Source organism: Neolamprologus brichardi, chromosome 7, assembly GCF_056152115.1.
Source record: "Neolamprologus brichardi isolate AB-2024 chromosome 7, ASM5615211v1, whole genome shotgun sequence".
NCBI classification, from domain to species: Eukaryota; Metazoa; Chordata; class Actinopteri; order Cichliformes; family Cichlidae; genus Neolamprologus; species Neolamprologus brichardi.
In genome coordinates, this window is record NC_142110.1 from 53,150,318 (window position 1) to 53,270,240 (window position 119,923).

Sequence of the window (119,923 nt, forward strand, 5' to 3'; positions counted from 1 at the left end):
TACTCACCCCGGATGCTGCCTCAGTGGAATCCATGCATTCTGATAGTCCCGAATCCATCCTGTAAACACTGCATTAAATATTGATCACGGGTATCATGCAGAACAACTTTTTATTTATTTATTTATTTTTGCTGCGCTAAGGCTTAATGCACACTGTGTGAGGTTTTCTTCCTAATGAGACATTTGAAGTGCTGCGAGTCATCCTCACCACCGCAGATTTGATCAAAGCTTTGGAGATTATTGAAATTAGTGGTGCATGACAGGCTTTATTATAATGATCACCGAGGAAGGCTTACATAAAATACACACAGCGGTTAATGCACATATTCCTCCGCTTGTCCTGAAAAAGCTGCAAGGCGAAGTAGAAAAATCTGCTGGAAGTGATAGATGTGCACATTTTCGGTCCAAAAAAACCAAACAAACAAAAAAGCCTAGAAAGGAAGTCGGTTCTTTCTTGGAGGCATCAGCAGGGAATAATCCACGGATGACCGTAGCTGTGATCACCAGCTGTGATCTTGCCTTTTGTGAAGCATCTGTGGAGCTACAACTGTTTACACTATTAAAAACATATTGTACTTTACCTGTTGTGTAGCTTAAACAGACATCCTTAAGGACACAATCTCTCACACACACACAGCCCACAGCTCGGTAAACAAGAAAGCATGGCTGCCTCAATGAATGTGTCAAAATGCTTTGTGCCTGGCTCCATTAAAAAGGTGCTCTCATATTGTGTAAAAATAGATAGCATGTGGAAAATAATAATAACCTTGCACGTAAAGAGGGCGCCTCTTACACTTACACTATGGTATCATTTAACATTTATTTTTTTATTTTAAATAATACAATAAATATACTACAAACGAACATTGGCTTTGGTAGAGTTACAAGTTCATCAGTTTCTCTCCACTTCACAATTGTGGACATGACCTTTTTTTTCTTCTTCTTCTTCTTTCTTTTTTTTTCCATCTGTAGCAATGAAAAAAAAAGAAAAAAAAAAGCTAACGTATCCTGATGAATAACACATGGACCGGAGATCATGCCACGCTACAAAAAAATCATAACAAGAGAAAAAACTTTACAATTTCATGCATACAGATAGGTTTTAATGCTTCAAAAGACATACAAGAGTGGATGGCCACAGTAAACTTGGATTTATTGACATAAAAACCAATATATCTTCTATCCTCTGATCCTTACACAGGTTTGACAAAACTGTGAAAAACAAACAAACAGAAAATCTACAAAATGAAACAAAGACAAAAAAGGAAAAAAAGAAAAATAATGGCAGCATCACTGCTGGTTCTGGAAATTTACAAAATAATTGTTTGTCCTTTTTTTAAAAAAAAAAAAAAAAATCTTTATAATTATTATTGAGAGCGGAGTGTTAAATTTGGATTTACTGCATCAAATGAAAAATAAAGCCAAAGATCTACAAGCATACTGAGTTATCTTAACAGAAAAAGTTCAAGTCACATATTTAAAGTTTTTTTTTATCTTTTTTTAAAAAGGAAGCCAAAAAAAAAAAAAAAAAGAAGAGCTGTAACAATTCTGTGGTAGATACTAGTGGTCATAAGCATAAAGAGTGCATAGTTTGAACAAAGAGCAATATTACAATAAGGGCAAAAAATAAAAAAAGAATTATAGACCGACAGGCAAGTTTTGATGCTGCATGAACAAACCGTTCAATCTGGCTAATCAACAAGTTTCTTGAGTTGTTTTCCCATAACAAAAAAAAAAGAAAAGAAAAGAAAACCTTTGGTGGAAGGATCTTCTAATTTGCACTGTATCCATTTGGCCCAATTGCAACATGTCCATCTTTGAACCTAGTTTCATGTGGCACACATGATCAAAAAATAATAATAATGCAGCGTCACAGAGCATTGATACGCAAAGCCAACAGCACCATCTTAGATTCCTCTCGTCATTTCCAACATTTGTTACAGACCCATTTCTTATCTGCGTGGTCCGCTGAAGCAGGAGATAACATACGGTACCATGCTGCATTGATCTCAGAGTGGCTATGTATGGGAAACAAACAAAAACATAATGGCATGCATAAACCACCACTGGATGCTCAAGCGAGTCAAAGGGGCTGGCAGCAATGGAGTTACTCTCAGCACAAGTTTTCCATATTTCAAACACAAAACTAGAAAAAATACATAGCACCACAGAAGAGAGAGAAAATAGCACCTAGGTTTCGATTTCTTTGTGTTTTCGTTACAATGTGACATCATCACCATCATCATCTCCCACTGCATAGTCAGATTTCAGGAAACGTGAAGAAGGCTTTTATTAAGTTAAGAATATTGCCGCCAATGCGGTTTGTTCTGTTCAGAGGACACAAAAAGGAGGAATGTATTTTTTTTTGTTCTTTTCGTTTTCTGTCTGCAAATTAACTGTCACATAATAACAGAGCTTGTTTTCGTCCTTTATTTCCATTTTGTTCTTAAATTACAACAAAGGCGTGCTCCACAGTTGCAACAAGACAGGACTCACCACGGGGTTGTTTTTGTTTTTTTCTGGATTTTGATTTTACAAGTCCAATTTCCTTTTCTACAATTTTGGATGTCGTCCACGCTCTCCTACCTCACAGATATAGAAAGTCACATGCATGTTTTGAAGCCAGAAGCAATAAAAGATACCCAGAAAAATATACAGAATGTACTTACAAACATAAAAAAATCATTTATATATATTTATATATATATATATTTATATATATATATATATATGGCCCATCCCAAGAGAATGGGGAGACAATTATGCACAAACAAAGCTCCCGTAGTGAAATGAGCAAACAAACTGAGAAAAAAGCAAAGCCAGGGAGATGAAGGAAAACATGAGATCAAAACTAAAGCAAAGAAAAAAAAGAGCCAAATCAAATGGAGTCCAAGGCACATCGCGCGACCGTCTGGAACGGCTGCGGCTCTCAAGGTCGCCTTCGTTGTTTGGAACAAAAGTGTGGTGACATGGGGCTAGGTTTTTGTGTGTGAGTGAACTGTATAGGAAGGAGGATCTGACATCCAGTTTCAAAACTTGCATGTGATGAGAAGGCACACTGAGGTTTCAAGGTTTTTTCCTCTGTTTCCTATAAAAAAAATCACTGCATTCTCAACTTGATTTCATTTTACTTTATACTTGTTGCTTTTTGGAAAAAAAAGTAATGTTTTTCTTTTACAAATACAATCGTCCTATTCTTTTTCATCAATCGTTTTTGAGAAAACAAAAATATGCTTTTTTTTTTTTCTTTCTCCATTTGCTCAGTTAAAAAGTCTTAGCCGATGAAACAGACGGGCCCCACTTCGAATCCGAACTTCTGCGTGGGGCCGCCAAAATCGTTGAACATGATGTCCACAAATGGCACCTGTTCCACCTTTGGTGTGTTGATCTCAAGTACTGTCTTTTCATAGCCCTTTTTCAGCTGTCAAAGAGAAAAGACACAGTGGGATTGAAGAATCAGTGTGCGGAAAATATTCTTTTAAAGCCAAAAAAAAGAGAAAGAAACACCACAAACACACACATTTGCTGGACTCCTGCTCACGCAACGACTACAAAGATACTCAAAGCATAACTTTCCAACAGTTTCCATCAAAGGAACCCAGCTTACCTCCCAAAAAAACACACACCCGCACATACGCACACACTTCCCTGACTTACCGCACAGCCATCAACTAAGGCGCGGATGTAGGGGTTGTTGTCATAAGACATCTCCTCATCGTTGGAGCCCAGGAAGCGGATGGCCTTGTCATAGTTGTCCTGCTCCTGGTCGTGCCATGCCACCGATTGGTAGCAGTTGTATGTCATGTTCTGCCTGGCTGCTGCGCTCAACAGCCGCAAGAAAGTCATCTGGACCACGCCGATGGGATTGCCCTCGGCATCCACATAGGAAAGCTGCAAAAAGAAGACATTTCCATGTTTACACCATGCAGTTTCCTCTGTCACCTGGAAGCATTTTTTATGTGTTGACTATTGAAAATTGTGTTGATAAGAGGTGCCAACCAGACAAAAAACTTGATGTGCCATTAATATATAATATGACTCGGCATATAGACCTAGTAGGGCAGTAAGGCTGGCATTCATCAAAATTAGTAATAAAGACCTAAACCAAACAATGCTAATGTCAGTACAATACTAAAGACTTTTCATTGGTTATTACCTTCACCAAGAAAGTTTTGTTTTTTAGGCATTCACAAATATGTCGTTCTTTCTGTCTGTAAACGTGATAGCTTGAGAACTTTTGAATAAATTCTCATCAACCTTTGTAGCGGTGTAGAGTGGACTAATGTTAACAGACCATTAAAATTTGTCTTACATCCAGGTTGTCATGGTCAGCTTCATGATTGATTGGTTGGAAATTGAGGAAATTAACTTGATTTACCTATGATTCTTTCAAGTTTGGTGTATATTATCAATATGCAGAAAGGACCAAGCTTTAAAATGTCACATCCGACCTCTGACCTTTCCTTCAAGTTCAATAGAGTGATCTGAAGGTCAATGTGATAATTATAATGTATAGAGCAGTAAAACTATGTTTCTTACTGCCATTGTTTGTATTGTTACTAGGCATATAGGGATTCAAAATATCACATTACTTTGGATATCTAACCTCTTCTTCAAGTTCAAATAAGGTCAAACTTTCATAAAATGTCTTTTATCTATAAAACTTTGCTAAAAAATTATATTGCCTTTGTTTTTATTGCCAAGATTTAGGAAATTACACTATCATATGGGAATTATAAATACTATATTATAGTTTGCATCTAAATATCATGTCACATTTGACCTCTGACCTCACTTTTACATTTCACATCAGCCTTTCTTTGAAGCTGACTCCAAAATGTGGGATAAATTTAAAAAACAACTGTCAAGTTAGTCATAAGCATACTGCAGTATAACATTATATAATAAGCTCAAGTTATAAAAATATCTCCCCAAAATGCTGACTTTAACTAATTTAATTAAATGTAAATTTTCCTAGTAATTTTGTTACATAAGTACAATGCAAATTTAATGAAATCTGGTTCAATGAAATTCACTTGATTGGTACACATTCAGTTTGTACCGAGCACATTTTCCTTAATGATTAATTATTTGAATAATAAATAAATAAAACTTTGACTTGATATATTTCAGATACATTTTACTCAAAATTAATGCCTCGTGTGTTTCGAGAGTGAAGAAATCTTTTTTTTTTTAACTATTTCAGTTATTTACAAATCATGACCTACTCATACATATTGTTTGTGTAATCAAAGTAAGCATCTATCATGCTACCCTTACCTAATTTTTTTACTGCGCTACAAATTTATTCAAATATGTTTAAAAAGAACAAAGAAACAAAAAATGTAAAATGTGTAAAAAAACAAAACAAAACAAAAACAGCAACAACATTAAACATGGCGCCTAAAATGGAACCAATCGAAGAGCCCGTGCAATTAGTTTACTGACAGCGTCCTCTTACAATCAACAGGCTACTTATGTGAGACCTGCGGCACGTCTTTCTATGAATAACAGACCTGACCTTAATTTAGATGTTAATTTGGCCCCACCAATATATGAACGTCGCACACACAAGTGCGAGAAGAACAATGGAGAACTAATCTGTCTCTCCTGTTCTACGCCTTTTGAAGGCTTGTTTTTTTTTTTTTTAAATGCTTTTCAGCAGCACTTGACAAGCTGACTGGGCAATACTCCAGGTGTGACAGAACAACATCAATCATAACAGAAGCAGGAACATACACGGAGCATTTCCTCAAAATAGCAATGCCCTTTCCCATTTTGGAGACGATGAAATATCAAACCAAGACAGGGGGTAATTTCGTTTTTAGTGACCTATTCAGCTGAAATCCCATCTTTGGACAGGTGAAGTGCCTTGACATTACCAAGAGCAACCTTACTACCGAATATCATATGTTTAAATCTGTGAAAAAACAGTCCCAAATACAGAGCTGTCGTTTTTACTTTAAGTTCTTAGAGCATTTGTGTTGTGTAGTTTTATAAGAAAAGATCAAAAAGCACATATTCAGCTGCAGTTCAATACACATTTAGTACAATTTTGAGTGTTTATAACAGCATCGCTATCAGGCGTTAAACACACTATGCTTATTAGTGCTGTAATTCATTGTTGGTTTGGGTCTTTAATGAAACCTGCTGACAACGAATAAAAAATTTAATTACCAGCCTTATCCTTAAGTAACGCACAAATATGTGTAAATTTTTAGAAGAGGAGGATAAGTGCAGAGTATTTCCAAGGCCTTATGCCCGGGAGCTGCACTGATGTTCAAGGCTTAATGCGGAACAAATCTACCTTCAAAGTATAAAAAATAAGCATAACTAAAGAGCTCATTTAAATCGTAATTGTGTGATTATGTAAAATATATAAGCGATACGAGCAAATTATGGTAAAATCATGAAAATGTATTCTCGTAATAGGAACTATGTGGCAGTAATGATATGTTAATTGCTTGCTAATTAGCCTATAATTAACCCAGCATCCCTGCTTTTCAGGCTCATGTTACAAGAAGGAAAACAAAAAGTCGCATTAAGCTGATTAGAGTAATCCTGACTGACTGACAAGACAGCAGATTTTAGAAGCAGTTGTATTTCATTTTAATGTCCGTAAATGACTATTTGCATACCAACCAGCAGAAATCCATTAGATCCACATGGTCACTTTGTCTTTCAGACAAACAGGACTTACTGAAGATTCATGCACATGCGGATCCCTTCCATGCTGCCCGAGCAGCAAACTGTGTGTGTCTGTTCGTCTATTACCACTCATTCTTCCACGTAAGCGAAAGTCCATGCACACACACGCATGCATATAAAGAGCCCAGAGTGCCGACACTTTGACTTGACGCAATCTCCAGCTAATAATGAGGATAATTGATCTAATTTGATTTTTAATTATGAATATATTTTAAAAAATTAAGACTGTTTCTCTGTAATTTATGCCTGTGAGTGTCGGCACTGTGGTTCAAACTGTGGCTAAGCAGGTCCGTGCTTTTCTCATTTACCCCATCACTCGTCATCCCCTCCCTTACAGCGTGTGGATCCAGCCTGGCATCATCATAGGCACATTACCTCTTTATCATCACAGTCGCAAGTCAACAGTGACTGAGTACCCAGAGGGCCCCTGGGTTGTGACTGAGTGCCTGACCCATTTGACTCAGAGGTACTCTCCAGCGTTTAAGGGAGAGAATGGGAATGTGAGTGCAAGCTGAGAGAGAATGACACTTGTGTTTCGCCATTTGTGGAGGACAGATGCCCTGCTGAGGCAAGAGCTTGTCGAGATCACAAAAAAAACAACAACAAATGTGTAAGCGATGCATTCAGTCTGAGACGTTTTGTCCACACTAATAAATCAACTATCAGTGGATGAACTAATAGAGCCGTGGGATTGTCAAGGCACACAGTCACTCTTTAAAGATGCTCTCTTAATGTAGCAGAGGTATGACAAGAATTTTTACGCACATTGTTTTCCTTTTTTTTTTAGACTAAATATGTTTCTTCACCAGATTCCATTTCTTGCTTTGAATGGTCCACAAACCTCTCCTCCATTTCCGTGTAAGAGCATCCGACTATGTCGTTGGACTGAAGGTGAGTGCAGCTCATGCTGAATCATGCAACTCAATAACGAAACAACCAGCAAGCGAGGAGCCAGTCGATACATACTTCACAGAACCAGAACCATGCAGAGCCTCAGGCACACGGAGTCCAGACCTGAGCCAGGACTCCGGGACCGCGGGCAGCAACACTTACCAGGGAACCTCTCTTGTAGTGACTATACCATGTGCCTGGCGAGTCTTTGGGCCATTTTGCCATTTTGCTCTGTAAAATATAAGAGGCATTCAGGGAAGGGAAAGGGACTTAAGAAAGTCGGGGGTCTGGCTTACCAGTTTACCACGTTTGAATTCACTGAACCAGGAACCGGGATTCTCCTTTAGCCAGGAAGTGAGCCTAGCCTGGGGGCATGGATCGACAAAGAGGAAGAGGATGGAGGAGGAGGAAAAACAGCAGTGTTAAAAGAAAAGGAAACAAGATCTGACAGAAATCCCACATCCCCTCTCAGCTTTGTTCTCTCGCCTTCTGTTTGTCCTCTGAGGAGTCTTCAAAAAACCTGAAACAGTTTTGCAGTGAGACCGATCGACTGGACCAGGGAAGAAGATTTTTGTAAGCCATTATGCTATTTTGTACTGTACACACTGGAACTAGCAGCTAATTGCTGCTGAAAAATTCATGAGTACACAGTGATTAATTAAGAAATGATCGCAGGCAAGGAGCTCTGATAGTGGGGGCCTCCATCCCTGCTGCTCGGTGTCAGCACCTTGCAGCCATGGTGCACTAACTTTGTTACGCCATTAAAAGCTGCGAACTGGCCAACGGGGGCACAGCTCTAATGGTCTCAGCCATGACAATGATGAATTTCTCTATAATTAGAGAGCAGGGTCTGATACGGGGCTGTCATCAATGGCTTAATGCGTTAATGAATGATGGGCCGGAGATCGCTTATCTCTGGGAGATGGCACACATTAGACCCACGCTGCATCCAAGGTGACCTTCACTTTTTTTTTGCCACGGTGCACAGAGTGGAGGAGAAAATTCAACCTTGAAGGCAGCACGATCTCTTTGAGGATGTTACAAAGCGTGTGCTCTCGTGACCACTGCGCCCATCTCAAAACACACGTGGGAGTGTTTGGGGTCTGAAAGCAAAAAGACAGACAACACGGGCTTTTCTTTCTCACAGCCCTGACACGAATGAGAACAGCCCATCACCAGCGCGCTATAAAAAGTCTGCTTCATTATTCCGAGCTTAGGCAAACTCCCGCTCCTCTGAGGCTTGGTGAGTGGGATCATTAAAATGGCTGTAGCGCGCCGCTATTACACAACCCCCGACTCGTCAAAGACAGTGTTCCCAATGTTTCACCACTCCGCTGTGCTACACTCCTTCACGCACTCATGCATAATGAAGCAAAAATCTTCTCACCTGCCAAAGGCTTTTATGGGTGATAAAGTCCTTAATGTCATTCTATCTAAAAATGGTTCTGAAACAACAGAGTGAATGTGAGCGCTTGTCTCGCTGCAGGACTAAAAGGAGACTTTTGCACACTAGCAAAATAACTCTGTACCTCTCGTGGGATATGCAGGGGGAGTCCTGGTGAATCATCTCCCACATCTTCTTAGAAGCAACACACCGGCTAATCTCGCGGAGGCTAATTATACGGGTAAATACATTTACTGTTGTATATAGTGTTGCTTTGGCATGCTCAGGTTAGTCCCAAATGTGAAGGGTAAAAAATTTAAAAAAGCTTATCGAGAGTGCTCGGCTCACATTACCCTTGCTGTCAATCTTATCACCAAACTAGACGATGAAAATAGCAAAGATTTTGTTTTTTGTTGTTTTTTTAAGGCCCAACCTTTCTGTTTACTGTGTTGTCATCTCATGTTGTGCGAGTGCATTGCTTGTATACACACAGCCAGACTTACCCCTCCAGACTTCTTATCTGGGAAGATGCAGCTCTCGCCGCTTGCTGTGAAGTTGCAGTAAACCTTGAAGGAGTCCCGAGAGCAGCCCTGGTTTGGATCAATCCAGTACTCACCTGGACAGATAAAGGAAGGGAGAAGACACACAAAAACACACCCACGCACACACACACAGACGGGAGAGGGAGAGAGAGAGAGCACAGAATATATAATTCAATATCTGTGTTTCACCGAGGTCAAGGTAAGGCCAGACACTGGGTGCGTCGTGCCTCTGTGTTTACATCTTCAGTTCACATTAAACCCATTCTAAACTGTGGGTGTTTTTCTTCTAAATTAGCATTGCTAATAAATGCATAACTCATTATTTAATTTCATTATTTGATCCTATTTTTTAAGGTTTTGGCTTCGTTTTAACAGCTGCCAAAGCAGACAGCGATCAGGAAACTGGAGCAATTAGAGGGAATTGAACCTTGGATGTTGTGGTTATGCAGTGTGCACCTTACTCATTAGCATGCCAGACATCCCAGATGGTTTATCAAACATTCATTTTTGAAAAGTAAATCCTGCTGTTTGATAACATCATCACCTAGAGATGGATGATGCACCGAGAAGTGGAAAAGTACTTTGTTTACTAATTAATTAGTAATTAACTAGTCCGTATGTGAGCAATTGCAAGTGTCACGCTCCCGTGACGGATACACTGCAGATATAATACGCCTCTGTATTACAAAACAGAATTAAACAGTGATTTATATTTGGACGAATGTTTGTGACTAACAATTATTTTCATGATAAATAAATATTAGAAAAACACAGGAATGCGATGGCTTGTTTTGTCCAGTCAACACATTCAAATATGAATACAAAAAGGTTTTTAATCTGCAGGCAGATTAAGAAAAAAATACTTAATTTAATGCATTATTATATTATTAATTTAATTTGGTTTTTGTTTTGTTTTTAGTTGTAAGCATTTTTCTGATTTATTCATCATGACCCATTATTAAAGGCTGGGTTTAAGTTATGCTGGGCACATGGCTCCCTGTACATGTTACAATATAGAAATAAGGGGTGACGAGTATATCCACCCCTGGAGCCCAGACGTGGATGTTGGGGTGGTGGAGGGGTTAAAAGAGCATGTAGTGAACCAGGAAATATTGAGTCAGGCTGTATTATTCTTTTTTTTGTTTGTTTCACCATTAACATTACATACCCGATTTGTGGCCAGTAACACTGACTTTCTACAAACATTTCTAGCTAGCTGTGTTTGATTTTGTTAAAGTTTAAAAGGCGTAACGAAAGAGGATTAACCTCTTAAGCCCCAAGCCTACCTGATCTCCTGCTTTTTGCCCCCGTATCAGGGGGCGTTGGGGCTTAAGAGGTTAAACAAAGCACCAATTTGGGCTAAATGTGACACGAACCATCAGGGAAATCAGGATGGCAGAGCTGCAGGTCCTTGCAGGTACGCGCAGGGTTGCCCTGGGTGCCCAGTGGGTGCTTCATCTGCTCAATCTCCAACTTAAGAGAGTTAAGTGAGCCAAAGATTTCCTCCATGCCATCATCATAGTCTTTATAGTTGGCATCCATAGCTGCATCGTCCACCATCTGGCTGGCATCGATGTTCCTACGTGATCGGCCCTTAATAGGAGCCTGGATGGGGAGTGGGTGGATGACATCACCAGGAGGTCCCTTTTATGGAGAGATGACATGAGAGGAGATAAATGTCAGTTACTGTCAACCAAAATTATAATGACTGATTTCGTCATTTTGAATTTTACTGCTCAAAAAGTAGAGCATCTACTTACAGGAGGGCCAGGAGGTCCAGGTGTACCAGTCTCTCCCTTTGGTCCAGTTTGACCCTGAGCAGGACAAAATGAAACCAGCGGTTAATCTTCGTAAATAAGTGTCATGATAAATGCTTGCGTTTTTTTGCAGCTTTTGGTTAATCACTTACTGATGAGCCTTTAGCTCCTTTAGGACCCGGGGGACCCTAAAAACACAGAGACAATCAAGTGATCAGTACTGGCTCAAACATTACATCATGAGTCTATAGTAAGACACACGTGCTAAGCTTACAGGTAATCCAGGGGGGCCAATGGGACCAAGTGGACCCGCAGGACCAGCAATACCCTGAAAGAAAAGAGAAATTGCAAATCCATAAATGTTGTGTGCCAAGAAAAAAAAAACCTTCTTTATTCCTAAAGCAACAGTATTGACTGGTATGAAAGATATTAACACCAGTGGTACCAATTTGCTCTTGCTAAATAAGGAAGATCAAACAAAAGTCTGTCGATAGCTAGCTAACTAATGGCACAAACTGAGCTGCTGTTCAAAAATGTAGGTCTTTAACTCCAGTGCAGTGTTGTTTACTCACATTGTCTCCTTTGGGACCAGCTGATCCGGAAGGACCAGGAAGGCCTCTGTCACCTTTCTCTCCCTGTTCACCCGGTGGTCCAATTAAACCAATAAGACCTGGATGGCCCTGAGCAAACAGAACAACACAAGCACATGTAATCAAAGCAACATTTAATGAGACACGTTCCAATCAGAGGAGTAAGAATTTGATGGTCAGTGGAAAACAAAAAAATAAAAGGAAAAAGCAACTCAGCAATCACTAAATTGGTTCCTGAAGTAGCTCACCTTTTCTCCTTTGACACCAGAGTCTCCTTTCAAACCAGGTAAGCCAGGTGGGCCCTGTGAGAAAATGTAAGTTGTCAGATCCAGTCGCACATTATATGAGGCATGGCAATACAAGTTATTTCTACTCACCATAGGTCCGGGAGGTCCATCTGGGCCTGGGGCACCAGGTAGACCTTGTTCTCCCTGCAAAAACATTTGTAGAGTTTTTTTAACCCCACTTCACAAGAAAACCAGTTCCTTTTAATATTCTGGATTTATTTAGCAAATTAGCGAATCATATATGCTGTTTAAACAAAACCACGCTACACAAAGGTATGACAGTGATGAATCGCTGCGAGGCTGAGAAATAAGATACTTACAACAGCACCAGGGATTCCCCTGAGACCTTCAGGACCTGGCTTTCCGGGTGATCCTTGAGGACCAACGGGACCTGTTTTTCCAGGGGGACCTTCTAACCCAGGCTCTCCCTTTCACACAGGAAAATGATTCACACGAAAACATTTGATGTTAGCTCATTTGTTAGGTTGTTTTACTTACACAAAAAAATGTTGCTTTGTTTTTGAATTACCTTGCCTCCCTTCTCTCCTTGTCTTCCCTCAGGCCCTGCAGGTCCAGGAGGCCCCTATTTAAAAAAAGATATAAAATTAATTAAGCAACTTTTTAACATTTTCACAAGGATATGAGTAAGACAGTACAGGGCAGCACTTACTCTCTTTCCTGGTGGTCCAGCAGGACCAGATTCTCCAGTTGGTCCAGGTGAACCCTGGTTTAAAAGGAAAAGGAAATAATTCAACATTGAAAAGACTATTTACATTTCTCAGTAATGACATGCAGCAGAGTGGAAAAGAAAAAATAACACTCACAGGCTGACCAGCCTCTCCATCATCGCCCTTGTCACCCGGTAAACCGTCTAAGCCCTGCATTGGAATTGAAGAGGGTCTCAGTCATGATGTTTTGCAATAAAAAGTGTATAAAGACTTAAGTTTGGATGGTTTATTCACAGAACAGCTGCCATACGTACAGCTGGACCAGGCTCTCCAGGGGGGCCGGGGTCACCAGGGAAACCACTTGGACCCTGAAAATGAATAAAGTTACAATTTTTGTTTGTTATTTTTTGGACATTTACTTTTAAGTAACTATGATCGTCCTCTGCTTAATGACTTATGTTGCCAAGTGTATTTTAATAAAAAACCTGGAACAGAACTTACTGGGCTGCCTTTTGGACCATCATCTCCTGGGGGTCCCTTAGGGCCTGGAGGTCCAGCAGCACCAGCCGGACCAGCCTCTCCCTTCTCTCCTCGTTCTCCTCTTGAACCCTACAACAATATGCAGCATGTTACCAGTGCAATTACTTGTAAAGCAAGAATTCAGAGTTGCTAGTGTACAACATGAGAAAAATGGCCTGTGGAAGATAAATACAATCTCTTTTTTACGTCATGGACATTATAGATAAACTCTTTGTTGTGCTTTTTTTAATAAAAATGAAATGAAATAGACTGAGATAACTCACTGGTGGGCCAACTTCTCCCTGAGGGCCTGGTTCTCCCGTTTCACCGGTATCTCCCTGAAAGAGGTGGGCAACAAGGGGTAGGTGAGAGAGAGACATACATTACAAGTAAAGTGATTTGTTGATCTACTGTGGTTCTAAAAATCCCATCATTTACTGCAGCCCCTCACTGTCCCAGTGTCCTTGTCACCAAAAATGGGAATAGAAAGAGATGGCACAAGAGATTTCAATTCATCAAGTGCAGGCAGACTGGGTGGCAGGAGCAAGGACAGCGCTGACCTCACTGTTCTCCCTGGACCCTGCCCATATATCTTGTCCTTTTCCTTTTGCCTTATTGGATAGTTGCCCTGTTGACTCACCTATATGCCAGGCACTATCGTTATTCACTGCCACATGAGACTACTGTCCTCCCTACTGAGGTCTACCACACACGTGTTTAGTGGAAAAATATTAGCCCATGTCATGTTTGGGAAACAAGGATGTCAGTTGATGGCACAGCTCTGCAGAGCCAACGACAAGCTGCACGGTGACTCGTTATGATAAGCATATCCAGATTCCCTCTAGCATGAACAATGGCTCTGTGTTGTGAACATCAACTGATACTCTAAATTAGTGTCTGGCTGTTTTCCAAAATCTGCCTCCATGCTGTCAAGAAATTCCCTCTAAGCAGCTGGTATGGCTGTTTACAAGCCTCACTGATCCGCCTGTATTAGCGGCGTACGCTGCTGTTTTATGCAATGCTGCGCCTCCGAAGCCCTGCACAGGCCTTGACTCCATTCTTATGATGACCTTCACTAAGGACTGCTGAGAATAGGAAAACCAGGAAAAGGCAGCTGCTCATCACAGACGCAGTGAGGGATGTGTTTACCAAAAAAAGGCCAGGACTCTGTCGCTTGGCAGCTCCCTGGGCTGGATAATAAAATGCCAGCTCAGCTGACGCCCGATTAGCCCAAAGACCGCTGTGTTTGCTTGCACAGAAGCAGGACAGGCTATCCTCGGGGAGATTAGAAAGGAGCAAGAGGTGATTCTATTGACCGTACCAGATAAAGCAAATTATACCATCACCCCGGACAGCAAGCGTTGAAAAACAACAAAAAAACTGCACAGCGCTGCATTCCAGCGGCTGCAAAAACTACCAAAGGAGGCCTCGATGATGAAGCAGCAGCAACAAATGAAAGCTGTAGCCGCCTTTAATAATGCATTTATCTTCTTAGAATTGCAGTAAGATCTTTTTGACAATTTATTTATAATCTCTCCACCCCAGCAGCAGGCTACTGTCGGGAATGACACCCTGTCCATTCGATTTGGCGTGCATCTGTCACTCTCGAGTAGGAAAAAACATCCCAAATGGTATCATATAAATAGGCATGTGAAATATTAATGGCTGCAAAAGCCTTTCAAGAGGTATCAGTCTTTGTATAAAACACAACCCAAACAAACTGAATGAATGAATCTGACTTTTTTAAGTTGGCTTCTCCAAGTTAAAACTGTTTCTCTATGACAGGTGAGTCTGAAAATCAAACATACCCAGCACCACAAATATATCTATAACGGAGGAAAAGTTTGATTGTCAGGAGTCTAAACAGCTGATATGAATGTGTCATATCAGAATTTTAACTCATTAAATATTGATTATGTTATCAGCCTCAAAAATCCCACTACTGATGGGACTAATCAAACTACATTATACACATGAATGGTTGAGTTTCCGGCTAAAATCATTCCATCCAAAAAAAAAAAGAAAAAGAGTTTTACCTTTTCTCCAACAGCACCAGGGTTTCCAATACCACCGGGAGGTCCCTGAGAACCGTCGGCTCCCGGGGGTCCCGAGGGACCTCTGGGACCAGGGGGACCTGGTGGACCCTGTAGGCAACAAGCAGAGCCACTTCAGTTTAAGAAATGGAATTCATCTTCATGCTCCTTGTAGTGTAAATGTGCTCAATGATAACACAGTCAGAATGCGTACAAACTAAGCTCTTACCATTTGACCAACATCTCCAGTTTCACCTTTCTCGCCAGGTGGACCAGGTAAGCCCTGAAAGGTTTAACAATTATTTAATCAGATCTTTCTAAATAAAACCATGGTTGAAGTTTGCTTAATACTCTAGTTCGCACCTGCAGACCAACTGGGCCTGGAGGTCCGGGGAATCCTCTGGATCCTTCATCTCCTTTCTGGCCAAACATACCCTGCTGACCTCTGGGACCAGGCTCCCCATCTGCACCCTGCACAGCAGAAGAGATAATGAGATAATGAGAGTCAGTCTGCTAACACATAGATAAGGCACTGAATAATGTGAACACATAGCTCGAAATGGACACTTACAGCAGGACCCGGTGCTCCAACAGGTCCTTGAGGGCCAGTAGGACCGGGTGGACCCTGCAGTTGGGGACATGAAAATGCGTAATAAATGCATTTCTGTCACTCAGTATTTAAAATTCATGTATCAGCCTCAGAATTCTAGAAAGCAAAACAATGAATAAATGATGTGTTTTCTACAGACAAACTTACATGTTCTCCTTTGTCACCCTTACTTCCTTTCTGGCCCGGCTCTCCAATCTCTCCCTGTGAAGAGAGCATCAAAGCGTGAGACAAAAAAATAGGCAGTGGTATGCACATAAAAGGGAAATAAAACTTTGACAATGAATATTCTTAACAATCCCTAATTTTCCTGAACTGTCCTTCCTTTCAAAAGACATTGTTTTGTACCTTTAGATCTGCCTATAGATATCTCAATTACATCACTCCTCTAAAAAATATAATTCAATTCTGAAGGGGGCTTATTGTGATGGCTGACTCAGTGACAGAACAAGCAGCCAAAACAGAATATATTATGACTCCCATCAGAACCTGTTTAAACCAGAATATACCAACTGAAAAACCTTGTACTTTGTTCCCCCAAATGCCTGTGTGGGTGTTAAAAAATAATGCTAATAACCACCAAAAACCAAAGGCATTTACTTTGGTGTTTGAATCAGAAAAAGCTTTTTCTGTGGTGGCTTTGGTCTCTTAAATAAAGGCCTTGGACTTATCCATTCCCTGTGAGCTGGGCTTATAATGAGAAAGTGTCTGAATGTATGTAAACATTATCTGGCAAGATCGTTTTTTATCTGCATGGCAAATACCCTCTGTATTCTCTTTGTCCGTTTACACCACGGGGAATGTTGTAAGGCCAGTTAAGAACTGAGGCATTCTTCAAAGGATGAGAGATTATCCTCTGAGTATTTCCGCAGCTGATCTTCCTGCAAATGTTTTAGAAGGGATGAGCAGTTGCTTGGATCTGAATACTAAAGGGTCACTTTCACCCATCCTGTCGCTGCCTCTCTCTCTGTGTCTGTTTGTAAAGACGGGTACAAAGCAGCGACAAGGCCAGTTCTCCTTTTAAGGATCTGTTAATCGATGCAAACCCTGTCAGACAAATTCCCCTCACAGCGTTTTAAGGTCACAGAGAAAGAGACAAGAAGGTCTGGCTGGGAGCCCAATTGCAAAGTTTAGTGTCTAGTTTAGGTCTGTGCGTACACAGAGAGACACAGATTGTGAAACACAACTGCTCAAAAACCAAAAAAAGAAATTTAAGTGCAGCTTTATTGAATTGCATTATATTTTTCTTCACATGGATACAAATAAACCAAAAATACTAGCTTACCTTGTCTCCGTCCTCTCCAGGTGGGCCAGGAGGTCCTCCAGGTCCTGGCAGACCAACAGGTCCCTGAATACCATCTCTTCCAGCTGGACCTTGAGGTCCTTTCTCTCCCTAAAATAATGATTGTTGACATAGTGCAACATTGTGTTTGTCAGTGAGACAAAAATGTGCAGTGTAGCCATGCTATTCCTACAATGTGGTGCTCTTACCGGTCCACCTTTCTCTCCAGCAGGGCCTGGAGGTCCCTGGGGGCCAGAGCGTCCTGGGAGACCTGTAGGTCCTGCTGGCCCTGCAGGACCACGCTCACCAGGAGAACCCTACAGCAGTACCACACACTGTGTTATTAGCTAGCTGGTAGCTAGTTATCGAAATAAGACACCATTAATATCAAAGACATCTAACACAGGAAACTAAAGGATAATATCAGGCACATCAAATAGGTCAGACCTCCCTTATGTAAGTAGCAAACAGTGCATATCATTATATTATATAAGGGTCTGGAATAGCTGACGGTAGGAACTTTACTATGAAGATATCAGAGATGCAGAGAGAGTACAGAAGGTGAGAGTGACAAAGTGGGGATACGGATGCGGTAAATTGTACTCACAGCAGGGCCCGGTGGGCCAGGAGGACCCTCATTCCCTTTCAGGCCATGAGCTCCCTGCAGATGAGAGTGAAATAAAGGCCTCAGAAAACAAACACATCTGTTGAGGAAGCACACATTCTACCTTACACTGCACTCCTTATCAGCAAAGAGGCTCAGCATGAGATGGAAAGCCTCCTATAGACTCCAAAGTGAAGGTTGAGAGTTGAAGGGGAAAACAGTTTGGCAAAACTGCAGCAAACACCCAAAGGAGCTAGTGCATCACATAAAGTCTGAATCCTAAGGTTAATGAAAAGGCTTTGTAATAAACTGTCATGAAGAAAATAGCATAAGTTGCGTAACTACCAGGACACGACTTTGTCAAGTTAGAATTATTTGAAAAAGATCAGCCAAGAGCAGGCTGTTCCTTTACTGACGAGTGGATCTGATATCATCTCCATTTCTTGAGGTTTACCGCATTCTTACAGAAATTTAATAGTCCAGAACTATTATGCAATAACCAAGCTGTGAGTGATATTGATTTTGTCACGAGGCTTTAAACAAAGCAGAAGACAATACTAACCACAGGACCAGGCAGACCTCTCTCTCCAGGGAAACCTCTTTGCCCAGGTGGGCCATCTTTACCAGACGGGCCAGCAGGGCCAGGATCACCCTGTAAGTGAAATGGGAAACAAATATGAGCTTTGTAGTTACATACATGTGTTTTAATTAGCTGACAGTGTTAAAAACAAAAGTTTACTAATAAATAGAGCTTCAAGTTTCACCTTGGCTCCTTCTTTTCCTGCAGCTCCAGGCAGACCTTGCTCACCAGGTGGTCCCGGGGGTCCAGGGTGTCCACGTTCTCCCGTTTGTCCAGTCTCACCTGTTGGTCCCTAGAATTGAAAATAAATAAATAAATAAATCCCATTCAACACTAAAGTATAAAACCAAGTTACAGAGGAAGTGTGAAAAGAGGGACAAAGCAGAGAGCAAAATCAGCAAATTAACACAAAAATGACATAACAATTTTTCCATTTATTAGAAACGTGGCGAGGAAAAGCTGAACATTTGCTGTGTGGGAGGCTTACTAGTCATTAAAGCCACATACAGCTTCATTATTATGAATGTCCTCAGCCGGCATTAGCAGAACGGCTGGGAGGAAAAGTCTGTTAAACATTTATGCATAATGGATGAAGAGCCCATTGCAAATATGAAAGAGGATAAACAACACTTTAGTTGTGGCTCTTGAGATATAGGTAAGAGGAGCTAAATCGATTTTCATTCGCCGAGCAAAATGCTAAGAAAGCATTCCTAATGACAACTTATAGGTTTTTATTGTGCTTCTGTGTGTGAAAGGTTTGCAATTCTACAAGAGCCTAATTTTTCAAAAAACAATGCAAATGCATATTTAATTATTTTTTGTAGGAAATTGATAGCTATTTGTTTGCGCACAAAGGAATACAGTGAACAAAAGGCTGTGCGTCAATGAAGCAACTAAGAGAAACACTCAATGGCTGTCACTCACCTGAGGTCCAACCACTCCTGGAGGACCAGGAGGGCCTGTTTTGCCTTGGAATCCCTGTGTATTATAAAAAGGAAATAAAAGTCATACAGTTGCCTCAGTGGATATAGATATAAGATAAAGAGTAGAATAACCGAAGCACACTCACAGTTTCTCCTCTCTGTCCAGGATGTCCTGGCAATCCGTCTTTCCCTGCAGGTCCCTGAGAATTTCAAACAAATTAAAGAATTTATATTAAAGGTCACACTGAATGGAAAGACAAAGGGCAACGGTCATATTTCAGTAGAGTGTCTGGACTTACAGGGGGGCCCTTTGGTCCTGGGAAACCTGTTGGTCCCTGAGGCCCAGGCAATCCCTATAAAAATTTAAAAAGCACATAATCGAGTTAATAATCGCGTGTCTGATCGAAACGTCACGAGAATAAAATGACTCCTGGTGATGCTGTTACGGTACGTACCCTCTCACCGGGAGGACCCGGTGGGCCGTCATTCCCTGAGTTACCCTGGACACAAAAAATAAGGAATCAAATGTGAACATGTATAACAAAATATTTCAGAAAGTGGCATTAAATTAAATACTAATACTCACCTTTGGACCAGCTTTTCCTGTCGGTCCTCTTGGTCCTCTCTCTCCTCGAGGCCCCTTAAGAAAGAAAAAAAAGAAGCTTTTTAACAAAAAAAAGTTTGTAAAGGATGCATGTGATCTGAAAAGCTTGGTTATTGTCTCAGTGTGGATTCCCCTCGAGCACGCTCAGGTCGAATGGCCACTTTTACTCAGGTGCCAAGTTCGCCATCTGCATGGAAGCACGAGTCTGCTGAGTAAGACTAACCGTTGGTCCTCTCTGTCCGCGTGGGCCCGGCTTTCCTGCTGTTCCCTGTGGACACAAAGAACACACACAACGATCAAAGGAATCCCACTCACATCATTAAGATCCTAAGAATGACTCTAATGCCAGGAGACTGAAATATTTGCAAGCACAATTGAGCCATTTATGAGCTCAGAAATAGTCTTTTTATAATAAAATGGGATTTACTGTAAAAGAAAATGACCATTAACATTTATCTTCACTTACATGTGAAGTCATTGCCACCTTGGAAAATGATATTTTAATAATCAATTATGCATGATATAGCAATTTTGCAGCAGTGTTACAATGACACTGGCTACATACAAATTTAATGAAGAAAACAATAAAATCTTTTATGTAGCTTTTTAAGTTTCAAACAAGTGTTGTGAAACTATCTTAACAGCTCTATTATCCCTTTCTGTCTCGGAGCTGGGTCTCATAAACTTTACAAATGTTTTGTGAAGATGAAAAAGCTTAATGCGCCTTGCTCCACTCGTGTTGACAAACCATTACTCTTGCAGGCGAGCTAATGACCCATCCCTTCGACAAAAGAAAATGAAGCATTGCTCAAGAGCCACAAAGTGATAAACAAAGCTTTTGGGGTATCCAAATGAATTGTGCAAGTGGTAATGAAAAGCAATTGCGATGGTGAGCAATTGTGTCTCTGTTGCTTTGTGTTAGAGCCATGCAACTTGCACTAGGTTGATAAATCTGGAGCTGGGACGGGAGCTTGTCTCTGGCGGTACGCCTGTATCCAACCCTTGAGGGAATGAGAAGAATATCAAGAAGTCTATCTACATACATACCCGAGTTCCTTTCTCTCCATTGGCACCAGGGAAACCTTGGAAACCCTGGGATCCCTGTGTGTGAGCAAGAGAGCAATTAATCATCTGAGAAGCAAACACAGTCACTATATTCCTTGTTTATACCCCTAGCTTAATACATTTAACAGAAGACTGCATGCACACAAGTAACAGCATTCCTTTATTGCTATTGTATCAGCAACTGAAGGCTAACACCAAATAGCATATTCAAATCCCCAGCTCTTTGATCAGGAAGCTTCAAGCATGTCCGCTTGTCAGACTGCAGCTTTGCCTCAGAGAGGCTAAACGATGAGCCATCAAAAAGTTCAGCAAAAGCAGCCTGCACATGCACGTGTGTGTATTTTTTATTTTCCCCCTTCTCTTTCAAATACACACAGAAAAGCACATTTTGGTCAGGTTAACTGTGTCTCTGTGAGTTCTAACATTAGCTTAAATTAAATTGTCAAGTAAGTTTAATAACAAGCAATGTTGGCCAAAGCAAGGAAATAAGACATAATTTAAATTATTACACTGAATTAAAAGAAAGATAAAGTCACATTAAAGCACAATAAAAAAAAAAAACTGTTTAAAAAAAAAGAAAGGCAATTATTTGAGAATAATTTGGGAATATTAGCACCATACACTAAACAACTTACACGTAAGTTGACATAACCTGAAAAGGCTTATGAATGGAGGTATATTTTCAGTCACGAAAAAACTATTGGAGAGCTAGATGATCAACAATTAAACCAACTTGACAGGCTCTGCAAATATGGAACTTAATAAAATAGTAAAAAGCAGCGGTCGACTGACTCTAACAAGTGTCACGCAAGTTCATGTGTCCATGAACACAGAAAGCTCTAACAGATAACACAGAGCTAGCCCAGGGACTTGTGGTGAAATACTGTATGTTCATCTGGCGGTATCATTGGTTTCATTGGTGCCTCGCCCAAATTAACATACAGTAATTACTGTAACCGAGCACGGATATGGTAAAATCTGTAAATTAATAACAATGCTCTTTAGCAGTATAAATGCAATTACCTTTGGTCCTTGTCTTCCTGGGTATCCTGGCAATCCAGGAACTCCGAGTTTACCCTGTAAAAGAGAAAGATTAGTAAGTATACTGTTATATACGGTCCTGACAGGAACTTATAAAAGTTTATCAAAAAGTATTTACAAAAATTCATTTACTATTTTTACCAAAAAAAAGACAAGGTTGAGCTCCATGAAATGATTCATCAAATTAAGAGACATAATAAGGTTCCTGCTCTATGTAAAAATGTAAAAACTGAACATTTAATGCAGCATTTACTTAATCCACCGATCTTTTCCTGCCTCAAACCAAACTCTTATTAGAGCCGTACCAAATTATTCCTCTTAAGCCGTGACACCTGATAACCGGTGATAACCTCTTCTCATATTAAAAAGACAAGATGTTTCAGACTTTGAGAGAAATGTCTGCTTTTGGCATCTGCCAAATGCATGGCGATGATGGGATTATTTCGAATAAAATCATGTAAAAAAAAAATTTAAATAAACGATTTTAATTAAGCATTCTCAAGCCAACAGAGGATTTAAATTGGCATCAAATTAAAACTTTTAATTACAACATCTAGTAAGAGTCTGTTGATTTATAATTTAATATTAACACTGTCTTTGCTATAGTACCTATAATCCACACATACATTATACTGTATATGAACCTTCTTCTGTACCCAGCTGAACTGCTACACTTATCTGAAGGGCAGCAGGACACTACAGCCATTACACAGACGCTGCCCACTGTGTGTGCTTATAAATCTCATCAATCCTGTATCCCACAGCCTCTATTTCAGCTATGTCTGTAGCAAAAGCAGTGTCTTAATTTTTTTGATTCTTGCAATGCAAGAAGTATTTATAATGTTGAACAGAAGATATTTTCATGAACTACATAAACCAAAATAGAAGCACTTGTGAAGATGCCCACACAGTCTAAATAGGGTTTAAGAGTTATCTACAGACTTTCTTTACCTCGCTGATCTCCTAATTCCATGTACATTCCTAACTAAATGCAAGGAAAAAAGGCTGGCTCTCTCCCACAGTATGCTGTAAGCTCTGTGCATCTGTGAGTTTAAGTAATAAAAACTCTGTCATTCTAGCGAGTAACATCTCCATTAAAACGTGCAGAAACACTACAGCGGTATTTTTAGAACCGGATCAGTGTGTGGGGAAAAGCTGGTGTGAAGGCTATAATTAGGCATGAAAAAGACTGCTGTTAGCTAATGTGTGATCAAGATTCGGATGGATATCTGCTTTTTAAATTACACTGTGAATAACAAACAAAAGTTTCGCCTGTCCTCACTGGATAAGGATTGGACCAGTCAAGCAATTACTCTGCCTCTGTTTAAGTCCGTTTTTTTAAGAAGCTCACCTTCTCACCACTTGGGCCAAGAGGACCAGCATCTCCTGGAAGCCCGGAACGACCCTTTGGCCCCTCGGGGCCATCTTCACCTCTGGGTCCTGCTGGTCCAAGTTCTCCCTGGAAAGCACAAGATATAAAAAATACAAATGCCATTAGCCTGTATAGTAAACAAACAAACAAACAAAAACAAGGTACTTGAGCTCATCTTTCGCCTCATGTTTTGCAAAGATTATTCTATTGACTGTGCATTCACAAATTAGTAGCATCAGTGGGAATATTTTTCCACTCATATAGCTTTCTAAGGTGATTACAATGAATCTGAGTACTATAAGAGAGATCTGAAACAAGTATTTTGTTATGACTGGTATAAAAAAAACAGTTTTGCTCTCTATAGTCTATAGCTTGTTACTTTAATAAGCAAGATGCTTGCCTTTAAAGTGTTTTACTTCCTCTGAGGGAGTATATCAACTTTTATGTTTACTGATAGTTGCCATAGTTTATATCATTTACATAATGTTTAGTAGGCTATTCAATCACTTGAGCAAAATGTCCTACAAGATTGTGGTAAGCGGTTACATGCCTGCAAAACATCTGTTAGCACTAATTAGCTGGTTGCTAACCAAGCTAGCTTGCACTTTTGACAACTTAGACCTCCATCCTCTTGCACAAATATGGTCACTTTTTGCTCTATAACTTAAGAATGCTTTGCTTTTATTATTCATCAAAGAAATTAATCAATTCTTTGTTTATATTTCAAAACTGTTGTGAGTAAAAAGGTGCTTAAGGATGCTAATTTCTGTTGCTTCATCATTAAAGAAATTAGCTATTTTAGTATTGCTTCTCTTTTTAAGTGTGCTTTCCTTCAAGCGAGACACATATTAAGTGACAGACTACAAACTCACTCTGACAGCCAGTCACTGTTGCATGAGACCTGGCAGTGTGTAAAAAGGAAGGCTTGCGCAGTGTTGAAGGCAAAGCCAGTGTGCTCACACACCAGCACTTAAAACGGCATCAGACAAACTGTACTTGACTCACACTTGCAAGCTCATCAAACAGAACACTTTAAATTGAGCACACTCACACACTTTTCATAGGCACGCTTCAAAATGAGTCATTTAGATTCCGGTCTATGTGCATCTCCAAAGCAGAGGGCCTCCTTAAATCTTTGCTTTCATCTGGATCTGCTGCATCTCCAGAGGAAAATAAGCCGGAGCCCCATGTCTCTCTCCCGGGTTTAAAGGGGTTTAAAGTGCCATTGATTTCTCCTTCCTTTCTATGCTCAGCTAGAGACAGCCTGGTCAGGGATTGGAGGGTTGATGTTTGAAGTATTGGCTTGTGCAAGTTATGTTTCTTACTGTAGAAAGCATTTTTTTCTTAAGACTTGACAGTGTAAATCCCTGAAGCACTTTGGAGAAACAGGCTGTAGTCGGGAAAACCTGTCAAAGTCGCGCTTTTCTCCTAAAGTTGTCGAGGTTAGGACTGACTGGAAAGAGGCAATGGGGATGGAAAAGAAATTGGAAACTGCTCACATTAAAACAAATGCACGCACACAAACCACTTGTCAACTGGAACAACACCTTATGTTTGCTCATTAGCCACAATTCCGCGGTAGTCACAGAGGCTTAGGCAATGAAAGTGGATAAAGTGACAGGAGTGGTTGCTCCTTTCACTTACTGTGGATAAAGGTCACCCTCACCCCCCAATAAAACAAAGCTAGTTCTGAGTGCAGCACTTAAGAGTTGTTTCATTAATGTGATCATTTGAGTGATTCATCCAGCAGTCAAGTTTAAACAGACAAGCCTTACCCTGTCGCCTTTGATACCCATATCTCCCTTGAAGCCAGGGAAGCCGTCTTCTCCCTAGCAGAAGGATAAAGAAAACGATGTTGAAACCATTTGATTGGTATGCATGCAGAGATGATCAAATAAGTCCACACAACTTTCTTAGACGTTTCTTAGCCAGCTGTTTGAATTCCTTTACCTTTTCACCCTTGTGTCCTTTAAGGCCACGCACACCGTCAGCTCCCTGTGATACAAGAACAGGCAGAAATTACAACCCAGTGGGGAGGATAACAGACGGCTACACTTTTTTAAAACTTAGAAGTAAATTGTGCAAAAGAGGAGACTCTTTAGGATGGATTCATTTTCATTGTTTTGGTGTATAAATTAGCATACAAAGGTTCTTCCTTCTTGACCAATCTTTTCATCTCCCCTGAGAGCAGACTTCAGCCATGTTACAGGGGGACTATTAGCTACGAGTCGAGCCACTTGTGTGATCCCCCTAGCTCAGTAGCAGCTTTAATGATTGGATCAGTCACACTTTCTTTCCAAGAATTATTTGATGGGAATTCTTTTGTCTCGGTTTCATCAGATACTAATGGCACAGAGGAAGGAGAGGGCTGTGCACCTTGAATTGTTATCAGTCCCTTTGTCATCTCACAAGGCTTGTGCCATCTCACAAGCCTATACAAACTTTTTAAGGGGATTTTTATTTATTTATTTGCAAAATCACACTAGTCTGGTTGGCCAAACACACAAAAAACAACAACAACAACAACAACAACAACAACACTGAAATGAGATATTGGGGAACTATTAGCACATTAAATGCAAAGTACAAAAAAATACATAAAATTAATTTCTTAGTGGTTGATAATCAACTCACCTTCACGCCTCGAGACCCAGGATAACCAATAGGTCCTTGAGGGCCAGGAGGGCCCTAGAGAGACAAATATTTAATAAGAGTTTGCAGCACGTAGTTTTTAACAATCCAAGCATGCACACACACACACACACACACACACATTTTGCTAATCTTATCTTCGTGAATGCAAACACATTTTATGCAAATGTTTCTGAACAAGGACAACAGAAGGGGAAACTAAAAAGCGAGAAAAGCGTAAATAAAGGAGGGAAGAAATGAAAGCTAGCTCATGGGAAGCAAATGTAATAAAACTCACCATGTGGCCTTTCTCTCCGGAAGGCCCCTCTTTTCCAGGGTGACCCTGTGAATTATTAAGAGCAATATTATGGCATTTCATTTGAGGATAATTACTACCATAAATACCACAAAGCCCCTTAAACAGAGAAATTAGGTTATTAAAACTGTTGGAGGGACGTATCAAAGTGGAAAACTGCAAAAAAAAAAAAAAAAAATAGAGCCATTGCAGTCTAATTGCATTTGAGATTTGTATTAAAGAGGCCCTACTAGCTATCACGGAGCTCGAAAAGCACAGACTGTCATTTTCCGAATTTTGCACAAGCAATATAGCAAACAGCATCGTGCATGTATGACACAAAACTCCACCTCATCAAAAAACGCGCACATCCACACACATGCATGGATGCTGATCTGAAAGGACTAAGAGGAAAATGATTGCATTCTCATTAACAAAAGGAGCTGTGCAAACCCTCTGATGGGCTATTAGTGATATGAGGATGGAGAGAGAAACAGATACAAGAGAAGAGGCAGAAAGGGAGCACTAAGGTTGGGAATATTGTGCTTGCTTTATATGCAACAAAACAGATTTAACAGGAACAGCCTGGCTGTGTAACTCAGGGAGAACTATCCTCAAAAGAAATTATTAAAAGGCTGAGAGATATTGTGTGTCGTGGGGCTCTACTTTATCTCCTTTTTCTGTTTTGCTTTTTTTAAAACATCTTTTTCTTGCCCTGTAGTTATTCAAATCTTGGCCCTATCTCTCTTAGGTGCCACCTGGTACCTTCCAAGAAACATCTGCCATTATAGCAGGTGTACTGTCTGTGCAGGGATGTCAGAGGGACTGTTTGCCTATATAAAGTGCGCCTCAGTGTGCGTGTGTTGTTCGTCTGTTGTGATGTGTTTTATGCTGTGAAGCAAAAGGCTGTACAAAATAAAATTAGAGATATGGCTTTAAAAATGTGAGTTCTTACAGCTATGCTACCTATAAAAAACTCTTTATAAACAGACAGTGGGGAGGAAAAAGAGGACATACGGCTCTTTGGAAACGTGGCCTAAAAACTCACCGGTGGGCCATCAGCTCCTGGCATTCCTGGCAAGCCTGGCTTTCCGGTCGGGCCCTGGGTAGATGATAGAAGGTCAGAGTAAACATGACAAGATAACAAGAGCACACGGAGCCATCACAGGATATAGATGTCTATCGGTATAACAACAACGTGAGGTTTAGTTGATATAACACTGACTATTGTTACATAATCCATTTAAATGCTGGCGAGACATATCCCAGAAACCAGCACATGACACCAGAACCCAGGGGTTCACAAAATCCTGTAGGTGTCATCCTTTGGTGATGATGAGTGTGCGTAAAATTTCATTTATTGTCATTAGAATTCATTTTAACCTCAGTGGCCAAAAGACAAATAGTAGGATTCTTAGACAAGCAAAGGTAACGGATACATAAAATTAATCATGACGATAATAGGATGCAGATTTCTTTTCTCTTTGTTATGCTCATTAGCTCTAGTCCCAAAAATTATGTACATGGTGTTTTGGGGCAAAGTCTTGCATATGTATTGAATGTGTTGTATGAAATTCAAGCTCTTAAGACAAAGATCTACGATTTAAGTCTACTGTTTCGCTTTATTACACTTAGCAAATATTATGATGGCTTTAATGTCTTTTACAATCAGGGCACACGCGGTACCTACATTACCAAATCCCAAATGCTCAATAATAAAGTGAGTGTGCTCCATATAAGTTAGCCAATGTAATTCAGCTGAAATGAAATTAAAATGTATCAGTATTCAAATCTGTCTGTACCGTCTACAAGGCAACATTTAGTCCTGCATTGGGGATGAGGAGGCATTTGCATAATTGTGTGATAAGCATTTCGAACTGAATAAGATAGCAACTTGGCTTTCCGCTCATGAAAATGAATGCGACCAGCTATTTTATACATTCTGATTCTTTTTGGTTTTAAATCATCTTAGAGGTTTTTTTAGTGGAGTTACAGGATTTTAGAGTCACATGGTATGTTACCTTCTCTCCTGGAGGTCCAATGGGTCCTTGAGGCCCTGCAAGTCCCTGTGGGGAGGATACAAAAATGATCAGCAAGCTTTCATTTCACACTTCCGAGAAAGAAAGATCTAAATTCACACTACATTTTCATCACTCACCTGGGCTCCTGGGTTGCCTTGCTGCCCGGGAGGTCCTGGCTCTCCTTGGGGTCCCTGAAAAAGAAAAATTGTCTTAGAAATCTCCCCATGTAGAAAAGACTGAATAATTTATTGATTTTCAACCAGGCTGTGTGAATGTGAAACTGATTTGGTGACCAGCATTTCCTCTGAAAAAATATAAATGAGAAGCAGTAGCACACTTCTGCATGATTACCTCATAACAACACAATAAGCCACAACTTTTGGACTGATGGAGTAGCATCTTTCCACGGCGCGAGGTAAGAGACACACACACACGTACACAGTGCACATTACCGCAACTACTTTCCTAATGAAAGAAACTGCTGAGGCACAAACACAACAACACCTTTCCCAATGAGATAACTGGCAATCAATTATATTTCCTCAGGCCAAGAGTCGGGAACGCTCCTGGTCTTTCATCTCTACCTCGTTGGATCGTTCCCAACAGAACAAAGGAGCTGCTTCAGTTAGGCATTCTCTCATTACAGCCGGGCGCTGCCTGAAATTGAGCTGGAATGGTACAAGCGGCCGAGGTGGACTGCTCAAATAGACCTAAACACAGGCAGCCTATTCTTCATTATGTCTTAATGTCTGATTGGACTGGTGTGTGTGCTTGTGTGTGTTTGCCCATGAGGGCATATCATGGGCTTTTTGAGGGTGAAATTAAGCAAACGTTGATTGAAATTGAAATTGTGCGTGTTGGTTTATCTGAGAGTTTGCACATATAGGCAATTTAGTTCATTCCAGCTTCACTTACTATGTTTCCCTTGGGTCCAGGGTGGCCATCCATTCCAGTAACGCCCTACAGCAGGTGACAAAAGAACATTAAGAACAAAAAATGAAAAGGGAAAGGCAGCATATCTATAAAAAACTAAAATGGACAGAATCGACTGTGTGAATGAATTTTAAAGTCTGATGTATTTGAATCGCTAACTCCTACAGAGAGATATCAGTTTCAAAAATGTGCAGTGTCCACGTTAAATTAAATCCGCTGGAACAAATTAGATTGAAGCCTCGCTGCACTGTAGACGTCTATCAGAGAAGCGGAAGTTAAACTCAATAACATATGCTACTCTTTTGTATATTGTGTCTGAGAGATATTGAGTTTTGTATTTCCCCGTGGTTGTTGTTTGCCCTTCCCTTTTCTCTCACCGCTTATGAGATGCTAAAAAATTGATTCCGCTCTCTAAACTGTAAATCTATTGCTGGATATGAAAAGTTGAGAAGTTGAAGGAGAGGTGAGAGGGTTGGGTGGGGGGTGGGCACTCACAGGTGGTCCAGGAGGTCCCTGAGGTCCTTTTGGTCCCAGCAAACCTCGAGGCCCCTGTGGTAAAAATGAAGGGAAATGAGATTGAGAGTGATATCACACCTGTGAAAAAGGACTGATGCATTATTAAACACGTTCAGCTAAATCAAGTTTCAAAATTATACTGCTGGAAATAACCTCACTTTCCAAATGTCCTTGAGGATTTTCTACAGAGTGAGATGTGAGGGAAAGCTGAAGCTTGCTCTCCTTTTTTTCCTTCTTTCCTTCTTTCTTTCTTTCTCTCTTTTTTTTTTACTACTCTTGCATTTCCCTCAGCCATACCCATGAAACAGTGCTGTGATTTTTTTTCCTGTGTGCCATGCCTCACAGCTACAGTTACCCAAGTAGATGGATTGTCCTGACTGCGTGAATTCAAACCAATGTAGCGCACCCTGGTGGATAAAAAAGATCATAACATGCAATATCAAGGGCTTTCTGATGGTTTCTCCTTTTCCTGTCTTTTCCACCCTCCGCAGGGAGTATCCTGCATGGGTGAGGCGGGGTGTGGGAGGCTATTAAAAGAAGCTTGATGTGTTCTACTTGCTTTTCTCACCACCAGAGATTCCCCTGTACACATGAGTTCTGATCAACATTCAGGTTGCACCACAATGGCACTAAAAAATAAAAAATTCCAAGTCTATATGACTATGAACATGTGATATATGATACCAGCCGACAGTATGATTGTTCAGTAACACAATAACATGATGACAGCAGGCCTGCAGCTCTTATACATTTCCCTGAGTGTAAGACTGAATGGTAATATATGTGATCACTCACTGGTTCACCAGGAAGTCCCCTGGGTCCGATCTCTCCATCATCTCCCTGGGAAAGAGAAGAGCAGGTCAGGCTTTGGAACAGACAGTGAATTATAATGGAGGAGAAAGTGAGGATGTGCAAGTGTGTGTGTGTGTGTGTGTGTGTGTGTGTGTGTGTAATGTGAAAACATAATGAAGAAACAGAGGAAGTGGGGGATCAAGTTGCATCAGTTGTGTTTAATGGAGAAGGTGATGGAAATTGGGAAAAGGTATTTTTGCAAAAAGAAAAAACTGAACGTATTATAAGGAACGAAATCGACGAGAAGGAGAAAGTAGAAGAAGAGGAAGTGGAAGTGCAATTCAAATGATGACAAAACGGTGCGTGCCTGAATTTGTTCTGCAAGAGCAGAACAAATTCAGATAGTGCGACTTTGTGTGTACAACACTTGAGGTTGATAAGAAAATGAAGGGGCAGGAGTGAAATTCTTTTCTTGTTTTTTTTTTGTTTTACCCTCTCTCCATCCTCTCCAGGACCACCAGGAGGTCCATGGGGGCCGGGTTCACCCTGTGAAAACAAATATGAACATGTTTAACTGTTGTCCAAATTCCAACAGACACACACCTCTCAGGTTAAAGGTTAAAATGCTTACTCTGTGTCCTTTTTCACCAGGAAGTCCAGCCAGACCATCAAATCCTCTGTCTCCCTTAAAAGCGTGGGGGAAAAAAAACATTTAATGATATAGATCACCACCTCAGCTTAAAAATTAACTTCATAAAATCTTTTTATCAAAAGTGGCACATTTAAGTGTATCGTGAATGGAAAAGACAACATACCTTTGGTCCAGTCTGTCCTGGCATGCCCCTGGCACCATCAGCTCCAGAGCGACCCTGTAAAAGCAACAGCACATGTTCTACCTCCAGATCAAGACAATCACAGAGCATTTACTATTTGCAATCGCAAACAAACACTGTGAAGTGCATAAAAACTATCATGCTTAGTGTTAATATTAATTCTCTGCTGCTGAATAGCTTGGTTGACAACTTACTCGTCTACCAGACTTTCCAGGAGGTCCAGGGGTTCCCAAAGGTCCACGTGGTCCCTAAAACAAAGGTGCTGTAAATCACTGAGGCATCTTTTTCATTTCCAATCTATCCACCTAAATTAGGCTTTTCAGCTGATTTGCTAGTAACGGAATATTACAAAGGCTCAGCATTAGTGAACACATTTCCAGAACTGGCTTGCTTAGACTGATATGATCAGAAACAGATCCTGAAAACAGAATGTAGCGTGGTGATTTCTAGTACCTGAGGTCCTGCCTCTCCAGACTCCCCCTTCAGTCCTGACACACCAGGAGGACCCTTAAAAAGAAAAATACTGACTAAAAATGCATATAACAATTGAGCAAGACAGTCCTGTGTGCCACAGAATCTGCAGATCAGAGTATTTGTGCTTCAGTGTTTTTGCTGGGAGGTGATTTGCCATACATACCAGCGGCCCAGGTCTGCCAGTCAAACCCATTGGCCCTGTAGGACCGCGCATAGCCAGCTGACCAAAGAAAGGAGAAATAACATAAAAATGAAATCAAATGAAATATATGGAAAAGAAGGAAAGAGGACAATTTAGCTCATGTGTGAATAGAATTGCAGCAGATTTAGCAATTTATATTTGTCTCTGCTGTATACTGTGTCTGTACTTGTGCTCTGCATGTTAATGTTAAACTTAATGCACAAAATGCAGCATCTATTAATAATAAATGAGGAATAACATTTTAGGAAATGTGCCGCAAATACAGTAAAAGACACGTGATAAGCAGTAACAAAATGTTAAAAACGAAACAAAAATTAAAAAAAATATGACATTTGAGGCGAAGTGAGGGAAAAAAGTTAAAAGTATAGAATGAAATCATCTGAAATAAGATATTTTCCACATGAGAATCTTATAGTTTGCAGAGTTTAGCAACAAAGAGCAGTAAAAATAGCATAAATGTGAAGGTGTAAACCATTACCCTAGCCTGCTGCATGATGGCTTGCATCTGGGCCTCCTGTGCTGATACAGCAGGTCCCTTCTGCCCAGAGTCACCTCCGGCGCTGAGTCTGAACTATGGAAGGAATGATAGCTTGGTGAGACTTCAGTCCCATAAAAAGGAAGACACAAGAAACCAAAAAATGAGAGCCAGGAGAAGCATGTGGAAGGACTAAAGTGCTGGCCTGTGGCAAAATGAATCTTTTAAGTTTATACAGCCACACACTGTTACCAACAATAGCTCTAATATTTCTTTAATACAGTCTGTCCATTTAAGAAAAACAACAACAAAAAAACCCAACAACAGCTATGCTACAGCCTCCAGCTGTCAAATCAGCTCCATCCATGGCTGCTTGCAGGCCATAATGTTCACATTCGACTGCCATCTGGTGGTGATAAGCCAGCATTACACCCTAACATGAATATTCATGCCTATGGTGCAACTCTTGACTTTGTTTGGGCCAGACATCTTGGTTTGGATTACATGGCACAGTCCTCAGGAGACAGACTGTCAGTTGAGCTGCAGATGCAGAGGCAACACAGCAGTGAAATTCTGTGCAGGATTTCAAAGTCACAGAGAGGGTTGTTGCCACGAAGCAAAATACAAACCGTTGATCTAGAACATCAGGGATGAGTCAGATGTACTGCAGCTGAATAAAAACAATATTTTTTCATATTTTCCCACAAATCCCGCAGTTTTTCTTCGTCCACTTGATTCTATCTCTGCCATGCAAACGAGATATTCTGATTTATCAAGAAATGGCTAAAAAAAAAGCCAGACGTCCAAAGACAAAGAGAAGCTGCTTCACCAGTGTCTAGATTTGCCACCTAACCCTGCCGTGCTGCTCATGTTGACTCCATCATTTCAAGACAGAACGTCTTGAAATGATGAGAAGGCGTGTTTCTCATTAGACTTGGAGCTCAAGGATAGCCGGCTATCTGCCAGCGGATACACCAGAACACCTTGTCCAGACAGAGCTTGCCACATGGCTCTGCCAGACAGTTTTTGAGGAATCCTGAAACCACAACTCTGTATCTGCACAACTAATCAGTTACAACCGCCGCAGCAGCATTTTCCCAGCACCTAATAAAGAAAGCGGAGGAGGTAGACATCACAGGAAGCTATTAGGATGTCTGAGCAACTGTTGCGGTCAAGTCTGACATAGAAAAAAAAAGATGCTTTAGCATTAACTTTGCTGAATTGGCTAGGATTTGTGTTTGTGAACTTAAAGCAGCTGACATTACAGCTGTTATTTAAGAATCTCAGTCAACATGTTGAAGCACATATTTATGCAACAAAACACTTGTAAGTAGGGCTGGGTATCGTCAATGATTTCTAGAATCGAGTCGATTCCAGTTCACAAGGTCCCGAAACGATTCGATCCACGATTTGATTCAATTCGATTTGTATCTGGGAAATTTTGCCTCAGACATTCAGAAATATTATAATTCAGATCAGTACATTTACATATTTTTGTATCTATAAAAAGGAAGCTGACACTCGCAAGACTTTATCAAAGGTGTGAGCATCACAGCAGATGCCTTTGTGTCAAAGTAGATGAAGATAAAACACAGAAAAACATGAAGGTGATTTTCCTGGCCTGGGATTTTATAAAAAATATTCTGCAGTACATCAAAAACGAACGAAAACCATTAATCAACATATGAACATTACCTCTGAAGTTACAGCGGTTTTAGTAGAGACACGGATAAGCGTTTTGCATAATTTTAAAAAGTTTCAATTTGTTCAGAAGCCTATTGAACAGCAGAAATTAGGTTTTCTTTTCGGAAGTAAGTAAAAGGAAAAAAACAGCGACCGACAGCGCTGTAAACAATGGTAGACTTGTGGGTAACAAGCAAGCAAATAATGCAGAAAACAGATTTTTAGATGGGAAACTGTTGTTGAAGTAAAGAGAGAGAGAGAAAGAGAGAGAGAGAGCTGTGCATGACGTGTGATTTTATCATGTTGGAAGCAAAACAGCAAAAGTCAGAGGGAATTCATGACGATGTTTATGTGAAGCGTAGTTTGGATCTTCTTTTGCTGCTGGTTCGGTCAATATTGTTTGGAGAGAGATAAAACTAACAGCTTTAGAATCAGCGCAAAAAGGGCGTAAACACAAAGCGCGGACCCGCCGAAACATCCGAATCAGCGAGCTGTCGGCTTTCAGCCCTGACCGTGTCCATGCCCTTGGGTGAGAAAGGCGACATCTCACTGATTCTGATCCGCGCTTTGTGTTTACATCTTTGTGCAGAATCCGTGTTCCTGCTCTCATTTACTGTCTTAGCTGTTTGGTGGTTGTTGAAATTTTGTGAGGTTTCACCAGAGATTCTGGCATTTCGGGCAAAATAAATTTATATTAAAAAATCAATTCAGGATTTTAATGAATTGATATCACGTTGTCCAAGCCAGAATTGTTTTTAATCGATAAATCGATTATCAAAACCCAGCCCTACTTGTAAGGGTTAGGCTCATCATAAAAGGCTTGATGGGAAACCCCCTTTATTCCACTTCATTGTATAAGTTATCAATAAAACACTGTGTCAATAATAACAATTGGTCTTAAAGGAGGTTAAACAAGGATTAAAACACTAAGTTAGAATTTCTGACTTTGGAAGAAGAAGAAGAATAATTGTGTTTTACTTACAGGCAGCATCAGGACAGTTCCAGGAGGTCCTGGCAGGCCATCAGCACCAGGAAGACCAGGACGACCTGGAAGACCCTTAGATGGGAAATTGCAAACACAAGTGAGTGTTTTATTATTTGTATTTGTAAACCTCTGGTGATGTTTAGGACATTAAAAAAAAAAAAACCTTACCCTCTCTCCAGAATCTCCAGGACTGCCTGGTGGGCCGGAAGCACCTGGGGGTCCAGGGAGACCCTATTTTAAACAGAAGACCTCATTTAACTTCTATATATACACACAATACAACACAAAAGTTTTGCCTTCATCTTGCAAAATGGTCACATACAGCAGAACAGAATGTGCATGTGGCAATATTTTATAAGAGAGGCTGTGAAGCTGTAAATCTTTGTGGGGTATTCTTATTTGTTTTTATTGTAGTGCAACGCTTCAGTGGCTGGACTCCATCTGCAGGGTGTCAAAGCAAATCTGTATTAAAGGAATCTTCCTAAATAAATGACGACGTTCCTTCGACATCTAATCAAGTCCAAAAACCGCTTTGGGGGAACTGCTCGGGCCACTCCTTTTTGCACCGGGAGCCAGCAAAGCATTAAAACTTGAATTTTCTGGTAGTGCAGACAAACAATGAATGTGTGAAAGGAAGCTCTATTGGCTTTTCTTTACCAGGCGGCTGCCACGAAAAACGGCAGCGATTACGATGCGAGGGGGAAAAAAAAAGGAAAACACAGGAAGTTAAGAGACAGGAAGATTGACTTACTGTTGGCCCTTCAGGCCCAGACGGACCTTCCACTAACATTCCCTGAAACACACAAGCACAAATCATTAGGCCTCATTCATAAGCACGTGGCTGCAAACAACACTGTCACACTTGAGTACAATACACAGGAAAACGTTCACTTGTAAACTTGTCCCTTCATCATGTTCCCATCTTTGCTGACTCATGTGCATGCATGCCTGTCACTGCAGCTGTGTTTGAAGTCGATCCACAGAGAACGAGAGAGTGGCTGCAAACAACAGGCAAAGCCATCCTGAGGTGCTTCCCCTACCCGGACAAGTTAAGTTAAGGGCTAATCAGATCAGTGGGGATGTTAAACTTATTCACACATGCAAACTGAAACATAAAGCCAGTTTAGCCATGTCTATGAACATTTTGGAATTAGTTCAGTCTAAATGTAGGGTTAGTGTTTGAGTTAGGGTTAGGCCTGATCAGTAACACAGCACAGGCAATAATAGCAGTTCATCTCATTTCAATGTCTCAAAGACTCAAGGATCTGACTTAACAGATGCATCAGTGCAGCTCTACAGCTACATAAATGCCGCCTTGTTTGCTCTTGTGGTAGCAATTTGGCTTTTTGTTTTATGAGATTAAAATTCTGCCCACTCTCCAAAGTTCAAGCTGCCTTCAGAGGATTTTTATTTTAAACACTTCCTTCAGACTTGTTTTTTTTTTTTTTCTTCAATCCCTGCAGTTATTCCTGTGTGTCACCTGCATTGTGGCTACTGATTGAGGGGCTGGGTCTGTACATGTATTTATTTTTCATTGAAGTTAGCACTTCATAATACAGCCCACACTTATACTTGTAGCATAATTTCTGTCAAAATTCCTGCAAAATATCCAGACGCTGTGCTACTTAAAATTACTTACTGACCAAATAAATGTATTTACAGAACCGTCTTTCCTGTAAAAATCTGACTTGTTATCTCCTTATTTTACTGTACCTATCATTAAGTATTTGTAAGTAAATCTTATTGCATACTATTTAAAAAAAATACATAGAAAGTCCACTCAGTTACAAGGGAATTACACCCTCAGTCAAGGGCTGTATTATAACATGTTGCCCTTTTGTAATTTTTTAGCTTTCTTAGTTTTCTACCTCACAGCTTTTTGCATGTTGCAAAGGGACAAAAGCACACTGGGAGGTTGCGTATGTGTGTTCCAGCATGCTTATATGTGTGCATACACAAAAGGTCATTAAGGAAGTGGACTCAAAAAACATGAACTCCTTCTGTAAACACTGAAGGCACTCAGTCACAGAGGCATGTATGCCTGGTGAAGCTCCACGACTTCTGTTTGAAGTAAAACAGCTGGTACCGTATTAGATACAGAAACCTTTTAGAAACCTTTTGTGGCATATATATCCATATAGGAAGACATTTTCACAGTGTTACCTGTATATATATATGAGTGCCTGTTTTAGGTTTTTTAATTGAACAATTCCTTTCATACTTCCTATTGTTCTTCCTGGTTTTACTTCCCTTGTGATTACATGCTACCTACACCGTGTTTAGAGCTTATTAACAATTGCCGTATGGCTCTCCAACAAATGTTTATGCTTTAGCCCCAATGAACAGCCAGGAGCAAGGCCTCGTCCGAGGATGCTAACAGAAAACTGTGGTGAGCTTGTGTGGCTTATGGAGCCTTATTCAGGAAGTAAGGGATAGTTTGTGTTTAGATGTGGATTACACATATGTACTCCCCATGAGCCCAAACGGAGCCTTCGTCTGCTGCTTGTGCATGTTGTTCAAACAGTCATACTCACAGGCTCAATAACAGCAGGCTCTCCCTTCTGTCCTTTCTCGCCATGAGCTCCGTAACCCTACACAGCACAGACACAAGAACAAAGTCAGCCCACCCTCACTTATCTTCATCACCTTTATGATTTATTTTTATTCTGCAGTGTATCCTGTTTAATTTCACCTGCCCATAATCCTGAGTGTTAGCAGGCAGCCCTATGTTAGGCAGCTCTGTGCCGTAATCGTAGGTTTCATCTAGCTCTCCGTCATAGTTTTTCAGGTCCTCCTGATTGAACCCTTCCGTGTAATCATAGGCATCCACACCCAGGCCAGTGCCGGTGGCGATGGACCCTCGGTCTCCGGTGCCTGCGCTGGCTGAGCCGCCTCCCACTGACACGGAACTTCCTCCACCCCCGAGGGTGATGGTGGAACTGCTGCTGCTGCTGCTGCTACCACCACCTCCACCGCTGACGTGCACAGTAGTGCTGCTGCTGCTGCTGCTGCCTCCACCTCCAATGTTCAGAGTACTGCTGCTGCTGCTGCCTCCACCTCCAATGTTCAGAGTACTGCTGCTGCTGCTGCCTCCACCTCCAATGTTCAGAGTACTGCTGCTGCTGCTACCACCACCTCCACCACTGACGTGCACAGTAGTGCTTCTGCTGCTGCCTCCACCTCCAATGTTCAGAGTACTGCTGCTTCTGCTGCCTCCACCTCCAATGTTTATTGTACTGCTGCTGCTGCCATCTCCATCAATGGTGTGGGTCCTGTCAAAGTCATATTCGTCATATCCGTAGGCTCCGTAGTCATCGTAGGAGGCTCCTGCCTGTTGGAACAATTAACAGGACAGAATAATTGAGGATAACTGGCAATGTGGCCTTTTGAATACCATTCCATCCATAAACATGATAGCTCGAAAAGTTTTGAATGAATTCTGATCACATTTTGTAGGGGTGTAGAGTGGGGTGGTGTTAACAATCCATTAACATTGGGCCTACATCCACCAACATTTTCAAGATAAACTTATTGATTTGACAATCTAATTATAATTGGCTTACCATTGTGGTGTGTCAACGTATAAAAGTATCGGATAGAGATTTAAAATATCATGACAAGTTTGACCTCTGACCTATCCTTCAAGGTCAATAGATTTAATGCTGATAATAATGCTACATAGAGCTATTTAAAACCATGTTTCTTACTGCTATTGTTTACACTGACATATGGGCATAGGGAATGACATACGGGGATGACATAAATATCACTTAACTTTGAATCTCAAATCAAGGTCAAATAAGGTCAAACTTTCATGAAACGTCTTTTATCTTTAAAACTATGCTTTAAATTCTCCTGCCTTCATTTGTATTGGCAGCATGTAGGAAATGATACTGGTACATGGAGATTATAAACATCACACTATAGTTTGCATCCAAACTATGCTTCATTTTTATTTTTCTTTGTTTTTAATCACTGTTGCATATGTACGTTTTCTCAGACCCTTACTAGGCACCTGTGCACTTTTACATTAACTTTTTTGTTTAATTATTGTAGACTTTACTATCTATCTAGTCACATTTGACCTCTGACCCTATTTTTACATTCCACATCTGCTTTTCTTTCAAGAACGCCCCAAAATGTTTTATGTCAACTGAATGAGAATGAGCCGCCTAGTTAGTTAGAAATAAACTGTAATATAATATTACACAATAAGCCCAATTTATATTTATGTCCCGTTATTCACAAATCAGTAGTTATTATCTATGACCTATTCCTATATAATGTTTGTGTATTCTGTCACCCTACCTTTGTATGATTTTGCCTGCGCTACAAACTTCTTAAAGTTTGTTTAAAAGAACAAAGAAAATAAAATGAATATATACAAAGTACAATACCATTCATAAAGGTGTACAGTAATACTGACAACAATTAACTCCCATGATTAATGTCCACCTACTGATGTTTTGTTGCTGGAGATTGTGACTGTAGTCCTTTCACCAGCGGTGATGACCTTCGTTCCAGTCCCGGCATCCAAATCAACCCTTCCCCCTGCTCCCAGGTCCAGCTCGCCCCCAGTGCCGATGCCGGTGATGGTGACACTTCGAGAGGTATCAACGCCACCAGGTGCAGACGTGGAGTCATAGTAGTCGTCATAGCCCTCATAGGTGCCGTACGTGACCCCCAATGCGTAATCATCTTCTCCTCCTCCAGTGGCAGTACTTGAAGAGCTGCTGGATGAGCGAGAGGATGAGCCGGTGGAGATGGAGGTCCAGTCGGTGCCAGTAGAACTGCCTTTCGAAATCTCACCCCCTGTGATCAGACTGTCCCCTTCTGTCTCCTGTAAAGATATTTGGAGGGGGACGTTGGCATTGGATGCTTTACTGTAGTAACATAGAAACAATACAGTTATGTATAAGATGCGGGCATTTAGAGCAAACATGAAATGGTACCTCTTTTGTGGTTGTCTCAGTTGTCTCAGAATCAAGAGTTGAGTCATAAGGCTTTTCCAAATCATCGTAGTAAGGGTATTCATAATAGTAGCTGTCCTCCTCTTTCTTCTAAAGGGAAAAAAACATTCCACCAGCATTAAGAGAGTGTATGACTGAGAGAGAAAGATTGGCAATCAATTATTAGCAACACGATTTTTAAATATGTTGCACTGCGCTATTGCCTCTGGCTGGCTGATGTTTGTACAACCGGTCGACCATCGATCAGAAGCACACAGGAGTTCCTCCTCCTTGTGGAAAGCTCACACTGTATCTCCCTGTTGTAAACTGCTATGACTGAATGACACATTGCTCTTACATAGTTTTCCTAATGACTCCAGCACCTATCTTTAGAAAAAAGGAAAACAGAGGGGCAAGATTTTGTGTAACAAACAGGGCCCTGGGCAAATCAAAAAGTCAAAAGGAAGAGCTTCCTGTTCATCCTGTAACACTTCTTTGACATCCCGTTAATTAGCACACACTGAGTATATTGGTATTCAGTGGGGAAAATGACACAGTGCATGAATGCAAGCTTAGGCAGGCACTACATCATCATTCCTAAACACGATTAAGTAAATGCATAGACTGATAACTTGGTTCTTCCCAGTCAGCACTTTTCCTCTGGCACATTGCAGGTCTCTTACACAATGCCAAGAGGCTCTTTTCAGCACAGGATCCAACAAAGATCTGATTTGAGTATTAGAGACAATTATGGTTTAAGGGAAATCATTTCCATAAGTAAGACCAGCAAGAAAATACTAAGTGGTTCTTTTGTTGGATTCTATAATGTGTAGTTTCATTCTGTATGTAAAGAATCTACAAAAACTGCTTCTAGTAAGCAGTAGCCTACAAAGCTGCACTTACACTTATGCACTGGTTAACAAGTAAAAAAAAAACTTGGAAGAAACTTGTGATTTTTTTTTTGTCATTTATGTATAATTAGATGCATAGCTTTTTGTACACTAACATCTTCATGGGAAACACAGCGTTTGTTGACATCCAGCAGTTCTAGACTTTCACACATTTTGATTACTGGCTTTAAAATACATTGTGGGATTGTCCAGAGGCAAAATTACAAAAACCACATCATTGTTATCTCTGGCTCTGCATTACATTTCTTTCTTTCTCATGGACGAGCATTTTCTCTTCTAACACTGCTTCTTTAAGCTGTGGGGTTCCACAAGGTTCAGTACCGGGTACATTACAATTTTTTTTTCTACATCCTTTCTTTTGCTATCACAATTCAAGCACCATTCAAGCTTTTTCTATGACGATGACGCTCACCTATTAATGTCTTTTAAGCCTCACCAGCTGCGCAGGCTGCTCACCTTAGTCCATGGTTTAACTAAGGTTATTGATTGGCTCTTTAATAATTACCTTATTTTAAATGTCAACAAGACTAAGACATGATTATATCTCCTTGTGATTTATATTCTCAAATCAGTCAGGCTCGTACTTCATTTTGTTCATATCAGTCAGTGCTACAAACCTTGGTGTAATATTTGAATCCTCTCTAGGTTTCAACTCACATGTAAAATTCATGTCTTGTTCCTGCTATTCTCATTTAAGGAACATTTCTAAATTGCAACTTATGGTCTCTTTTGGAACTGGAGAAAATTATTCAGGCATTTTTTTCATCGTCCTTAGATTATTGTAATGCTTTGCTTACTGGCTTAGATAAATGATCTCTTTCACGTCTTCAAGCAATAAAGAATGCTGCGGCCAGATTATTAACGGGTTCCCACAATCGAGCTAGCATCGCTCCCATTTTATATTCTTTACACTGGCTTCCAGTAGGTTTTAGAATTTGTTTTAAAATTCTCATTTTCACATACTGAGCTCTAAACACACTGTTTATCCCAGCTGCTTACAAAGCACACTGCTGCTCATAGGCTTGGATCACAGGATCAGAATCTGCTGGTTGTTCTGCGTATGAGACTGAAGACTGGGAAGCCGATTCTGTGTACACTTTAAAAACCACCTAAATACCTTTTTGTTTAACCAGGCTTTTTTTTTTTATACTTTTACTGATTTGAATTCAGTCTGTATCTTCCAGTGAATCACAAAAAAATAATTTAGAGGAGTGCCAGAATAAAACATGGAGCCAGAGATGATTTGAAAAGCAGAAAAGTAATGTTACTCACAGCGTTGTCTGTGCCGGGGTCCTGGTTCTGTGGCTGGTCAGGGGATGGCACTTCACAATCAGGGCTGTAGTGCTCACAGTAGTCATAGGCAGCACGATGGTCTGCTACAATCATTAGCTGCTGGATGTCTCCCTAGAAACCCAAACATACATGTATGCTAATAAGTAAACAAATGAAAATGACAGAAGCAATGCCTGACACTGTGTGACCTGTGAGGTGAAAAAGGGAAAGCATCTACATCTGCAAATGTGACATTGCTGCAGAACAGGCAGTCAAGAAACTAGGTCAAGCCAGGGGAATCTCAGGGTGACTAAATGATGAAGAACGTTGTCAAGGGTCCAAGAATGCCATTTTGCATCAGAGTTAATCAGAGTGTCAGGCGAACAGAGTTACAGCAACACAACAAACAAGATCAAACGTTTGGAGCACAACATGTAAGCCTGACCTCAGTCTGCGTGCATCGTAAGTGATTTTACCTTCAAACTGATTGTGTAAGGCATGTGCATGAGCAGACCTGCAGCTAGGACTAGATCAGAAGAGATAAGAGCTCTGTGTATATCTATGTATACACTGAGTGGACATGCAGTTGTGGAACAGAAGAAGAGGAAGAGAGATTTAAGACAGAGAGAAGTCAAAAAAGAGACAGAACAGAGAAGGCTGCTAGAAAATTACTGAGAGAGAACAAGGGAGAGAAAGGCTCAGAAGGATCCCCAGGCTACATAGGGAGCTGGGTGTGTTTCCCACATGTTTCTGAAAAGAACTCACATGGCACCGAAACCTTGTATTGCATTTATGCAAACATGTCCTGATCACAATTCCAAATTCAGTGATGTCATTCCACATCAATCAAACACGATGTCAGCGTAGCTGAAACAAATATATTTCCAGGAGGCAAGAGGATCGTGAAGCGACGCAGCTATGGGAACGGACCGCCACGGAGGATGAAGTGTTTTTAATTATATTCAATTGCCAAAAGTTAAAAAAGAAAAAACCCTCAACATGTCTTTCCAGCTGAAATGAGCTTTCTTTACTGACATGCATAAATGGATTGCATTTGTGGTCTAACCAGTGAGAGTTCAATGAAGTGCACCAATCCCACTGCTTTGCTTGAACATACCACTCAGTACCCCTTGCCTCAGATCCTTTAATAACCCTTGCAAAACACTTCACTAGAAGCTGTTTCCTGCTCCATCCTTGGTTTATGTTATAGCTGGACTTTATAGTGGATGCAGGGAAATCAGTCTCTTCCTCCAAAACAGAAGGACTAGAGGAGCCATTACACAGCACTCCCAGCTATGGACTTTGAAGCTTTCAAATGGCCACCTCTGAAGCCACAATCTACAGGAGGGTAGACTTGGTATCACTGCAGCGCAATGCCCCCTCTTATTTTAGCGGAGCAGTGTGCCGCAGCTGCGCTGACAGGGGACGATGGGAATTCAGTGTTTGAAATGAGGTCACACTCAATAAGAAATAAACCCACTCTACAGCAAAATAGCCCCCTCCGTTTGGAGCATTGCACCGCTTTCCTATTCACATGCCATTCTTGCACTTCTCTGTTTTCTTTTTTTCCCCCCTCCATCTCCCACAGCAGCCAAAGGAATGTCAGGGTACATTATGGCCACAAGTGGTATTGCATGAACCTAAGTATTCCAAGACGAGACTATTAATCATACACCAAAGCTTTAATTAGCACATCCTCGCAGCACGTAGAGCACCGTGGCAGAAGGCGCTTAATGATCTGTGACATGTACACAGAAAGAAAAAAGAAAGAGGTGTGTGCTTGCCTAGGTAGAAAAGTATACTGTTGCACAGGCCCTGCTGGGGATAGAAGTAAAAAAAGGCTGACATCCATCAACCTCCACTAGAGTTTATAATGAGGCTCTCACTGTGACTTCAGCTGTTTTATGAGTTGCATATCTATATAAGATCTCCTTTAACTTTTAGCCCCAATTGCCAGGCATATGATAATAGTAAGTCCACCACTTTCTTGTGTGTTTTGTTTTCTACAGCGACATTGAAAGCTGCACACCTTCACAGTAAAACTACTGTCGAAGTCTCGAGGCGGCATGGCAACCACTAAAGCTGGTTCTGATTTCCTGTCTTTGAGCCTCTTTTCACCACAAGTCACTCCACGGATTCTGAAGCCAAATGTTACATAAGCTACTATTTTACAGTTAGAGGGGAGGAGTTAAATGTTCCCTATACTATACCGCAGACATATGCTGATGCTTAAATTTCTCATTTTGAATTCTGGCCCTGAATGCCCAGCTTAGTCCAGCAACCCATTAGAGCATGAGGAATTTACTCCATTAGTGCAAATGGGTTGGGCTGTGTCACCATAATTTTGATGAGGGGAAATGGCAGTGCAACTGCAGAGTCAGACATTCAGCGTGTAATAAGGCTGATTGGTTAACAGGAAATTATAGATCATTCTTCACCTCACGAGTCACATCACAAGGAGCCGATATGTGACCCCGAGAAATGAGGTGATTGAGATCCGAGACAAAGGGTTAAAAAAAAACAACCAAAAAACCCTGGTATTATAGCATAACACCCAAACGCTGGGTGAAACCATAGAACACATGCAATCAGCTCTCCTGTTCGAGGAGGGACAGTGATATTTTTCACTCTGGAGCATCATGTGGCACATCAGAGCAGTGCTTAAGGCAGAGTTCTCAGACAATAACAGGGCTGCAGTTGTCAGCATCTCCCCAGACTCCGATGAAATACGACTCTGCGCCTCGCCAGAGCTCGCCTGATGTCGAGCTCTGGTGTTAAAGCCATCGCCTGTGGCTGTGAGCAACAGCCAGCCTCACTTGGACACGAGTCATGCTGAAAGACACCTGCACGCACATAACATGTTAAGCCCGCAGAGCGCAAGGCCACAGCTCGCGGCAAGAATGTGGAATGGGAGCAAATCCGTACAGATCAATGCCACTGAAAAATTCATCTTTTCAGCGTTTTCCTAAATAAAATATCACACAGTCTTTTAAGCTTTTATTCCCCAGCTCACCCCATTTTCTTTTTTTCTTTTTTCCCGAAACACAACACTGCTAGATTTTTCCGCTTATCTCCAGATGGGGGCAGGAGAGTGCTCTGGTGAGCACAATGCCAAACATCTGTCTCCATTTGTATCTGACCCACAATCATGCAGGGTGGACCAAGTTCATTGTGTTCCGTCTTCTAAATTACAAAATGCGATGGATAGGACGAAAAGCAATATTGGTGACATTTCAAAATCGCATCGCATAATGAAGTGCATTTTGATTAGAGGAAGGTCCTAAGGCAACTCCCCCCGCCCTGCTGGTGGAGGGGCAGGCACTGTGTCCCATGAAATCTGCACCTTCTCGAGCTTAGAGCAGCGTACCACGAAATACACAGCACAAACCAACGCTCATTATGTTCACATATCCACGGGGACATCTGATAATGGTTCTTTTTACCTTCTAAACCTCACAGGAGACAAAGGCAGCAGTCAAAAGAAGAAAAACTCTAGGTGAGTTTTCATCATTTTTACGATCAGATGTCAGCATAGGAAAATGAGTAGGTGGCCCCCAAAGAGCAGAATGTAACTCTTGGAGGTCTTGCTGCAGTTTAAGGAGCGCTACTTTCCCAACATATTTACACAGTCACCCCCGAGCTCCGAGCCAAGCGTTGGTGTCACTGCCAGCCCACACCAGCGCACTCACATGCAGCCCCAGCGTCTGGGTATTGTCCAACCTGACCACAAAAACCAAACAACAAGCTGCAGAGGTCAGCTCGCTGCGCTGGGGAAATAAATCAGAAAGGACACATGCATAGAAAGTCACATAACCACGCACATGTAGGTATAGAAGTATATGTGTAGACACACACACGTGCAGAAAACTAAAGCAAAATGCATAAATGTAAACCATCGTCAGACATCAATTGAATTTTCATCCACTTTCCCCTCCAGACTCTAGTCCAATCTCAGTCCTCAGTGCTGCTGCCAACAGCAACATGTCTGTCTGCCGGCCCCACTTATCCACAACACAGCCCCCTACAGTAACCATTCCCCCACCTCATTGTCACTGCCCAGTTTTTTGATTCCCTCTGGATGTCCCATGCCACTCTAACCCTTAGTTTCCCAGTCCTTGCGACACTCACTGCACATAAGACTTTAATCCCACATCTCTATGGACTGCAGGAAGGCATATTCCCATTTCCTGTTCTTTTGGGATAGCTGAAACCGCTTCACTCACCTAGGAGGGCGTTTGGCTTGGGCATTTGCTGAAATCTACATTAAAAAGTGCTGAGGGCACACTTCACGGTTTGCTGACACAGTAAAGGAATAACACAGAGAAAAAAAGGGAGTGAAATATCAACTTTTGACATGAGTTAAGGAAAATCTTAATTATCCGTGGAAATTCCATCTATCCCAAGGCTAGTGATGTCTGGCCTAGAATGTACAGAGTAGTGTGCTTTTTCAGTGAAGCAGGGTGTATACCTTGGACAAGATAATGCAAAGAAGCACGTGAAGACACAAGTATGTGGAGCAAGTGGCTACTAGGATCCAGGTCCATATACTTGGGGTTTAAAGTTATATCACTAACCACAACCCTTTTCCACAGTATGGTTAAATGCAGTTAAATGTACTTGGCAAAGACAGCTGTGGCTTAAGGAGTACAGTTGTCTACTAATTAGAAGGTTGGTGGTTCAATCCACAGTTGCCATCACAGTGTAATGTTAAGTATATAAGTACTTGTGTGATTGGGTGAATTAAACTATCACTAAGGACTTTCAGCATCATACACTGAGTTCTTTGTTAGCTAAAGCTTTCTGCTGGAACTTTTTTCAAGTGCTGATTAAACTTTATCATATATTTAGGGGCTGGGATACGTGCATTGCATTGCATTTCACTGCAGTTTGCATGATCACACTTCTGAACAGGGAATTTGAGGGCTCCCTACATTGCAATTCAGGGTTATTTGAGACCTTGAGATCATTTGAGATCATCTATCCAGAAACACTGGTCCCTGGATCACATGGTGAAACACGTCGTACAATCCCTCATCCCTCATTTGGAGTTCTGTAGAGCAAAGACAGCCCGGGGCGAAACTGCATTCAATTCTGACTGTGTTACAGTCAACCTAACAGAAAAAATGACCCAGCACACACTACACTAGTGAATTATATTTAGTAGGGGGGGAAATGCACACACACACACACACACAAGATTGGGGCTACTTTTTTTTAAGTTTCTATAACATTGGTAAATTAGGAAGTCCTGTATAATATATGAGCAGTGTAAATGAGAGACACACTTTTGTAATGCTTTGTTTAATTACTATGCGTACAACTTTTATTGTCCACTTGAAGCCGGATCTCCTTTTCCCCCTTTCTTTTCTTTGTGGAAGAACCTAAATTTCCACTTATAATTTTTTTTATACAAAGCAGTCATGGAGACCCAAGCAGGGCATCAAATTTCTTGGCCTCCTCTAATGGGGCAAAAGAAGAGAGGCCATTATCCACGCATTAGAAAAACTAAACAAACTGCTACTGCTTTCTGACACCCAGTGGAAATCTGCAGTCACGCACGTTTTTAACAGTAGAGCCACAGACTGAAATGCTTTTACTAAAGCTACTGAAACTATTAACTGAGAAAAAAATAATAACACAGGAGCCAAGCCAAGGTCTGGCAAAGTCACTCAAACCGACTGATAAAAACTGAGTGACAAAGGGTTCAAAGTGTGTTGGGAGATTGGAAAGTCTGCTGCAAATATCACTCATTCTGTCTTTACCTAGATGACTGAAACATGTGAACAAAAAAGATGTTGGTGGGAAAAAATGAAGGAAAGTCCTGAGGTGAAGATGGGAAAACAGGATGTGTAAAAACCCATCAGGCCATGACAATATTAAAGCTCATTATGAGCATCAAGCTCATGTGTTGCATTTTTTTATTAGTTTTTCCTGGCTCTATCTGTTCTACAGGGGCCCCGCAACTTGCTTCTTTCCACTCCGACTGAAGGCTTCCAGACCCATTCCCCTGCTCCCTTAGTCTTACCCTATTACTTTTAACCCTCCCTATTCATTTCATCATTAATCCTTTATTTCTGTATATGTAAAGCGTAATCATCTTCTGTTTTGTTACCTATCCTACCAAACTTATCACTCACCCTCCCATTCGCTCTTGGGACAGCCTATCAGCGGATACCAAGGAAACCTCTGGATGATGTCATGTGGTGCGGCTCCTGTTCCAAGACTGACATCAGCTGGGGAGAGAACTCCTCATTCTTTCCAGCGAATGACCCAACATTTTTGGCTCCATACCCACACCTCCTGTTCTGACCTCCCCCCTCTCCCCCAGCCCTTCTCATTTCAGAACATTATTTTGTTTTCTTTACACTCAAAACTTCCCTCTGATGTCTTCCCCTATAACTGTTGAACAGGCCAAATATATCTTTCTGTGATAAAGACTCGACCATATCATTGTCCATATTCATTGAAGCTGCTGTCTGTGCTTTTGGCCAGACAAGAAGTGCTGTGTTTGCACATCTCCACCTCAGCTGCTTCAATTCAACCGCTTTCCCCTGTGGATTACCTCTGAGTGGGGCCAAGTGGTTCATCTGTCCCACTTAGGTTATCTCAGACCAACCACAGGCTGCCATTTCACTGAATGCTACTTACAACTAAGGGATGGGTATTAAATTATCTCTGATTGTTCTTGGCAAACTCAGTTTGAAACAACATTGAACAAGGAAATCAGGGGTACATTTAGAATCTGGAGTCTTTCATGCAGAGATAAAGAGACACTAGAAATACATCCAAAAAGAGAAACAATACTATCTAATCTGCACCCACAGGTATATCTGTCAGAGAAGTACCCTTTAATGTGATTTAGCTACTCTTTATATTGCATTTTTGTTATGTTAATATTAATTTGATAGTTTTCAAAACAGCTTAATCTAATGTTGGTTGATGACACGCTTATTCTCTTAGAATGACCAGTTTACCACTTTTGTGTAGATTTTGTAAGACCAGCAGGGGTCAGCATTCCAGGTTGCATTCCCAAACATAAAAGTGGGCCTTGGTTTAACTGTTGTATGAATATTTTCCAGAGCTAAACATATAACAGAAAATAAGTGAAGGTTTAATCGAAATTAACAAATATGAGGAAGAGAATGTAAGGGTATGAGAGTAAACCAGTTTCTAAAAGACCTCATGTTAGCTAGCTATGTCAACCAAGCTAAATGCTACACAGGCTACACTCTCATTTGCTGTTTCAGGGAGTTTGTTCATTGAATCAAAGAACTGTTAATCCTAATGAGAAGACAATAGCTGTGGAAAGTAGTGATGGGTCGTTCGCGAACGAAATGGCTCTTAGAGGGTTTTTTTTTTCTTTCTCTCACCCTCTCTCTCGCCCTTTTTTCCGCTAAACTCCGCATGCGCGACCTGTACTTTGCGCTGGGCAGAGGGGGGAGGGGCGTTAGTTACACTCGCAGTAGCACAGGAACAGAGCCAGAGAGAAAGAGAGCGAGGGACAACAAGGTATAGTAATCATCCACTATTTTCAGTTGCAGATGATAAAGGATTCAGAAATCATGCAGGCCCATATGACAGAGAATGTGCATCTTCTTTTTGTTTGAATATTTTAATTTATATTTAATTGTGTTGTGGTTTGCAGTGTTTTGTGTTGTTTCACATTAAATTTGTTTAAAAGGAAAAAGCTGAAAATTTAAATAGTTAAAAATTTAAAATGTAAATAGTTGTTTTTTGTATTATATGATTTATTTATTACATTTTATGTGGAGTGAATAAATAAAGTATATTTATGGTGGCCCTTAGAGACAAAGCATGTACAAACTCCAAAACGCGTAAAAACTCCAAAACACATAAAAACTCAGAAGCACCTACAAAAGATAACAGAAGTGCTCCAGGATGCTAGGGCGCAGTGTTGAGCTTTTGTTTCCTAGTGGCTACACAAGCCAGGAAGTATCAACAACCAGATTTGGTGTGTGGTAGTAACAGGTAAATGAACTTTTTTTTTTTAATTATTTGAATAAATATGAGTGCTTGTCTATAAATACACAAACAATACACACATGCTTTCAATTGTGTAATTTAAGTGATCTGGGTAGCTCTGTTTTGGAAGTTCAGTAAACGCTAGAAATGTGTTTTGGAGTTTGTACGTGTCATGGTGCTGGGTCGTTGACCCAGCGTTTTGTGTTTTGTGATTATTTTCCTCTGTTCTAGTTATTCTGTGTCGTCCCCCCTTGTGTCCGGTTCGGGTTCTAGATTTCCTGTTTTGTTCTGAAGGTCTGTGTCTGTTGTCATTGTGTTCAGCTTGTCTCCTCCGGTCCTCATGTGTATTGGGTTCAGCTGTTCTTCCCTCCTGTGTGTGATTACCTGATTACCTCGTGTGTGTGTATATTTAGTGGGTGTCGGTCTGTGTTCGTTGTCGGCTCGTCTGCGTTCTATGGTGTTCTGTTCCTGTCTCTGCGTCTCTCTGCCCCACACCTCTTTTGTATGCTCTCAGGTTTGTCATTTAGTTCTCCCAGTTTAGGTTTCTTCAGTTGTTTTCTCATGCTTCGTTGTCTGTTCTGCCACTGTCACCTGTAAATAAACCCTCACTCATATCATCAGTCGGCTGCCTGCATTTTGGGTCCTCCTTTTCCTCCACACCACACGGCTCACCCCGCCAGCCGTGACAGTACGTGCTTTTTGGAGTTTGTATATGCTTTAGAGTTTGTACGTGCTTTGTCTCTAGGGGCCATATATAAACATATATAAATAAAACCACTTTTTTTAACATTAGTAATTCCTTTTCTGCATAATTTTATATTATTGTTAATGATTAAATAATTAAAGCAACAAAACAACCTGAAGAGCCGGTTCGGAGCCGAAAGAGCCGGCTCTTTTTAGTGAGCCGAGCCGAAAGAGCCGGATCTCTAAAAAGAGCCGGAAATCCCATCACTAGTGGAAAGCACTCTTAAGCAGATTTAAACCACAAAATGATTTTTTTCATTAACTGGCAGTCAATGCAACTTTGCTTTTGCCAAGATCTTAGTTATCACTTCTCCTCATTTTTGTTGGCTGGATGTGTTTGCCAGTGAAAGACTGTACCACGACACATGGCCAGCCCTCCCTGAGCCTGGTTCTCCAGGAGGTTTCTTCCTGTTAAAAGAGAGTTTTTCCTTCTCACTGTTGCCAAGTGCTTGCTCATAGGAGGGTCATGTGATTGTTAGGGTTTTCCCATTAATATTGTAGGGTCTTTAACCTATAATATAAAGCAGCTTATACTGAATAATGGCAATTGATAGCATTCAAACAACAATCATAGAGATAAAAAGAAAAAACAAAAGATTACAATTAGTTTGCAACAGCACAGATTACTGTACCTGGTTCCAAAAAAAGTTTGCTTACTTGCACACCTAAAAATCTTTTTAATTCCCTTCACACTTTTTATTGGCACAAGCGCAAACACAGCACCCTTAACCAAGCAACTAAAATAGAGTGGTGCAAGAGGACAGACAGTTTCTTTGTGACCACAAAAACCTTGTCAGAAACCAAACCACAAACCACCTAAGCATATAAGTACTGCTTTTCTTCTTACTACTGTATGCAAAGGAAAGGCTCCACTAAAAAAAGAAGTATAGCACCAATCACCAATCACTCTGATTTAACAGTGTGATAAATCCTAATCTTTTCACTTCATGTTTTTCTCTCCAAAACAAGTGAAATGGATTAAGAGGCAATACAGGCAAGAAGGAAAATATGTAAATGTGATTCGGGGTTGTACTTTCCCTTTAGGACCCATTAAGTATGTCATTTTTAAAATCTCTTATAAATCAGTAATTACCAGCAATTATGTTTTCTTTTTGAGTATCGTGCAAAAAATAAAAAATAAAGGTTTGCAGTTTTCTGAAGAAATTGACCTGGAAATCCCCAGACTCTAATGTAAAAGGTCCGACAGTGAAATCACATATGTTATTTTGTGTTTTCACACTTACCAGCTCTTGGGGGTAACCAGCTCTGGCAAAAGTCAACACGGGATCAGACTAAACTACAAAGAGAGTAATGGGAGGAAAAGGAGTGCAACCTGAGCATAATTTGGAAACTATGTGGCATATTTTCCATTTTCTGCAGCACTGGAGCCTGTCCTGTCTCCTAACTGGCAGACGCACAGCAGGGGGGGCTTTAAACATCTCCCACAAAATATCTGTCCGTTCCCACGGTAACTACTGAACTGTTACCGCCGCTATAATAGCTGGCTAAGATTTAATTGTTTCACTATCACCCCGATCTCCTGATTTGTATGCTAGGGGCAAATAATAGAAGTAGAGCAGAGTTACAAACGGATAAATGCCGTCATCTTTTTGGCAGCTGTGAGCTAATAGGCTGAAGAGGGGAAATAATGGCTGTAACACAGAATGCAGACATATAAACAGATGACACGATATCTTTATTTGTGCTCCAGTAAAATTGGCATCCTTCCCTTTTTCCCTTATGAACCACATTTTCCCCACAACACTGGATAAAAAGCTTCATATGTAGAGTTCATTTTGCAGATAAGTCTCTTACTTACAAACTTGATTTTGTTCACAAGGCTATAATTTTGTCCATGGCTTTCAACTCAAACTTTAGCCACAGTGGCTAGGGAAGTGATGTCATATTTCTTTCTCTTCATCTCATATGGCTGAGTAACAGTAAGGTTAAAGGTCAGCTGGCTAAGGATCAGTCACATCAGTCAGCCTCTGTTACTAATTATTATTGAGGGCTTTGGCCTCGCAGACTAATCCCCTCTTTTAAACAAGCACAACTCCAAAGGGACAAAGACAACACTATTCCTTGTGCCTCTCGGAATATTTTGGTGTGTCTGTGTGTGTGTCTGTGTTCCTCACAAGCACAGGGGTCAGGTTTAAGAGACACACATATTCAGACAAAAACTTGTTACAGGAACCCAACAAAAGCTCTCTTACAGGAACTGTCCAAATGAATTCATAGTGCACAAACACTTTTTGAGCCATATCAGGGACTTGCAGGTATTATAAAGCACAAAAGCTTCTTCTCACCAGTCAGATTATCATACATCTTTTGTCTTTATTAAGCATAAACGGAAGAGAAAGGGTGGAAGGAATAAAGCTCTTATTCTAATAACTGAAACAAGTAGCTGCCTGTGGAAAAACCTCTGTAAAGCGAAGTGTCATAGCCCTTTTAAGCAAAGAATGCAGACATGAAGCCGCAAAGAGAACTATAACAGCTTGATTATAGATTTAGCTACAATAAGGCAACACTTTAAAACAGCAAAAGAGGATAAACTGAGCAGCAAGCAAATGCAGCACAGCTGGCAGCAGAAGGGAACTGCAGGAAACAAAGTTCTTTTGCGGACGACGTGGGATATGTGGTACCTTAAATTAAGTCTGATTTACGATTGTGTGCGTGTGAAAGAGTGGGTGGCAGAAGGATCAGATGCTGGTGGACTAGGGCAAGCCAAATATCTCTATAGAGGATGCGGCCTCTCCCGCAGTCCCCAATTTCGTGCAGTATTTCAAAAGAATTGGGGACTGGGGATGACCACCATTGGCACCACAGCCACATGTGTCTGTGCTGTAATTAAAAAGGACGAGTCTGATTATATAGAAATGGGCCTAAATCTTCTGTTTAAAGGCACTGTTTTGTTTTTGTTTTCATTTTCATACAGCCTTTCAACATGAAAACAGCAAAAGCTGAAGCTAATTTGAACCTGCAATAAATGGCAAGCCAGCAGTCCATGAAGCAAACAGTCCCAAATGACCCATCAAATTTGCCAAATTATACTATATACAAAGCTTGGATTAAAAGTTAGAGTTTAACGCCTACCTCAAAGACTTCTTCATCAAGTATTCTTGTTCCAAACACTATAATTCCTTTGGTATCAATGACTGGTTGGGGACTTCGGAGTAACTTCTGTGTGGTCTTCTTTTTACAGTCCAGAATGAGGGTGATGGTCTGCTTGTGCACGCTGATGGCCACTCGATGCCACCTGGAATGGGAGGTACAGTCAATTCACACACTTACTGGATTACAGGCCTCTTTTTGTGTTTGTCCATTTGAATTCGAATCTATCCATCTCTGTCTTCCAAAGTGAAATACAATCTCAAATCCTAGTTGTTAGTGAGCGTAGAGAGGTTACGCAGTCAATGACACTTAAGGTTGAGAGTGACAAAAAGTTGCTTCCAAACTTCTAAAATGAAACAAAACTGCTGACAAAGCCTACCATCATCGTGAGGGTCCACTCTAATAGAATGATTTAAAATTGTTTTAAAAGTAGAGCCTGACACTCTTTTTAAGCGTTTTGTACAAGTGAGGTGAAAGACTGCACTTACTTTCCGTCGGCTAGGTTGACTCCTCTGAAGAGGGGGTAGTCCTCAGGGCTGGGTCTGCCTGTGTGGTCCTCATACAGGAAGACTGGAGAGCGGCCCACTTCTAGACCAAGCTGCTGGATGCCCTGTTCATTGTACAGAGACAACAGGAAGGACTGGCTGCCCTTCTTAGGCTTCACTGTGGCCATGATGGAAAAGTCCTCAGGGAAGACATCACCTGGCAGGACAAATGGTGGGTTGGATAGAAAGAGAAAAACTTTTTTTTTTTTTTGGAGACTTATAAGCAGCCGTAACCATTCATCATCGTAAGAGGAATGAAGTATGAGGTTTGCTTTTGCAAGGTTGTAGTCGTTGTGTTATTTTAGGAGACTGACTGCGTTCTTTGATGTCTAAAGGGAGCGTGGTTATTTTTTACTGATGCTTCTAATGGAAATCGAACAAAAACGAACAAATATCATTTAAATTGGTGGAATCAAAGATTTGGTTTTGCACACCAAACGGAAACACCAGAAATTTTTGAGTGCCCAAAATATAACCGGATAGGATTCATCTGAACGGGTTGACCGGTAAAACGAAAGTTAGCGGGAGGAAAAAAAGTGGATCGATTCCAGCGCAGCGCAGAGTGAAAAGCATTAATGACAAAAGCACGTGATCCCCAGAGACTTTGTCAAACTATCCTTCAAACTTCTCCTCTCCGCTTCTCTCCTCTGCCACAGCTGATGGGTCTAGCAGACGCCGAGACACCAATGAAGGGCTGGAGAGGAGCAACACATTTTTACAGCAGAAATAATGAAAGACACATTGCCTGGAAATGGAAATACCAGCAGTATAGTGGTATTTAAACACAGAAAAATATATAAAGAGGATGTGTTGGCCTCCGTCTGCTCGGCTCCTTTGAGAAGCCTCACAAGTTCCTCCATTTTGCTTCAGTGTGGAAAACATCTGCCAGACAAATTCCTGTAGTGGGGTGTTTTTAGGACCTCCAAAAAGGAAGAGGCTTGCCAACTGTCTGTGCAGACTGTTGCTTCCCAGATAGTGCTAATGCAGAGGTCTGACTACATTTGGGAACACAGATGACCTTTCAGAACAGGAGGCAACCAGAGTATTATTATTATTATTATTATTAAAGCCACCACTGTTATCTGGATTATACTGAACATAAGCAAAGAAACCACTTGAATTCCAGTAGTAATCTCCAGTCTTTAGCATGTGTGGAGCCGAGATTTCCAGACAACTGGAAAAGAAAGGCAGGGTTTGTGGCTACAGTGGCTACGCTGGTAAAGCCCCTTACCCAGCCACCATATTCAGAATATGAAGACACCGCTAAACTAAACAGACAATGTGGAGATAAAAAAAAGGACCTCAGTAGGAATGCTGGTTGGGTTAGAGAAGAGAAGAGAAGAGAAGAGAAGAGAAGAGAAGAGAAGAGAAGAGAAGAGAAGAGAATTTTTTACCTTTAACTGCAAAGCAGTTTTCATGGGTTTTAAGAAGTCGCTGTTTACACAGGCGACCTCTGGTGGTCACATGAGCACACAGCAAACACGAAAATGAATAGCTTATTTAAGGACGAAGCAGTCTGCCTTGTAGTGTCCTTCAGATCCACACCGCCACCTTAGCTCAGAATATTTGTTTCAGCAAATACTCGTATACTTATGTCATTTCTACTTGGTATTCAACCGATTCTGAATTTTGCTACCGCCACCCGTTCGCTTTCTTCTTTCTTTTCATCGGCCTTCAGCCTTGTCAGCATCTGGGTGTCTGTTTGCCTTCCTGTCTTGTCTTCCTGCCTTTTTCTATCATTCCTTCATTAAACGCTAGGCATCAGATCGCATCATGCGGAGAGCACATGCCTTGGCAGTGAGCTCCCTCAGGAATTCTGCTTGGCATCATATGAAAAACATTGCTTTAATTGACAGATGCTTCAGCGGGACGGTGTAAAGCAGAGAAAAAGGAGAGACAGAACACAGACAAGCAACAGGAAGGCAGCTCTTCAAAAAAAAGCTCCTGAGATGTTAGCGTTTTGTAAGGAAGGCAGATCCACAAATCTTTGGCTGGTTGCATAGTGAACATGGAATTAAAGCACTATGATATAAACAATGCAAGTGGGAAATACCAGAAGAAAGAAACACAATTAAGGAAATTTAGTGCTGCATCTGTCTTGCACAATAGCCACGTCAGACACTCAGGCAGTGATTCAGCAGTGGTTTGGTGAAGGCTGTTTGTTCAGAAGTGAAGGGTCAGCTAAGGGGTGAGGCCAAAAAAGGTCTGGGAACGGGAAACTCAAAGACGCCTCCAGCTAGCAAGACTAAATCCAGCATTTTGTGGCTCAAGAGTTGGGAGTTCGCCTTGTAATCGGAAGGTTGCTGGTTCGAGCCCCGGCTTGGACAGTCTCGTCGTTGTGTCCTTGGGCAAGACACTTCACCTGTTGCCTACTGGTGGTGGTCAGAGGGCCCGGTGGCGCCAGTGTCCGGCAGCCTCGCCTCTGTCAGTGCGCCCCAGGGTGGAATGTGTGTGTGAATGGGTGGATGACTGGATATGTAAAGCGCTTTGGGGTCCTTAGGGACTAGTAAGGCGCTTTATAAATACAGGCCATTTACCATTTACCATTTTACTCCAGATTTTGCTGAAGAATTTAATGTAGCTATCTTTTATTCGTCACGTTGGAAAGGGCAGAGGAAATGTCTTGTCCTGTGATATCATGCTACAGGTATGTGACGTGTACACCTGAGTATTCTTCCTCAACAAAACTTACAGAGCCTCAGAGAATGCACAAAACGTCAGCATGGGACCCGGTTATGGCGGCACTTTCTCTGATGATGTCTGCCATCTGTTAGAGTGCATACAGGCAGGTAATGGGGTAGAAAGCTTTGTGTCCTGTAATTGGTCATTCAGTCATCACTGTGTCCAACTCTCTTCTTCTGTATGAGACAAGCTGCATTCCTGTGGGACTGCATATTGCTGCAGAGACAACAACTGCCTTGCAAAGCTGTCTGTTTGCAAAGGAGTGCACCTAGCAATATAAAGAAACAGTGAAGTGACTTAACATAACAGTAAGTGGCTCTAATGTAAACAGCTCCCACTGTACAACTTAAGAAAACACTAATAATAAAAGAAACATTTTAGCTGTGATATGACATGTTATTACTGTCTTACTCTGGAGTCATTAAACTTGCCCTCAAAGATCATGTTGTACGTCTAAGTCTGAGATAGGCAATTTTCCCAAGGGCCCACATGGGCCCTATGACTGTTGTGGACGGCCACACCAATGAGCTTGGAGTTATTCTATAAACTCTTTATAGGCTTATTTGTGCAGCTCTCCACAGCAGACTCCCTGTTTCTCATGGAGAATTAATTGTCCATCCATGAATTCTACAAAATCTTCCAAATAAATAGTAGTAAACACGATTACAACCTAGTTTTGCTTGAAATTAAATGCCACTATATATGTAGCATGTGGCACTGAATGCAACATATCACTCTTGAGGGATGCTGGCACACAACAGAACCATGATTGCTTTTACAGCTAGTGAGTTAAGCTGTAGCAGAAGCCCCTGCCCATCTGCTGTGGTCGGTGCCGTCTAGCTACAGCAGTTGTGACCACAGGTTTGCAGACTAAGTAACAGCTAACCCCATTCAGAGAACGTAGGATTTGCTGAGTCTTTCTTCCTTTGGTGTTTGATGGCTATTGTTTATGATGGCGCACAACATACGCAGAAGGTAAAGAAAAAAAATGTTCCAAATGGACAAAATTAAAATGCCCAGATTGGGATTTACTGCAATTTTCATTGCAATGAATTCTCAGATGCTTATTTGTCCTTGATGGGTTGTAGTTTAAGAGAGAGGCAGTTTTATTGCCCAGTTTCTTCCCAGCTCCTTCACTTAATAAAGGTAAGAAAGGTCTCTTCTGTTCAGAGTGCCTCAGAAGTTTCAAATGAATCATCTCTTCCACATGTTTGCCTAATGAGTGCATGTCTGCACTTGCTCTTTTCCAACACATCATCAAAAGCTGTCTGTGGCTACGGGGTCACAAGGCGGTGTGATCTTAGTCAGTGCTACTGTGCTTTTGTTTCAATACCATTATTGTAAAGCAAAACAAGTGTATTTGTATGCCTTTATTTTCTATATGTGACTTTTTTTGTACCGTTTCAATAATTAAAGCAAACTGTACCAGACTGAAGTCATAACTCAAACTGTACCTCCAGACTAAAGTAGCAAACTTAGTTAAAGAGGGGAAAAAGAACTGGATAAAATGACCTCAACTGCCTTCTGGAAGATATTAGCTCTATGTTCTTGTACCATAAAGGCAAGAGAGGGCCACATCACAAACACTGCGAGTGAATTTTAAAGCCTTCGAGCCAAAGACAGCTAGTTAGTCTGTTTGCACCTTAAGACTGTGCGGTGCCTGTTGTGAATTCCTCCAGTTGGTTTGTTTTATATAGACTATTATTTTGGATGATCCAGCGTAGCATGTGTGTAATTACAGCATGTGTGTCTAAACAGAGACTCATATGGGGACATGCTGTCATAAAGCATCAAAGTGAACAGTATTTGTTTGATTGGAGGGCATGTAAGGGCATGCAGCCCACAGGAGCCTTGAAGCTCTACATTAAGCCCCTAGGAAGAGTTATGCCACGGATCAAAGATCCACCAAGGCCAATGTAGCATCTTAGAAGACCACGAATGGAGCTGCCATCCAATCTAAACTTTGTGGAAGCTTAGCGCACAGGAAGGGATATTATTTCTCTCTTGTTGCTATATCTAGACCTCACCGGCTTTTTATATCCGTAAGCCAAAGGAAAGGCCACAATCACAATCATTTTCAGAAATTGGTTGTCTGGGTCATGAAACTGTGGGTTTTCTTAATTTATGTTTTATGGAAAAAAATAAATAAATATACAGCAAAGACAAAGGAAGAAAACACTGCGAGGCAGAAGCAGTCTAGGAGAAATGATAGAGGGAGAAGCGATGACGCTTGAGGGAAAAAATGAGAGAAGGAGGGAGAAGAGCAAGGAAAGAGCGCTGGAGAGGGAGGGGAGAAAGGAAAGAAGCACTGCAGCACAGTATATAGCAGTAACTCAAAGCCACGTCAGCATGATAGAACACAGAAAAGTGGAACCCCAGGCTTCCCTCCCATCCACCAACCATATTTTCGCTGCTTTTTCATCACCCAGCTCCTCCTGCTGCGACATTAAATATTACAGGGCAATGCATCTGATGTGCACTTTCATTATTGCTCTTTTACCGACATTTGCTAAAAGTGTCCACACGTGGTAGGCAATTTGTTTCAGTAAAAAATACAGATGCACTTGGACATGCATTAGCAAGATGTCAACATGTTTGCAGGGGACTTAAAGATTAAACAGCAGGCACAGACATTTTAAAACCTACAAGTTAAAGGTAGAGTCGAGATAAATGATCAGCTTATGCTAACGGACAAAGCTGCGAACCTGGAGGGGGATAAAGGAACAGGCTAGACGGGAGCAAATGCAAAATGCTATCCAGCCAAGTTAAAACATTATATTTGGAGTTTAATGTGAAGTAGGATTAAATGTCACAAAAGCCAAACAGATGGCAAGACTTTAACTTTAAAACCTGGGAAAATGTCTTTAAGCAGAAAAAGGTTTCTTTCTGCTAAAAATGAGTTTTTCCTTCTCACTGTCACCGAGTGTTTGCTCATAGGGGGTTGTCTGATTCTAGGGGTTTTCTCTCTATAATTGTAGGGTGTTTGCGTTATGATATAGAGCACCTTGAGGTGATTGCTGATGTGATTTGGCGTTATTATAATGTTATGTGTTTCATGTTTGAAAGAGGAGAAATTCTTCATTGCAAGTTCTTAAATTACTTCTTAGTTGAACATGTGCAGCATGAAAAGTCCCTTGACTCATATACTCACCTGGGTACAGCTGTTTGGTGGGGGCACTGAGCTGGGCATCTTTGGATACTCTGTAAGCCACATCGGGTCCTTGTGATGACCTTCTATGTGAGCACAATCCCGTTGTTTTCGTAACACCTTCGGGTAAACTGTGAAAATCTAAAATCTTCAAGAGGTCTGCTGGTTCCACTGCAGAGAAGAGAGAGAGAAACACACAAAAAGGACATTAGATTCATATTCAACAAACTTAACTTCGGAGCATTTGGCTAGTCTCTATGAAGGCCAGCGCATTGCTAAAACAATGCCACTGCAGAGTTTGTGCAACTCCAAACTTCTGCATATTAAGCAAGCCTTAATTATGGCGCATTCAATCTATTTTCTGTCCTTTGCTGACTTAGAAGCACTAGTTACTCAGCAGGAGACTCCACTGTTGTGGTTCAGTGAAGATTTCTGTTATCCATTTAGGCGCTAAACAGAGACATGCCCATTTATAGATCACCCATGATCACTGGTTTCAGCTGCACCAAAACCCATCCTTCCATCTCTTTCCCTGCTATGTTAAATCTACCGCTGCCTCCCTTAGACCACAACCATGCAATTAGCACACTCTCAAGCCGGTCGTCCAAGCTGTAACCAGGCCACCGCAGAAGTACACTAGGTCAGAACAATGTGACACGAGGTTTGACCCTGGACCGCACTGTCACATGCCAAAACCACCCAGGACAAACAGCTGTTCCTGCAGCCAGATGCACAGATAGCAAGCTACCCAATGACACACATTAGTACCAAGCATTGCCCAAGAAAGGTTCTGGACAATAGCACACAGGGTCACGACTATAGGGACGGTCACATAATGACTGAGGATCAAGGGCTGTCCTCATTTTTGAAAGGACAATCTAAAAAAAGGACAACAGAGGGGGTTTATGGCAGTAGAGTTAGGAAAGAAAAAAAGAAAGCATTTTTATATTGTTATGTGAATACCAAGGGCCAACCCACTAGACAAGATTAAAAACACACCCACTCACAGGTAAGGCTGTGTCTTTTTTGGTCTACAAAGACCACACACACTGTTTAAAAAAATGTTCAATGGTCCCATCCATCTAAGAGTGAAAGAGCTGCTAAGAAAGGTGAACAGGCATCTCTAAATAGTCTTTGAGTGCATTCTCCATTGCCCTGCAGCAACCTCCAGCTGGATGTCATTACACATGACTCACGTTCAGAGCAGATCAATTAAAAAGAAAAAAAAGGCAGGGGAGGGGGGGCGTCCTAAACAGAGGTTTTCAGTTAAGAGTACTTTGGATGCACGTGTTCCTCTGCAGCTGTGCAGGCTTTGTAAAAGAAAAACTTCCTCCTCATCCTCGAAGGTTTGATTGCATGTTGCCGACATTATCTTATACAAAGAACTAGCTAAAGAGGACTACTGATGTCTAAGGCTACAATTAGTAAAAGAAAAATCATACTGTTTTTATTTGTTTGCTTGTTTTACTAAAACATCAGGTTGGCAATCAACACAAAGCAAAAAGGCTGAAGCATCTGTTTCCAGTTCAGATATTACTTTGTAAAGGCAAGAAAATTGTAAGATTCGAGTCGTGTCCGAGTTACACTGTGTTGTTGTGCTGGGGTCATATTAGGCAAAAGTGGTTAAGGGATTTATGATAGCAGCTCTTTTACACCCACTGCACCCATCTGTTTAAAACCCCAACAAGTCAAGCCTGTGAGTATGTCAAAAAGATAACTACTCTTATATTCCTGTCAGTCCAAACCCACAGGATGACAGAGCCTCTGTGCGGGTGAAGGGTCTAAACACAAAGAGCTTCATCTGTCATCAGCTCACAATGAAGCGGCAGCTCACGCAGCAGCCAGAAAATGTCTATCATTCAGTTATGATGACAGAGGTTCACCTAATGAGGCTTACTTTCAGAGCTCAGCAGCAGAGTAATGATATATCACACTAATGGAAATGTGCTTCTTGTACAAATTTCCTCATTGATAGATTACTAATCCGCATTCGTGTTCCACATCATTATTGCATCATTATTGCTTCATGAACAAAAGGTCAGAAGAGCCTATTCCTACCGAAGGAGTCACGCGGCACAAGGCGAACAAAGCCTGTGAAAACTTGGTCCACCTATCATCATATAGACTGATTTTTAAGGCCAATATGTTTCAAAATATCCACTGATTTTATTTTTTCAAACACGTGAACAGATTTCCATAAAATTCATTAAGTGTAGATATTGATTTACCCTTTGTGTTACTCAACTCTGTTCAGGTTAGCTGCTTGTTGTGTTTGTGGCAGTTTTGCGATACAAACAGGGAGGGTGCAGTGCCCTCTGGTGGACAAACTATGCAACGCTAACACTCATAACATGGTTGAAGGGTGTTTCTCCTATCTCTTGATTTCATTTTCATTTTTCATTTAGCAACTGTTATAAAAACAGATACCAGCAGACTGGCAATTAGATAATATCAGCCTGCTGATACATTGGTCACCCTCCAGAGTTGAAAAAGTTTAGAATACTTTAACTCATTTAAAGTATGCATTTGCTTTCAATATCTGTGTCATTCCTCAATTGACAATGTGAGAAATGTTTGGTCGAAAAAAACAACTTACCCTGTATCTTCACACTTTTTAAATGGTATTAGCTAGCACAATCTATTCATCAAAATATCCATCTGAAGCCTCTCTAATCCATTATTAACCACACAGGAAGATTATTTATAAGGCTGATGCATTAAGCATAGAATCACAGAAACATTTTTATGTTATTTGCTACAATTTTTGAGAGGGACCACAAAATGCAAATATCTCTGTTTTTGCTCTTTCTTAAAACAACCCCAAAAGTTCCCCAGCAGACTTCTTTGCCCCAACAGTCATTCCCTTTAACCTGCCAACATCTAACAGCGCTCACTGGGAGACAGATCAATTGATAACTGCACAGAGGCGGTCCATACAAGGGATGGAAATAACTATCTCACAGCTGACACAGTGACCACTGTCTAAATGATGCAGTTTAGTAGTGTGGTCAGATTAAAGTCAGTACACAGTGTTGCAATCCAATAGTAATGCTCAGGTGGTGACGTACTGTGGTGTCTTTGATTCTCAGACTGTTTCAACCAGCAAGCCACAACCTCCCTTTTCCATCTCACCTCCTCATACATCTTCATGTAATCTCCTTCTATCACACACTGTCCCCGTTTCCTTATTTGGACACAACCTTGCTATTCCCCACTGCTGCAGACTCTGGTGGTGACAGGTAAAAACACTAAGTTCAACTTTAACTCACTGATAAAAAAATAATAATTTTTTAGTCTGTGCTTCTAGACCGTAGGGGTAATTTAACACAACACCTTTTTATCATTTTGTATGAAGTATGAACACAAACAGACACACTACCTCCACTTATGAGATGTTTCCAACAAGCCATTTTATTAAGTCACAGACAAATACTGACAAGTTAGATCAAATATTTTTGTGCTACAGCCACTTAAACTCAGATTAATACTCAATAACAAGTTAGAAATAACATCCAGGTCAGTACTAAGGGGAGAAAAAAAGGAGGATGTTTGTAAGGAGCACCCGGCGACCCTTTCCAAGGAGTGTTGCTTTTGTTAATCCACACTGACATAATCAAATGTCAGCGTGGATTAGCAAATTGGAAGGGAGCATCAGGACAGCATTCTTTCATATCCACTTTAGAGCATCCATAAGTCAATTTCTTATATTATTCTATAAAATCCTTTTGGTTTTCACCTGAAAACCAAAAGGATTTTCAGGTGAGGTTATGGATGCGCCTGGTCCTTAAAGCAACCTCAGGGATCGGTCACCTGGAGGTGAGCCAAGGTGGAGCCTGCCAACAGGATTAAAAGAGAAGGGGGTAGACTAAAGGAAAGCATAATATATCACACACCCGCTATAAAATAAAAGCCCTACTGAAAAACCCATTTGAGAATCAGCCAAAAGCACGTCCCTTTCAATAAAGCAATCTTTTCGGGCACTTCAGAGCACAAACACCAACATTATCGCCTATGTTTCCATCATCCATTAACACATACGCACTTTCATTTACAGATTTCTGTCACAGGCAGTCGACCTTTCAGCAGAAGCCGTCCTGACCACATCCTAAACCACAGGTATGGCTCTCAATCCCACCTTGTTAACCTGAGATGTTTACCCACTTAGCATGGCAGATCCCTCAAGAGACCAACACCTGAGGTGCTGGATGCTAAAAATAATTTTCTCCCAGACCACAGCCCCTCACATCCAAGACGCTGGCTCACCATACATACACAGAAAACTGTTTACATGACATTTGCTCACCCAATGGATCTGCTGTAGCACTTTTGTTGTTGTTTTTACTGCTTTCATGCAAGTGGATGTGACACAAATATGGTAAATGGCATTCCTTAAGCTTTAGTACTCTACAGGAACTCCTTCAGTGTAAATAAAAACATTATACTTCTCATGTTACCTGCGCATGCTTCCACTAAATACTGAAGCACCATTCAAGATGTGAAATAGGCAATGCCACATGAATCCTGCATGAAAAGTAAACCTGCACTGCCACCACTCAGAACATCCGGTGGTATTAGCAAGACTGTGAAATTAATGGATCTTTTCTCAGTAATGAAAACTACGACCTGAACACAAAATGTTTCGTTCTCTGAAACTTTCTGTTGGTTTTTGAGAGTGGCTGTAATCCTACAGTTAGTGTGTCCCCATCCATGTACAAAGAAAAAACCCTGTACATTGGATACATATATTAGCCACCAAATTACTTTGATCTTTGATGTGACATGCTAAAAAAAGCAGTTTATGGTTTTGTTTGTCAAGCACAGGTTGTCACAGTGGAATAAAGTGTAATGAATTCATAAAGTCTGAGTTAATTTGAAAGGTGTGGTGAAACATTACATTGTACCTACCTAACTACTCCTTTTTTATTTCAGATTTTCTCTCTTTATGTGAACAGTAGCTCGAGTGCCACATTCTTAATCCACATTCGGCTCCGTGCCAGGACTGTGGTGGATCCCATTCCCCTAAACATCCATCTACCGTCTACTTCCACTAACGCACACATACACGTACACACACAGAGTCTCTGTGACAACACTTAGCGACTCCAGACAGCAGCATTTCATTTGACAGGAGGAGGGGTGCCGGACCACTGAATTAGGACTTTTTCATGGTGGTGGGGTGGATTAACATTCTTCCCTCTTTCACTGCCTCCTCCTCCAGCCCTTCCTGAAGTGAGGCCTAACTCTCCAGGCACATGCTTGACCTGGCGCTGAGGACAAGGAGTAATTAGCAGTCATAAAGAGGACCCTGGCTCCTCTTGGAAATCAGCACAGTCAAAAACAAGAATGCCCAAAGAGAGACTTCCCCCTCCTAGTGCGCATCACAGATGGGGAGGGTCTGGGAGTCTTTTTTTATTTCACCTGATTCTGTTATAAAACTTGAAGCCAAGTGTTGTGAAGCTGGAGCCACACTGTGAGTACAGCAGGTTACAATTAGGGCCCTGGCTTTAATTACTTAAAGCAAGACTATGTAACTTTAAAAATAGGGCGATGTAAGGCATTCCTACACTTCAAAATTGAAAGCAGAATTCATAACCAACAAAACACACAACCAAGTAGCCTCAGGGGTTTTACACATAAGATATATTTGGACCGGCATGACTCATGCGGGTGGATATTATCTCGTTCACCAACTTACTTTCGTAACTTACCCTTCTGCAACACCTCATTTAAACATTTATTGTTATTATTCCATATTTGTCCTTCAGCAAATTAGAACACTTTGCTTTACAATCTGAAGCAGAAAGATTTATCTTAAAACTGGCTTAGATCCTGACAGAAAATGCCTAATCAATACAAATTACTTGAGATTTTTTGCCATCCTTTATTTTTCCCCGTTAATGGTTCACATTTAATCCCATAAAAGTAACAAACCTTTTATTAAGTTTGCAGATGTTGTCTTAAGATATGAAGCCTTGATCAAAATACAACTCCTGCAAATGTACAGCATCCAGAGCATGAAGGAAAAAAATGAACACACCTCCATCAGCGCTGACCTTAAGTTGTTGCTTCTGGGTTTCATGTGACCAGACATGAGAATCATACTGTAGGCATTATGCTCATGCTAGACTGAGCACATTATACACACTGCATGGGCACATGTTACTGCAGATGCATGTGTAAACTAATGCAAGCACATACCTGAATGGGATGCCAGTACCCAAGATGGTAATCATCTCCACAACTTTAATTAACTCGTAAACTATAATTAGACTGGTTTCTTGCCAATCACACTTCTCTACATGCGCTGCAGTGAGGCTCAGACAAAGTTTTAAGTTGTGGCAAAGCATTGAAATCACCTTAAAAAAAACCCCACCTACACTGGATACCAAGTGAATGTGAAAGTCCCTGTTAGCGTAAACTATATAAAGAGAATCACAGGGCCACAACACATTACACCGACAGGAACTTTTCAGCCATACAAACTCACGTCATGAAGCTCCCAGCATGCAGTATTTTTGATGAAGTTAATGCCAGAGGCCTCAGACTTTGCAAGTACTGAGTCAGCGGAGTGTTGGTGACTATTATACACCATGTGGGTCAGCACTACATGACCCAACTTTATATGGTCTGCCACTTTGTTTTTGAACTGCTGTGGTTTCTAAACACTTCCACTTTGCAATAATACCACTTAAGTTGTTCATGTCATGTCAACGGACAGTGTCGTAAAAATGTCACCCATTTGTGACATTTTGGCCTCAAGTTTCTGGTAATTGCTAGAGTAAAAATGACAACAAAGAGGTTTTTGGTGCTGCACCAAAAACTTCTTTGCTTTGATTGTTAGCAGGTTGCTGCAGTTGCCAACTGATTGCATGGAAGACAGTGACTTTTCTGCAAACACTGGCAAACTACTCAGCAACTGGTCATGTAACTGTGAGAAGAGTGAAACAAACTGGAAACCTATACCATTTTCCTTGAAAAAACCTATACATTTTACCATTTGAAATGTGTCTGCTGCAATTCAGCTCAAGTTACAAGTCTAGATGCCTTTGCTACTGTTAGCATTAGCAATAGCAACCATCATGTCCTCAGCAGGGTTGTACTTTACAAAGATCCAAGTAGGGATGAACCAAAGTATGAACCCAATATTGGCATCAACTGATATTTGCGCTGCTGACAAAAAAAAAGAAAAGAAAAGAAAGAGAAAGATGGTATTTATTCATGTCATTGGTGGAAGTTTATTTGTTGTATTGCATTACCTTTGCACAAACTAAATGAGCTGGAAAAACTTGTCAAGAGAGAGAGAGGGAATAAATGAGCACAAAAACAAAAGCTTGAGAAAAGAAAAAAATTAATTAGTGTTCTTTTAAACACTGGCATTGGTATTGAATTTAACAATCAGTGCAACCCAAGTAGCAATACACAGTACATCTAGTTAATGACTAGATCATAAGAAAATGTTTTCTTAGGCAACAACTTCCAAAAGCAACAAAGGCCAGTGTTTGGTCTGTAAATGACTTCACATGCCAGTATCAGTTTCATTTTATCCGCCAGCTTCAGTCCCAGACATTTCAGGACACTGACCCAGTGACCAGCTGAAAAAGCTGCACATGGATAAAGCAGCAGGGAAGATAGGAGGAGAGGAGGAAATGAGAAGCCCGGGATCTTTTTGTTTACATATCCACTGCATTTGTTCCTGTGGTTTTGATCAAATAAATCTGACATTCATTTAAAATATGAAACATTAGCTCAAGCCTAGTTGCAAAATGACAAGACACTAAAAAAATGACAAGCAGGTAGGATTCACACACAGACACACACCTGAAAGATGATCCAGACAAAAGAGTTTTCCTGACCTGAGCTTCCTCAATGCAGTCTGATGCTCTGTACTTTAGCTGCACTCTTATTGCTTTAACAGTGTAAATGCCATATGGTTTACTTCACTGTCTCCACACTGCAGCTCACAGTGCTGAAGATAAATCATTGTCTGCCGTCCACCACAGAGTCAAGATTCCACTGTGCGCCTCTCATTTTACAGCAGAAACTACAGAATTGGTTCTTTTGAAGCGCATATGCGATCCATGTTATCTCTCACTTATTAAGTCTTTTCTTATTCCGCCTACTGTGGTTTTGTCTTTTTCTGCAGCTTCTGTTTTATTTTTTAATCTCTGTGTGCAACCTTCTTCCACACACAGACTGCCTGTTTTATCTTTTCCTTTTTTCTGCACTGAAGCCTTCCCCTCATTCTGCCTCTCCCACAAGCAGACATGGTTTTAATAGCTGACTGCTGAGAAATTCATGATAAAGGAGAGCCTTGCAGCACTGACATTATGGAACCATTTCCTCTCGGAAAGCCTCACAAATAACAGCTCCAGCACCAACACACTGGGACAGCGCAATGAAACAGAATAATAAATACGAAATCCTGCAAAATAATGATGCTTTTGTCTTCGTTGAGGACTATCCAGCACTGCCTATCAAACCTATTTGCCTCGAGTGAGCTGCTGTGCCTCACAGCTAATGATGGGAATCAAGTGTGCAATGTTTTCTCACCAAGAAGGTGTTTCATCATCTTTAGTGAACTCAGTGACCCATAATGAAATAGTCACATTCAGCCCACATAATCAATAATACAGTGGTTAGACATATGTGTGTAGATGTGTGGAACATGGGTTATATTTTTCGTGTGCAAAAAAAATCCAATTATATTTCTAAATTGGGAATGTTTACATTCATAGGCATGGCTAAGGAGAAGTAAATGAAAGCATAATTTCAAGACGCACATCAAGCTTGTCAGTGATGAGAATGGAAATCACAGAGAAAAGAATGAGAAAAGTTTTTTCTTTCTTTTAAAAGCAAGCCAATGAAGTGTGAAAAGGCATGAAAACAACGGGAATATATAAACTATCAGTCATATTTCTCATTATACAGTCTTTATATGAAACTTGCAGAAAAACAAAACCCTGCCATCTCATCGCGGTGCCAGATAACATGCAACGAGCTGCACTGACAGCCAAGTCAACCATCAATTCATCTCCTGCTGACACTTTAACCAGTGTCACAGTTGAGCAACATCAAGCCTGTGGGTGAACAGAAGTTAAAGCATGAGTAAATCTCAGGAATGACAGACAGCTGCAGTATAAGTGATCAAAATCAGCTGCTAACTATGATAAGATGCACAGTCTTGAAGTCTTGAAGAAATGATCCTTCAGGTTAATTTCATTGAGGAAGATCTGTTCCCTGACAGTTCGCTTTTGTTCCTCTATGTGTCAGAGTGTTGCTCTAGTCTCGTTCTGTTGCTCTATTTTTCATCATTTTTGCTTTCCCACTTTGTCAAACTCACCCCTTTAACAATTTTGACATAACTGTGTTCTGAAAACCAATCACTTCCTGTTCTTGAAGTAGCCTTTACTTTTTAAGAATTCTGCCTTCCACGTAAAATGCAGCCCTCCTTTCCCTACCCATCACGACCTCGTCCTCCTGGGTTTCCTTTTACTAACTCTACATTATCACCACTAGCATCTAGACTCTGGAGGTCCTGCACTACCTCCGAACTTCATTTAGAGCATCACTGTATGAAATTGCTTCTTATCATGAGTCTGTTCACAAAACTGTAACTCAAGACTCTAAATTACACAATTTTTTGTTGTTTTTTTACTTTCATTGGAAACATTTTCTGGGTTTTTCATGCAAACAGAGTACATGACATCAATGCCACAGGCCATAGTTTGTATTCTGAGTACAACTTGTGGTTGAGTTTGCATAACAAAAAAGAGTTTTGGCCTAGGATAAGGAAAGATTGTGGTTTTGGTTAGCATATCAGTGCAACCAAAACCCTTTTTGTCTCAGTTTTTAGCTTTATAATGTGTAGCTTTTCAATATCTAATGGGGACAATAGTCATTCACTAAACCGCATACTGTACGTGTAAAAGTTTTATCGTGTTTTAAATTACGCTATTTTGTTGCAAGGTGTTTTGACAGTGAATATTTTCCTCTTATATTGTCACCATTTTGCAACTGGGAAGATAATAAGAAACAGGGTTTCCTTTCCGGGACCTTTAGCCTTCATTGAGCTTGCTTTGGCAAATTAGTGAAACTCAAGCTTGTTCCTTTGTTGCTCCCTTGTAAGTTCATTGAGGCTGGTTTCATGACAAAACACTGCTAAATAAGCAAAACCTTACTTTTTACTGTGTTATTATTTCAACTCCTTCTAAATTTGTCAGCCAATAAATTAAAGAGTACATGGGGCTACAGTAAAGTTTCTAGAGTGACCAAAAAGCCATTGTATTTCCCCCTAGTAGGAAAAAAAATGCTTACACTCAGTATTTCTGCTGCCCAGGCTGTGGCTTAGCGCGGGCTGGGGAAGGGGGAATGGGGTTGGAAAGGATGAGTCATACATTGCTTTCCATGCTCAATGATTATAATACCCCATTACAGAGAGAAGCACTGTTTCCCAGCTAAAGTGAATACTCGGCTTGTGAGCCTGGACCAGAATTCACTTTTCACTCTGCCATGCACTACATGCTGCACCAAAGCATACGGTTGAAATCAAAAACAGGCGTGGGGAGTTGCATCATTAGGTAGAGCATCCAACTTTTACATCACTCGTAGGGTCATGTTGACATTTCCAACACCACTGTCTCCATTCTGAGAGTGTAAGGAACACATCGTCCCCGTTTGCTTGTAGTTTGGAGCTGGAATGATCCATCTATGTCTGTGTGCTTTTAGCAATAAGCTAATTTGGAAAATAAAATCTACCACTGGCTTCGAATCAAGCAGACTGTGTCATGAGTACAGAGGACCATTGAGCGGTTCAACACAATTATTTGAACCTTAATTAGTCTGGAAAGGACTAGACGATATACTGTCCAAGATATGGCAAATAACGAACTATTTGTGCAGCACAAAGGATCTCCTTAACTCTGACACGGGGTCAAAAACTTGTCCTGCATATTTTGTTTTATCTTCCATGCTATTATCAGGCATTAGGGCTGATTTACAGAGTCGTTTCCACAAAGCCTGTATTTACAGGGCTGAAGTGGCACATGCAGTTGCAGGGTCACTGCTTCTCCCCACAGAACAGCTAACTCAGATTCCTTCCTCAGCGCCATGGTAATAGGCACACACAAGAAGCCACTTTTTCTCATCGCCATTTATCTGATTGAGTTTGACGTGACCTCAGGATTGCCACTTCAAGGTAAGTAAGAAAAGCCCTTCAGAAATTCAAAACAAAATTGCAGTTACATTCTCACTGGAAGATTGAAGCTAAGGCAGATGGGTGATGGTAACATAAATCTGAATATCCCTCTTAAGGTTAAAACCCAATGTTGTAAATGAAACATTGGCATTGTTGCCTTTAATTTATATAGACTGATATATAATTGCCAATTAGGAAGTAATGTCATTGGTTAAAATCTCTCTGGTCACAGTATCTTCTATGATTTTTTTCTTACTGGGCTCATGAAAAACGGTATGGAAAACAAAAAGTCAAAATCAGAGTAGGCCACATAAATTCCTTTTGAAAACGAGTTGTCCAGATATGAGACTATAAATAAAAAACAGCTGTGGACCAGCTGTAGTCGACCTTTAACCCTGCCATAAACCTGGCTTGCTTAAACAGAAAGAGCCTTTTAACAGCCCTCAATGTGTATGTCCAAACCTTGCTGAAATGCAAGGCGTAGCATCATTATTTTTATAAAATCTGCTCTAAGACTGCAGATGTTATTTGATTAGAAATCTTCTCTAAAACTAGCACAGAATGTATTTTCACTTGAAAAAAATGCAGCAGTATTTTTTTTCATGGTCCCCTGTTCCACATAGAATGGGAAGAAAACATCTGGAAGCCATTTTTTCTGGCTTTTTGAAGGGCTTAGCAGACAGCACAATGGAACTTATCAAGTCCAGATGGGAAGGAACTCAGAGAAACAGCGAGGCCTTCTTCTCTATATTTCTTTAAAACTTGTGTAGAGAATCAACAAATATCAGTTCTTACTGTATAGGGTATTTCTCAAGTCATTACCATATTTTGTGATCTATTAGCCTGTCAGCCTTTTCTTCCAATATTTTCAATGCCCTTGGTGACTTTGGCCAAAACCCATTCATGTTTTCATTTGCACAAGGTATTCAAAGAATGTTATTTCAGCATTTTCGATGACTAAAATACACTCGACAAGTAGGATCTGAACTGGTTTAAATGTCTGGTATTAACAAGGGCGATCCAAAAAAAACCTTTTACTTAATTAAACAACAACAAACCAAAGAAAAAAGAGTCAAGGCAGATTATCTAATACTTGTGAAAAGAGTCCATTGATTGAGGAGGCCAGATTAAAAAATGCAAGTCAGCAGAAACACAAAGGACACCATTTGTAAAATAAACTAGATTTAGTCTATAGCAGTTATACTGTGTCCCACATGTGAAAACATCAGTAAGCTAAAAAGTAGAGACTACACATATCAATCAATCCTAATTTGAATTCTGCATTTCAGGGTTTATATTGGCTCGGGAACTTCAAACTGTTGCAAAGGTTCTTTGAAAAGCACACATCTTACCCTGCTACCTCCAAGACACAGAGAAGAATTATGGGAAACAAAGATGAGAGGAGCTACACTATAAAGAATGCCTGTCTTCAGGCAGTGAAACTGTAAACCTGACAGCAGTCCTGACCTTCACCTTTGAACTCTGACCCCTCTTCAAATTCTTGTCCAGGGCCTTCTGTTATTACCACTTTTCACATAGCTTAAACTGAGTTTTTCCTCTCTAATACCAAGACAAGGTCTTTCTAAACTTAAGTCTACTGAAAGACAAACTGACTGCAAATTATTAAAATATATACACTGTGATACAAGTATACAACTTAATCATAGTATAAATTCAATGCATATTTCTGTATTTGTCTTTATGAAATAATGAGTAAGGAGCTTATTCCACATAATTAAATTCTTGTCAGCATCAAATAAGCTAAGCTACATTTAACAGCAGACACACAGCATTAAGACTGTCTTTTATACTTTAAGCGAGACTGTAATAAAGCTGCAACAAATTAGCTTAGCTCTACATAGCAGGCTATTTTAACATAATTTTCCCAACTGCGTTAGTTTACAGATTGTGGCGTTTTAGTATTTGTTTATTAACTCATTTCTGTGTTTCAAAATGTATCACATGCCAACAGTTCACAGTGAAAAAGGCTCTGAATCAAATGTAGTTAAAATGTAGTTATGTTTCATGGGTAAGTAACCTGTTGTGTAAAGAATATGCTAACTGCTAATAGGTTAGGCCTTGCTGTATTGTTTGCTTGTCTTTTTATTGAGCTCTATAGGAAATACATTAATTATAGATTTATGAACATATTATATATCATTTGATAAGAAATTTGTTAGGCTATGATCTTGACTGGGTATTGTATTCAAAACAAAAACTATTGTGGAATTAGCATCATACTACCTAAACAGCTAGTGTTAAAACAGGAATACAACATTAATTCTTTAGTAAATGGTATTTGCTCAAATGCCCTTTTTTGAATTCAGTGTTAAACAAAAACAAAACAAAAAAGCATACTTAAATTTTTGGTTTTTAATTTAACCATAGCTGACAAGCCCTAAAACAATTAGTATTGTATGCCTGGGCAGGTCTCTACTAGTCTTCAGCTCGATGCATTTTGGTCCTCCCTCAGGCTAAGAGGTGATGAGGTTTAGGTCAGCCATAAGCTTTCACTTGTGATAAACTTGCTAGTTGTCAGTAATTATTTGTAGACTATTTGTCTTATCTGATTGTAAGAGGTCTAGAAAAGCCATTTAGCAAAAAAAAAAAAAAAAAAGCTTTCATGGAGTTGGCATGTTTCTTGCAATCAGTCATGAAGTGCTTCCTGCCTGGCATGTGTCAAGTTTCAGAAAATGTACCAGAACCCTTAGGGATTTCTTACAAAACTCTCGTTCCTCTCTGTCAGTTTCAAGAGATGATTAAATCCAGCCACCAGCATCAAAATGACCTCAGGCCCATGCTCTTTAATGTCCTACCAAAAATTCAACTCCTCTTCAGTCATCACAAATGACCCAGATTTGAGTCCAGCCAGCATACAGTGATCAAGGTTTTGTCCAGTTAATTACCAGTGTTTATAGGAAACACAAAAATAAATACTTTGCAGTAATTTTCTTAGTGTATATTCAACGACACGAGCCTATAAAACCACTTCAACTTCATATGTTATTATCATGGCTTTCTAAACCGGAGTGCATTTTGAACTCCATAATGGGCTGTAATCAGGCATCACAACAAATTTACACCATCAGCACAATCATGGAAGCTTTTTAACTGCCCAGAGCAGACAGAAGAAGCCATCTGTTCATCTCAATGTCCTGTGTCAGACCTTCACAGCACACAGCAGCCCGCCACCCATGCCAGGCAGTCTTAAGGCGCTAATAATACATATAGGCCAAGCATAAACCCAACTGCATGCCCTCCCACCACTGAGACAAAGAGGTGGTCACTTCTCCAATTAAAATAAGCGGGCCTCTAACTGGCATACCAAACTATTATTTGTTCATGTTTTTGGACTAGACTCATATAACTGTCACTGAGAAACATCTGGAGAATTTATAGAATGCATTTAGTGAAAGATGTGTTTGCTTGAGCCTCAGTGCAGGGCCCCAGCGCTGTCCCCTGATGTGGAGTCCTTAAGGCGGCTCCACCCTACCACTTCAGAGGAGCTTCAGCCCCTCCTTCTTATGAAAATTATACTCATCCTTCTCATCTGCTGAAAAAGGAGCACTGGTAAAAGAGTATTTAGACTTTAAGATGCACCACAGCAATTACTCCTACATAATAAGTATGCCAAAAAAAAAAAACTAGTTACTTATGATGGTTACTAATTAATGCATATATTTCCTATTTTTTATGCATTAAAATAAATAAATGCACTTCAGCTATACTGCTTTGGCAAACAAAGAAACAAAAAAAAACCTATGCACAACTTGCAGATGAAACCTCCAAAAGCAGTCTTTTAATTCTTTTTGACAAGTTCCCATAGTTTCGGGGCACACCACCAAGATGAATACATTAAAGAGGAGGGGCAGACATCTGTGGTCCACTATGAGCGAAAAGGCAAAAAACTTTTCAGTGCAACGCTCCTCCAAAGTGCATCCACAAAAAAAGAAAGAAAAAAGCCCCACACAGCTGCATCTCACCTGAGCTCGCTTGCGACGTGATAAAAAGGAGAATCACGGATAAAGTGATTTGGACGTCCCTTATCCTCCGTTTAACTTTCCATCTTATATGGGTATCCATGACCGCCAGAGACGTCCACGGCAAAGTGGATTCACTTTTTCAACAGCTAATTAGACTTGCAAAAACTTCTGGTCAGGACAATAAAAAAAAAAAAAAAAAAACTAAAAGCCAAAAAAGTCCCAGAGAAAAAAGGGGGGGAGGGGGGGTATATCGTTATTTCTCAAGCAGCCATAAGGGTTTGTTAGTGTGTGTTTTCCCCCAGCTGGTTGACGGACGGCCACCGTCTCTCCCGTACTCCTCTCCTCTCTGCGCTTCTGAACTGTCCTGCACCGCTGCGCCTCCGATCTGAAGTGCTGGCCCCTCTCTTTCAGTCACGTAGAGCCCCTTCAACTCAACAGGGCAACACACACACGCACAGAAGAGGAAGTCTTCCCCCCTAGGCTGTCACTCACTTTGCGGACAGGAGACTCGGGCAAATCAGAGGAGCCCGTATATTAGGGCCAGCCCTGTTATTGGCCGAGGGTGGGAGGAAAAGTTGAGGTGAAAGTTTCACGCCTCCAGCTCTTGCGCTCGGAATTCTTTGACATGGAGTCCGCTATTTCCAGAAAAGTGGTTCAGAGCGGGAAAAGCAAAACTGCTTTTTTATTGGTGGAAAGGCGAGGTGTTTTATCTGCAAGAGCTGATTTATCTGGAGCTGATTGTCGTGGGACTGCGAGAAAAATCTTGCTGTTCCATCCACAGGTGGACCCTCAGTGCTAGCAGATATGACAGTATACTGAGCCTAGATGATCAGATATATAGTGAAGATATACATCTATTTATGACTTTTTGTAATGTTCTGCCTTTTAAATGAATCAGATATTTACTCTAAGGACTAATCCGCTCAAAGCTCATATCTTTTTCATGTTAATCGGTGATCTACGGGCTTTAAACCTGTTGAATGTATGATGAAATAATGTGCTTGCAGATTTTATTACTCTCTGAAGTTTTTTCATTAGTACCACAAAACTTTAATGTTTAAGAGTTAATATAAGTAAATATGTAAAAGAATTTCCACCTTTTATGTGGTTTCTTTATCTAGAGCAGAGACATGGATTCATTTAATATCATTCCCACATACAGCCCACTTTGATCTTATGCAGGCCAGACCAGTGAAACTACCCTTTATGTCAGTGTAGAGAACTGTAACTACACATTTAATCAATGCAAGATCTCAATATGAGGAAAAGAAGCTCAAATTCAACAGTATGTCTCACTCTCTCTACATGGCAAATAATGCCTCTGTAGTAAATTAAAGAAATCTCTCAGCATGACTCTTTGGGCTTGAATTGTAAGAAGTAAATGTGTAAAACACAGAAATCTATTGCTTAATTGCTTTGGTGTTGTATGAACGGCCATAGGGGAAGTCTTTATCAGTAGGAAAAGCTGTAAAGCTTGTGAAAATACAGTTAAAAATACCCAATTTTCCTAAATTTCCAAAGCCATCCAATGGGCTCGAATGGAGTTTTTGCTTATGTTTGACAACCCAAATCTAGAGGAGCAGAGGTGGGTGGTGGTCGATGATAAGAATCTAGATGGCAGTGAAAGGGGGAAAAAAATAAAAGCTGAGGGTTAAAAAGAGAAACATCTCCAGGAGGACCAGGCTCAGGGAGGGTAGCCATGTGCCGCAAAGCTGGTTTGAAGGGGCGAAAAAAAAAGGAAATGGAAAAGATGAGGATAGAGAGGCAACAAAACAAGAAAACAACACTTAGTGCCATATAGTCACCAAATAACACTTTTTTTAGAGCTGAATGTAGCATGAGATTCAAACTTTCTATTGTTTCAAGAACTGCCAAAAATGGCAGCTGTCTTTTATAAGCTGTCACATGCCTCCTCCAGTGGGGGGCAGACTTCTATTAATTGCCCAGTAAAAGTTGGTTCTAAGCAAAGTAAACAAGCAGCAACATTGGAAACCGTGCCATGATGTCACATTGTGAAGTGGGATAGGATAGGAAAGGATGAGTCTTAACATGGTCCCTCTAACTTTAGACCTCTAAATTCAGACTAAGAGGTGTTTTATGTTACACGCTGTAGGATTTTTAAGAGTAACAGCTTTACTTGAAGGCTGTTAAACTTGTTAAATTAGTTCAGCACCTTTGAAAGATCTCTCAGATGGCCTCTCTCAGATCCTCAGGTGACCTCTTTGACCACATGGAAAAACTCTTTGGTTTTAAAGACATTCATTTTTTCCCCTCTGTTGTTTGAAACGAAAAGCTTGTTCCCAAAAGCGGGGTAAAAATTTACATTAAGTATAAAGTAGTATTTCTAAACTGACCGCTTACCCATATACTGTAACCGTTACGTGGTAACATGGGTCAAATTATGGCCCGAGCCCTATATTTAGGGTGGGTTCATGCCTACACCACACTTGCCCACACTGTGTTAATCTCAGAGACTCCCAACTACTCCTGAACAAGGCCGTCACGTGCTTACTTAATTTGCCTTCTAACAAAAAGGATGTTGATACGCTGATGCTGGCACACTGCTGGTTAACTTTCATTTTAATTTTGACTTTCATCATTTGCTAAAAAAAACAGTCCCTGTGAGATGTAAGATAGGATATAGTGTCTAAAACAGGAAATTATGATTTACTCCTCAAGTGTTTCTATCAGTTTCTCCACGCTTTGTTTTCCACACACACACCAAATGTCAGGCAAGCTATGACAGTCTGGCAGTCTGTCTGGCAAGCTATTACTATTAATATTATTATTACTATTATTATCCAGCTTTTGCTCTCTTTTTTTAATTCTTGTCTGCTGCTAGTGACACCTAAGGATGGTGAGATTGTGGCTGGAAAAAAAGAAAAGTAGCTGACAAATTCCACATCCCTGCTTGACAGTTTCCTCAGTAAACATATACTATGAGCAGAGTGCACCAGCTGTTCACAGGCTCAAGCTTAGCCAAGTTATAATATTAGCAAAGTAAAGATTTATATAGCACTAAATCAAAGCATGCAGCACTGCATAATCTGCAGTCACATGTTGAGATTAGTTACAGTACCTGCCAGGTGGGCCCATAAATATATATTTGACTGGCACACATTGATTTGACCTTTAATTAAATATTATTAAAAAAATTAAGTTTGGAGATTAAAAGGATTACTTAGGTCAGAGCTAAGCATTTAAAACTGCGTATGACAGCAGGCCTACTGCTGCAGTTGAACCCACACACCAACATGAGCTTTTAAACTGTTAACACCTGATTGCAGCAAATTGCATGTAATTTGTGCTTTTTCTCAGCGGGTTGGCGTTGATTGTATTATGGCTCCAAGACGGGTAAACATTAGAATACACTAGTCACAAAAGTAGAATGGAGGGAAGTAAAGTCTGATTCCAGACTGATGTGTTCAGTGCCCCTAACCAGTCACGTTTTATGGTGCCCAACTTGACCACAACCTTAACCCTAAGCAGTAATCTCCATCTAAGGTGTGCTGGAATGATATGTTTACATTTCTATTACAGCTAAGTACATTTGAAACATAAAATATTTTTGAATTTTAGAATACACCCATAAATCTCCTTCACAGTCTTACAGTGATAATTATCAGTGCAGCTGAAATACATATAGCATGATGCCTCACCTAATGGCAAATCCACTCTTTGGGGGAAAAATAGCACTGCCAATTCTGAAATTGGTAGTGCTATTGGTGGGCCAAAGTGACTTTCTTTCTTTTTGTCTTTTCATGACAAGTGTCGCTATATATAGGAGTAAAATTGTTCTTTGGTTGTTCCTACTGTAAGCCGTTTTAATGAAATTGCATATTCGTTTTAATAAAGCAATATAACCTAAGTCTTGTTCCCATTTATCTAATAGAAAATCTGTGAGTATGCAACCTTGAACTGGATAAGGAGAATTGGATGAATGGATGGATGGATGGAAAAAAAAGCCCAATTGCAACTTATAAATTTGAGTGCATAAATTTGACTTTCCCATTGTCAAACATGAAAATCAAGTGTTACACCTCTGAAATTGATCCGGCAGTTGAAATTATGAGGTAAAATAATAGTTTTGTCAGAAATGATGTCTAACTTGGAAAATGGTGGCCATTGTGAAACCCCAAGTGGCTAGTGGGATGTTTAAGATTACTGAATATGAAGGGACAATTATAAGGTTTGATGTTTTTGTTGACATTACAGTTATGTGCGTCACTAAAACATTCGTCTCGATCGCTTGGAAAGGAAGGAAAGTATAGAAAGCCACTTCTAAATATGGAAGATATAATAATGTACGCAGAGGGAAAGTACTCTCTGCATTTAGCCCATTCACTGCAATGAAGCAGTAGGCAGCCAATGTAGTGCATGGGAAGCAGCGTGTAGGGACGGTACCTTGCTCAGGGGTACCTCAGAATAGCCGTTCAGTGGATTCGAACCCCCGACCTTCCAATCATGGGGTGACCACTTGACCTACTGAGCTATCGCTGCCCCTAATAAAGATATTTTTGAGATATTTAGATATATCGATATTTTTAAGGTTAAGTTTGTTAAAAAAAAATTCAGCTCTATGTTAGCTAGCTCCTCAGGTTCCCCATAAACAAACACATTTAATTCATCAAGAACTTGTAAACTTTGTGCAAGCTGACTTACATATACATCAAACCTGCATCCCGGAGCTTTATAGTCATTTCAAGCAAAGGCAATAATTTTTCACAGACCCTCCATCAAAACATTGCCCTTCAGCACTGTGACCTGGAGACAAATCACAGAATGGAGCCCATGCTGTGGTTACACTTTAATCATAGTTTCTTTAGGAGGTAGAAGCAAGAAAGTCATATACAGAACGCCAAAAGACCAGATAAATTGTAGATCCTGTCACCGAGTTCTTCATAGCTCCAAACACAGAACGGATTTTTACACAATATTGGATGCTGCACTCCAGCTCAAGGATGTGGAAATAACAAAAAAATAAGAGGTACGACATAAGTGCTTGTCTGCTTGTATGTTTTGCTCTCTGATCTGTGAGCTCATCAGCCTCCTTCAGGTGCACAAGCAGCAAGAGGGAGATAGGAGAACAAAGAAAGAGAGGAAAAGCCTAAAAAAAAAAAAAGATACATCTATCATCTCAAACACAACTGATATCTCTGGGTCAAACCACAATTTTTTAAATCAAGACTCCACAAAACAAGCTGGTAGCAAATTTTTAAATCTATGTATAAAATGAACCAAGTGCCTTCTCTTTCACTTGCAGGCTGTTTTTGTTATGCTTTGTTAAAGCCTGTTTGGCACGATGCACTACAGCAGCATACCATATTTTCCATTCCACAATGTGTGACTCCTTCCGTGCCAGATTTTATCATGGCAAATCTCCCCATTGCACACTGTGGGGAAATTTTGCAGAAGTCTAGAGAGAAAGAAGGCTTATACTTACACACTCATAAAGACAAAACGACATCTGTCATCAGAGAGGAAAAGCACTGGTGTTTAATGAGTCAGTCTTACCTATCTGCTCGTTTCCTTCAATATGCTGTATTGGAAAACATGTTGGAAGCACAGATTTTTCTCTTGCAAAAGAAGTAGGCCAAACATTGTTGTCAACCATGAATTAGTCAGCGGCATTAACTATAATAACTACAATAAGAAACAGACGCGTGGGTGTATTATAACTTGTAATTACATGCCAAAGAGTGTGAAACAGGTAGACTCAAAGGACAATGTAATGTTGGCACTGTGATCACAGACGAGATGTGGATTTCTTTAGTTTATCAGCCGTGACAGAGATCTTGTGAAGCACAAGAGTTCCCTGTGATCCTTGGGTTCAACGGGTCTGCAACCTTCCTGTTTTAACAATACTGAACTTGATCCAGCTTGTGCTATTCAAGAAATGCAAGACATCTGCTTACACTCTTCGAAAGCGTGTGCTCATAAATGCTGTTGTCAGCTTATTTATCTATTCAATTCTATTTAGTTTGATCTATATAGCAACAACAATCACATCAAGGTGCTATAGATTGTATGGTAAGGACTCTACTATATTAGAGAAACCTAAAAAAAATCGGAGGAGTCCCTCTGAGCTAGCACTTGGCAAAGGTGAGACAGAAAAACTCCCCTTTAACAGGAAGAAACCAGAAAAACACAGGGTCAGGGAACGGTTGAGACATTTGGGGAGAGAAGAGAAAACAGAACACAGACAGACATGCCTTATCCTTTTTAATGTGGTGCGTAGTAGAGTTCATTATAATTTGGGGGTGGGGGTGGTGGTAATGGGCAAATTAGACTTGCACTTGCTTTAACGTAAATACAAGTTGAAGTTGCTTGTCATCATAAACATACTGCTGTGAGGTGCATTATGTCTTGGCTCACTAAATTATAGTTGTTACGACTATGTAATAAGCGCAATTTCAGGTATAATTTGCAAAATTAACCAAATTACAGAAGAACATTTTTAAGGTGAAGCATTTTTTCTTTTTGTAAACTATCGTATTCAACATGTCTTTGGATTTCAGTGCTCTGAGTGAAGAGATCTAACACCGCCTTAAATAAAACCTTTCAACCAGAGCAGCAAAAATTAAAGTGCCAAAGTCGTCGCCTGTCGTCTAAGAAATTAACTACCCGTGTCTCCTTCCCCAACCATGCGAGCCCATCTCCGCCCTGTCGGCTGTTTCTAGTGGTCACTGTAATTATGAAAGGCAGCTCATAACTATGTGTTTTAACAAGACCCATTTGTTATGTTCTTCTCTCCCTGCTGAAGGCGGCTTGTCACATAATTGCAAGGATCTGAGGAGAGACATGGTGCAGGCAAGTTACTAGTCTGTCCAACAGAAGGAGGACTTAAATACTGATACAGTATTATGGTAAATACATTAATGCTTTGTGATGTAATCTTTGGGTCAAACAGTTTTCTCACGAAGATGCTCAAATTATCTTGTCTTCAAATAAGCTTCGTTAGCATAGCCTTCCTTGAATGTGTGATTATTTGGCATGACATTTTGACATAGTTATGACATAAGTTATTGTTAATGTCAGGCTCTCTTGCACAGTGTGTCTTTTGTTCTGCCTTCCTTCCCTCACCCCTCGCAACTGGTTGCAGCAGATGGCTGTGCCTCCCTGAGCCTAGTCTTCTGGAAGTTTCTTCCTCTTAAAAGGGAGTTTTTTCTTCCCACTATTGCCAAGTGCTTGCTCACAGGGGGTTGTCTGATTGCTCGGGTTCTCATTCTATTATTGCAGGTTTTTTTACCTTTCAATAAAAAGCGCTCTGAGGATACTGTTGCTGGCCATTACATAAATAAAACTGAACTGAACTGATTTGAATATAGGGAAACTTTTTTGGTTAAGTCCTCTATAACCTGACTCTCTCTGGGCAAACTGCAAGATTCTCCGAGCTGAAACCGAGTACCCACATTTTTAAAGTGGAAATAAGCATATTTCTGTTTTAAGGGCCAAAGTCAACCCAGGAGAATCTTAAAAATGCAGACCAGTTTATATTTCACTTGCTTCTTCAGACCATTTTCCAATTTATTGAACTCAAAAGGTGGGAGGCCTGGCAGCTGATTGGTGACTCACTGTAATCTTGCATCAGTGTTTAGTACTGCCATTACTAATAAACTATAAAAAGCAATGATTTATGACATCTCATTGCTGTGGTTAAATTTTAATTAGTTTTAGAAAAAAAACTATAATGTGTCAACCTGTCAAACTTACGGACCTTCCACCATAAAGACACATTCTCAAATTCAACCAGAAACAGCTCCACAAGTCTAAAATAAATAGCCTTGGGCCATGTGAATAAAAGGCATTTCTTTTACTTTAACCAGGTAAAAAGTCTCATTTGGTTGGAAAATCTCTTTTTCTGCACATTTGTACAATGCCCCTTCATCCCAGCTAGCCACAATGGACTCTAAATAGTCTGTCACAGACTCCACCGTGATGCAGGACTATGTATCTTCGCGCTACTTTCTGCTTACTCTCCAGAATAAAGTTTCCAAACACTCACTGTGTTGTCTGTGGTTATGTCAGGACCCACCTCCTGTCAGTCATAGCCGACAGACAAACCAAACCTCTTCTTCATGTTTCTACATAATTAGGCACCCTTTACAGAGTTTCAATAACATTTACCTTTTCACGCAAATATAGGAAGCGGGAAATAGCAAGTGCCAACGCAGGAATTTGGCCGAATCTGTCTAGTTTGTGTTTCTAAGCAGGCACTTTTGATGGATGCTTGAAGGCACCTACGCAGACAAAAAAATAAACTCACGTGGTGCACCCCCGTCTTTTGCTGTTTGTTTTGATCACGATGATATGAACGCCCAAAGCACCCAAAACACAGAGAGTTTCCACTGGCTTTTGGTTGGAACCGAGCTCATATAAATATTATCATGAGTGCATAATACTTGTGCACCTGTTAATGTGTTTTGCAGCTGCTCGCAGGAGAGCGATACATCAGATTAAACTAGAAAAGCATGAATGCACACACACTCGCATACTTTTAACAAACACTAATACATCTTTCCTCCAGATTTACACAACTGACACGTTGTCATGAACTCACCAAATGCATGTTATCAACTGAGTGCAAATCCCTTCCTGGCAGTGTACAACAGCCTGCATGGTTGTGCTCTAGAGAAATGCCTTTTCCCTGAGTATGAAGGGTAATCCCCCGAGGAAGACCTTTCAGAGTATTCAGTTTTTGTAGAATGAAATCAGAAGGATAAAATGTTGCTTAATTGTGAAATACTGTTTGTGTGTCTACCTCAGTATGCTAAGTACACACACTGAGTTTGAAATCACAAGGTGCGTGTGCATGTTTTGTTTTTTCCAACCAACCATGTATTTTTCATTCCTACTGATGTGTTTTTTTGAGCCGCATCATTCTGTGTTCTGTTCCCTGTTATTCAAAATTTTTTATCTTTCAACTTGTGTAATTAGGCTAAACTGTTACACATGATTAGGATGTTTTATCAATAATGGCTCGGTAACTACACTGCTCAAAAAATGAAAGGAACACTTTCTAATCAGAGTTGGTCAAATATGAGATATTGATCCAGTCAGTTAAGTAGTGGAGGGGGTTGTTAATGTGTTTCAGCTGCTTTGGTGTTAATGAAATTAACAACAGGTGCAGTAGAGGGACAACAATGAGTCAACCCCCAACATAGGAATGGTTTTACAGGTGGAGGCCGCTTACATTTTTTCCCTCTTCATCTTCTCTGACTGTTTTTTTTTTCTCACTCTTTTTGTATTTGGCTACGGTCAGTGTCACTACTGGCAGCATGAGGCGATACCTGGACCCTACGGAGGTTGCACAGGTAGTCCAGTTCCTCCAGGGTGGCACATCAATACGTGCCATTGTGAGAAAATTTGCTGTTTCCCCCAGGACAGTCTCAAGAGCATGGAGGAGGTTCCAGGAGACAGGCAGTAACTCTAAGGGAGTTGGACAGGGCCATAGAAGGTCGTTATCCCATCAGCAGGACCACTGTCTGCTCCCTCTTTCAAGGAGGAACAGGATAGCAACATCATCTAGTGGACCCTATGCTCACTGTGGAGCCCAATTATGATTTGCCAGAGAATACCAGAGTTGGCACGTCCACCAGTGGTGCCCTGTGCTTTTCACAGATGACAGCAGGCTCACCTTGACATGTGACAGACATGAAAAGGTCTGGAAAAGCCATGGAGCATTTTATTCTGCCTGTAACATTGTTTACATGACCGATTTGGTGGTGGGACAGTGATGGTCTGAGGAGCTATGTCCAAGGTTTGTATGATCCCCAGTACGCTGGGCTATAAGAAGTACTCAGTGCAACTTTGAGTTGCTGAAATGAAATGTATTTTATTACCCAGTCCATACCATTATAGATATTCAGCATGATTTTTATTCCCATTGAGATCTGCATTCCTTTAGTTTCTTTGAGCAGTGTATTTAGCACCAAACATCCATGTAAAAAATATCAAATGTGGATGGAGAGGGAGGCAGCGAATCGAGCAGAAAGGGGATCAAACTGAAGATGGCCCCTTGCTACAAATTTATGCTCCGCTTGTTTACAAAGGTGTTTCAGAAATTGTCTCCTTTTATTGGTGGATTTTGTTGCACTAAGGGATCGAGCACTGAATCCTTTGACTTGATACCTAAAAAGTCTGTTTCATTATCTCTGCAGAGTTTTGACAAGCTCAGCCTCATTCATGTGTAAACAGGCAGCAAGTCAGTGAGCAGAGGCAAGGATCGCCTCAGAAGGGAGTTGTAGGTGGCGTCCTTAGTCAACAGCATGCTAAGCATTATCTGATGCAATTGGGAGATGTTTATGTGGAAATAAATATCATGCTTTTCTGACAGTGATCATTTATGCACTCCAGTTAAGTTTATTACATGAAGGCAGAGTGCACCAATCACTGGGGCACCGCAGTTTCCCACCTGGTAGCTTGTTTGTAGGTTGACTCATTATTTCAGCAAGCTGGGTTTGATTCAGACTCTTTGCTGCATGCATGTAATTTGTATAGCTCTCTTTCACCCTCTTTCCAGTACTAGTAAAAAAAATACTTATATTTTAATGAAATGCTTTTCTTCTAATGAGATTCTTGAGGCATGAGGTTTGAGACAGCCGTACGAATATATATATATATATATATATATATATATATATATATATATATATGTATATATATATATATATATATATATATATGTATACATATATACATATATAAAAATGAAATGATCTTGTTAATGAATACAAGTTTAGGTTGATTCAGATGAAAGTTTTTCCATCTATTCTATATAACTTGAATGACCCCAGTGACTCTGTCAGCAGCTGAGGAACACTTTGGATCGCTCGTTGCCCCAGGTTGGCTGTATACTCTGCAGGCAAGCAAGCACTCAGATGCACTACCTTAGTCTCACATATGGCATGCAGCCCCTCTTGGCTCACACTGGTCCTGCTGTTCTCTGTCACACTCTGTTTTGATTTTTGATTTTTTTGTTCTCTTTGGAGAAGTGATGTCATAAATTAAACATCACATACATGCTGTAATAATTAAGAGCCAGCAGGATATGCTAATCAGAGATGCTACACTCTGCGCTAGAAGGGGAGTTTGAGAGATAAAACGCACGCCAGCAGCAGTCATGGGGGGCTGTGCCTCACTTGAGAAAAAAATGTCCGCATTGAATAAGTTGAAGTGGTGTGGTTGAATCATTAGTGATGTCACTGAAGGGGTAAGAAGGGGTAGTCCCGAAATCTGGATCAAATCTTCTTTTTTGTAAATCGTGTCTCATTTTATGTTGCTTTGTTTGCCAGCTTATAAAGCAGAGGCAGTCCCAGAGTGCAAAGTTGGAAGGAAAAAAGCTTGTGGTAAAGCTCATTTTCCTTTTATTGCCAAAAGCTTTTAACCCTTTGGCAACATCACAAACACCAACCTCTAACTTCCACATTTAAATGAACTGTATGTATATAATATAAAGGGATATTACTAGATATGTGTTCTGTATTTGCTTTCTATTCCCATTCATCACAATCTGGTTTTGTGCCAAAGAACGTATATTATATATATATTTTTTTTTTGCAGTTTTTGGTCCACTGAGCATTAATTCTTCAGACTTTACATCTAGTGAAATGTCCTGACAGCTATTGGATGACGTGCTTTAAATTTTGGTGCATGGTCCTGAAGGATGTCTACTAATAATTCTAGTAATCCTCTGTCTTGTTGTGTCTTCACAGCTGGCACTTTCTGTATTGGGTCATATTGACTCTGATCATCCATTTTTTCACTGGTGCCTTCATGCGATTAATGACATTAATGATTTTGAGTAAAATCTCTACAAAACTATTGGATTTACTGTCATGTTATTTGCTACACATTCCAAGGATACATCAGGATTAGTAAAAATTAATTCTATTAAGATCACAGACAGTATAATTGATGAATGTAGCCACCCTGAAGGCTTGTCTTGTGTAAATGGTTAGCCATTTACCCACTGAAGCACTCTGATTTTCTTCTTCTTCCTTCCATCTCTATCTTCTTTATGAATGCACATGTGTGTGTGTTGTTTGGCCCCAATCTGCCAATGACACATATGGTTTCCCCAGTGTATTGTGATTCATTATTGTGTTCTTATTGGTTTGTTTGTGGATGTTTGTCAGTGATGCAGACACGCTGCAAGAACCCAACCCTGACAATGTCCTAATTTTGTGGAAAACTAGCTTCAAACTGCCCATGGTAAATGGACTAGTTCTTATATAGTGCTTTTCATCTTGAGAACTCACTTTAAACAACATGTCTCCTATTTCACCTATTCACACAAACACTTTTCCCCCCTAAATTTAAGTGCTTTCTATCTAACATTCACACACTGACAATCTGATCACATTAGAAGCAATTTGGGAGACAATATCTTGCCCAAGGATACAGCCAGGGACCCACGAACCTTTAGTTTAGTAGATGGTGATTCTATGTTACCTAATTTTGCCAGCCTCACATTGTTTGTACTTATTTTAGGGAGGTATTAGATTTTGAATATGGCTTTGTAAAGAAAAGAGAAGAGATGCAGCCAAGTTTAATGAGATTCAGTTAGCCATAGTGAAAGGTGATGTAAGAGTCCCATTTTGTTTAGATACATTGTTTTGGTGGTGAGTTGATTGTTGAGGACCCAAATAGCCAAACAAAGAAGGAATAGAATTCCAACAGAAACCAAGCAATCTAACCGTTCATTAGAAATCTAAAAGGTAGACCACAATCCAAAAGTTACAGGGCACAAGGGAAAAGAGAAGAACAAGAAACATTACCAGCATATTAACAGACAAAATAAAAAAGACTAGGAAAGGAGTATTTATACACTGTTGGATGTGTATAAATAGTACAAAAAATAGAATGATAGGTAACTCATGACAGGAGGGGAACAAGAGCTAGCTGAACACAATTAACTCATGTGTCAACAATTAGGGAAGTAAAAATACCCACAGAGTACAACTGATAACTAACCTTTAAAGTAAAATATGAAATAGCCAAAAGACTAATCATAAACAAAGACAAGAAAACTCACATTAAAGCTGAAAAAAGACAGGACAATGGCACAACCACAGAAGAATGAAATGGGGAGAAACAGGAAACACTGAGGGAACTAAACACAAAGGCATCCAAAAGTCTATAAATACTAAATGGAACTTAAATAATACAATAAACACTGAGGCCCAGCATTAGTAGACTAAAAATATAACAAAACTCAACCTACAAAAAAATAAATAAATCAGAACTTCAAACACTAAAATGACAGAATATATTAAAAAAGGATTCATAATTCAGAGACATCAAGTGGCCTGCAACTTATTAATGTTTTAGGCTGCTTGTTTACATATAAATATTATATTAAACAGTCTTTTACCAATCATTTCCTGCCTTAGGATATACAATATATGCTGCTGTTGATGCACTTTTGGTTTTCATAGTGCCTTTATTCTAAAATCCTTTTCACACATCGTCTCCCTGCTTTCAGAAGAATGTGATCCAATCATTGTCTGAAGTTGCACTTTCTCACATGCAGCACATAGTTTGTCCACATCACACATGTTCTCACTTCTGTTAGTGCTCTGTTTGGTTCAGTCACTGGGTGGGACTTGCTCACTTAAAATTCTCCAGGACATTTACCTGCTCTTGGTTTCATTAGACATTTCTAAGACATACAAGTTGTTTACCGTACAATTATTTTATATATGTGAAAACAGATTAACTAATTTGGACTGGTGCAAGTGAATGTTCTGAACTTTATACAAAAAACATCCAAGTGCTACGTGTCCCTCTTAAACTAACAGTGTTCTTGTTTCTCGTTCCAAACATCTTCTTTTTACTGAGCTTCATAAGACCTTTTGTGTATGAAGCATTGCAAGATGTTCAGGAAATGCTGGAAACAGTGAGATGTGCTGAGTCAAGCAGCCTGTGGTCATCTTTTTTTCCCTTTACTGCTCATGATGCCATTGGCTCCACTGCCTCGCTGACTAAATGCAATTTGAGGGTTTGGATTCCAACTCATATTAACCTTTTAGAGAAGAGGCACTTTGTGCCTTTGTCATGTTTCTTGATGGTGAAAGTCTTGGCCATATGACTGACTCCAGAATGGAGGAAACTTTACAGTTAATATAATGTTAAACTAGTAAAGAGGAAAATAAGTCCATTGATGTATAGAGTTTACAAAAGTAAGGACTGAAAACTGCCTGACAGTCCCTAGACTATTCTCCATCGCACTTCCATTCCCATATCTGCCCAGCAGATGTTCTTACACATAGTCAGATCTACACAAAAAGCAGTACCAAATGTAATACGGTTATGTCCTGGTGCATTAAATAGGCCTCTCTGAATTCCAGGAGCACCCATCTCAGATATTCGAACTATTTCCCTGTTGTGTTTTATGCCTAAGGGAGCAATCCTTCTCACATTTGTCCTTTATGCCAATTAAGAAAATACCATGTTCATCCTATGCATGAAGAGAAGTATTAAAAGCCAGGTGGAAGCATACTTATACAAGCACTCCAAGTCGTGCAGCATGAACACGGATATACAATCCATACATGTGCATGTCTTTTCCATCACTCGTCTTTTTACTGCTCCTGTTTGATACACTTTCCATCTAAAATGATTCATCAAAACATTTAATTGAGGTTTGGCAGCACTCCTATGGAAAATCTTAACTTTTCAGCTTGTGCCCAGCTGCTATTGGTCTTGATAAACACAATGTCTGGAAACGAGACTCGCAGCATAGTAGTGGGAACTTCTTGTGAACTTACTCCTTCAGTATATTTAAAAATCAACTGTTTTTTTTAATCAAAGCATACATGAAAGAAACATAAGGGCACAATTTACCCATTCATAACATGCTGTAATACCACTCCTTGGATGTCTGTTGTTTTATGGCTGCTACTTGCCACTTCTCTTGCTAAGATCATAAAAGCTGAAGCTGTTACCATGTAATGGTTTGCACTGGAAATCCAGATGTCTTCTGGTGAAAGCACGGTTGGGGGGAAAAAAAGAGAATAGGAGGAGGGTCTTTTCAGTGGAAAGAGGAGGGAGGGAACAGAGGACATGAGAGTTGAAGAGTGTGGGGTTACTAGGAGATGCACGTGATGAAGATGGACTGGGTTCAGTGGGAAAACCTGAGAGGTTTAAACGTTTCTGTGTCTTTGTTAAAAGACATATGGCCACAAGTGATGCCTAAAATATGTAGACAGCCACAGGACATGGCAGTCTGGTTGTGAAAGGCTGGTAGCAAGGAAGAGGGGGCAACATGTCAGAAATTGTGGTCTGTTGGTTGCTTCATGTGGTTGATGACGCACTCACATGAATACACCACAAATCTCTGAATGAGTAAAAAACATTTGTGAAAATTTTCCTCTCATATAAGTCCAGACTACAACAGTGTGGCTCAGACTTAGGTAATGTACTTCATAGACTGGGCATAAAATGTAAATGTTGAAATATTGATGGAGCTATAACTGGGACAAAATCATCCAGAATTAGATGATTGGGTGGGTGGTTAGTGGAATATTCCACCTAGTTAAATGCCATCATTTCGTTCAGTCCAGTTCAGTCACAATCAGACCAAGACTGGAACTACTGGTGAGGGAGGAAGAGAAGAACACTGGAATTTTTCTGCTACTCCCTGGGAGCGACTCATTCACTCTGTGTAGGTTTCACTCCCTATTCCTTGCTTATCCTCGTTATAGCACCATGTATAATGTTTGATTCTCCTTTAAAATCCTTTCAGCAGTATGGGTTTAGGTGATCAGCAATCCAACACTTGGGTCCAGATCGGTTCTGATCTGAGTTCATACACAGTACACACAGCCATTGGTCCTTGAGTGTGACTCTGCCCAGTAATGGTGTTGGCTTTCACATTTGATTTTTGGCAGTAATATGTGACAACAAATTCTTATAGATTATCCTTAGATTTGGTTTGTGCCTGTGTCCTGTCCCCCCTTGCCTGCTTGGCCTTTTATCTCATTCTTGCACATCTACATTTTTATAAAAGATATAAAACACTATACCTGTTCCTGCTTAGGTGTTAGCATTTAGCAGAAAAGCCTCACAAAACTGCTAATGTGGCTAAAAAGCAGCTATTATTTCTCCACCAGTTTATTTACATGATCTCAAAAAGACCATGAATGAAAAACAGTCACTGTTGCCAAAAAAAGCAACATCCAGAGGGAGACACCTTGATGGAAAAAACAACACAAAAAACACAAAACTTGAAGTGGAGAGAGGCCAAAATGAACAGAGGGGTATTGGATGGTGTGATGGGAAGAGCGTGTCTAGACTGTTCCTGGCCTGCCTGAGCTCTGCCCTTTGAAGTGTGCGTTCATGATGCGTGCTGAACTCTTAGGGCATTTGTGCAGGGCTCTGATGAGGCTTACACCAGATCTTCTGATTTTAGACCGTCATCTCCGGGTTTATAGTCCCTGGGCACCATCATACTGCTCGCTGTCTACTTTCCCACTTCCATTCATATTTTTTCCACTGATCTCTTTCCCTTTCATGCACCCCCTTCTCCTTCCTGCATGCCCTCACGCCATTTTCAGTCCTTTTTTGCAGTGCTGGCCCCCGCCAAATTCCAAGCAGATGTGTACGTGTGTGCACATGCACATGTGCGTAAAAGAGAAAGATTGCTCTTTTTATCAGATTCAGAGAAAGATCTCACACTCGAATGCTGATTTTCTTTTTGATCACTTGTGAGACCTTAATTATAAAAAGAGACACTTCTGTACAAAAGGCATAGAAAAAAGGCCAAAAAAAAATGTGGCAGAGGTAATGACTCTACCATAAACACAGAAGACATTTTCAACATTTGTGTCAAAAGTGGGCTGTAGTGTAGTGTAGCTGAACAAATGGACAGTCTTTAACAATGTAGTTTCAGCAGAGGTGGAAACACTTCAGCAACTCACACGTAAAGAGTTGCTCAAGGTTTATTTTAGACGGGTTTATAGAAAGGATGAGGTAGCACTTTCCAGAATCTTCCAAAAATTACAAGAAGGGTGGGCGGGCAGTGGGGAGGAGGGGACTTTGTCTTCTCAAAGACTATTAAGCTATACAACCCAATAAGGGAAAAAAGTGCACTGAGAAAGCTGTTAAAAAGCCTACTGTGGCAGGCAAAGTGTGTTTGTAATATGCTCTTTCACAGAGAAGTGTGGTGAATTAATGAGCTGAGTAAATTAAATAAGATGACTTAACATTTTCTACAGTTAGTCGTGTGCTAGTTTGGCACACAGCTGGGGGATTTAATATGATGTCAGAACACACTAAAGCGATGAGTTCTGGAGAACTTGGGAACTAATATACAGACTGAAGCATCATTACAGAGAATTCATTCAGATAAATAAAATGTGCAAAGACAGCAGGCGGCCTCACTCCCTTCAGTCATTTGGCTGGACCTGATATATTAACTGACTATCCAATACTGCAGCATACAGAGTCGATGCTTTGAATGTGCCATTTTCAAACCCAAACTAAGTAGTTTTGATAGCTACACACTGATAGCAAGCCATTGTGGCAACCAAGCAGTTGCAGCAACCAAATTGCTGCCCAGAGCTTGAGTGTGAAACACCTTCAAACTCTCAGCAATCACTTTCAATCTCAAGGCAGTTGCAGACCTCACCTGGTAGAAGGGGAGCCTGTCGCTGCACAACTGACAAAGGTTTGCAAATAATTGTAGCTAAACTTATGAAATTAGATAATTTGCCGACAGTCTGCCTGCATCTGCGATGTGTCTTTTTACAGTAGGGGAGTCTGCTCAACTGGTTTCCAGCTAGTTGTATTCTCATCTGGTTATATTCTCTGCAAAGCGCGTATGTCATTCTGTAGTTAAATTTCCAACATGCAGCAACTCTATTGCTACTTGTGGAAGAATTTATTATCTTTTTCAAAACTATGAGTTTCTAGTTGGCCTACGAATGTAAGTAGTTAATGTGAATTTCTGTCTAACTGAATTTCTGTTTATGCAGACGGAAACAGATGCCAACAGACAGTTAATTAGGATATTATCTCAAATAGATAGTGTGCAATTGCCAAGCGATTTCAAACTAAAAGGAGATTGACTCTGTTTCATCAGTGTCTTGATGCACTGAAGTTGCTTTGAAGGTAGTAGCTGATTGCAATTGTTTACTGACCTGGTCCTCATCTTCAAAACAACCATTTCAAAGGTAACAAGATTAGAAGTTCCTTGCACACGTTCATAATAATTTTGGTTACGCCATGGTCTCCAATTACCATTTTCCTTACTGTGAATGCAGCATAAACAAACAGCAACTGAAATGAATGTTATGTGGAAAAAAACGAACGTATAGATGTTTTTCTTCTGCCTCCTAAATGAATTCTTGATCGCTTTACAATTTACAACCAGTATTACGTCACTGTGTCATCGGCAAAGTATGTCCTTGAGATACAAGCAGTATTAACAAAACAGCAGCGTTTCAAGCCCTCAGAAGAGTATGAGACAAAAAAGTAGTTCTAGTGGAATAGTAATCAGATTTAGCAGGATTGTAAATAGTTATGTAGACAGAAAGAAAGACAGACAAATATTCCTCTGTGGCACAAATCACTGCTTCGGGCGCTCCTTGGCACACCTTAGTGGAATTATCTGGTAACGGAATGATCGACACTGACAGCATGGCATGAAGGAGGAGGTCACTGAGTTTAATATGGCACATAGTTTGCTGACATCCTTTTCCCCACCATTACCTCCAGCGCTTCGAAGTTAAACCCCGCAAAGGAATTTTTCTCACCAGCATTTCATCAGTTTGTCAAATGCTTAAATTAGTACAGCATGAAAAGTTGGTTTCACATGTACACTGAGTAAACAGAAAGTTCCAAGTATCCTTAAGAGGAAGTTAGCTCATCTGCCTTTTCATGTCTAAATCATCAGTGTTAGAAAGTGCAAGCCATTTTTTACCCAGAGTAGCAATATTTTAGTGTAAAAGGCAGCACACGGGCCAAATATCACTGTGCATATGGCTTGATGAGAACCACAACAAAAACGAACCGCACTGATGGTACATTCTGAGCCTGAGCGATCTCAAAAATGTATTCAAAATACAACATGAAAACAGATCATACAAGCTGGGCTTTATTACCCTTATGATAAGTTATTGCCAAATTTAGTAGTCTGGTGGTTTTGGTATAAAGTACTCTGGGACTGCATAACATTAAATAAAACAAAACAAAATGTTTTCTTCCACCCGTAGCCAGCAGGCTAAGCATTTTCATATGTCATATGTGCATGCTGGGTACACTGTGGTGAGAAAGTTGGACCTGGTGTTTGGATTCTGAGAGTTCTCACTGACGGTCAAGTTAACTATTCACAGTATGTCCAGCCCACCCTCAGTCCACCAGTTCTATTCAAACAAGAGATACTGTTCTCAGCAAATAAGTAATAATTATAATCAAACATTAACCAAAATGTTGTCTTCCTGGCCTCTGAGTATTTCAGAAGCTGCTGATTTACTGGGATTTTCCCCAATAACCAACTCAACCAATTCAGTTCCCTGGCTAAAAATGCCTTGTTTATGCCATAGGTCATGGGAGAGTGGCCAAACTGCTTTGAAATGATAGAAAGCCAAAGGTAAATAAAATTATTTTTTATTTATCTAGCACCAGATCACAGCAGTCACTTCAAGGCACCTTATAATATAAGGTAAAGACCCTACAATAACAGAAAGAAACCCCCCTAAAATCAGCCAATCCCTTACGAGCATTTGGTGACAGTGGGGAGGGAAAACTCCCTTTTAACCTTCTAACCTTCGGGTTAAAAGAAACCAGCAGGGGAAGCCTATTGCCGCAACAAATTGGAGAAGAGGGGATGGAAATGGGACAAAAGACAAACTGTGGAAGAGAGCCAGAGATTAATAATAACAAAAGATTAAATGCAAAGTGGTGTATAAACACCAGTGAAAAGAGTTGAGTGAAGATGTAATGCTCAGTGATGGCAGACCCCAGCAGCCTAGACATATTGCAGTGTACCTGAGGAAGGATCCAACCCTACAAGTTTTAACAAAAAGGACATTTTTAAACCTAACCTTAAAAGTAATCTTAAACCTAATCAGACAGTAGGGCATCTCTCTTCACCAAAGACGGGCCTCAAAGCTGAAGGCTCTGCCACTCATTCTGCTTCTAAATATTGTAGGAAGCACAAGTAACCCAGCAGCCTGAGAGCGAAGTACTCTAGTTGGGGTAATACGGTAATACAAGGTCTTTAAGATAAGATGGGGCATACTTATTCAAGACATTGTACATCAGAAAAATGTTTTAAATCCAATTCTTTAATAGGGAGCCAATGAAGAGAAAAGAATATGAAAGAAATATGGCCTCCCTTACTATTCCCTGTCACTAGTCTTGCTGCAGATTTCTCAGGGAATTTTTAGAACAATGAATTACAATTCTCTAGCCTAGAAGTACTAAATGCATGAACTAGTGTTTCAGTATCAATTTATGCACAAATTCAAGAAAGCATTTTTGTTTAATATGCACATTGATGTACATATCCTTGTCAAAAACAACTCCTTGATTTCTTGATTCTTTGAAGACATTCTTGTAGTTTAACTAATTAGTGTGTGTTATCAGACTTCAGATAAAGCTGAGTATCATCTGCATAGCAATGAAAATGTATGCTATGTCTTCTATCAGTACTGCCTAAGGGAAGAATGTATAACATAAACAGAACTGGTCCAAGTACAGAACCCTGTGGACCTCCATTGTTAGTGCTGGAGTGTGAAGGAGACATGATAAAGGTGGAGTCTATTAGATATGATTCAAACCACTCAGACAACTACTCAGATACTCAAATAACCACACAAATAATGCTCATTACAAACATGATATACAGAAGAGCATCTTTGAACACACAACAAAGTAATCCTTGAAGTAGATTAGGTTACAGGTTACAGTAGCAGAAGACCACACACAGTGCCACTGTCTGCTTAGAGAAGGAAGATGGTTCCTTTCAGAAGGATAACTATCTCATTCTTTTGTGATCAACCAAGGAGTGGTTGTATTTACCTTATTTCCAAATCGATGTTGCCATCCACATATTGCCACATCTCTTTGAGCTACAGCTGACAATTCCCAAAATTTTGAGCCAGTTGGAAGAGTCACACCTAATGTGTAACTTAAACTTCATATTATCTACGATGCAAGAACAGCTCTAGCAAAAAGAGTTCTCACCTTCAGCTGGCCTGACCCAGATAAAAGTAGTCGTCCTACATTCGTGGATGTTATTTTCTGTATTCTTCACATCCACTGGACAAAAACTGGAGTTTATAAAGGTGTTTGTTGTGCAGTGAACTAGAACCACTCAAAATGTGGGACATGGAAGTCATGATTGCATCATTTAAAAAGCCTCTACATTCGTATGCGGTTTATTTTGTTTTTCCAGTGAAATCTTTACTTTTTTCAGTGGAGCAAGGCTGGACAATAGGGATGCTGTACTGAACTCAGATCAAGCTCTGGATTTCTACAACATTTTCTCTAAGCACACACAAACAGCCATTAAAAGACAGTGAACCACAAAAGTAAATATGAGTTAATAGAACTGTGAGCTACTGTAACTGCCAGAAACCTGCAGCACACGCTTGCATTGATGTTGCAGCCATATGGAACCCTACTGCAAGAATACTCAACTCATTCTTCCACAGGATATGGCATCATTTTGGTTATCCTTTATAGGAACACAAACTACAGGATCAGTTTCCACTCCAGTAGTGTTGGTTTGAAGAGGCTTACAAACACTATGTAATAGCAATCAGCTATCTGTGAAAGCAATAGAATAGCAAAGCCAAAATCTCTAACAGAGGCAGATGGGAACAGCAGGAGATAAAGCGAGCCTAGCTGAAAATCGATAAAGGCATCAACAGAGTGTCATTAAGAGCAGCAAGGAATTACAATGCAATGGCCAACTGGCTTATTCTCTGTCTCCTGCTCCAGCATTTTTATATAGAAAGCCATATGTCTGGCGTGAGAGTCCTAACTCCTCACTTTTCAGTTATTCAGTTAAAAGTTTTTTTAACATAAATCTGAATGTTGTATCAATATATCATTCTGGGATCAAAACTCTTGGTGCTTAGCCATGGCCAGAGGGCTGGGGCTTTGAAAATAGTTTACATTTTTAATGCTTAAGGGTAGCATTGGTTCCAAGTCAGAATGAAACACCATGTGATGATCTGTCTTGTGAAGATCATTAAAAATCAACAGCAAAATTCAAACGCCATAGAAGAAAGGTGATACTTTTACATTCCAAAAAGTCACGGATTGCCCCGAGTGGCAAGCATAGAGACAGAAATTCTTTTTGTATATACAAATTTTTTACAGTGGAAACATTTGATTTTAAAACTGTTAAGGTTAAACACAAAAGCATCAACAGAATGAATTAGGATAAGACTTAGATTGGGAAATTAGAAATTAATTTGCTTCTTGGAAATACTGCAGGTGTTTTAAAGAAAGATCTGAAGACAGGGTGTGTCTTATCACTAAAAGAAACTTAAAAGAAGCTACCCTGAAGATGGCAGCGAAGTTTGCTTTGTTTTTACACTTAATTCTTCCAATAACACACTCTCATCCCACACAATCAGATACTGCTATTTGGGCAGGCAACACAAAGACGTGCTCAAGGTGTCCTTTGATACACTGACTATGGCAATATCAGATGGTGAGAGATAACGGCTCCTTCTTTGAGAGAAAAATAATGCTTGTATTGGGAAACTAAAGGACTGAGAAGTTTTCTTTGTGGTTTGTATGTAGACTGTGTCTTCCTTTGTTTCTTGTCCAGTGCATGTAAATGCAGTGCTCAGCAATCTTCAATGGCTTATATGAGACAAGTTAAGAATAAGAGACCCGTTTTAAGCCCACTAACCAAAACAGACACCCAAAGCACACTTTGTACTTATTTGCTATCTCTTACACCTAAATGATTATGATTATGCTGAAGAAAATATTGACAGCCGAAAACACAGAACTCAACGACTTCAAAACCATAGTCTACAAACTGCTGGCTGATATCATGGTGGCTGTCTATCTTTTATGCAAAGCATGCTAGTGAGCTATGCTAAAACAAGAGTATGCAGATCCCCGAAGGAGGACATGGACCCCCTGTCGATCCTCTACCTAATCACACAAGCCAAGATGTGAAAACAGATGTGGGTCACAATCAGCCAAGCCAATCTGGGATTCTCCGGAAGCTTCTCAGATAAGTGGTGAAAATTAAAGATGTCCAGACGCCTTTCTTTCAAACAAGATAACTGAGAACCTTCACAGACAAAAGTATGCAGATGATAAGTACAACCTCAAAGAACATTCGTATTGCTGTAGGTTCTTAATCTTGTTTCTTTTTTTCTTTTTTTTTTGTGAAATTCCATTTTTTTAAGTCTTCCAGCCAGTCCAAAACTCTTCTCCAGTTCCCAAAATCAAGCCAGCACTGTGGCATCACTGATCTTTCATCTTTCATCGCCAATAAAGTGATTAGTGTGGCTGTTCTCCCAGGTGTTAAAAAAGAGTTTAATATCCAGGCATGTGTGAAATAAGTTAGAAATTAGCAGGAAGCTATTTTGCTACTTTTCATATAAAGGTGATAAAACATGAGAACACACATTTCTGCTTTCACTTTAGACATGAATAAAGAAACAAAAAGTAGCAATGTTTGTAGGATTCTTGAAGTTGGGCGGACATATAATGATGGTACCTGGTGGCTACCTACAGAACTATGGATAGGATCATTTAAATAATTAGTAGAGTAAGATGAAGGTTACATTTTTTCCCTCAATAAAGGTTCACCTGTGGATCCCTGATGGACAGAGACAAATGCAACTGTGGGGAATGAAGAAAATGCCACGAAGCTTCAATCAAGAGAACATCTGAAATGAGCCATCCGCAAGTCATTAAAATGCTGCTGCGTGGTTTGGATGACTCTATGAAAAATTCCTGATCCTATGCTTCATGTACCCTTTGAAATCTTAGTCATCCTTAGAGTTCTTTTCTGAAGCGTTTGGTGTCTGGCAATTTATGAGCAAATGGGACGTAGTTACATCATAAACTTTATAAAACTGAGCTTCAAGTCGCAATGCACATGAACAGTGCTAATAAAAAGCCAGAAAGGATGACGACAATCACCGGTTAATCTTATGGATAAGATCGATGCATTACAACATGTCAAAAAGGTTCAATGAACACAGAAGGACCTTGGACCCAAAACAGGATTTATGTCATCACTTAACAAGCAGATTTCATATAAAATTGCCACAGAAACACAATAAGGATCAATGGATTTCATGGATGGCAACCCAAAAATGATAATATTACAGGACTATGTGAAGTTAGTTGTGGACTGGCTGTTTAGAGATGGCATGCTATTGAATGATAATAGTTGGTCTAAACTATGACTGTATTTAACTGATACATACAGAAGACTCACCATGCAGGGACCTGTAACATCCCTGGTAACAACTACAAATCAGACAAGTCCTGAAAGAGAACCAAAGAAAGAAGAGTCTCAGATTTATTGAGGATGGTGTGTCTATATATGTACAGAGCTAAATATAACGTCTGTGGACGTGGGACACATGTAACTTCCCTCCTTTTAATGTCAATCTGTCACTTTACCCTTCTCAAATGCTCACACACAAACCTGCACATTATGTTTGAACACATTTTGAAAGCCCAGACATAAAGGCACACGAATGCCTACAGTGCAAGCGTATAAACCCATCACTCTTTCCTGTTTTCTGTCTAATATTCTCCCTTTCATAGATTATCAGCCCCACACACAGTTTGTTTGACAGGCTCATCAACCATGTGTGGATGGAACAAAGTGTTTCCTCTCCCATGCCTCTGGGGTATTCAAACATTCAAAGCGTTTGAAACATGTGCGTTCCCAGTTTTAAAGATCAGCTGTTACTAATGATTTGCCACACATGAAAAATGCAAGTAAGGCATTATGTAGGATTAGACAATGCAATGGCATAAAAACGCCGCTTTACTTCACTTTCAGTTGCTCTAAAAAATATTTTATAAGCACCTAACAAAGGACGTAATATGAATGCAGTGAGCACAGTCCTTCAGAGTGTTTTACCAGGTTTGTGTACTCATCACATTACTGCTTTAGTCTCCCGTAGTATATTTATAGCAGTAGGCAAATGTGACACAAACGTTTATAGCAATGTGCACTAACTTCCCAGCTTCCCAGTACAAACATTAGTGACTGTTCTGCTACTATCATTTAGTAGAGAAAGGACAAAAAGAAAGTGAATATTGCACTTTTGTCTGTTAGTTGGACGAAAAGTTACAGAGTTGATTCAATTCAGAAGCAAAAAACATAAAAGATCTTTTCACAATATTGAGAGCAAATCTCCTTAGAAGTGCTAATATTGATGTCTCTGTGTGGTGCTGAAGATGTGAGATAATTTCTATAATATTCTCCTGATTGGCAGGTGTCACTTGTTCAAAGATTTCTCCTGGAAATCTCTTGTTTTGAAGCTGTTGCGACATCTTCCACTTTGTAATTTGGGAATATCTGGGCAGATATATCACTGAAATGGCGGTAACTGACCAGGTTTGGTGACATAGTTTTGGGTTGCACTGCCATTTAAGATCCAGATTACATACTTAATTATCATTAGCCATTACTAATTGTTGTGCTGTAATTTAGAAAATTGCATAACTTTCTCTTCTTTTTCTTTTTGGACGGTGTGGTTCTGTGCAGAGGTGGTGATAGGTCAAAAACCCCAATACCACCCTACCAAATACAACCATTTCCATCTTGAAAGGTCACAGTTGACCTTGTTGGGTGACATCATGGTAGCACTATGGTGGATCTCTCTGTCCTCCAGTAAGATAACAATGCTTGCTAGCTTAACAGCCAAGTACCCGCATAACAGCAGCAACATACCAAACATTACATTACAGTAACACTGTGCTGGTCACACTGATAATGCACTGTGGCTTGTGAATGGTAACTTTACATGAAAAACTGAAAAATGAAATCAAACTGAAGTTTCTATTAAAAGCTACATTTTTGTTTCATCTTTAGATAGCTGGAAGTGAGTTGCCATGATCTACACCAGAAAAGGGTGTAGAGTGGATCTGGCTCACTCTGAGCAGGAAGGAGGTGGGACAGGGCGGGGCTAATGGGCCATGACTGGAAAACTTGAAGCACGTGAAGGTGGAGCTCATTGTTGGAAAGCCTTCTTTATCGATATTACTCCACCCCCTTTCTTTTCCTGCCCCCTCCCAATGCACACACAGATACAATTTTCCTATATTTTCTTCACAGCCTATCATGTAATAGTAGAAACATATGCGCACTGCTGTGCTGACATGTGCGCCGGCCCTGGGTCCACAGGGAGGGTGAGGGATACATGGTGCACCGAAAAAATGCTATTAATTCCTCTCCTCCTTTCTTTTTTTCTCCCCTGTTTTCCTTTAGTTTCCCCACTGCTAGAATGATCTTTTCACTTTTGACTTTGTGCTCAGTTCTACCAACTTTCTCCTCCACAGCTTTAGTTTCTTCCAAACTTATTGATCCCCACTTTTCTTCCTCTGTTTCTCAGTTTTACTGCCCTCACTCGTTCTGTCTGGTTACTCTTCAGTCAGCATTAAGGGATCTACCTCTCTTTCTATTGCTCCCCCTTCCTTGTTTTACCCCTTTTCCTCTTTCTTTTACATTTTTCACCACTGGCTTTTTCACCGTTGGTGTGTTGAAACAAGCACAAAGAGCAAAAGATGTTTTTAAAGAGAACAAAAGTCCTTGACAGCTGCACATTTGCCTTGGCCCCTGCTTTTGAGCAAATTCCATCCCACCCATTTGCATCACTCTCTGCTCCGCCTGCCTCACGTTCTCACAGCTCCCACGTTTTAACTTTCCGTCACTTTTTTTCCCCTATGCTCCCTCCCTCCTTCCCTCGCTCACTTCTTTTTCCTTTCCCTGATTTTTACAACCCCTCTCCTCTAGATTCCTCTTCTCCACTTCTCTCACCTATCATTTGTAATGTTCCTGCTCTTATTTTTCTTCCCTCTCGTCTCTGTGTAACCCATCCCTAAGCTTGGTTTTGCTTCCATTTCTGTCTTGGACGACAGATTTGTCATTTACTGTGACCATGATCCAATATCCTTCTGTCAGCATGATTCTGTCCAATCAGAGTGAAGTGGTGGTGTGACCGTGACTCCATGGAAAAACAGAGAAGGAACAGACAGACATCCTTGCAGACAGACCAAAAGAGCCTCCACCAAGCAGAGTTAAGTATGTCTGACACAGCTTGATGGAGACTCATTTTCTCAGAGGTTCATCTCACAAGTGTGTAGTTTGAGCGGGTGGGTGTTCGCTATAAAAGGGAGAATGACTCCGGTCTCTGGGATAAGAAACAGACATGCCCTCGAGTCGTTCTAGGGAAAAATGTAAACAGCTTTATTTTAACAGAGTTATTTTCTCAAGAACTCCTCACAGTAAGAAGTGCAGTGATAATAACAGAAATTCCCACATCACAAATACATAAATGATGAATGACAGGAATGTCAGAGTAGTTGCTGTGATATCCTGGATGATGGAAGCGCTGAGCTCTTTATTACTTGGGAATGAGGGTCAGGTCAGGGTTACACTGTTACATAGGTGGATGGTTACACTAAACATGACCATAGTTCACATAAATAATTCCTGTGAGCCAAGAGCTCAGGCTTTCAGACTGCTGGAAACACTTTGTTTTGTACTGTTTTTTTCTACTCTTGGTTCCTTGTGATGTCAAAGACAGGAGATATTCTTAATGTGACCATCATAAGCACACAGCTCTGCCCCACCCACCTGAGGTTCAAACCTTTTGTTGGAGAGGGGCAGCCAATCAGACTAAAGTTGGTTTTAAGGGATTGCAGCCTTATAAAGGAGAAGCAATTGTTTAATACAGTAAACATAACACAGTGGTTGTTAGAGTCATGGGAAGTGTGTTCCTTCTTCTCCCTTGACTGTACAGTTACACCGATCAGAATACAGTACATTTAGATTACAGTTAGCTTCTCATCCTATTAATATGCTAATAGTATCCTAGCACAACTAGTACAAAACTAGTACTAGTGCAACTAGTTCAAAAGCATGTGATTAGCTGAAGATCAGCAAACACATTTTTGTTTTAGTAATTTGCTTGTCTGGAGCATTCAGATGTGTGTTAACAAATAGTCTTCCCAAGAGTGGACATCCCAGCAAATTCACCCCAAGGTCAAATGCTACTGCTCAGACTATACAGGCTGTTAAATGTTATATACTGTTCAGGTTCATATGTTAAATGTTATTAGAAAAAGCCTTAACAGATTTGGCTTGTTTGAAAGCATTCCCACGAGAAAGCCAGAAAACTCCTGGAACAATGTCCTTTGGACAGACAGAAGCAAAATAAAGATGTCTTGCCATAATTCATAGTGCCATATTTAGCAAAAAACCAAACACAACATATCAGAATGGCACTTTGCACCCATTGAGCGGACCATGAACTCCTCTGTACACTAAAGTACTCTAGAGACAAATGTGAGGCCTTCTGTCTGACAGCCAAAACTTCATGCAACATGGCAATGATCCCAAAGCAGCAAATCTACAACAGAGTGGCTGGGAAAAAGGATTAAGGTGCTGCAATGACCCAGTCAAAGTTCAGACCTCAACCTGATTGAAATGATGTACTTGGACCTTAAAGAATATGTGCTTGAGTGAATGCCGGAAAATCATTAGTTCAAGTTACTGAATCAGTGAATCAGAATGTACTTAGTTTTACACAAGACTTTATGGAGTCCTGTGATTATATTATAATATACCTCAGGACTTTCAAGCAGTAGGAGTTTGAGTTCCATCCCATATGGCTATTTTTACTTCACTTTTCATTTTTGCCTTGCTTTTTGGTTAGGTTTAGGCTCCAAACCAGCAAAAATTTGGTTATGCTTCAGTTAAAGAACTTCCCTTTGTTGTCCACACATTATAAACCAGACAACTCTCAACTTTAAAAACATTTTTTTAAACTCCTTGGTCACTAATGAAATGATTCAGTGTGCATTGACTACCGTCCAGGTTTAAGCACATCTAATGTTGTATACACTGAGATCCTGACCAACCATCACTATAGATGACAGTTGGGGGGGAGAACAGGTTGCGTTGTTTGCCTTTATTGCACACATTATCAGACAAATTAGATGAACCATTGCCTAAAGTTTGATTTGAGCAAATTAGACAGCTCCAATTGTTATAATATGTAATACTTCAGTATATTTCAGTCTTCTTGTGAAAAATCTGGAAGAAAAACATGTATTTTATGTGCTTTTCAAATTTAGCAAATAACAGGGAAAGACCACAACTGTGTGAGGTTGAGACTTCATTACTGCTACTTTTAGCTCCTGGAATCGAATGAGGCTATAAATTATGCTCTTGTGGATGCTCATCTCTAACACTGTTCCGAAGCTATGTTGTCAGTGGATGGATGTGGCCAGGGCGCTGCCTGTTTTGTTTTGCGCAGCGGACTTTGGTTGGTGACGCTCAATTTAGGTGTCAGGTGATATCAAATTAAATTTGACTTATGGAAACATGGGGCTGCCAAAAAGAACGTTTTTAGGTGGGACAAACCACAACCTTAGAAAATCATGTGAAAAAGTTTCTTCTCGCACTTCTCTGCAAAAGGTGTGAAAGAATGGATTTCATTATAGTGTCTCAAATTACTCCTTTTCTGTCTGAGCTGAGGTGGATGTTTGGATTCCAGAGGGTGCTCATGCTCTAGCTCATTCTGCCCCAGTAAAGCCTCAGGTCGAGGCAGGTCACAGCAAGTCTGCACCGGTCAGCTTTCCAAATTGGCTTTGTCTTGTTGTCCCAAACTTCCTTCACTTCCTGCACCAACCCTCCTGCATTTGCAGAGAGAAATGCATAGGAATGACTCTGATACAGAAAACTTTCCTTTCTTAACTTCCCATTTGGATACAAGTACCTGAAAATTGCATTTAAACCTTTCCATTGGAAAGTTGTGGCAGTTCCATGTAATGTTTTAATAAACTGACTGAGGACACTGAAAGATACGCTTGTTGGTCGAAAGCAAACCTTTTACTGTAATTGCCTGAAATTGCCTCAAACTTGCAAAATCTGTGCAACAGTGTTGTTTCCAATTTACCCCACTTACAACCTCTGACATAAAGCGATAGGCATTTTGTGGTTGCATAGTTGTATTGTGTGATGTGGGATATTGCAGACATGTTTTACCCTAGCTCTCCCAAGTTCTCCCCAGCTTCAGGACATGGTATTTAGCAGCACTTAATGAGCCTCAACTTCAGCTGCCTCTTTTACAGCTAGCCATAAAGCCAGACAATACAACATCATTAGTGTCCGTTCTCATGAAACACTTTTTTATATAACTGGAGAAAGGAAGTTTGCATGTTACATGTCCACAAAAATATGTCAGGGAGATCCTGTCAATCAATATTTCCTCCACAAAAAAGTTCTGTGTAAAGTCCACTAATCATAATTAAGCTATTTTCTTCCTATGGCGGGGCGTGGCCTGCGGTGCCGTGCGGTGCCGTGCAGAGGAGGCAGACGCACCTGCACGGCATCCGCAATCACGCCCTGCCGAATTAAATATTGTACTGGGTCCTGTGGTTGGCGTTGTTGTTGTGATAATGTTGAGCGGGCAGCGGGAGAGCTGCAGCTCTGTGAGTATTGTGGACAGCAACCGTCAAAGCATTAATAAAAAGTATCAAAATGCCACTGGGTCTGCCGTGGTCGTTTGCACTTCCTCTGCCTATTTTAGGTTGGAAAAAACAACAAAAATGAATTGGCAACACCTGGTTTTAAACGAGCGTGGGGAGACATTTAGCTTACAGCATGAAAACGCTTTTGATGTGCAAAGGAAATGACATTTGCAATGTTTGTCTCCATCTGTTTTTTCAACTCGTCTTCTCTCACTCTACACAAAACAGAAAAAAGTTCTGCATTGAGGATGACAAAGTAACATATACGTATGCACTAAACAAAGTCGGAACACATGTGTAGCCTGCTAGCTAGCTACTGTTTGCATCGTGCTTACTCATATGGTAACTCACTTCTAATGGCTGAGTCAAGGAGACAAGCAGTGAGGAATATACAGCTCTCATACAGAAGCTTTTATTCATTATAGCATATTAATCCTGTATTCCTACCATTTACCTCACAACTTTGGTAAATGGACTCTTTTATAGTGCATTTCTACGTCACTTGAGCACTTTTTCCAAAATGTCTCCTTTACCAATTCACACACACACACACACACACATCTATACAAGCACAAGTGTTTTCTATGTATCATCATTCATACTCGACTGAACGCATCAGAAGGTATTTGATTTTCTTGTCTGCTAGGCATAGTTTGTTAATTTGTTAGTACTCTCATAGCATGAACATGATGCTGATCACTTCTATGGATTAAAAAATGATCCGAGTGAGGCAGTACTCTATGCTACAAATGTTTCCACACTTGCACTGTTTGTCAAAAAGGCCTCTTTATATGTTTGTGGGATGATAAAATTGCTTGATGGAAAAGACTGAACCCCTTTAGCAGCCCTACAGCATGCACTCATAATTTGAAGTTTGTATCAAAGGAATGAAGATGGGGATCAGAACTAAGAAGGATTATAAAAGTGCCTGTGTGCGTGTGTGTGTGTGTGTGTGCGTGTGTGTGTGTGTGTGTGTGTGTGTGTGTGTGTGTGTGATAAGGTTTTGGGGTGGGTTGGAGGGTTACACAGAAGGTCCAGCAGGAGGACAGGAAGCTGCTTGTGGGGTGCAAGGCTGAGCAGATCAGGGAGCTGAAAGACTCTGTTTACAGAAGCCACAGTCTGCTTAAGGCATTAGACCCCTCTCCCCTCAGCTATCAACACTTCCAGGAAAATTTACAGATACTCTCAGCTATGCCAACTCACATCAATGTACTTATGCATGCTCAAAGACAAGAAAAAGCAGTGTTAACAGTTCAAGTATCTGTTTCACAAATATGAACAGGTATAGTAACAAATATACAGATCCTCTAAATTGCTTAGAATTAATGAGTCCTGTAAATATGGAAAGTCTGTAAAATACCCAATGGGATTGTGGGAGAGTGCTGACGTGGATGTTTTGCCTGGAAGGAGATGTTTTGCAGCTGAGTCATCCCCAGCTTAGGGAGCCATATCCTAGGCAGACTGCACCCCTCTGACCCCTCCCTGATTCTCCTCCTGCAATCTTCCTCTCTGCCTCCAATTCATGCTATGTCTCCAAAGGGACTCTTAGCTAATACAATGAATGCCACTCCTCCTGGGAGGTCATGACAAGAAGACCATTTCAGGTCAACTTCCAACTCCTGGAAACAGCAGACAGGCAAACAGGTGTGAGTCTGTTACCCATAAGCTGCCATTTACCAGGGCCAGAGACCCCCAGAGGAGGCCTGACACCTAGACACGTGTGTGTAAGTCCTGGGAAAGACACATAACTCACGCAGACACGTAATGCTGGGTGGGTGGGCCTGCTATTTGCTGAGACAACAGGAAACATCACAGCTGTCAACATTTCAGGATTCTGATTGTTTGCTTTTAGGTTGAACAGTTTTCTGGTCTGTCGGTTTGTTTCTTTGTTTTTTGCATTAGACACACTTTTAAAGGTGTTAGATCAAATTATGGAAAGCATTTTTCTCAATTGTCAGGCTTACAGTATGTGCTGAAATCTTGACACACCTAAATACCCCAGAGATCAAAAGATTTTTCAAAGTTTGTGCTTCACAAATCATTAAAAATGGGGAAGAAATAAAATAAAATCCTTGTCTTTCCATAAACAGTGTTCCTGTCACGTAAGGTATTGGCAGGAAAACGGTTTTAAATCTCCTCGAGGCCCCAGATTTTCTCATCCATTTTTTAGTTCCATGTGCAATAACTCAGTGTTGTAACTCGAGGAGCCAAGAGCTGGCCAGCTGTGGTCAGCAATTTTTATTTATCTGAATCAAATGTCTATATGTCACTTAATAATTTTAACAACTGGTCTGGTAAAAACTGACATGGTTTCTGATCCTTCACATGCTTAGCAACCACCGGTTTCAAAGGCAATTGTCCATTTGCAGTTTGTGCTGCACTTTTTTGGTGGTTAGCAAGTGTCTTCAGACACCTCACTGTCTTCCATGCAAATTTCGGAGGATTCTTTTGGTAGCAACCAAAACGGTGCAGTGCCCTCTTTTGCCTCTGATTTCACACAATGACAGCCAGGAACCTCCAGCCAACATTTTTTCCCTAGCAACCACAGGTTCTCGGGTGGTTACCAACCAGTCTCTAGGCCTGTGTGACTGCGTTTAGCAGTCTTAAAGCAGGATCAATATGATCTCATTAACTCATAAAATGAATTAAAGCAGATATGTAGTATATCGTTTCTTTATGATTCATAAACCAGTGGTTCTCGTGAGTTCCCAAATCTAAGTGCACGGCCTCTTGTGTGAGTTTACACAAATACCTCACTATTTGTTGTTACTGCCTCTTTGGCAGCCCAGAAATTAAGGAGAAGCAGAATTGCATGCTAGAAGAGGGATGATCTGATATCGTCGTGCTGGTGTTCTTCCCAGATCATCATGAAAATGTTGTTCCAGGTTCAACATTGCAAGTGACCAATCACATTGTTGTGACGTTATTCTTTTGCGCGCCAACCCATTCGTGCATTTATGAAATTCCAATGTTGCAAGGACAATATCAATTCTGCTTACCGTTTATTAAAGGGTTAGAGTTAGGGTCTGGGTCAGGGTCCGTTGATCGGCGGACAAAGGCGGTTTCTCGCAGCTTAAGTACAGTTTTTTGTTTTACGCCGGTTTTTCCCGAAGTCGCAAAAGTGTGACATCACAACATTCTGATTGGTCATTTGCAATGTTGATCCTGGAACAAAATTTAGTATGATGATCTGGGAACAACACCAACAAGACGATATCAGATCGTGCCTAGAAGAGTGCCATGCCAAAGGAAGACTGCAGCAGGCAGACGCTTGGCTCCTCAAAGAGCTGACTCAGGAACGTGTGCATAGACACCTTCAACTGCATGAATTGATCTTTAGCATTTTTTTGGTCATTATATATACTATGGAGCTGATGCCACTGAGTATCTTTTCCATATCTGCAATTTGCATTGCTTTTCCCCTGCTCCCATTCCTATTTACTCCTCTTCTCCCCCTTCCTCCTTGCCTCCATGTAAACTCTGGGTGAGGGGAGGGGGGTTAAGATGGTGGGAAAGCTGCTTGTAGGAAGTTTTTTTCCCCTCAATGTTAATGTGTTCACCGGCTGGACAGCACATTCTTTCCACCTCTGTCGGCCTCATGGGTCAAGCAAAACCATACCTCCTCTTCTTTCTCCCCCTCGCTCCCTCTTTCTGTCTCGCTCCTCCCTTTCCTCTGGTTAATGCACTGAAGTAACTTAGTTAAACTGTTGGAGTGGGAGCTCCAGGACTCGATTTGGGGGGGGGGGGGCGCGTTGTCAGCTGAATCACACTTTCCAGCGGTTTCCCTCTCTTGTGTTATTCAGGTGCTGTCTCTGCAAAAGGGCAGAAAAAAAGGAGGAAAAGGCTTTAAATATAAACATGTGTGGCACACCAGTAACGTGAGTGTTTCCATTCCAGACGCTTGATTTATGTCTGGCAGCTAAAACGCAAGACACAGGATAAAGAGGAGGGGGTGGGAGAGATAGATGTGGTCAGCATGGAAAGACTGGGGATGGAGAGTGAGATGAGAGCCTGCTAGGCTCCGATAATTGCGGGCTTTGCCGAAACACGTCTTTTTTGTCATTTGCACACTTGCACATGAACCGACGGATCCTCGCAACAGCTGAATGACTCTTAAGGAAGAGTGTTTTAAACATCCATCAAAATTTGTAAAGTCTGTGTTGTCAGTTTGTTTACTTTATTCAAGTAGGTTATTACTTTGCCTTCAGTTCACTCCACAACTGGAAAAGACAGAAAAGCAGCTGAGACATACCATACAGCATGACTGAAGCGAAGTGTTACAGGAGTGAGTCATGGTGCACTTAGACATTTCCCTCATTGTGGTTTTGTACTCCCCAGAAATGACCAGCATAGACTGAAAGACAGACACTGACTAATCCTGATAAAAGGTGATCTGACAGCCAACACGGAGAACCAATCAGAGCAAATTTGTCCATTAATGATGTGGAAAAATGTGCGGAACAGCCTCATGTCCTGCAGTCAGTTCTACATTTTTAGGAAATGGTTGAGATAAATTTTTGGACTGGAAGGGGGCAGTCATAAATCGGCAATGTGGCAACATGGCAAAGTCATGATGCAACATTTCAAGAAGTTTTATCAACCTGGAAGAGTTTATCATGCCTAGATATGCTTGTCAAGAACAAAAGCTTGCACACACTTCAATTAAGAGCAAGAAAGACTTTGAGGACCTGAAGAAAAGCTGCAGGGCATAAATGTACAAAGGGGACAGAAATTATATGTTTCGTGGGTCAAAGAGTCAGGGATTTGAGGTGCAGTGCAGTTCAGATCTTTTGGCTGATATTGAGGTAATTTAAACACATGTGGCCTGTTTGACAAAAGGAATGGCGATGAAGAGAGAGGGTGAGCTCATTTGTTTTTGCCTGGGGTCCTCGATGGTAATGGGTCAGGGGTCTGAGCTGTCAAGTCAAACGTCAAACGTGGATGGCGGAGAGTAAAGAATGGATGGGAGTGATCTGCAGGTAATGAGAAAGTGCTGAGTTCCTTTCTTGGCTTTTTATCTCAGTAAACCTGGCGTGCATCTTTCTACATCTTCTCCTGTATTTATGTCTTTATAATCTACACTCAGACATAAACCCAGTCAAACACACAGTGCATCATTTGGTGTAATAACACATACAAGTTGTCTGAAATGCAGCTAACTGCTGACCAAAAATGTTTAAAGTTACACAAGGGACCTGTGATTTTAGGACCATGAAAAAGCTAAAATGGTAGTTCCCCCTTTAAGAATAGGTATATTGTGCCGGAGTTTATTTTCAAAAGAAATCAAATCCAACAGAAAAGGCTCAACATAAGTGCAGCTTGACAGGCCCAAAACATTGGATCGGATGTCCAGAGAAGAGAGGTCCTGCAGAGAGTGTGAAAGTGAGCATAGAAAAGAAAAACAAAGGTGCCTGAAACAGGAGAGAACTTTGGCTGCCTACAGTATTTTGCCCCCCACCCACACATTTGTTGGTTGATAATTACTGCCATCTGAACATATACCAGACAGAAACGTATCCAAGGTAATCTTGAGTCAAACCATCATCTTTCTTCTGCTATACTCAAGTTTTTAACTTTATTCAAGTACATAATCAACAACCCCAAAACCTTTCACATGTCCTTCTCTTACTTTTTAATGTAAGAACAGTATTTAATTGTATTATAGACACTGTAAGCAGTTCTCCAACAGGTTCATTTGTTTTAAGCCTATTCAAACGGGCTCTAGTTATTAGCATAGCGTTTGATATCATTTTAAATCACAGATGCACCTTGCTAACCTAGCTAGCTAGCCAGCTTTAACTATGGGGGCTTTAAAGTCAATTTGCTAAAAAATCTGGAATTTATATTATTAAGGTTTTATACACACATGACTACTAACCATGGGATGTTAACTTGACCACTGTTTTAGACATGTGACAATCACCATGTCAAAGTAGGATTGTGTGAATAAGGTAAGTTGTGCAAAGTCTAGAGACTGGTCTGCCACCATTTCTGTTTGGTTCACACTTATTCCAGTTGTGCTACAATTCAGCTAGTTGCTAGTTAGTGTTTAACAGTCTGCTAACAACCAAACCAATTAATAGCAGGTTTATGGTGAAGCACCTTCTTTGCAACTGATTTCATGCAGTGAGAACAATCTGCAGGAACCATTTGGGAAAAACACTCTTTTCCCTAGCAACCATTGGTTACATTGTTACCAGCAGTGTTGGGAAGGTTACTTTTAAAATGTATTCCATTACAGAATACAGAATACATGCCCCAAAATGTATTCTGTAACGTATTCCGTTACATTACTCAATGAGAGTAACGTATTCTGAATACTTTGGATTACTTAATATATTATCATGCTGTTTACAACTACATGAATGTACTATTGTTGTGATTTATTACTGTTACTGAAGGTCCGCGGCTCCGAACCGTAGTAAAGGGACCTCTGACTAATACGGTGGGTTCTGTGTCGGGCTTGTAGCTGAAAACTAGCTTTACTTTGTTGTCTGGGTCAACTTTGCTAGCGAGAGACAGAGAGAGGCGTTGAAATGCTGCTCCAAAAGAACTTATTGTTTTTGGAGGAAAACACGAACACGGTGTACAGTCGAGTCTCAATAGCTTACTTACAACTGGGCTCGTCAGGCACTCTTCTTGGCTGCAGTGTTTATTATTATATTTACATGCTTCCAGCTCCCGTTTCTGCTCGATGACAGCTCGTACTTTTCCTTTTTCTCCCTCCCTCGCTCACAGACACATAACGGGTATGGCAGTCCATTCTCCCTGCAGCACGGACTACACTGCCTATGATGCTACATTCTTTAGAGCTATACCTGTAGCATTCTGCCTATTAGCTTAGCATAACAACAACAACAGGCGCTCTCTCACCCAGGAAACATGCAGAGAGAGAGCGTCACCCTGTAACCATGGCAACCGTAACGCTGCCACCTGGAACAACAGAACGTAGCTGTCAAACAAAACCCAAACAGTCCTGACCCACCACAATATGAAACAGGGAAGTACCGCCGTGTAATCCCTTTATTTCAACAAAGTAACTGTATTCTAAATACCACCTTTTTAAACGGTAACTGTAACGGAATACAGTTACTCATAATTTGTATTTTAAATACGTAACGGCGGTACATGTATTCCGTTACTCCCCAACACTGGTTACCAGTATGGCAAACTCTCAAGTAACGTATGGATGACATCTTGTGCCTATGCTGATAATAACTAAATCTACACAGCTAATTGTGACCACGTGAAAATTTGGAAGTTATTTTCATCTAGAAGAGAAGAAGCATGAACAATCTCAACAATAGGTCGGGAAGGCTTATTGTGTAGCGCTCTAACACAATTTGAGTGTATTTTCAAATTCTGACTTTAATTTATGACTGTTTTTATTAGTTTCTTGGATGAAAACTGAAATAATAATGGCGGGCACTGTAGACTACTGGTCTGATTACTACTTTATATCCAATAGTTAGTTTTGAACATTACACCATAAGGGGAAAACTGATTAAATTATATTATAAAGGAAATAATCTCCTCACTATAAAAATGGTTGGCTTGCAGTGTTTCCTGATTTAATAAACTCATTTCATTTTCTTTGTGCACGAAAGATGATGACATAATGATCCTGTTAAGGTGAATCCCATCTAATATCAGCAACAGTGTAACTTTGTATTTTTGCAGCTTTCATAACTTGTTTTGATTAAGACTTGCCATTTTTTAAAATGTCTGTGACATGTGGCCAATTGGTCAAAACCATAGTAATCTTATTTATACTCACAAAGTGTCCTTTGGTAATGGTGCCATGAAAGCCACTAGTAAAACACGTTTTGCTATAACATGAGATATAATTTTCCAGCATACAGAGGTAGTTTTTGGTCCCTAAACCCTAACCAGCAAACGAAAGCAAGAGTAAACAGCAAAGACTAGAAAAGTGTTATATTAATAAACTCATAAGATTTGCTGCCACTGATGCCTCAAAGCTGTAGATAGAGCAGGTCATCTCCAGACTGCTCCAGTCTGCATGCCAAATATCCTTGGGCAAGATACTAACCCTAAGTTGCTCTCCAATGCATCCATCAATCTTTTCTAGTTAGAAAGCTCTTAAGCACAGAAAAAGTGCCTGTATGAATGGGTAAATGTGGGATACTGTAGAAAGTGCCAGTCCAATTACCATTATATCAGGAAGCCTTGTCCGTAACTCTGTGATATCAACAGTATGTGACAGAATATCAGTATTTATCATACTAAGAGGAAAATTAAAAATGTTTTGACTTTTATATAGTTGTTGCTTAGTTTATACATAAAAATAACTTAATCGGCCATGAAACTGCCAGGCTAAACTTTCATCAAATTAACACAAAGTTGACACCATTCTTTAAAGCTATGCAATCAGTGTCACTTGTTTGCTGATGACACCTACATTTATCAGCCTGTTACACTAAAGGGTGGGCCATTTATATGGATACACCGTAATAACATGGGAATGGTTGGTGATATTAAAGTCCTGTTTGTGGCACATTAGTAGATGTGAGGGGGTAAACTCCTCAAGATGGGTGGTGACCATGGTGGCCATTTAGAAGTCGGCCATCTTGGATACAACTTTTGTTTTTTTCAATAGGAAGAGGGCCATGTGACACATCAGACTTATTGGTAATGTCACAAGAAAAACAATGGTGTGCTTGGTTTCAACGTAACTTTATTCTTTCATGAGTTATTTACAAGTTTCTCTTTGTTCACAGCCATTGACATGTCAAAGAGGTTAACACGTGAGGAGCGGATCGACATTGTGTTGATATCTGGTGAAAGCAGTAACTGGGTCATTGCAGCAGGTTTCAATGCAAGACACCCTACGAGACCACCCATCTCTCATGCTACAGTTAGCAAACTGCTTGCTAAGTTTCGTGAAACTGGTTCAGTGTTGGATTTGCCAAAATGTGGACGCAAGAAAACTGTCACTAATAAAGAAACATCAGTAGATGTCCTAGCTTCATTCAGCAAGAGCCCACAGCGTAGAACTCGCCGCATGTCACTGGAGAGTGGCATTAGTCGAACATCCCTTCGGCGGATATTAGCTACTCACAAATGGCCCCCCTACAAACTTCAGCTACTGCAGCATCTCAACGAGGATGACCCAGATCGGTGCACAGAATTTGCAGAATGGACAAAACAAAAATTGGAACAGAACCCTCAGTTCACGCAGAAGATTTTGTTCAGTGATGAGGCAAACTTTTATGTGAATGGTGAAGTTAACAAACAAAACCACCGCTATTGGTCTGACACTAACCCACATTGGATGGATCCCTCCAAGACTGTTGGAACAACCAAAGTGATGGTTTGGTGTGGTATATGGGGTACAACGATATTGGGTCCATTCTTCATCAACGGAAACCTCAAGGCCACTGGATATTTGAAATTGCTACATGATGATGCGTTTCCCTCTTTATGCACTGAAGCTGGCACGTTTCCTGAGTTTTTCCAGCAAGATGGTGCACCACCACATTATGGGTGCCAGGTCCGAGTATTCCTAGATGAACAGTTTCCTGGAAAGTGGATTGGTCGTCGTGGGCCAGTTGAATGGCCCCCAAGGTCTCCCAATCTGACCCCCTTAGACTTTTATCTTTGGGGTCATCTGAAGGCAATTGTCTATGGTGTGAAGATACGAGATGTGCAGCACCTGAAACTACGGATACTGGATGCCTGTGCTGGCATTTCTCCTGCGGTGTTGCTATCAGTGTGTGAAGAGTGGGAGAAGAGGGTTGCATTGACAATCCAACACAATGGGCAGCACATTGAACACATTTTATAAGTGGTCAGAAACGAACTCATGAAAGAATAAAGTTACGTTGAAACCAAGCACACCATTGTTTTTCTTGTGACATTACCAATAAGTGTGATGTGTCACATGGCTCTCTTCCTATTGAAAAAACAAAAGTTGTATCCAAGATGGCCGACTTCTAAATGGCCACCATGGTCACCACCCATCTTGAGGAGTTTGCCCCCTCACATCTACTAATGTGCCACAAACAGAACTTTAATATCACCAACCATTCCCATTTTATTACGGTGTATCCATATAAATGGCCCACCCTGTACTAAACTTTGTTTGCAGTCATAAGTTTGACACGGTTCACTGAGGACTTACACACAGGACTCTTCAGTTTGAGGAGTGGGGTTTATTTCACATTCACCAGGTGTACAGACAGTGGAGGGAATTGTGCTGTATACTAGTGTGACAGGGGTCCGGGCTCCAGGGAATCCAAGGTGGGGAGGACAGGGGAAAACACTGGCTCTTCTTCGCCCACTCACTGCTCGCTACCAGCCACTCTCCAAGCATCCACGACTAGGGACAGGTCCAGGGGATCTAAACACAGAGGAACACATTAGAACAAAGGCACAGAAATAACAGGAGTCTAATATTATGAGAGCTGAGATACACTGAGCACAACAATCCAGCGATAAATGGCTGTCATCCCTCTGCTTAAATGCTGGCCGCGTCAGTGACACTCTGGTGTTTCAACTTAACAGGTGCGTGGGCCGAGGGCATGAACCCACAATGAGCTCCGCCCCGGTGAGAGAGAAAGAACAATAATGCTGCTGATCAGCTATCTGTTGATCCACTGGGCCGTGACAGAATTTTGAATATTCTCCTCAAAGCGTAATTTCTCTGATCTTGTGAGAAAATCTAGAGAAATTTTAATTTTGTCAGTTATTCTAAAAACAAGGTCACTGTTGCTTTCTCATCCTTTTTCTCCTTGTAGTTAGAATATCAAAGAGCACATCAGGTCCTAATGTGGGAAAATCCTATGGCTGCTGTCCGTTTTGTGAGCATCACGACTGAAACACATTAATTTTGAGCATCTCTCTCTGCTGGTTGTGGAAACTAACTGGTTATTGGCTCAGTTTGTAGGAGGTTCTTAAACTAAAGCTAGAGAGAACTAAAAGTCGTGTTTATCTCAAGCAGCAGCTGTCTCAATTAGTTTAATTAATTAAAGTGAAATTTTTAGTTTTTACTGTGGGAGGACACCATATATCTCAGGGAAAGTCCAAATCACTCAACCAGCTTGCATGCTTTTATCTCATTCATGTAAATGTTATGCTGCTATATAGTTTTCATTTAAGTAAAGATACACAACAGCTGCATTGTCTTAAATCTTCTCTGGTGATTATGGACCTTCTCTTCTTCTAAACTTTATTGCATGACCTCAAGAGTGTCACAAGTCCCCCACTTCTCCTGTTAAATCCAGGCATTAATCAACCAACATATCCACAGAGACTCTGCACATTTTGTCTAGTTTTTAACACTCGCGAGTCCGCTATATGAGTCGAAGAGTGGAAAAAAGCAGGAAATGGCAGAAAGGCGGAGGCAAAGTACGGACCGTGTTGTTTGATTGAAAACAGCTTTCTGGTCGTCATTACCATGATGTTTTGAGAATAGATGAAGGCAAGGCTGACTCAAGACTGCAGCTGGGAATTATTTTGTTCCTCAGTGTTTGCTGATATTCTCAGAGATGATTTATAAACTCACAGCTGTGTGTATAACGCGCTCACCACTGGACATGTTTCTTTTTGGATGGACAGGGCACTGTCATGTTCAACACAATAAGTAAAAAAAAGAAAAAGAAAAAAAAGGACTCTAAGAAAAAAGCAGCGACATAAAGAAATAAAATCCCAGCTATCAGCAAAGGCAGCTGTCATCAACAAGTGAAAGTTTAAGCCACGTAACATGAAGACCGTAGCATGACAGGACTGTGTAAAGCCTCTGCAGAAGCCAAACTCTGACACAAGTGTTTTAAAGCCTGCAATAGTGACTCAAGAATAATAAATCAGAAATAAAATTCAATAACATGGAAAATGTGAGGCAATAAAAAAATTCTAACAAGTGATATCAAAAAAAGCAAGAAAAATTCCTCATGTTTTAGTACCAGATCAATCAGTGTTCTCCAATGCTCTAAATGCACACAACATATATATTAGTTGGGTTTTTAGTGTGTTTCTTTCCTCCTTCTTTAGTCACTGATTTTGGCAGCTTGTGGAAATTTAATGCCGGTTTCCTTGGGGAATCCTTCAACATAGGAAAGGAATTTATCACCCTGAGTCAGATCTTTTTCCAGTTTTCCAGACTAAAGAAAGGATAACCCTATGGGGGTGGAAGCTCTGTTCAACTGATGAGGGGGTGGGAGTTGGGTGATTCACCACAGTCCCCCCCCCACCCCACCCCCTTAAGCCTCTTGCCTCAACTTTCCCCAGGAGGGATTCATTACCAAGTGGAAGAGATGATGGTCATGGAAAAAAAAAGAATGCATTGCCTCTGTTGTTCTGTGTGATCAGTGCAGGCAGGTTTCTCATGATGGCCAGTTAAACAGTGATCAGCTGAAATAGTGCTCCAAACAAGGACAGGAAGGAGGAGGGGAAAGAAAAAGAAGAAGAGGAGGGAGGGAGCCGAAGAGAATGACAGACAGATAGACTGGTTATGTGGCAGGGCAGTGTCTGTGGCTCTGGTGGTAATGCATCCTAACTCAGCTCAGAGTTCAGGATCAAGGTTCTGGAGAGCACTGCTCTGCCGTGGTCCGCTGTGCTCCACGGGCCCTGCTGGAGACAACAGAATTACAAGCTGCTGTGGAGGATTAGTGGGTCATGGTGCAATCAGTTTAGGTCTCTGTAGTACAACACACATAGGTTCGGGATATATATCCTTCCTCCCCTGCGTTCTTTTTCTATTGATTTTTTCCCTTTGCATAATACATTTGGACATCCCTGCAACTTGCTCCTTTCCACACTTTCCCCTTCAGCTCGACTTAACGTGTTCTGTCTCCTGACAGTCATAAAGCAAAGACGAACGTAACACAGATGAAAGTTAGACAATGAATAAGGAATAATAGAAGATAACTGGGACGTTTTGAGCTATATTGAGTGATCTGGGGAGTATGAAAGCTGATTATAAAACACTAAATCAAGGGTTAGGCTAAGATTTTGTTTGCCAAGGCATGTTGCAGGATTGGAACAAACATCTGGCAGACAGCTTTGTGCCGATCCCTTCAACCACTGACTTGTCTCTCCTCTTTCTTGTATTCCGCACTCTCCGTGGTTGTGTATTTTATATGTTTACATCTTTGTATCAATCTGAAACTCTGTGTTGCCAACTGTATGTGCACTATTCTATGGGCTCCCCCCTTTGTGTTTGCCAATATAAGGGACAGAGATAAATCATGTGGATTTGAACAAGCTAATAAATGTTCTTTCATCAAACACAGCACAAGAACAGCAACAGATAACAAAACCGGATTAATATCGCCTCTCTCTCCTTCAGATGTTTTACAGCCGTCATAAAAAAATTCTCATTATTTGACAGGCAGTCACTTACACGATTTCAAATTACTCAATGGAGCATGGGGTGGGA

At 40.6% G+C, this 119,923-nt stretch overlaps 1 protein-coding gene across 2 annotated transcripts; it reads right to left on the bottom strand.

Moving 5' to 3' along the window:
* Nucleotides 1-1,136: 1,136 nt before the first annotated feature.
* On the bottom strand, nt 1,137-76,239 carry col5a1 (procollagen, type V, alpha 1). Of its 2 annotated transcripts, none has more exons than XM_087843836.1 (66): nt 75,820-76,239; nt 60,646-60,813; nt 54,756-54,969; nt 54,250-54,412; nt 42,430-42,561; nt 40,250-40,357; nt 39,757-40,137; nt 37,990-38,628; nt 37,832-37,888; nt 36,049-36,090; nt 35,466-35,528; nt 35,295-35,369; nt 32,633-32,725; nt 32,116-32,172; nt 31,932-31,985; nt 31,673-31,726; nt 31,461-31,514; nt 31,277-31,330; nt 31,138-31,191; nt 30,649-30,693; nt 29,833-29,886; nt 29,320-29,364; nt 28,542-28,595; nt 28,405-28,449; nt 27,432-27,485; nt 26,387-26,431; nt 26,092-26,145; nt 25,408-25,452; nt 25,233-25,286; nt 23,437-23,544; nt 22,068-22,121; nt 21,027-21,080; nt 20,203-20,247; nt 19,962-20,015; nt 19,831-19,875; nt 19,675-19,728; nt 19,522-19,575; nt 19,377-19,430; nt 18,637-18,744; nt 18,435-18,524; nt 17,876-17,929; nt 17,478-17,585; nt 17,272-17,379; nt 16,137-16,190; nt 15,951-16,004; nt 15,743-15,850; nt 15,609-15,662; nt 15,383-15,490; nt 13,631-13,684; nt 13,329-13,436; nt 13,142-13,195; nt 12,984-13,037; nt 12,830-12,883; nt 12,689-12,742; nt 12,480-12,587; nt 12,250-12,303; nt 12,121-12,174; nt 11,855-11,962; nt 11,557-11,610; nt 11,435-11,470; nt 11,286-11,339; nt 10,902-11,169; nt 9,487-9,599; nt 7,762-7,830; nt 3,658-3,891; nt 1,137-3,421 (listed from the first exon to the last, which is right to left on the bottom strand). In XM_087843836.1, exons 1-66 carry the CDS (start codon nt 75,917-75,919, stop codon nt 3,275-3,277), a joined length of 6,102 nt encoding a protein of 2,033 aa, XP_087699962.1. In that variant the 5' UTR covers nt 75,920-76,239; the 3' UTR covers nt 1,137-3,274. The 2 variants fall into 2 exon arrangements, with proteins under 2 accessions (XP_087699962.1, XP_087699961.1); XM_087843835.1 differs by lacking the exon at nt 7,762-7,830 and adding an exon at nt 7,896-7,964.
* Nucleotides 76,240-119,923: the final 43,684 nt, after the last annotated feature.

Bases quoted from the DNA above. Each gene is read 5' to 3' on its own strand.
- col5a1 (XM_087843836.1), bottom strand. From the start codon at position 75,919: ATGGATACCCATATAAGATGGAAAGTTAAACGGAGGATAAGGGACGTC. The intron at 60,814-75,819 runs GTGAGATGCAGC...TCTTCTCTGCAG, and splicing joins CACGTCGCAAGCGAGCTCAG to TGGAACCAGCAGACCTCTTG. The intron at 11,340-11,434 runs GTAAGTGATTAA...TGTCCTGCTCAG, and splicing joins AAGGAGCTAAAGGCTCATCA to GGTCAAACTGGACCAAAGGG.